The following is a 144,179-nucleotide window of genomic DNA, read 5'->3' on the forward strand; positions in this document are numbered from 1 at the left end:
GGTCCCTAGAAGGCTGCTCATTACTACTACCTCCCTCAGGATTCTAGCAGTAATGCTGAGGGTGGTGGCTCCTAACACTCTGGCTCGTGAGCCCCCATTGGCGTGCTCCTGAATATCAATTAACCAGTTGAAATCAATTAGCTTTTAGGAAAGGGATTTACTAAGAAGATAGTTGGTACAAAAATAACTCCTCCCCTTTCCCATTTGGAGTGTACTCGCTCCCTACACATACAAGATCCCTGAGGAGAGTGGACTTGAATTTAAAGCATAGAGGTAGTCAGGCACACATGTGTAAAACATGTGTAGTCAGAGGGAACCTCCAAAATCTGGGCTCCAGAAGTCCTTTTTTTCTCTTTGTAGCATCTCCATGGATGTGTGGCTGTCTACTGGACTACCAGGATTGGCACCTTCCTCTCCAACACTTCTCTCCATTGAGAGGGCACAATATGCCTGAAGCAGCTGTTGGACTCAGTGGAATGTCTTCTCAAAATAGTCTACAAGAGCTTTCCCTATGGGCAGCCACTATCACTCTGGCTGCCACTATTACTGCCCCCAGGTGCCAGTGGAACCTCTGATGTTGATGATGGCTCTCCTGAACTCATGTGGTTGCCTAGGCATTCTGTACCAGTGACTGTCCATTCACCTAGTAAAAAAAAATACAAAAAAACCTTTGTTAGTTGTGAGAAAGAACCTCGAATCTGAAAAAGTTTTAGATAGAAATTTATTTGGTGATTTAGTAAGGGAAGAAAGACAGAAGGATGGTCCTGGTCCAGTCTCTATGAGGTTTACATTATATAGGGTTCAGAGAAGAATACCAGCCCACTAACCCTGAAAGTGGGGGCAGCTAGGTGGCACAATGGATAGAGTGTTGGGCCTGGAGCCAGAAAGACTCATCTTCCTGAGTTCAAATCTGGCCTCAGACACTTACTAGCTGTGTGACCTTAGGTAAGTCACTTAGCCCTATTTGCCTCAGTTCCTCATCTGTTAAATGAGCTGGAAAATGAAATGGCAAACCACTCTGGTATCTTGGCCAAGAAAATCCCAAATGGGGTCAGGTAGACAGGAATCCAGAAAGTAGCAGTTAAGCTATTTTATAGAGAGGGGAGTTCCCAGGCAAAGTCCATTGAGACCTGTATCAGCAAGCATAAACATTCAAATTAAGGTCAATTGAGGTGTAAATATAATCATTTGAATTTGGGGAACCCAAAACACAAACATTGTGTTTGGGTGGGCTCAAGACCTGGTTGGGATCCATGCCATTCCCTGAAGCTAAATCTAGTTACTTATAATTCCTTACCATTCTATTGTTCAATTGATTCAGTCTGTCTGATTCTTCATGATCCTGATGAGTTTGGGGATGCTGGGACCCCAATATCACAACATGTGGATCCTGCCTGAAAGAATTCGACCCAAGCCTTCTTTCAGCCAAAGACAAGGTTTATTAGAACATCCATCATATTGGGCAGACTCTTAAGCAGTCTGAATGTTAGTGAGCTATTGGCTAGATTTTTAAAAATCTAAGCACCTTAATGGAGACAAGATGGACCTTATATACAGAAAGATGTGGGAAGGGATCTAAGAAGATCTGAATGGGAGTGTCCAGTAAACTGGGGTGAACAGAACTCCTGGGACCTGGACCAGGTGGCCAAGGATGAATGGAGCCTAGCTAGGATTAAAAGTGGGAAATGGCCAGGAGCCATAGGGAGATAGGACTGTGGAGGGGAGATGGGGTATAGCCACAATGAAAGGCCAGTAGATGGGATTATAGCCTCAGGGGAATGCCAGAGATTTGGCCCTGTGGGAAAGTCTAGGGTTTTTCCTTTCTGGGGTCCAGATCCCATCCTCATCAGGAGTAGTTTGTCATTCCGTTCTCCAGCTCATTTTACAGTTGAGGAAACGGAGGCAAACAAGGTTAAGTGAGTTGCCAAGAGTCACACAGCTAGTTAAGTATCTGAGGCCAGATTTGATTATAGCAAGATGAGTTTTCCAGACACCAGGCCCTGCACTCTAACCACTGTGCCACCTAACTGCCCCTAACCTTTACCATATAGCAGCAAAACTTCGGGATTAGAGTGCTGGACTTGAAGTTGGGAAGGCCTGGGTTCAAATCCTCCCTCTGTTGCTTACTAGCTGTTAGTCACTTAACCTCCTAGATCCTCAATTTCCTCATATATAAAATGGGGATAAAAATACCTGCAGTCCCTACTTCAAAGGGTGTTGTGAGGCTCAAATGAGATAATGTATTTAAAGCACTTTACCTACTTTATATCACAATATAAATGCCAGTTATTAATTTTTCAAGTCCTGTATTTTTCATGGGTGCCTTGAGAGAACATTGTGACAAAATCTTTTAAAAAATTTATTATTTTAAAATATTATTTGCTTCATTAAATATTTCCCAATTACATTTAAAATTTTTTAACATTCATTTTTTTTTAAATTTTGAGTTCCAAATTCTCTCCCACCCCTCCCCTACCCCTTCTGTGACAACATCTTTAAAGAGCTGTGTCTTGAAGCAATTACTTCTCCCACTTGTGCATTATAAAAGCGAAATTCCTTCAGGAATACTTCAAGGGTAAGTGAAATTCTAAGCACTTTAGGTGTGAATATCTATGAGACTGGCAAAGCAAAGACAATAAAATAAAATAAAAAGTAAAAACAATGAAAACAACATACTCTAGATTTGGAACTGGAGAAACTGAATTTGAATCCTGGTTTTTTTCTTTTCTTTTCTTTTTTCTTGTGTGAGGCAATCAGGTTTAAGTGACTTGCCCAGGGTCTCACACAGCTGAATTCTGGTTTTGGCACTTAAAACTGGTGTGACTTTGAGCAACGTGCTGGACCTGAGCTTCCTCCTTTGTAAAATGAGAGGTTTGAACCTCACAATCTCTAAGGTCTCTTCTAGAGCGATGAATCGAGTGAATGTTAGAGCCAAGGATTGTACTGGACTTTTTCCTGATGTTCTGATGTCTAATGTTCTTTCCACTATACCATATGTAGAAGACAGCATATGACTGATCAGAGCTGGAAGGTGCCTTAGAATACCAAAAACCCAGGTATCTCACTCCCCAGCCATATATCCTCCCAACTAATTCCTTTGTGCCAGACCTTTATCCCTTTAAGTGTAGGACAGGGAGTGACAGGTGGGATTCAGATACTGTTTCTCAGATAAGAAACCTGAACCTACATGGATTTCTCAAGGTCTCCTGGGGCAAAAGCTGGGGCCAGCCTTCCTTTCCCCTTCCCTTGGTATCAAAGGAGATGTCTCTGCAAACTCACAGAACCATAGAATGTCAGAGCTGGGGATGATTTTAAAGATTAACTAGTCTAACATTGCCATTTTGTAAAATGGGTAAACCAAGGCCCAGAGAAAAAAAAAAGGATTAGTTCCACCTTAAATCAGGGAGACAGTCAGTCCCAGAACCCAGCATTACCAATTGTCAATACAATGCTCTTGGAGGAATTCTCTCCCTCCCAGCAAGCCTTCTCCCACCCACTGAGAAGTCAGCAATGTAATATCATTTATACATCTGAAATCATGCAAAATACATTTCTATGTGAGCCATGTTCCAAAAAGAAAAGCAAGAAAAATAAAGTGAAAAAATTATGCTCAAATCTGCACTCAGGCTTTATTAGTTCTCTCTCTGGAGATGGATGACTTTTTTTCCTCAGGAGTCCTTCAAATTGTTTTATAACATTGTATCAATAAGAGTAGCTAAGTCTTTCACAGCTGATCATCATTATAATATTGTTGCTACTATATATGGTGTTCTCCTAATTCTGAGAGCTTCATTTTGTATCAGCTGATATAAATCTTCCCAGGTTTTTTTGAAACCATCCCCTTCATCATTTCTTATATAGCAAAACAGTATCCCACCACACTCTTATACCACAGTTTGTTCAACCATTCCCCAATTGATGGACATCCCTTCAATTTCCAATTCTCTGCTACAACAAAAAAAGAGCTGCTATAAATATTTTTGTACATATGGGTCCTTCTCCTTTTTCTTTGATCTCTGTAAGATACAGACCTAGTAGTGGTATTGCTGGGTTAAAGAGTATGCACAGTTTTACAATCCTTTGGGCATAGTTCCAAATTATTCTCCAGAATGGTTGAATCAGTCCATAACTTAACCAACAATGCATTAGTGTCACAATTTTTCCATGTCCCCTCCAACATTTGTCATTTTCCTTTCCCTCTATGTGAGCCAATCTGATAGCTGTGTGTGATATCTGGGAGTTGTTTAAATTTACATTTCTCTAATCAATAGTGATTTAGAGTATTTTTTTCATATGACCATAGTAGCTTTGATTTCTTCTTTTGAAAACTGCCTGTTCATAATCTTTTACTATTTATCAATTGGGGAATGGTTCCTATTTTTTAAAAATTTGATTCATTTCCCTGTATATTTGAGAAATGAAGCCTTTATCAGAGAAACTTGCTGTAAAATTTTTTCTCCCAGTGTCCTAATTTCCTTCTAATCTTGGTTGTATTGGTTTTGTTTGTGCAAACCCTTTTTAATTTAATGTAATAAAAATCATCTATTTTACTTCCCATAATCCTTTTAATCTCTTGTTTGGTTGTAAATTTTCTGCTGCCACATAAAAGAACTGCTATAAATATTTTTTGGACACAAAGGTCCTTTTCCTTTTTCTCTGATCTCTTTGGGATATAGACCTAGTAGTGGTATTGCTGGATCAAAGAGTTTGCATGTTTTACAGACCTTTGAGAATAATTCCCCATAGATCTGACAGATAGATTTTTCCATGCTCCCCTAATTTGTTAATAATATGACCCTTTATGTCTAAATTTGATTTATTTTTGATTCTTCTATTCTTCCCACCTGGTCTGCTAGGTGGGAATAACAGAAGTAGAAATCCACAGACTAACAGATTGGGCCCACAAACCCTTCATCTTTACAATCTTATTTCTCCATCCATCTGTCTACCCATTTATCCATCCATCTATCCACCCATTCATTCATTCATCCAACCAGCCGACCACAGAATCACAGATGTTGGTAGAAGGACCTTAGACATCATGTTCCTATATTAGGAGTAAAAACACCTAGGTTCACATCCTGATACTACCACTTACTGCCTGTGGAACTTAGGGACCTGAACCTCAGTTTTCTCTTCTGTAAAATGAAGGGGTTGGGCTAGATGACCTTTAAGGCACTGTCCCGCTTCAAGTCAATGATCTTGCAATCTTGGAGCATAACATTTAGAGCAAGAAGAGTCTTTGGAGTTCAACCAGTCCAATCTTCTCATTTATAGATGAAACTGAGGCCCAGAGAAGTCACTTTTCCACAGCCAGAGAATGAACAGAAGAGCCAGAATTTTGACCTGGGTCCTCTGATCCCCCAAACCAGCATTACAAAATTACCAAATTGTCATAGGATTAGAGTATTGTAGGATCATAGATCTAAAATTGAAAGGGACCTCAAAGACCATCTCATAGAAACTGAGAGACGTAGGGACTTGTCTAAGGTCACATTGGGGTTACACATCCTCCGTTTTCAAAGAGGATGAATGACATCACAGGGGGATGTCTTGACTGGAGCATGAATTGAATTTCAGTGAGGCAGGGTTGCCCAAAGTCATCAGCATCACTCTTTCTTCCAGAGTCATTGAAGTCCAGTGGCAGGACAAAAGTCAAGATGACTGGAGATGGCCCAGGATGCAGTAGATGACCTTGGTTTCTTTGAAGGCTGACCTAACTCTAAGCACTACACAGTGCCTCCTTTAGCTGCCTTCACATCCTTTGGAACAAATTGTTCTCATCTACTCATTCTACCCGAGAGGTTTTCATATGCGTGGGGTAGACACCCCCACCCCCCTGACACACACACACTGATGGGTGTAAGGCCTTTTGGTTACCCTCCACCTGGTTTAGCCTATCTGCCGAGATAGTTTTCATGCTTGTGGTCACTGTACATACTTCAGCTTCTTGGAGGCACAGGTGAGAGCTGTGTGGCAGAAGGTCACATAGTTTACTAGTGGCTGAGTTGGGACTTAATCTGCGTCCTGCTTTCTCTCCACTAGTCCTGTGTTCAAACATTTACTCACTCCTCCTTTGTGCAGGGTTTCAGCCTCAGCCACATTGTGGGAATATAGGAATGAATAAGACCTGGGCTTTGCTTTCAGGGAGCTCAAAGTTTGGATGGAGGATCAGAGAGGGACACACATGAGTAGGTGTGAACAGGAGCATGGGAATAGGTGACTGGAGGGCTCTGAAGAAGGGCAACTCTAGAAGGGTGGGGTGGAGGGAATGGGATCAGGGATCATGTAGCATCATTGTTCTAGAAGCAGAAGTATCCTCAGAAGTGATCTAGTCCAGTCTTTTGTTTTACAGATAAGGAAACTGAGACCCAGAAGGTTAAGTCACTTATCTGAGGTCACACTAGGCAGGATTTGAACCCAGGTCCTCTAACTCCAGTCAGTGCATTACAAGATCATCATGGCTTCCAGGGAAGGCTGCTTGGAACAGGCGTCTTTGAATCTGGACCTTAAAAGGAGGGGAAGATTTCACCAGGGGAAGGAGGCCACAGGACCCAGTCCAAAGTCAAAGGGGGCTGGAGGACCATGACCTCGGGTGTCATAGGGGAGATTCTTGTTCAGGCACAGGTTGGACTAGTCGCCTTCTGAGGTTCCTTCCAGCTCGGAGCTTCGGTGGTTCCTTGGAGGGTGGAGAAGTGTACAAGGGTCGGTGTGCTTGGAAGGGAGAGAAGCTGCGTGCCCTGGGAGCTGGCAGGTAGGAGATGCCCTGCGTGGGCCTGCTTTGGAGTAATCTCCCCTCTTCCTGGCTCCCCCCATTTTCTCTAGAGCCTCCTGAACGAGGCTTTGCCAGGTTCCTCTTGGCCTGCATCAATGGTCTGGATGTAAGCCATGTCTGACTAGGCCTTCCTCTCTGGCCCAGTCAGGGTGCTGGACTCTCCTCTGATCCCAGGGGCCAGAAACTCACTCTGGCAACAGATGCCAAGAAAAGGGCTGGATCCATGGGGTAGAGTCAGTGGAGGGTGACAATGGCCTCTCAGTGCCTTGCATCCTCCCCCAGGAATGAGAGAGTCATAGGATTTAGAGTAGGAAGAAACCTTAGGGACAATTGAGTCTAACTGTTTCATTTTTTTTTTAATCAGTCAGTCAACAACATTTATTAAGACATTACTACATGCCAGGGATTATGCTGAGCTGTTAAAGATATAAAGAAAGGCAAAAACATGGTTCCCACCCTCAAGGAGCTCAAATTTTAATGGGGGAGGCAATATGCAAACAACTATGTATATGCAAGATATATTTTCCCAAGGTCACACAGATAAGGAGTAGCAATATGCAAAACTTGGCACCTCTTAGCTCCTCTCCAGAACTCCTGGGGGTTCTGGGGACAATCTACCTGAATTGGGAAGGATCTTATATTTAGGTTGGGCAGATATAAAATCATTGGATCATAGATGGTCCTCAGAGGCCATCTAGTTCAACCCTTTCATTTTACAGATTAGGAAACTGAGGCTCATTGTGGTTATACAACTTGCCTAAGTTCACACAGATAGCAAGTATCAGGAGCAGGATCTGAACCCAGGTCCTCTGGCTCGATGACCAGTGTTCTTTCTCCTGTACCAAATTAGAGCTATGGAAATAGGTAAGCAGATAGATAAAAAATAAAATTTCCCTATTTTACACATAAGGCTCAAAGACTTAATGTGAATTGCTCGAGGTCAGATGGTGCAGGATTTGCCTACATGGTTACATTAGCCTCCCTTTCAGCCTCCCTACCTTCAGTCTTTTCCCCTCCATTTCTTCCGCATGTGAGACCAGAATGACCCTCCTACACTCTGACTCCATTTCCCTTTCCCTCCCTGCTCCTAGCCCTTGCTCAGGAATCTACTAGTTCTGCTACTTCTTGGAAAGAATCCAATTTTCTTAGCCTGGCATTCAAGGCCCCAGTCTATCTAGTCAACTTTATTTCTTGGCTTCTAGATCCAATTATGCCACTAACATGCTCTATGACCTTGGGCAAGTTAATAATTTTTCTGAGCTTGTGTTAGCTTGTTCATGAAGTAAAAATTGAAAAATCTGGCTCAACATTCCACCAGGGCTACTAGAGAATCCTATGAAATAATAGATGGCATGATCTATTTGGGGAGTGTCAAATCCCTTACAAATGCCAGGCATGTAAATTAGCTGGCAACCTTAATTTCTAGTCCGACTGGAATGGCTACTGGGGCATGACGCACATTGAAGAGAGTATCTGGTTCTCTGGGATGTGCTGAACTCTTACTCTTATTGGTCTCAATCTGCAAACATTCACTAACTATTAATGTTCCATTCTCATTCTCCATTCTCCAGCTGGGCTATACTGGGAGGAAATGAGAGAAACAGACCTGGGTCCTACCCTCAGAAGGCTCACAGTCAGACAAGGCAGAGGGAAAGAGTGTACTCAGCCATTTACCAGCTGTGAGAGTCTTGCCAAGACACATAACCTCTGTTTGCCTCAGTTTCTTCAACTGTAAACTGGGAATAATAATAGCACCCACCTTCCAGGGTTTTAAGTGAGGATCAAATGAAATAATATTTGTCAAGTACTTAGCACAGTGCCTAGCACATAGTAAGTGCTATGTAAATGTTAACTATTATTATTATTACTACATATCATATCTCCCCAGTAGAATATAAGCTACTTGAGGACATCTGGGACCATTTAATTTTCCCCCTTGCATATCTACTGCCTAGCATAATACCTTGAAAATAATTAGCACTTAATATATATTTATTGAAGTGATTAGACTAGAAAGAAGTAGGCAAAGAATTCAATAAACAGGTCTACTATGGAGGCCTAATAGAGCAGTGAGGAACTCCAATTCCCCATATATCTGCTAGAGCCCTATCTTTGTGATGAAAGCAGTGCATCTGATAAGTCCCTGAAGGACCTTAATGTAAATTCACTTCCTCAAAGGATGGAGGTACCAATGGGGAAACTTCAGTTCTAGACCCAATTCTGACTAACTGGGAGGGACTAATTGTCAGAGAAAAAAAAATATGGGAGCTTTGGAAGGAAGTAACAGCTTCATCTTAGAACTCATGATGGAAAAGAGAAGAGGACTAAGCATGGCCTGGCATGCACCCTGGATTTGGCAGGAGCTGATTTCCAAAAGTTCAGAGAAAGATGAAGTAGGGTCTCATGACTCAAGACTCTATAAGAAAAGTTGGTCCAAGAGGGAAGGGAAGCTCTCAAGAATGAAATGCTAAGGAGACAAACAGTGATTATTCTGATGAAGGACAAAAGAGGCACTTGTCTAGAGGCTGATGCAGAAACCCAAGGGACTCAACTGCCAACTGGGATTCTTGAAAAGTCATGCACAGAAAGTGGGAGCAAAAGCAAATTATGAAGGATGAGTGCAAAAGAATGCTATGGTTGTCGTAGGCCAGAGAACCTAACCATCCTAGGTCTCTGTGACCTATGAAATAGGCTTCTAGCAGACTGGCCTTGTTTAAGGACTTAACATACTCCTACTCATGGATAGCTGCCCTCCTACTTCCTGCAATTTCTCCTTCCTCGTGCTTGCTTTCCCCATCTAGTCCTGATAAGCTAAGCCCTGACTAGTGTGGGGAGATTGGTCTTTTTTCCTAGGGGTTTCAAACATTGGAGGGTGCTAACAACACCTAGTTGTTACCTAATTAAGCAGCTGGGTAGTATACTGGAGAGGGCTGGGGAACTGAAGTCAAGAGGACTTGAGTTCAAAATTTCTTTCAGCTTCAGTTTCCTCATCTGTAAAATAAGGATAATGATAATTCCTACTTCCCTAAGTTGTTGTGAGGATCTTATTTAAGATGACATGTAAAGCACATTGCAACCTTAAGGTGCTATACATGTGCAAGTTATTATTGTTATAATAATAACATAGGAAATTAACAGGTGTCTGTGCCCTGAGTGAGCTCCTCTTAGCCCAGTCCTGCCTTGCTCCCTCCTCCTAGCAGCAGCCTCACAATGTCTCTATTCTGTAACTTTTGCTAATTCAAATGAGTGAAAACTACACAAAATATGCACATTCAACCATCCCCCTGTTACCTCCCCTTGGACAGTGAGTTCCCAAGACCAGAGAGATATCCGTAAACAGCTACAGAGGACACACACAGTTACTGTCCAAACTGCCATAATTTTTATGTTCTGGAAAGTTGTCTGGAACTATACACTCCAGTGTTTTCAGGAATCTAGGGGCCTGCTGTAACTATGGGCAAAGCATCGTTGTTTATGAAGTTGATCGACTGGGTTGCAAGCGTGGATTTCTTTTTTGTCTCAACCCCCCATTCTAAGTGAGAGTTCTCCCGCATTGACATGGCTGAAATAAATGGAAAGGACTTTGCTGGCTCAGGCAGATCAGCATGAGGATGTTGCAGGGAAAGTGTCAGGCCCTGTAAAGCTCAGAACAAGCTGAGGCTGGTGATGACGCTACAAATGACAAAATGGACCCTTTACACTACTTTGGGAAAAAGAGAAAAAGATTAGAGAAGAAATAAAATAGTTCTTCTGGTTGAGTGAGATGATAATAGACAAAGGAGAAAAGTTAGAACTCCTCAATTCTTTATTTGGCTTTTTTTTTTCTTTGCCAAGGAGAGTGAGCTTCAGAGTGAATAGAACAGAATGAAAATGTTCAACAGGGAATTGAAACCTAAGGCTGCTGAGGAGATGGTAACAGAGCTGCTAACTGTCCTCTATGAGGTTTTAGTCACCAGGCCTATGCAAAGATGGAAAGAATTAGCACAAATGATTGGTGAGTCACTGTCAGGGGTCTCTGAAAAACTGTGAAGAATAGGAGTGATGCCTCATAACTGAGGAAGGATAAGTGTTGTTCCCATTATCAAAAAAGGAGAGGGCAGAGTCAGGGCAGGGGCTTCCTGAGGAAATTCTAGAAAGCTCCTAATTCTCCAGACTTCTTATTCCACCATGACTCAGCAACCTTCTCACCTGGTAAGGTCACTCTGACCCAGGCTCCTCCTTCCCATTGGTCAGTTCCTCCATTTTAAGTCAAGCACCCAGGCCAGCCATGTTCACTCTTTGATTCCTCTCTGGCCTCTAAGCAGGTATGGGTCATTATTATCACAATTTTACGATGAAGAAACAGTGATTTACTGAGAATCGTATAATAAGTACCTGAGGCAGGATGGGAACCCAAGTCTTCCTGGCACCAAGTCTAACATTTTATGCCAGTGCTGGAAAAGTTTGTGGGAAAGGAAAAATAGCCATCATCCCTAGGGATCTATCCTGAGCCTTGTGTTATTTAATGTCTGTCTATTTGTCTGTCTGTCTATCTATCTGTATGTATATGCATATACATAGACATATGTGTATATATGGACATATATATGTATGTTTTTATATATAGCTCGGTGCCTCAGATAAAGGTATAGATTGCATGCTTGGTTTATAGCTGACATAAAAGAAATATGAAAGTTGAAAGTTGCCTGGGGTTTTTCTCTCTCTTTTCCCATCCCCTGGGCAGGCAAGCCAAAGAAAGTGTTCCCAGGAATGATTCATACCTGGAAAGCCATTAGACTCTCAAAGTGAAACTCCTTCTATTGGCAGTGGGTCACTTCCAAGTCTTCAAGGAGGAAGCAGCCCTGATAGGTGTGTGTGTTGGCACAGAGTCCAGGGATGGGCATTCCTGGCAGAAAATGACAAGAAGGAAGGTTGGGAGGAGCTCACAGCCCCACTAATGAGATAGGGCTTCCAGGACAAATGCAGGCAGGAAGAAAGTCACAGAACTAAAGAACTTCAAAGTTGGAAGGCAGCTTAGAGATCATCTAATCTACCCCCACCTCTCATTTTATAGATGGAAGGGCTAAGGCTCTTGCCCAGGGTCCCACAGTGATTTAGTTCAAAGGGATCTTAGATTTGGAAGGGAAATCAGAGAAAATCTAGTTCAACCATTACCTAAATCATGAATCCCATGTATGACAATCTCAATTGGGGGGTCACCAAGGCTCTACCTCATTAGCCCCTGGAGCAGTCTCTCTGTATAGAGAGTTGAAATCTACCTCCTTACAACTTCTTCCCACGGCAACTAGGTCTTCCTTCTGAGACCAAGCAGGGCACATCCATTTCACAGGCTGCCCTTGGAATATTTAAACATAGTAATCATGCTTTCCTCCTCCCACCCTTGATGTCCTCTTTTCTCCAGAGTCATTACATCCAGTCTTCACATGGCATGGATTCAAGGCTCTTTGCCATCTTGGTTACATTCGTCTGGACCCTCTCCAGTTTGTCACTGTCCTTCCTAAAATGTAGCACCTAGAATGGGATATAACAACTCAGATGTCAGTCAATGGTTTGTCAGACAATGCTCTGTAACCTGCAACAACTTTCTTTCCCCTCTCTCTTCTTTCACCTTCTCTCCTTCCTCTGTGCCCCTCTTTTTATTTCTCCTATTTCTTCTTATTCTGCTCTTTGTTCCTGTCCTGTCTGCCTCTCTAGCTTTCCCTATATAATATTTATACATTCTGTTTCTCTTTTGCTTTCATCCCTTGCCAATTCCATTTTTATTCTACTCTACAAACATTTATTGAGTTCTTTTTTTTTGTGAGGCCAGAGTTATCTCTCCCTTCACATTCCTTTCTTATCCCATCTTTCCCCATCTGTCTATTATTTTCTTCTCCTGGCCATCCTTTTTTGATGGCTATTTTTCCTTTCCCACAAACTCTTCCAGCCCTGGCATAAAATGTTGGACTTGGTGCCAGGAAGACCTGGGTTCACATCCCGCCTCAGGTACTTATTATATGATTCTCACTGTTTCCTCATCTGTAAAATGCTGATAATAATGACCCATACCTCACAGGCTTGTTATAAGGATAAAATGAGATAATATACATAATTAACTTTGCAAAACCTTAAAAATGCTAGCTTTCTTCATCATCTTCATCATCATCATCATCATCATCATTATCATTATAGTGCACCCTACCCCTTGGGACTGATATGGGGGATAGCCACAAAGGCTGGTAATTCATTAATCCAACCTAAGTTAGGGATAGGGACCTGTGATTTCATTGTGGCAGGCAACTTTTAGATGAGAAAGCTCTAATGTAGTAATGTAGTAGAGTACTAGACTTGGAATCAGGAAAATGTGGGTTCAAATCCTGTTTCAGACACTTACTAGCCCTTATAGAGCTCACATTCTAATGAAGGAGACAATGTATAAGCAATTATATATATATACTAATATATACATACACACACACATATATGTGTGTATATATATATATATATATATATATATGTATGTATGTATATATGTGTGTGTGTGTGTGTGTGTATAGAGCAAAAGGGGCAGCTAAGTGGCACACTGGTCCTGGAATCAGGAGGACCTAAGTTTAAATCCAGCCTCAGACACTGACTAGCTCTGTGACCCTGGGCAAGTCACTTAACCCCTATTGCCTCCTAAATAAATAGGGCAAAAGAAGAAGGCCACTAAATCTTTCTGGCTGAGTCAGGCAAAGTGTTTTTCTCATGCCTTATTGAGGGAGATGGCCTCAGAAGAGAGGCCTGAACTAGGAGCTTAAGGAACCTATGTTCTAATTCTGGTTCTGCCACTGACTGCCATTGTGAGGGCTTGAGCAAGTGTCTTACGCTATTTCTGGGCCTCAGTTTTTCCACCTGTAAAAAAGATTTTTTTTGTAACCTGGCAATTTTTTTTGGGTAACCTAGGATTTGTTTTGTAGCTCAGTTTTATAACCTGTAAGAGGTTTCAAAAAAAAAAAGAGCCTTTTTTTTTCTTTTTTGACTATCTACACCCAAGCTTTCCCTGAAATCAGGAAATGGCTTGATCATTTCTGAGGAAATTTCTCTGGGATTTCCCACCAAGCCTCTTATCTTGACTGGAGAGTTTTGGATACTTCAGATATGAATGCTTCAGAAATCACTGCCGGGAAACTTGGGAGCTCGTATCACGTGGCAATGGATGCTACCAGTAGGTAGCAGAGCCAAGTTATGAGCTGTGTCCTCTGATTGCAGGTTCGGTGCTTTCCCATACACATGGCTATTTAACATGAATGTCAGGGCTGGAAGAGAACTGATAGCATAGACATGCGAGACACTCAAAGATCCTAGAACATAGAAGAGAGATTATTGGAGAAGGGTGGGATCCTAGCACATAGAGCAGTCAGTCAAAAGCATTTATTAAGAGCTGACCATGGGCCAGCAGACATTGTACGATATGGTGAGAATACAAAGAAAAGCAAAAATAGCCTGCACTGAGGAGCTCATATTTTATATATGAGGAAATAGGAAAGGTGGAGAAATTATATACCCTGTGGCCCGCTGGGGAAATCCCACTGTTCTGGTACAGGATAGGAGAATGAGGTCCCAGTGAGAAGTAATTTGACCCAGGTGATCATCAAATTCTAAGTCACCTGACTCTCAGTTTGACACTCCTCCTGTTGGGGCCACACTGTTTGACCTCTGAAATAACAGGCTGATTTGATCAAATTTTCTTCTGGGAACCCTTGGGAGCCATGGCAGTTTCTTGAACAGAAGGACCAACATAGAAACTTTTCCTGCACCCAGCTTCAGTTAGTCCAAGGGCAAGATCAAGAATGGAAGCATCTGGGGGTAGTCAAGGGAAGGGGAGCATGCTATGGGGAGCAGAGGAAGAGAAGTTAGAGGTTGAGGGTATGACAGGAGGGGAAGGGATAGAAGGGAAAGAGAGGGAGAAGAGGAAAGAAGAGCCTTTGATTTCCTAGAGTTAGTCCAAGGCTTGAGTGTCCATTCTGGGGAAAGGGGTGGAGGAGGACTGGAGAAATGGAATAGTCACTCACAGAGCCCTCTCCATCCCAGAAGTCAACCAGATTTCAGTTTTCCCATCTTGATGCATGCATGTTCCTCTGCCTGGAGCACTCTCCCCAACTCCTCTCAGACCCTTCACTTACTCTCCATCCCCTCCCTCCTTCAAGGGACCAGTTCAAGACTCCCCTTCCCTAGGAAGCCCTCCTTAGCTGCCTTACACCTCCACTGTTCTCTACTTCTGCTCAGTTCCTATGGCCTTTAGAAGCCAACTCACACAATCCCTCTGCCCATGCCTGCCCAGACATTATAAAATATACCATGTCTTCTTCTCTAACTATTCTCTGGGGTAGATTCTTGTCTCCAAACCATATTAGGATATCCTTAAAGGCAGAAAAAAAGAGTATTTGCTCCTTCTATATAAGGAGAGGCAGCTGGGTGTCAGTGAGCCTGGAGTCAGAAAGACCTGAGTTCTAATGTGACCTCAGAGACTTTCCTAGCTGCCAGACCCTAGACAGATGACTTAGCCTTAGTTTCTTCATCTGTAAAATGGGGCTATTAATGGCTCCTACCTTGCCAGGTTGTTAGGATGATCAAATGAGATAATATCTGTAAAGCTCTTAACACAGTGCCTGGCTCATAGTTGTCATTTGTCCGTAGAGTTCAAAGAGAATCATGACATGGGGAAGGTGATGAGACCTCGGCCCTTTTAAGCTAAGGTCTTCCCCAGGTCTCAGTTTGTCTGAGGCAATGCCCATTCAGTGATTAAGGCTAGGTAAGAAATGAGGCCAAAAATGGCTCCTAGAAGGTGATTAATAAAGGCTAATTGACTGACTAACTAATGGCAGGTAATCATAGAGAGAAAGCATTAGTTAGCATTAAGAGGGAACCAGGAAAGACTTGTTCTGAAAGGTAAGATCTTAAGCACAGGTGTGACTGGTAAAGGGTTAGCTAGGTAGCACAGTGAAGAGAGCACTGGGCCTAGAGTTAGGATAAACCTGAGTCCAAATCTGGCCTCAGACACTAACTATGTGACCCTGAGCAAACCACTTAACCCTTTTTGCCTCAGTTTCCTCATCTGTCAAATGAGCTGGAGAAGAAAATGGCAAACCACTGCAATATCTTTGCCAAGAAATGCAGTCAAGAAAACTGAATGGACATGACTGAAATGACTGAATAGCAACTAAAGTGGTGGTAATTATCCCCTTTGCTGAATTTACACTCAGGGTGTGAATGCAAGGTATGAAGAACAGCAAGAAGCCACAGTTACAAGATTGTAGGGTGTGTGGAGAGGTAGAAAGAGGCCAAGCGGGGATAGCCGACTGTCAGAGCTGGAAAGGTCCTTAAGACTCATCCCAGCAAACTCCCTCATTTTACTGAGAAAAGAGCCCTAGAAGGGAAGGTCCTTGATGAAGGTGACACAGGGGTCAGTGCCAGAGCCAGGATAGTGCCCAGCTCTTCTTCTTTCCAGCCCTCATCTCTCTTAACCACACTGTGCCTTCTCCTGTGGGCACCCGGGCCCAGCATGGTGAAGAGCCAGGCATTTCATTTGGAGTTTGGCAATAGCACTCAAAGCAACCGCCAGGAGAAACCTGAGGAGCCTAAAGCTAAATCAGGAGCCTAGCCCATTGTGGCAGAGGACGACAGCACCACCTGTAACTCACCCCAAATGGCTGATGCCCAGGGCCTCAGTGTTCCAAGGGAAACTACTCTTTCTCCTCCCTGACTATGGTCAGAGCCTTCTGGTCCCTATAGATTCCAGCATCCCAGAGCTGTTAGGGACCTCAGGGGAATTCTGGTCTTTCCTCCCTCCCACATTTAAGAATCCCCTTTTTAGACTCCCCACAGTGATTCATTTCCCTTGACTCACCCATCTCTGGTGAGATGAAGATCTCTCTCTCTTTCTCTCTCTCTCTCTCTCTCTCTCTCTCTCTCTCTCTCTCTCTCTCTCTCTCTCTCCTGCACTCTGCTTCTCTTTCTCTGTCTCTGTCTCTCAGTGTTTCTCCCTGTCTGTCTCCCTGTGTCTCTATCTTTGTCTCCATCTCTCTCTGTCTTCTCTTTGTCTCTGTCTCTATCTCTGTCTCTCAGTCTCTCTATCTCTGCCTTTCTATGTGACTTTTTCTCTCTGTCTCTCTGCCTGTCTGTGTCTCTGCCTTTGCCTCTCTCTGTCTCTCTCTTTCTCTTGGCAGCCTGTTCCACTGTGGGACAGTCCTAACTGTTAAGAAGATCCTTTTTAGATTAAACTCTCTACACCCTTTCTCTTGGTAACCTTATCAGCCTCCTGGCTTCAATGATCATAAGCAGGATGACTCCAAGATTGATACATCTAACCCCTGGCTACTTTCTGAGCTACAGGCCCACACTATCACTGACTTATCAGACATTTTAAACCAGATTTCCTATACATATTTCAAACTTAACATACCCAAAAGCAAAACTCATTGTCCTTCAGCCCATACCCACCCCTTTTTCAAACTTACCTATTTCTGTTGTGGACTTCACTATCCTTCTACCCAAGTGTGCAACCTCAGAGTCATCCTTGACCCCTCCCATTTTTGTGTGTGTGAGGCAATCGAGGTTAAGTGACTTGCCCAGGGTCACACAGCTAAGTAAATGTCAAGTGTCTGAGGTCGCATTTGAACTCAGGTCCTCTTGACTCCAAGGCTGGAGCTGTATCCACTGCGCCACCTAGCTGCCTCCCCCTACTTCGCTCAACCACACTAACAGTTACCACATCCTGTCAATTCTACCTCCAAATCACCTCTCAAATCTGCTCCCCCTTATCTGCAGTCCACAGGGATATCACCTGAGATCAGGCCATCATCATGTCATTCTTGGACTATTTCAATTTATATTTTTTAACATAGTAAAACTTAATTTTAAAATGTAAAAATTTTTTTTATCTCCCAGTAGTACAAAAACAGGCTGGGGGGATTTAGCCCAATAGGTTACCAACACCGTGATCTAGGAATCTAGTGTTCAATTCTACCAACATATATTGAGTATCTGCTATGTGCCAGGAGCCATGCTAGCTGTTGGAGATACAAAGACATAAACCAAACAGTCCCTACCCTCAAGGATCTTATAGTTTACTTGGGAGGGAAACAATATATATATATATATACACACATATATATATATATATATATATGTACATGTATACACACATACATGTGGTTTATATATTGAATGTGCACGTTTCCCTCCCACGTAGGGTATAGTATACATATAGTGTGTATGTATTTATGTATATATGAATTATATACTAGTTCAATCCCGTCAGTCAACAAACATTGCTTAAGCACTTACTAGGTGTCAGGCACTGTGCTAAGCACTGGGAATATAAAAAAAGGCAAAAACACAGTCCCTGCCCTCCAGCCCCCAGCTGTTAAACACTACTGGTTTCTGACCCACATTGGTTGAAGGAGGTTCCCAAAAGTTAAAAAAAAGGAAATTGTCTATCCTACCTACTTCATTGGGCTGTTGAGAGAAAAGTGCTTTGAAAACCTTGAAGAACTGCAGACGTGGGAGCTATTATTACATGCAAAGCTTTTTGATTTCATGTTGTTGTGTCTGGCTCCCAGAGAGCAAAGCTAGAAGTGATGGATGAACGTTTCAGACAAGTAGATATCAACTGAAAAGAGAAAAATCAACCAACCCCAACCCTTGCTGGCAGTTCCAGAGTAGCCCACTTTGGGGAAGGGCTTGCCTCGGTGAGTGGGGAGCTCCCATAGGTCACTGGAGGTCTCTGAATGATTAGCTGGGCATGGACTTGTCAGTGAGGTTGGAGAAGGGATGGATTCCCATCCAAGTACAAGTTGGCATGGAGTGCCTCTGAAGGCTCTCTCGGTTCTTGGACTCTGGGATTCTCAGAGGTTATGCAACTCAAGCCACTGGGTGTGGAGGAAGGAGGGAAGAATTGTCTGCTTTTGGATTTCTGACTGCATTTCATGGACAATGGCCCTGGGAGCCCCAGACAACAGGCTGTCTGTGTTTCCCTGGCTTCCACCCGACTCCTGGGGGCTTCTGGGAGAAGAGCCCTGGGCACAGAGACACTCTTGTCTGCCTCTTCCCTCCCCTATCTCTATGACCAACCCCTTCCCCCACATATTTGGCTTGGGATCCAGAGCTGGTGGGGAGCTTGACCCAGTGTCCACTTACAGCAGTGTTGGACAGCTGTCCCTGGGGACTGGCTTCTTTGGAAATAGGAAGACTTCAGTACATTTACATGGGACTATATTCTTCCTTACTGGGTCCTGGGAGCCAGGCAAAGTAGTAAGTAGCCTTTATCCACATTTTACAAATGGGGAAATTGAGGTCAAGAGAGGTTACATAGCTTGCCCAGAGTGAGTTATCATTAGGAGCTCTAACTGCACTCCCTCCCCAAACCACTCCTAGCAATCAGACTGATAATCCTACTTTGTAATAGAAATATTTATTTATTTCTAGGTACATCGTGGGTTACATAACTGATCCCAGTCCAGGACAGATGTCCCCTGACATCATTTACAGATTGAGTCTGAGATGCAATTCCATATTGAATCTGACCTTGAGATAGGCACCAAACAGATGCCTGACTCCCACCAATATCCTCATTTTGTGAAGCAGCTCTGAATTAGGGAGAGTAGCTGGCTTTATTCAGCTCCTCCCCTCTGCTGACAGTATACCACAGAGGGCACGTCCTTCAGGCATTGGGTCAGGAGTGCCATCTTCCCACAGAGGCAGCCTCCCCCACTGAGCTTCTGGGAACCTCTGTAAGGGGCCAGAGTGTTGGGGGTGGGACTACATCAGTCTCTGTGACAATTTCCCTATCATTTCTTATCATTTAGCCTCTCTTGGGATGGCTTCAGTGGGGGAGCTTGCTCCCCAAGGAAGCAACCCAATCTATCCAGACTTGAGTGTCTCTAATCCTAACTGTAAGCCCACTTGCTACCAAGTGTCTGGCTATTACTTTATTTTATCTACTAGGTATTTAAATGATCTTAATGATTCAGTTTGTTAATGAAAATGGTGGTTCCTATCTCAATAGAACCTTGTAGTCTTCTCAAATAAGTGGATAAAGCACTGGGCCCGGAGTCAGGGATATCTGAGTACAAATCCTGCCTCAGACACTTACCAGCTTTGTGATCCTGGGCATGTCACTTGAACTCTGACTCAGTCTCCTAATTTGTAAAGTGTGAATGATAGCCCTAACTTCCAAAGTTGGTATGAAGATAAAGTGAGATATTTGTAGAGTGCTTTGCAAACTTTAAAGTGCTATATAAATGCTAGCTGTTATTATTACATGTGATTACATTGCATTATGCATATAGGAATGTGCATGTGTACATTGTATGTATATATTTAGACATGTGCATGTAAACACATATGAATGTGTTTTGGGGGTGTGTGTGTATGTGTGTATATGTTTGTATGGTCTTATGATAAACAAACTTAGAAGATGAAAAATTCAGAACTGCAGGTTCTATCACAACAAGGTGAATTATAAAAATAAGATAAAGATAAAGATGTTGATGAGGGGGATTTCTGGCCTGTGTCTATTGGCACCTGGCCAGGAATGAGGGTGGGGTCTGCCACCATGCCTTAGGGGGTACCAGCAGGCCAACAAGAACAGGGTACATTCCTGAGGCAGGCAGCCGTGGGAAAGGGGGGGGTCCAATTCCTATGGATTTTGCTCTCTCACCCTTACCCAGGAGGGTGGCATTAGTTGGCACCAACTTCAAAATGCCTGGAGAGCCCCCTTGGAGTTTGGAGCCTAACTCTGGCACTCAGGGGAACTGAATGATGTCAGTCTTCTTTACTTGCTGTGAGGACCCTGACTCCTGCTCTCTGAATTCCAGACCTTTTACAGTTACTCAAAAGAGCCTGAAGCCCTCTAGAAGGGAAGGGAAAATTGGCAGCTTCAGACTGGAGGCTGGGAAAGAAATCACCCAGCCCACATGGTATAGGACCAGCTTTGAAATGCTAAATCTAGTTTCTATTGACATAGCATCTAAGAATCTCAGAATGTAAGGCCCCCTAAAATCATAGAATCTTAGACATAAAGAATCTTAGAATCATGGTCATGGAATCTCAGACTTAACAATCTGAGAACTCCGAGAATCACAGTTTTAACGAGGCATTTCAGACCCTGTGTAGTCCAGTTCCAACCTGCCTTTCCAGCTAAACTTCACATCACCCAAAATTCAATTCAACAAACATTTATTAAGCACCTACTGTATCCCAGGCATTGTGCAAGATACTGAAGATACAAAGAGAGAAAAAAAAGGAAAATCTCTACACTCTTGGAGCTTACATTCTATAGGAGGGTGGAATACAAAATATATACAGGTAAGTAAGTAAGGGATGTATACAGATAAATGAGGAAGCAGACACTAGAAAATGGAACAGAAAGCAAACAAAGAAAGTTTCACAGGGGAAAAAGCCCCTGAGCTGAGCCTTGAAAGGAGATAAGGATGTTGAAAGGCCAAGAGAAGGGACTGCATTTCAGGCATGGGGGAAGCTCTGTAAAATATACCAGGCAGTGATAGAATGTTACCTGCAAGGCAGCTAGAAGGCCAATATGAAATGTAAGGAAGGAACCTGAAATAAAAGGAGGTAGAAGCCAGGTGGTGGGGGGTCCTGAAATGCCCAGTTGGAGAGTTTGTATTTGATCCCCGAAGCCCTTGCAAGTTTTTATTTTATTTTTTGTTGGAGTGGGGCTAGGCAATAGGGTTAAGTGACTTGCCCAGGGACACACAGCTAGTAAGTGTTATGTGTCTGAGGTCGGATTTGAACTCAGGTCTTCTTGACTCCAAGGCTAGAGCTTTATCCACTGCGCCATCTAGCTGCCCCTCCCTGCAAGTTTTTAGAGGCAGGGGTATGACCACACTCGTGCCTTGGGAAGATAATCGTGGCAGCTGTGCAAAGGATGTGTTGAAGAAAGGAGGGCCTGGAACCAGGGAGACCTACAAGATTACTCCAACAGTGCCCGCAAGATGAAGGCCTCAGCTAAGAGGGGTAGTTGGCTCTGTGAGAAGGGAAGACTGAGTGTGTCTGTGAGGATGGATGCATCTGTGCGGGCAGCTTCCAGCGCCACCCCCTACAGGAGGTTTTTCCTGATTCCCCCTGATTCCCCCCTCCCCTCCAGGTTGTTCCTGCATTTCTTACCATGAAATTATTTTGAACCCATCAGAATGTAAGCTTCTTGAGGGCAGGGACTGTGTTTTTGCCTTTCTGTGTATCCTTAGTGCTTAGCACAGCTTCTGGCCCCTAGTAGATGCTTAACCAATGTTTGTTGACTGAGAGGATTGAACTAGTGTATAATACATACACACACACATGTGTACACACATATAATATACACACTAAATGTATGTATATATGTATGTGTGTGTATGTGCATACATACACACTGTAAGTCTAAGAAACGTGTGTATACACACACAGAAACATAACATGTATTGTGCATGTATAGACATATAAACAACATGTATGTGTATGTATATACACATGTTGTTTCCCTGCTAAGTAGACTGCAAGATCCTTGAGGGCAGGGACTGTTTGGTTTATGTCTTTGTATCTCCAGCAGCTAGCATGGCACCTGGCACATAGCAGATACTCAACAGGTATTGGTAGAATCGAACATTAGGTTCTTTGGTGATTTACTGGGCCAAATCCCATCCCAGCCTCCTTTTGTGCTACCTGGAGCTAAGAACAGTTTTCACATTTTAAAATAAAATTTTACTGTATTCAAAAATATTAAAAATTAAAATTATAATTAAAAAATAAAAATAAAAAAAACATTCTTAGCTCGAGGGGAAGAATGAAAAGCAGGGTAGAGTGGGGTAGGCCTTTATCCTTGTAATAGATCATAGAGCCTTAGAAGTGGAAGGGACCTAAATTAGAAGTCATCTAAAACTTTACTCAATCTAAGGACCCCCCCAAGAATGCCCTAGTGCTCCCCACTGTTCCCCAAGAAAGACCATGAGACTAGTCAATAAAGATACTTGATTTCTGCCACTGACCTTGAGGAAAATCACTTCCCTACTTTGGGCATCAGTTTCTTCATCAGTCAGATGGAAAGACTAATCCTGCCCTGCCTCCCTCTCAGGGTTGTTTTGAGGTTCCAGTGAGATCATAGCTGTCTATCAAAGGATTCTGAATACCCTACAAATAATAATCATTCTTGCTGTTACTTCAGCCCTTTCCAGAAAGCCTAAAAGAATCAGGATTGTTCCTAGGGGTCTTCTGTTGGCAAGGAGGCAACTTGAAGACCTCCAGCATTTGGGGAGCTCATTACCTCTTTTTTTTTTAAAGGCAATTGGGGTGAAGTGACTTGCCCACGGTCACACAGCTAGTAAGTATCAAATGTTTGGTCTGAGGCTGGAGTTGAACTCAGGTCCTCCTGACTTCAGAGTCAGTGCTCTAGCCATTGCACCCTCTAGCTGCCCCAAGCTTGTTACCTCTTGAGGCTTCCTATTTCACCCTAATTATAGGAAGATTCTTATACAGAGCTTCACTCAGATCTACCTCCTTGTCATTTCCTCCCATTCTTCCTCGTTCTGCTCTTTGGGGCTAAGCAGAACAAGATTGTTCTCTCTGCCCCAGGATGTCCTGCCAAATGCTTTCAGACTCACAGAATCCCAGAGCTGGCCAGGATCTCAGAGGGCATGTAGGCTAACATACAACTAAACAGAAATCTTTGTCTTCAAAGATCTGAAGGGATGTCACATGGAAGAAAGATTAGATGTGCTCTGCTTGCCCCTCACAGGCAGAACTGGGAGGAATCAGAAGAAGCTGTGGAGGGAGAGCCTCCCCAAGGAGTGACCATCCAGCCTTTGCTTGGAGTTCTCCAAGGATGAGGAGGTCACGACCAAATTCCATGGTTGGGACTGCTCACATTAACTGGACATTTTCCTTTCCATTGAGTTAAACTCTTTTTCTCTACCACTTCCTCGTAGGGCCTAGTACAAGTTCATTATTCTGTCTTCCACGTAACAGCCCTTCAAATCTTTGAAGGCAATGACACTATCCCTCAAACACCATCTTCTCCTTAGCCTTAACACCCCTTGTTTTTGATGTTTTTTCCTCCTTCCACGAGGTACTATGAGTAGTAGCCTTGAGCAAGTCACTTCACTTCTATGGGCCTCAGTTTCCTCATCTGTAAAATGGGGCTAATAATAGTCCCTGCTTCTCAGTTGGATTTGAAGGCAAATAAGCTGATATTTGTAAAGCACTCTGCAAACTTTCAAACGATATATAAATGCCAGTTTTGATGATGAGGATGAGGATGTTAGCTTTGTTGGTTTCCACATCGCACTATGGAGTCTCATTGAACTTTCAGCCCACTTTTAGACTGAGGTCTTCTTCATTAAAACTACTGTGCAGCCAAACCTCCCCCATCCTGTGTAGTGAGACAGGTGATTTTTTTTTGGGGGGGGTGGAGGAGTTCATTTATTTTTATCTGTTTCATCTTGTTAGATTCTGCCCATCATCTTTGCTTTTATGGATTCTAGTTTCTCCCGCATGGCTAAAATTCTAAGACTCTTCCCATGACCCAACCCAGAAGACTCAGGACTTTTCCTCTCACTCCTCTCCTGGGACTCCTCTCTCTCTCTCTCTCTCCATCTATCTTCTAGGGCAGCACAGGGCAGTTACAGTGCTCTGGTGGGAGTTATTCTTCGGGTAGGACAAGGGCTATAGTCTCCATTACTCAGACTGATAAAGGCTTTCCCAAGCTCTCTTAGCTGCTACAATAAAATCATCATATTTAGAGATAGACGAGACCTTAGACATTTTCTATTCCAACTCCTTGATTTTACAGAGCATAAAACCAAGGCCTAGAATGGGGAAGGGACTTTCCCCATGTCACCTAATCACTGAGTAGGAGAATGGAGATTTAAAGCCAGGGCCTTGGATTCCAAATTCAGCATTTTCCATGCTGCCTTTGTCAGTGAGTCTCTCCTCCCTCCTTGACCATTGTTACAATCATTCTCTTTTTGTTTCCCTAAACCCAGGCAGAGTCTGCCCAAGTCACTGGAGATGGGAGGTCCTTTTTAGTTTGTTCACCCCTTTTAGCTTCAAGTAATAGTGCCTCTCCTTAAAAACTCCAAGTTGGAAGCATCCACTGGACTCTGCCCATAGAAATTATCTCTCTAAGCTTCTCTGGGACACAAAGCTGCTCCTAGATCAAGTAGGTGGGGTTATTTGGAGACAGTGAAAGAAACCATCAAGGTCTGAATGAATTGGATGGATTCTAAGGACCCTAAGAGAGCAAAGAGATCAGAGTGAGTTGGAGAAGTCAAGGAAGACTTCCTAGAAGAAATGGGCTTTGAAGAATGACTAAAAGAGCAGTTCAAACCAACACATCATCAGTACTAATTATTTTTCTATAAACTATATATAAAGGAATTCAGAAGAGGGAACTATCAGTTTTGGCTGGAACCCTCAAAATATCTGGAAAGGAAGTTGCCCAAGGCTGACTGGACCCTTTAGAATTAACCATCTTTCCTTCCTAGATCAGGAACTGGGGGATGGAGCAGGAGTAGGGATATCAAAATGGGAGAGAAATTTATAGGGACTGGGGAAGCTAGGTTCCTCACAGAATCACAGAACTGGAAAGTAGGAAAGAGGGTAGCTAGTTCCATCTATACCTCTAGTGAGTAACTGACATTTATTTACACGGATGCCTTAAATTTTGCAAACATTTTTACATGGTCTTATTTGAGTCTCAGAACAAGTCCACCAGGTAGGTACTTCCTTCTCTAGTGGATTAGGCAAACAGAGGTTAAATAACTTGTCCAGGGTCACACAGTTAGTGAGTGTCTGAGGCTGAATTTGAATTCAGGTCTTCCTGACTCTAAGCCCACTGAGCCATCTAGCTGCCTGGTGTTACTATATAGATGTGGAAAGCAAGGCTTAGAGAAGCTGTTACTTTCTTATGGTCACTCAACTACTGAGTGTCAGAATCAGGATTTGAACCTAGGTCTTCTTGATTCCAGGATTTGAGCCTCTACATCATTCTAGTAATATCTTTCTCCTTCCCAGATCTTCACCCAGCCTCAGCTTGAAGACTTCAATTATGGGGAACTCACTATCCCAAAAGGTAGCCCACCAGGTCAGAGTAGGTGCAGTCATAGCATCCTTGTCAGCTCTAAATCTGTGACCCTCCTACTCCTTTTAGAAAATTCATTGTAACCCAGACTTTGTATTGAGTCAAAATCTGCCTCTGCAGTTTCTTCCCTTTGCTTCCAGTTCTGCCCTCGGTAACAAGCAGAAAAAGTCTTATCTTTCCTCTCCCTGCCAGACCTTCAAATACATAGAGACAGTTATCATGTCCTCCCACTCATCAACCACCAAGTCATAAATCTCTTTCTGGGCTAAGTATTCTTTCCGTGATTCACCTATGGCCGGATCTCGACTCCGCTCTCCAAGCCGGCAGCCCTCCAAATGTAACAGTTCCACTTGTCACTATCTTTCCTTTATATAGCCCTTGCCTTTTGCACCAAGCTAAACTCCATGTCTGGGACCCTCTTGCTCCTCACATCCGCATATCAGACTGAACTCCTTCCTATAACGCTCAGCTTTTACTATCTCCTTCAACCAATCAATCAACAAGCATTTATTAAATGTTTGCCGTGATTCTCCCTAATTGTGAGTGTGCACTCATTTTCCCCTTCCCCCCATTACGTTAATCTTGCATGGATTTTTTATTCACTTGTCTGCTTAGGTGTTATTTTCCCACCAGTAGAATGCAAGCTCCTTGAGGGCAGCTTCTATTTCATTTTTGTCTTTGTATGTCCGATGTCCAGCACCGAGGCTTGTTGAATTAACTAGATGGAACAGAGTGGAACGGAATTGGTGAGGAGAGTGGAGAAGGGAAGAGGAGGCTGTGGCAGACAGGAAGCTGGGCTAGAGAGACTGTGGTAAGGGGTCTTTCCTCGAATACTTGGGTCCCTCCCTTTCTCCTAGAGCGGGACAGAGGAAGAACAGGGACCTAGACTAGGACCGACGGACAGAGGGGGCGCCCTGAGCTGCGGGATCCCGGGGCGGGTTGGGCCAGGTCGGGGGCGGGGCTGGAGCAGAGACAAGAGCGCGGGACTCGGGACTGAGCCTGGGAGCAGGAAGCTGCCGGGGCAGCAGCAGTAGCAGTAGAGTAGCAGCCGCAGCAGCAGAGAAAGGAGGGACGCGAAAGGAACGCAGAGCAGGCTTTGGGCCGGGTGAGCTGGAGATCCTGGCGCAAGTGACCAGTCTCCTGGGATGAAAGAGGGAGGGGCTGGGTGTGCATGCGTGTGTGTGTGTGTTCCTTCCCATCCAACTTTATTAGTGTGCTTATATGTGTGCGGCTGTGTGAGCGCATTTGTGAAATGTGATCATTTGTGTAATTACGATTATGTTCACCAACGTCTGTGTGTGATTGTGTCTCATAGTGAGGATGTCTTGTGTCTGTCCGACTTTATAAGTGCGTCTGCAGTTTTATCTCTATGCGAATGAGTGCGTTTTTGAGATGATTATTTGTGTAACTGTAATTGTGTCTCACTATGTATGTCGCATGAGCGTGTTCGTGTGTGTCCATGTGCTTTTGTCAGAGTTCTTATATATTTGTATAATTGTGACTGTGCAATTGTCACTTTGTGTGTGCCTTTCCTTCCTTCCCTTCCTCCCCCAAGAATCATACCTGTAAAGGGTGTGTAAATTGTGGTGTGCTATTGGGGCTGCGCTATCCCAGTCTGCCTGGGTCTGGCCTATTTAAGACTGAGAGAAGATAGGGAGCGGGGTGTGCTAGCGTCCGCTGGACTGGGGGCAGGTGGATTGAGTGCATGGGTCATGAAGGCTGATCCTGCTCCCGATATCCCCGCTCCGCTTGACGACTGCCTCTTCACGTGCGCCCCACGCTCCATGCCGGTTCCCTACGTCTTGGTCTGGGCCGTCTTGTAGGGCGAGCAGAGGTCTCTTCAGGCTTCCTCACTTCTGGCCTCTGCCCTCCCAGCCCCTCCCCACAGCGAGTTTAGCCCCGTTTGCCCCACCCTGCCCTCCAGGGAGCTTTAGTTTATGCCACACACGTTATACACACGTGCTCACATGCGCCCTCGGGACACGACATACATGATAGTTTAGCCTAGAGGAAATGACTCCTGTGCTAGGAGTCTGGAGGTCTGGGTTCGAGTCAGTTCTGATACAGATGGGCCATGTGACTTTGATAAGTCCTTGCCCTCTGGGGCCTTCCTCCCAAACGAAAGTGGGGAAAAGAATGTTTTCTATGCCTGGTGTCACCACAGCAGGTGTCTGCGTAAATATGTGAGGAATTGGCTGGACACACAAACTCTGTCAGGGACCTAAAGGATTATATGTTCATAAGCCTTAGGGCTGCAAGGGATCCTAGAGCTTCTCTAGTCACAGAGCGAGAAACTGAGGCCCACTGAGGAGGAGGGGACATACTTCAGCATCATAACAGCCTGTACCAGATCCTCTTTTGCCACTTCTGCCACACTGCTTCCTCTAACTCCCCTGCTCCGTCCCCAGCCTCTTTCCTCTTTGGGCGCTGCTAGTGGGGAGACCCAGAATTGAAAAGAGTAAGACCTGGCTTGTCCCTCATTTGGTTGGTGGGAACTCTCTGACTCTTCAGGGATTCCTCAATGCCGGTTCCCTGTAAATCGATTCTAGAGCTAGCAAACAGGTAGCTTCCACCAGGTCCACTGTTTAAGGTATTATCTGTTGTTTTGATTTATTCATTATTTCTATTTGGGCATTATCAGTTTTGGAATGAGCCAGTTTTTAAAATTTCTGTTATTTTTGGATAATTTGCTGTTTTGAATTGTTGTTATGGGTTATTGTTTTGTTTCTTTTTTCTTTGTATCTTTATTATCTAGTACAGTGCCTGACATATAATGGGAGTTTAATAAATGTTTGTTCAGTTTAGACTTTTCATTGTTTTTTGATCTTTACTGCCTTTTTATTCTTTGCTATTTTGAATTAGCCATTCTTGTAGATAATTCTTGATTTCAGATTAATGGGTTTTTTCCCTCATTTTTGTTGCTTTAGATTATCAGATGTTTGAGATTATGCTTTTTTTGTATGTTAAGATTTAAAAAATTTTTCTGCCCTTTGGGGATTGTTGCGTTTGGGATGATCTATTTAGGCATCACTTAGTTTGGGGTGGGGGGTCATTGATTTTTATTGCCCAAGTGCTAGGGGAAGCTCTATGGCTGGAGGGTGCACCCTATGGCCCCTAATGTAGATGCTTTGGAAGGGCAAGAAGGCAAGGAGGAAAAGGAATTATGTCCTCTGGGTACTCAGGGATACAGGCCTATAAGGCCCTGTAAGTACCCTCTAAAGGGCCCTGGGAGAGGAATGGAGCTTGTAATGTGCCTGCATCCTGGGAGCTGAAGAAGTTTGGAAGAAAAGGAAGTGAGGGTAGGGAATACACCTTTGGGTAAAGCCGAGTTGTGGTCAGTTCCAGTAGACATGTAGAGACTGAGTTCTTCCCAAGAACCCAGACCAGGGATGTCCTGTGGGAGGAAGAAGAGATCTGGGTATGGCCTTTTTTAAGCTCCCTCTCTGGCTGGAGAGATTAGACTACTTACTGGACCAGCAGAGGGCTGAGCTTTCAGCGCTTGAAATCCAAAGACCTGGGTTCAAATCCTGCCTCTGGTACTTAGTAACGATTGTGACCATAGCCGATTTATTTAAACTACTCTGAGCCTCAGTTTCCTCACATGTAAAATGAGGATACCCATAATACCCTACTTCACAGACTTTCTGTGAAGCTTAAATGAGATGATGTATGTAAAGTGCTTTGCAAACAGTAAGGGCTATAGGAATGTCACTTATCTTTGCTCTGCTTCTGAGGCTGTGTGACCTAGGTTCAGTCCCTTTCCCTCTCTGGCCCTCAGCTTTCCTGCCAGTAATACGAAGGCATCCGTAAAATGGGGCAGCTAGGTGGCACAGTGGATAGAGTGCCAGACCTGGAGTCAGGAAGATGTCTCTTCCTGAGTTCAAATCCAGCCTCAGACACTTACTAGCTGTGTGACCCTAGACAAGTCACTTAACTCTGTTTGCCTCAGTTTCCTTACCTGTAAAATGAGCTGGAGAAGGAAATGGCAAACCACTCCAATATAGCTTTATCAAGAAAACCCCAAATGAGCTTACAAAGAGTCAGACATGAACAAAATGACTGAAAAACAACACTTTGAGGAGCTTGGAAGAGATAGGATCGAAGTTCTCTCCCAGTTCTGACATCCTGAGTTAATTTCTAAGTTAATTCTAAGATTAATCATTGAACCAGTATTTATGAAGCACCCACCGTATTCTAGCCACTGTGCTATGTCCCTGCCCTCAGAGAATTTATGTTCTAATGGGATATAAAACATACAGGATATCCAAAAGTTTCAGTGCCATAAACTGGCACTTTAAGCTTTAAGCTATAGAAGTTTAAAACAGCACTAGGGAAAAAAAAACAAACAACACTGAGACTTTGGGGAGACTTTGCATGTATAAACACAAAATGTATGCAGAGTTTTTAGAAGGTAACTAACTGATAATAGGAAGTCACTGAAAAGTGAATCTTGACAATGTGAGAGGTGGACAAGTGGACAAGTCACTTTGTCTAGATAGGCCTCAGTTTCCCCATCTGTAAACTGAGGAGATTGGATTAAGAGGGGTCTCTCCCAACTCCAGAGGTAGGAGCCTGTGATCCAGTCCTGGATCTTGTATTTTGGGCTCTATTAAAAACAGGGGGAGATCACTGTGGGCTGGGGTGGTCAGGGAGGGCTTCCTGGAAGAGATAGTACTTGAATGGCAGCTTCATAAGGTAATGAGTTTCCCATCATTGGAGATCTTCAAGTGAAGGTCAGATGACTTCGTATCAGAATATCAAGAGACGGGATTCCTAGCTAGACATGGGTTGGATTAGATGTCCTCTAATGTCCCTTCTGGCTCTGAGATTCTATGATCCTGGTATGTGGGAAAGGGAGGATGGGAGTGGAGGAGATGGAGGGAGGGAAGTTGGTGGAGGGACTCCAAAGGGAAAGGGTCCTCCAGTAGGGAAGCATGGCCAGGAGCTGCAGGAGGATTGCCTAACAGGTGGGCTTAAGGCTGGAAAGATTATCTGGCAGCAGGTGCCAGGGATAGGGGGACTGAGGCTCAGGTCAGTGGTGCCAGAAGAACTTTGGGGTAGGTAGCTTGGAGCCAAGGGCTGGGCACGGGGCCAGCCTGGGCAAGCTGGGACAGAAAGAACTGGTGCCTCTGAATAAGAGATCTGTTAGTGTAGTAGAAAGTGCTGGGCCAGGAGGCCTGAGTTCTAGGCCCTGCTCTGCTACTTCCTACCTGGGTGACCCCAGGGAAATCAGATCTCAGTGAGCCTCAGTTTCCTCATCTATAAAACTGAGGTAATGACGCATCTTACCTGGGGCTGTTGTGGGGAAATCACCTTAAAAGCAACATGGAAATGTGAGGCTTTTTTATCTTTTTTTTTTTTTGATCTCAGAGCCAGAAGGAGCCTTGGGCAAGTCACTACTTTCTGAACTTCAATTTCCTCATCTGCAAAATGTAGGGGTTGGACTAGATGACCTCTAGGGTCCTTTTGGGCTTGACATCTATGATTCTTTGGTTCTATGATCTCAGATAGCATCTTGTCCAATCTCTTTCCCTTCCCAGCCTCCCTAGCAATCAGTAAATCAACCAGCATTTATTTAGCTCCTGCTGTGTGCCAGGCACTGGGCTAGGCTCTGGGGATACAAGTACAAAGAATGAAACAATTCTTATGCATAAGTAGCTTACATTGTAATGGAGGAGACCACAAGTACATAGGAAAACTTTTTTTTTTCCCACAAGTGCATAAGAAAATTTATGCGGGATAGTAATAACTCGTTTATATAGTACATCAAAGTTTGCAAAGCTCTTTACAAACTTGACTCATTTGATCCCTCATAGTAACCCTGGCAGATAGGTGGTATTATTGTCCCCATTTTACAGATGAGAAAACTGAGGCAGACAGTGGTTAAGTGACGTATCCAGGGTTACATAGCGAATGTCTGAGGTCAGATTTGAACTACGGTCTTTCTGGCTCCACAGAACTCTAGTCAATGTGCCACCTCGCTGTCCCTGAATAATTACAAGGAGATAACAAAGTAGTTAAAGACAAGGTCGCTTGGGGTGGAAGGCATCAGCACATGAGGGCTAGGAGAGGGTTCATGTAGAAGGCAGTGCCTGAGCTGCTTCTTAAAGGATGAGAGGGGGAGGGGAAGGGAATAAGCATTTATATGGTGCCTACAATATTCTAGGCACTGTGCTTTTTCACAAATATGATCCTCATAACAACCCGGGAGGCTGGTTCTATTATTGTCTCCATTTAAGTGGCCCAGGGTTACATAGTGGCTAGTGAATGTCTGAGGCTAGATTTGAACTCATGTTTTATTGACTCCAGGCCCAACACTCTTCTTACTGTGCCAACAGATGCCAGAAAATTTTATAAGTGAGTTGTGTATTCCGGTGCATTCCAGGATTGACCAGTGTAAAGTCTTGGAGATGGGAAACAGAGGATCTTTTTCTCCAGCTTTTTCTTGAATATGTCAGCCTTCCAAAGAAGGGCAACTAGGAGGCGCCATAGTGCACAGAGTGCTGGGCTTGGAGTCAGGAAAACCTGAGTTCAAATTCTGCCTCAGACATTGAACTAGCTGTGTGACTTTGGGCAAGTCACTTAACCTCTGCTCATCTGTAGAATGGGGATAATAATAGTGCCTACCTCCCAGGGTGGTTGTGAGGATTCAATGAGAAAATAATCGTAAAGTGCTTATTAGCACAGTGCCTGGCACATAGTAGGTGCTACATAAATGTTTATTATTATTGGCGTTATTCTTCTCTGAAAAGGAACCCATCTTGTTCTGACTGTTAGTGTTTCCTTTTATTGAGTCTAAATCTTCTTCCATGTAACTTCCCCACTTTGGGCCTTGTTTAGTTCAACTAAGCAGGCTTTTATAAAGTGTCTACTGTGTGCAAAGCCCCGGGCTCCCTAGTGAGGGAGATGCAAAGTTTAGATGAGTCCTGGGCGCCTACGTTCATGGTGCTCTCCTTCTAGGTGCGATGGAATACACCAAATTAGTGATTGGGTCTGGAGGAAAAGGTTGTCAGTGAAGTATTGGAATCAGGGAAGGCTCCTGAAGAGTTAGCTTCTCGGTGAGGTTTCAAGGATAGAAAGGGCAAAGCAGAGAGAATGTTCTAAAACTTGAACAAAAGCCTGGAGGCTGGAGAGAACAAGGAAGATCCACAGGGAGAGAAAAGCAGTTTGGCTGAAGGACAGAGGATGTGGAGGGAAGTCCTAAGGTTCCTCTCAGCCCAGACAATTCTGTCTTGTGTTTTCAGAACTGTACCAGTGCCGGCATTCTGGGCTTCAATGGGCCCTTCTGGCTCTGACATTCTAGATTCTAAGGGTCCTTTCAGGTTTAACATTCTGTGTTCTAAAACCTCAGGACTCTTCTCCAACTCCAATGTGTTCTCTGAGCCTATGAGAATTGGGAAGAGGGTTCTCAAGTCACACAAGTTTGATTCTAGGCCATGGGGCAAGAATGTTACTCCGGGGACCTTTGACTAGGTTTGATCCTTGAGATGCTCTCAATTATCCAGATAATTGGTGGGTGGTGACCTACAGCAGAGCTCTGCTTCCAGATACCCTGAGCCTCCTAGTAAGTTTATTCTCCAGGAAGTTCTCAACTCATTCCTATAGAACTGGAAAGAGCTCTTGGAGGCCGTCCAGACCAGCCCCTTCATTTAATAGATGAGAGGAAACTGAGCTCCAGAATGGGGAAGGTCACCCAGGGACCCAGTGTTAGGGCCAGATTTAAAACCCAGGTCCTGTGACCCCCAGTTCAGAGTTCTTTGCAACAATCTATAACTGCCTAGCCTGAAGAAGGTCTTGTTAGGAAAAGAAATCAGCTGGAAGAAGGAGAAGGAAAAACAGAGAGATAGAGACAGAGAGATAAAGACAGACTGACAAGAGAAAAATTCCTAAATCATGTACAAAGATGATTTTTAGATTATCTATAGTTTTATTATCCAATGTGTGTGTGTTTGTGTGCGCTGGTGGTGGAGGTGTCTTAAAAATAACTTTCATTTGTCTAATGGTTTAAGGTTTTCAAAGCACAGCCCAGTGAGATAAGGTCTGACCTTGTGTATGTGTGTGTGTGGGGGGGGGGGTGGCGGTGGGGTGGGTGGAGGAGCCTATTCAATGAACAGCTGTGCTGCTCCTATTGCTTCTAGGATCTACCCTCCACACTCCTTTAAGAACTATTCAGTCCAGCCACACTGGCTTCCTTAATGTTTGTCATACATGCACTCCATCTTCTGTCTTCCTGACTCAGCCCAGGCTGTCTGTCCCCTGTGCCTGCAGTGTTTTCTGTCCTCACTTCTGCCTCTTAGAATCCTTATCTGCTGTCAAGGCTCAGTTCAGCTCCCACCTTCTCTACAGGAAGCCTTTCCCACCAAGTTATCTTAGGTCTATTTTCTGTAAGTAATGGAAGCCAATCCAATCCCATAACTATATCATCCATCCATCCATCCATCCATCCATCCATCCATCCATCCATCCATCCATCCATCCATCCATTTGTCCATCTACCTATGTACCTATCTATCTGTTCTACCTACATATATGTATATTTCAGTTCAGTCGTTTTTTTTCAGTTGTGTCCAACAGTTCATGACCCCATTTGGGGTTTTCTTGGCAAAGATACTAGAGTGGTTTACCATTTCCTTCTCCAGCTCATTTTATAGATGAAGAAACTGAGGTAAACAGGGTTAAGTGACTTGCCCAAAGTTATACAACTAATAAGGGTCTGAGGCTGGATTTGAACTCAAGAAGATGAGTCTTCCTGATTCCAGGCCCAACAATTTTTCCACTATGACACAAACACCTGATACTTAGCTGTATGTATGCTTGTGCATGTATGTATATGTATGTAGGTATGCATGCATGTGTGTATATGTATGTATATAGATATGCACATGGCCTCCCCCAGCTAGGTTGTAAGTTCCATAGGGACTTGACTGTTTTCCTTTTGTCTTTATATTTTCAGCATCTAGCAAGTATATATACCTACCCTATATAGTTGGTGCTTGAAAAATACTTGTTGATAGGTTGCAAATGTCATTCCCATTTTACAGGAGAGGATGTTAAGGTTCAGGCTATTGAGAAAAATTTACTTGTCTATGAGCCCACAGCCGGGTGTCAAATAGGATTTGAACCTAGATCTCTTGACTCTAAATCTAGTTACATTCTTCTACACAGCAGCTCCTGCCATATAGATTCCTGCTTCATGTACAGGTTAGACTCTGTTCTCTGAAGCTTTTTCTGCTGAGAGGATCTAGAATTATCTATGATTTTTTTTTCTGGGGGGTAGGAGGATGAGGTAAGGTGGGAGTTTGCTGTTTTTGAATTGTAATTATAGTAATACTACTACACTGCAGTGCAGTGGAAAGAGTAATGCATCGTGAAGTCATATGACATGGGAGTCGGGAAGACTGGGTTCAAATCCTTATTCTGCTACTTAACTACTTATGCAGCTTTGGGCACAACCGTTCTCTCTGAGTCTTAGTTTCCTCAACTATTCTCCCCCTTCCCAAGTTCTGGGTTCCTATGGACTAGGTTTGATCATGGAGACTACCCCCAAATATCAATATATTTTTGGCTCATTGCATCCACACCCACGTTTACTCTGAGAAATTTCTGAGCATAGTTCATTCTGGATCTCCACAGATGTGGGTAAAACAGTTCCCTTGATACTATACCAGACCCTGAGGGTAACAAATCCATTTATTGGTGCAGTCTTTTTATTTCACTGGACAAAAAATGTAGACAAAAGAATCATATGAACCCATAAATAATGTAGAAGCTACATAGTTCACAGTAGGTCATCAACATTCAGTACAATTCCTCTCCTCTCTGGCAGAGGGAATCTTAAAGACCTCCAGACCTTATCTAGACCATCCCCCCAAGGATTGTCCTTTCCTTTGTAGGGAATTGAACTTGGGGGTGCTAAATGGGTAGCATCCCAGTCTTCCAGTCAGTCCCCTTTTCTTTCTTTTTTGTTTTTGTTTTTGTTTGCTAGGCAGTGGGGGTTAAGTGACTTGCCCAGGGTCGCACAGTTAGCAAGTATTATGTGTCTGAGGCCGCATTTGAACCAGGTCCTCCTGACTGCAGGGCAGGTGCTCTATCCGCTGTGCCACCTCGCTGTCCCCTTTTCACCCTAATAAATCCCTCTGAAAGTTTGAATGTGGCTGTCTCTGTTGCAAGGAATCCATTAATGTCTCTTAGAAAGGTGGTCCTCCATTCCTTTGCCCCCTAATTGCCATGCTCCCAGGATCTCTGAAAGTGGTCTATCGACTCTTTTTACTAGGTAGGGCAACCCAAAAGTCTGCTGACTCCTTCTGCAACAATCTGTCCTCCCAGATTTGTTGTTATTTTTTTTTGTCTTGTCTTATTTTTCATGACCCCGTTTGGGGTTCTCTTGGCAGAGAGTGGTTTGCCATTTCCTTCTTCAGCTCATTTTACAGATGAGAAAACTGAGGCAAACAGGATTAAGTGACTTACCCAGGGTCACACAGCTAGGAAGTGTCTGAGGCCAGATTTGAACTCAGGAAGATGAGTCTTCCTGACTCCAGGACCTGCAGTAGTGTGGCACCTACCTGCTTACATCCTCCCAGAGGTCCAAGTCAAACTTGTTTATCTGGGGGCATCCCCAACCACCAAGACCTAATTAAGATATTACTTTTGTCCTTTCTACAAGGGACTTCTTTATAGAGGATGATGCTTTCAGAAGTCCCTATTAAAGACTGAAGCTCATTAATGCATTAAGGGATTCTCCTGAGAGCTTCATAATTTCTTAACATATCTCCCTCCCCTGCCCCCAATCACTAGCCCAGGCAAAGAGGACACATCCTATCTCCAGTTTCCCAGACCAGACCCTCTGAGCCTGGGCCATAGGGAAGGAAGCGGGAGAAGGGCTAGATGTATCCTTCCCTGCCCGGCTGAGGGTAGGGGGCAAATCCAGGCTTGGTTAGGGAGAGGTCAGGGCTTAACCTCTAACTCTTGAGAGGCTGGGGGCAGTTGGGATAAATCTTTGGCTAGTGGCCTTTTTCTAGGAGGGAGCAGGAAATGGGATTAAAAGCAAAGAGATAAGCCGGAGTGAGTGGAGTTAGAAGCTACTCTGGAGTCTCTCTCTTCAGAATCTTCCACAGGGATTCTAAATGGTCACCCTGGGGGATCCTCCTGAAAGATTCTAAACGTTCCTCTCAGAAGTCATTGGGGGTGGGGGGTGGGGATGGGAGAGGGAGGAGAGAGACTTTACATGCTGCTTTCAAGAATCCTTCTGGAGGAGTCTAGATGCCTACTCTGGAATCCCAGGGATGTCATCTAAATAGTGTCTCATTTTGAGGCTTGGGAAGGTCAGGAGGGGCATATTTGGATGGGAAAATGTATTTCATTTTATTGTTAAATTTGTTGGGGGAAATTGGTATCTTAAATAATGATTAATGCTCACTGAGCTAATTTACTCATCTTCCTTCAACTCTCAAAATAAGATTATATAAAGAGAAACTTTGACTGAGGATCAGCTTGAGTTCCTGGTGGGTCATTAACCACTGTGTGCCCCTAGGTAAGCCACTTCCCCAACTCTGAGACTTCATTTCCTCCTGGGAAGAGAATCAACTCCCACCCTGCCCAAAATAATTTCTTTGTTCTGAGCCTCAGTTTCCTTATAAGTAAAATGGGAAAAATCATCCCCTCCCATCTCCTTCCTGGGAGTTCTGTGAGGGTCAAGATGAAAGGATGGGTAAGGAAGTTCTCTTAAGCCTTGTGACTGGCTGGTTTGTTCAGTGAATAGAGACTCTTTTCCCTTCTCTCTCCTCATCTTCCCAACCAATCTGGCAATTGGAAAAGTTTGGCAAGAGCAAATCAGTGAGGGGGATAGGAGTTGGGGGTGGTAGTGGTGGTAGAGACTGAGTACTTGGCACACAGGAAATGGTTGGGGAGGAGGGAGATAAGCCAAAAAGAGAGGGAACGTTAGAGGTAGAAGGGCCCTTGGAACATAGAGTGTGCTTAGACATGAAAGGGGGCTTAGGACAGAGACTACTGAAGTAGGAGTTCAAAAAGTTCTTAGAGACATTTAGCCCAGCGGTTCTTTTTGTTTCTTGGAACTCTTTGACAGTCAGGTGAAACCTTCAAATCCTTCTAAGGATCAAGTTTGATTTTTGTAAACATTCATATTTTTTTTTAAAGGCAGTTGGGGCTAAGTGACTTGCCCAGGGTCACACAGCTAATCAGTAGCCAAGGTTGGATTTGAACTCAGGTCCTCCTGATTCCAGGGCCAGTGTTCTATCCACTGTACCACCTAGCTGCCCCTTAACATTCATAATTGAAGAAAATGCTAAATTTCATTTTGAGGTTAGTGAAAATAAAGATATATTTTTTCCCATCCAAGTTCACAACCTCTGGTCTGTGAACCCCTGGTTAAGGACTCCTGATTTAGTCCAGCCCCTTGGGTCATAAAGAGACCCAAAGTCACTGTACCAGAAGGGAACTGAGTGGTAAAGTTTGGAGGAGTTATCCTGCTACTGGATTCTGGGGAAGGTAACTTAAAAGGAAGGAGTCCAGACCCCTCCTCTGGATTGTGAGGGAAGGACTCATCCCACGTCCTTGGAGAAAATTAGGATTATAAAGTCATAAAGACACTGTCAGAGTTCAGGAAGGCATTGGACTACTGAACTTTAGAGTTGGGGGAGAGCTCGGAAATCATCTCCAGGAGTTCTTCAGCTTTTTTTGTTTCATGAATCTCTTTAAAGCTGTAGAACTCTTCCCAGGAAAAAAATGTTTTTAAATACAGACGATGACAGAGGCAACCAATGATATTGAAACAGAATTATCAAAATATACGTTTATTTTCAAGTTCAAAGAGTTCAGGTTAAGAACTTGTAATTTAATCCAAGACTTTCATTTTACAGATGAGGAAAGAAAGGAAAGGAGGAGGGTCACACTGACAGTCCTAGGCTTCCTCCAGTGTCAAACTGGATATAAAGCTGGGACAAAACGGCTTGTGCAGACAGAGATAATGAAGGAACTGGAGAGGAAGGGATTGCAAGCTTCTGAGAGCAAGATAAACTCTCATAGCTGCTGCTTGCTCGGAGGACAGGGTTTTAGCTGTTTTCTCCCTTTGAACTGATGTTCCCGAGAGCCACCAAAAGGCCAGACTCCCTGGTCTCCCTTACCAAGTGCAGGTGCAAGTGTGAGGCCTGGGAAAGCGGGCTGATTAGCTAGGGTGCCTGGCTTTTAACCCTACCTCACTTTGATCAGTTTGGAGAGATCCTTTTCCTCATGGGCCCAAGTTTTCCCCCTATGTAAAACAATGGGGTTAGACTAGATGAGAAGGGTATAGGGAGAGGTTTTGTTTTTTCAGTCCAGTCTGACACTTAGTAACTCCAGTTTGGGGGTTTCTTGGCAGAGATACCGGAATGGCTTGCCGTTTCCTTCTCCAGTTCATTTGACAGATGAGGAAACTGAGGCAAACAAGGTTAAGTGACTTGCCCAGGGTCACACAACTTGTGTCTATGGAGTCTTTCTCACTCCAGGCTGGGCAATCTGCCTAGCTGCCCCATAGGGAGAGGAGGGGGTAGCATTTGAATGGTGCGAGAAGAGGCCTTGAAAGCTATTTAAAGGGGAGAAAGGAACAAAAGCATTCTACTGTTTGGCTGACACCCAGGAGAGTAATGTGTGAAGTGTTTGGAAACTGAAGTCAGAGAGTAGAAGGATGCCAGAATCAGGAATCCAAAGTCTTTCCTGAAGCCACTGGAAGCATATAAGATAATTTATGAGGTCAAGTCAAGTTAACAAGCATTTATTAAATGCCTACTATGTGTCAGACTAAATGCTGTATACAAAGAATGGCTAAATAAAGCAAAACAAAACCAAATCAATTTAATGGAGGGACTTTGAAAAGGATAAAATGCTATACAAACAAAAATAATTATGATTAATAATTGAAGGGAACATTGGATATAAGTTCCAGTACTGGCTCTGTCACTAATATGCTCTGTGACTGGGCAAATAATCTCATCTCTCTAAATCTAATTTGAAAAATGAAGGGAAAAGGGAAGAAGCATTTGTATAATGCCTACTATGTGTTAAGTGTTGTGCTAAATGCTTTGTCTTATCTGATCTGTTAATTACAGCATTTTACAGTTGAGGAAACTGAGGCAAACAGGGTTAAGTGATTTGTCCAGGATCACACAGCTAGTGAGTATCAGAGGCTAGATTTGAATTCAGGTCTTCCTGACTCCAGATCCAGCTCCTTCACTGAGCCGCCTAGTTACCTAATGGCTTAAACTGTTTGTGTGTTGTTATTGGTCCTTTGTTCTTAAAGAGGGTTATCTGACATCTGGGTGGTTGTGTCTTGACTTGCAAGTGAATTGGATTTAAGTGAGGCTGGGCTGTGCAGTCATCAGCCTCACTATTTCCTCCTGAGTCCAGTGGCAAAACATAAGGCAAGATGACCAGCCATTGGTTTAAATTAGGTGATTTCCAAATGCCCTTTCTTCTCTAAATCTTATAATCCTGGATGTGGTTGAGAAGAATCTGGTGCCGGAGTTTGGAGTTCCAATCCTGCCTAAAGAGGTTTCTGCCCTCCCCCCAGAATTATCTTCAAGCTTCTTAAGAAGATAATGATGGTTCAAAGGAAAGGTGGGGCACAGTTCCTCTCTGCATTCCTCTGAGCTTGGGCTGGAGTTCTCCCTGTCTATACCTACTATCCCTCTCTTTCCTCCCCTCCCCTGGGGTTATTCCCTCCCCTGCATACTCCTCCTTGTCCCCTTCTGGTCTCAAGCTCCCGGTCCAAAACATCTCTGGAGTCTGGTGTCTTCAGGGTAGCTGTCTAGCAGTCTTTGGAAGCCAGCAGGGGTTTGGGGCCCAGTTGTGCCCCATGAGTTCATTGTGGAGGGGTTTCTGCACCAGCTTCCCCTAAATAGCCATCTGAAACTAGGTGTATCTTGCTTGGGGAAATCTTCCAGATGCCCATTATAGTTCACAAGGGGCAGTATAGTTTCAGACAATGCACTTCACTTAGAATCAGGATACCTAACTTGGACCTAAATAGTTGTGTGATCTCTATGCCTTAGTTTTCTCTTCTAGAAAATGGGACTGCACTATCTGTCTCATAGGATTGTTGTGGGGAAAATGTTTTGGAAACTTTAAAGTGCTATAGAAATGGGAGTTATTATGAATAACTCAATTCACAAAATAGATTAAGCATCTACTGTGTACTGGGCCCCTATGCTCAAGAGTGACTGGGTGAAAAATGAAAAATCGTATAGTTCCTGCCCTCAGTGAACTTATAGCCTATAGGAGGGGTGTGCGGGGTATTCAGGAGGACTAGCACCTCTGGTATGAGGGCTTGCCAAACCCTTTTCAGGGTTGCTCATTCATCTTTGGTGTCCATCTTAACCCAACTCTCACCTGTGCCTTCAAGACGCTGTAGCATGCACGGTGGCCACACCTCAGTAAACTGTCTAGGCAGATGGGCCAAACCAGGTTAACTATAATCAAGGGGTTGTGAGGTAGGGGGGTGTCTACCCCAAGCATGTGAAGACTTCCCTGATAGAATAGGTAGATGAGAACTTGTTCCTACAGCCATGGAAACAGCTGAAGCAGGTGCTGGGAGTGGGGGAGAGAGGGGTAGGGCTTAGAGCTTGGCTAGACATGAAAGAAGCCAAGGTCATCCACTGCATCTTGTGTCATCAGCCAGTTCTCCTGACTTTTGTCATGCCATAGGACTTAGATGACTCTGGAAGATAGAGTGAGGTTGATGGCTTTGTGTGACTCTGCCTCACTTAAAACCAGTTCACACACAAGTCAATCACTGTAATGTCACTGGTTCTCTTCTTTGGAAAAGGAAAGATAAACAACAGCGCATAAGAGGAGTACAAGAGGCACATAAATAACTAGGTTAGAAGGTGGAGTGTCATAGGGGGCAATGTACGGATCCAGAACAAGAGCTCTAGGAAAACCTGAAGAGGGAGAGATCACCTTCAGCTGGACAGTTCCACAGAAGGGAGGGACTTGAAAGTGAGGGATGAGAGATGGGGTCGGGTGGAGTCTGTGCTAAATCTGGGGAATGGTGTGATTAAAGTTTCCAAATAATGGAATGGCTGGAATGTGTGAATTAGACTGAGATAAGACTGGGCCAGTATCAATCAGTCCTTCACAGGATCACTACACATTTATTAAGCACCATTATGTGTCTGACACTTCTGATGCAAACTCCAAAAAGGGAACTAGCTGTGCTGTCTCGGAGCTTATGTTCTATTATACATAGGTATCTATATCTGTATTATACATAGGTAAAGATATGTAGAATAAATTGCCATAGGATAAATACTATGTTGGTCTGCAGTGGGGAGCTACAGGAGGTTTTCTTCAAGAGGGCCACAATCATGCAATCATTCAGTCAACAAGCACTTATTAAGCTCCTATATGCCATGGGAAGCTAGGTGGCACAGTGGATAGAGTGCTGGGATTGGGATCAGGAAGACTCATTTTCACGAGTTCAAACCTGGCCTCAGACACTTATTAGCTGTGTGACCCTGGGCAAGTCACTTAACCCTGTTTGCCTCAGTTTCTTCACCTGTAAAATGAGCTGGAGAAGGAAATGGCAAATCACTCCAGTATCTTTGCCAAGAAAACCCCAAATGGAGTGATGGAGAATTAGAAAAGACTGAAAAAACCACTGAACCAACAGGTCAGTGTTTGGTGCTGGGGGTACAAAGACAAATGAAATAGCCTCTGCTCTGGAGGAGCATGCAGTGTCTGGTACATTTCTCCTTTTTCAACTCACTATCCCATTCTCCACAGTGGTCCTTCCAAACTTTTTGATGCCTCCTCAAGTCTTCCGTGATTGCTCTTCACCGTACTCTCTCAGCTAAGAACCTTGCCTCTTATTTTACAGAACAGTTAAGGCCATTTGCTATGAGCTCCCTTTTCTTCCCTCTTCTTCATTTATCATTCAGGTGCCTTTTGCCTCCTTCACTCCTGTCTCACATGGGAAGTGACTTTACTCCTCACCAAGGCTAACCTTTCTTTTTTTTTTCTTTTTGGCTAGGCAATGGGGTTAAGTGACTTGCCCAGTGTCACACAGCTAGTATGTGTTACGTGTCGGAGGCCGCATTTGAACTCAGGTCCTCCTGAATCCAGGGCTGGTGCTCTATCCACTGCGTCATCTAGCTGCCCCCAAGGCTAACCTTTCTACTTGTTCAAGTAATCTCATTCCATCCCATCTCCTCCAACAGATCACCCCCTCTGTCATCTTCACTTTTTGACTTACTTTCAATTTCTTCTGGTCTACTGACTGATTCCCTGCTGCATAACAAACATGCCCATACCTCCCCAATCCTAAAAAAAAACCCCTCACTTGATCCTTCCATCCCTGCTAACTCCTATCTCTTCTGCCCTTTGTAGGTTAACTTTTCAGAAAGGCCCTTACAATAGGTGCCTCCACATTTCTCTCTTCTCACTTCTTAATCCCTTACAATTTGGCTTCTGACCTTATCATTCCATCAGAACTGCTCTCTCCTAAGTGATTTCTCAGTTACCAGATCCAATGATGGCTTTTTCTCAATCCTCCTTCCTCTTAATCTCTCTGTAGTCCTTGACAGGGCTGATCACTCTCTCCTCCTGAATACTGTCTTCTCTCTAGGTTTTCAGGACACTGCTCTCTCCTGGTTCTTCTCCTACCCAGCTGACTGCTCCTTCTTATTTTCCTTTCCTGGATCCTCATCCAGATCTTGCCCTCTAAGTGTATGTCCCTCAGGGTTCCGTCCTGGCCCTCTTTTCTTCTATACTACTTCACTTGCTAATATCAGCAGCTCCCATGAATTTAATGACCATCTCTATGCTGGTGAATGCTGATGATTCTCAAATCTATCTATCCTTCTCTGCTGACCTCCAATCTTGCATTTCCACCTGCCTTTCAGACTTCTCAAACTGGATATATAGTGAACATCTTCAGCTTAATATGTCCAAAACTGAACTCATCATCTCTCCTCCTAAACCCTGTCCCTCACCTCCTATTTTTCCCATTACTGTAGAGAGCAACATCACCTTCCCAGTGCCTCAGATTCACAATGTAGGGGTTATCCTGGATTCCTCACTATCTTTCACCATCCCATATCCAAGCTATTGTCAAAACCTATCCATTTCACCTTTGCAACATCTCTCAAATACATCCCCTTCTCTTCTGCTACACTGCCACCATCCTGGTGCAGGCCCTCCTCACCTCATGCCTTGGCTACTGCAATAGTCTGCTAAAGGATCTGCCTGCCTCAAGTCTCTCCATGTTCCAATCCATCCTCTCTACTCAATCACTAAAGTGATTTTCCTAAAGCACAGGTTGGACCATGTCACATACATTCCTAATGCTGCCCTGCCCCAACTTCAGTGACTATCACCTCCAGGATCAAATACAAAATGCTCTGTTTGGCATTCAAAGCCCTTCATAACTAGTCCCCTCTTACCTTTCCAGTCTTCTTACACTTTATTTCCTTCCATGTACTCTTTGAGACCTCCTGGACACTCTTCCATCTTTCAGCTCCAGGAATTCTGGCTAGCTGTCCCCCCAAGAAGAGAGAATATTTTCCCTCCTCATCTCCACCTACTGACCTCCCTGGCTTCCTTTAAGTCCCAACTAAAATCCTGCCTTCTATAAGAAGCCTCCCCAAAGCCAGCACCTTATCTCTGTTATTTCCTATTAATCCTATGTATACCTTCCTTTGTATATATTTGTTTACATGCTGTCTCCTGCATAAGATTGTAGCTCTTTGTGGTCAGCGATTATTTTTTGCCTCTTTTTATATCCCCAGTGCTTAACACAGAGTCTGACACATAGGAGGCACTTAATAAATGTTAATAATTGATTGACATGGAAAGGGATTACAAGATTCTGTTTCAGAGAAGTTAAATGATTTGCCCAAGGTCACAGAGGTCGTAAGGTAGTGAGGCAGAGCTGGGACTTAAAACTGAGAACTCTGGATTGGGTTTGGCACATTCATGGCTATTAAGTAACAGACCTGATGCTACATTACAACGACTTGCTTCTTATGAATATGGCCATCAGGGATGTGCTCCCCTTATACCTATTGGTCCCCTCCCCTCCCCTATTTGAGGGAAAGCTATAGCCACTAATCAGGCTACTATTTTCAGAGGTCAATCAATTAGCAAGCCTTTATTAATCACTTATATGTATCAGGCACAGGGAAGTGTGTGTTACAGAAAGGTCTTGAATTTAGGTTTCCTGTCTCTTAAGTCAACAAGCTTTTAATTAAACGCTTACTGTGTGCCAACAGGTCCTTTTCCCTTTTCTTTGAACTCTTTGGGATACAGGCCCAATAGTGGTATTGCTGAGTCAAAGGGCATTCAGTTTTATTAGCCCTTTGGGCATAGTTCCAAATTACTCTCCAGAATTGTTGGACTAGTTCACAACTCTACCAACAATGCCTTAGTGTTCCTATTTTCCCTCACTCCCGCCAGCACTTGTCATCTTCCTTTTCTGTCTTGTTAGCCAATCTGATAGGTGTGAGATGGTACCTCAGAGTTGTTTTCATTTGTATTTCTCTAATCAGTGACTTAGAGCATTTTTCTCATCTGACTATAGATACCTTTTGATTTCTTCTGAAAACTGCCTGTTCATATCCTTCAACCATTTATCAACCGGGGAATGGCTCTTATTTTTTATAAATTTGACTCATGGGCTAGATGATCTCTAAGGTCCTTTCCAGTTCTTTATTTCCTGAATTTCCTTATTTGTAAAAATCAGGGATTTGAACTAGACAATGTCCGAGGTTTCTTCTAGCACTTTGAGTGACTTCTAGAAAACAAAGTCTTATTCTAACAGCCATTCAAAATCTTCTGTCTACTCCTGTTCCTTCCCTTCTGAGCCCAGCTTCAGCTTTCTTCACTGAAATATTAGAGGGTTGGACTTATTTCCACTCTGAAATCCTTTGATCCTAGTAGCCCTGAGATGGTCAGGGAAGGTTTTCTGAAGGATGTGGGATTTGAGCTGGGCTTTGAAGGTCTTTATTTCATAGACCAGGGTGGCTTCTTGAGTCTGGTGAGTAGTTTAGGAAGCCTAGCTTGGCTTTGCTGGAGCCAGAACCTCGTTCTTTACCCATCCCCCTGCCAAGTATCTGAGACATCCCTAGATCAAGGCCATCAGCTGGGGGCCCTGCTGGGTGGGTGGGCGGCTGTCCTGGCTCTCTGTAGTGACACCAGCTGCTGACCTTCTCTGCCTCATTTCCCTCCCCGTATTTTCAGATTCATCTGGTGGGGAGTGATGGCTTCTGAGGGTAGGGACAGATGGGACCCCTGAGGGGAAGACTGTCCACCCACACTGGAACTCAGGCCATGGGCTAGGCAGCCAATCTCCTTGCTGCAGGAGAGATGCCCTAAACTCTCATTTAATCCTGCCTAGAAGGAAGGGATGGTAAAGGGAGGTGGGAGAAGCAAAGTCCCACATCATATCTGGGAGGCAGATGGGGGATGGGAGAAGCATTCATGGATTTGGAGCCAGAGGACTCTGCTCCTTGCTGCCTGGGTAAACCTGGGCAACTTCTTTAGACTCTTTGTTGCCAGCCTACAAAGCCTGTATTCTCTTATTATGCCCATTTTGCTGATGAAGAAACAGAGGCTCATTTAAACTTGTAGGGATGAGTAGGTTTGGTCCCTAGATATTGACTTGGCTGGCCTTTCTAGCCAGGTAATCCCATTTTATCCAGATCCTTTTGGTTTTCATAAAGGTCCCTAGAGGCAACTTGATACATACAGCTCCTGATTCGGAATAAGGAGACATGAGATCGAATCCTGTCTTTGTTGTTTATTACGTGTGAGAAATTTAAAAAAGACAAAAACAAAACACCAACAACTCCTTAAAGGTAGGTACTGTCTTACTCATCTTTGTTTCCCCACAGTGCCCTACAGTGGATTCGAGTTTCATGTATACTAGGTGGTACAGTGGGTAAAGCACTGATCCTGAAGTCAGGAAGACCTGAGTTTGAATCTGATCTCAGATACTTACTAGCCATGTGACCCTGCCCAAGTCACTTAACCATGTTTGCCTCAGTTTCCTTGTCTGTTAAATGAGCTGGAGAAGGAAATGGCAAACCACTCCAGTATTTTTGTCAAGAAAACCCCAAATGAGGTCACAACGGACTGAAAACAACTGAACAGCAGCAGCAGCTATGTGGGCAGGCCATTTTTTCTTCTCTGTGCCTCAGTTTTTTCCTCATAGGAGATGAAAATAAGCCTAATGACACTACCAACATGCTGGGGATATAGTGAGGAAAGTGCTTTGTAAATGGTGGAGTGGTCTAACACAGAGAGCCTTTCTGAATTTCCTGACCTGGATTTAATAATGTTTCTATTCAATCCAGATTTCAGGTCTCAAGGGCAGACAGCCCCTGTCCTCCCAGGTCTGAGGAAGGAGACATGATCCCTGACCTCAGGAAGGCCCCAGTCCTAGCCTTGGGTAACCTTTAGGTTGAGAGGGGGACACACATGTCCCCAGGCCCCAGATAATTAGAGAAGAAGGCAGGATGGTCCCTGAGTAAGTTCATTAAGATGTATCTCAGACTCTTAAGGGCTATGGGAACTTGGTGTGGGCTTGGATGTTCAAAGAGAACTTCTGGGAGAGGCCAGGTCTGCAGCCTGTGGTCTCCTCCCTTCCTTTCTCCCTCCCTCCCTCCTTCCATCTGTTTGACTGTTCAGCCCACAGTACCCTGGTGTTTTGCAAGAGGCTTGATAACATCTATCTCAGCTGTTGCCAAAGCCAAGGCCAGACCCTGGGCCAGGGCCAAAGGGTGGGGTGAGGTGCTCCAAAGCCAGGCTTTCAGGTGCTGAGTGTCCCCCATAGTGAGAGTCAAAGTTGAGGCTAGGACAATTCTGTCTGAGAAGCAAGTTGCATACCAGGATTCAAAAAGCCTTGGATTTGAGAAGTTGGGTGCTAATCCTGGCTCTGCCACTTACTATGTGACCTTGGTATAGCCCCTCTTTCTTTCTGTGCCTCAGTTTCCTTGTCTGTAAAATGAGGAAATAGTCCAGTGATTTCTAAAATGGGAAGGTCATACCAGATGATGTCAAAGATCCCAATAACATATAAATCCAATGGTCTTGACCTCTTCTGTTTCTCACTAACTCCAGAATATCCATTAGCCATTTCCACGTGGAATGTAGTACTCTTGATTCCCCTCTGAAGCTCCTCTTCCTGTCCCATTGGCTCTGGAGATCTAAGGTAGAGGGTAAGAGAGAAGTCAGTGAGGTGGGTGGAGGGCACAGGTGTCTAGGGTGAGTAAGTAACGTTCATGTGTTTTGGGTGTGAGTGTGTATGTATTTGAATATGTATTTGTGTGTTTGTACAAATGTGAAGGAATGAAGCATTCTAAGAAATGCTTCTGGGGGTCCATCCATACTTTTAGACTGATAGAATCACAGAACTGCTGCAGAGTCTTGGAACCATGCATCCAGCACATTTTTGAACCTCAAAATTTTAGAAGAGTGAACTTTTAGAATCATTAAATTGTCACTTCTTATTCTCTGAGATGAATAAAAAGCCCAAAAGACAGAGTTTCTGGGTAATTAATAATCAATTTATTAATCAGGCTAGCTGATAACAAATTGATGGTCAGTGTTTTCTCTTAGACAAAACCATGGGGACCTCTGAATATTTAAATACCTTTGGAAAAGAAGGTGCCCCTGACAGGTGAAAATCAACCCTAACTGGTGAACAGTTAGTGAGAGAGTAGACTAAATGTGGAGGTGGGCTAACAGTCTTCTGCTCCTGCTGAGAAAGTGACTTGATCATGAGACTCAGCTGCCTCCAGCAATCTGGACAAAGGAATCTATCTCTGCCCAGACCACTCTGGTTGTGGTTGATTTTCTCCTTCATGAGTTGAGTTCCCTATACTGCAATGGAGTGGGGCACAGGGATGAACTCAATGCTTTAGGGTTGGAATTTGCCTAGATTATATTCTGTAAACCAGGGGTAGGGAACCTGTGGCCTTGAGGCCACATGCCTGCAAGCAGAAGGAAGTCCTTCTAGTTGGGTGGGGTCTCACTCTAGAGCCACCAAGCATTTCTTGTCTGTTGTACTGTGTCCTGGAAAACCCCCTTTTATCCTTAACAAAGTTCCTTATCTTCCTCCTCTGACTCCCCTAGAAGACAAGGTAACCCTGGCCATCTTCTCTGGTAGTAGAGACACCTTCTGTCATATAGCTAGGTGGCCCACTGCACGGAGTGCTGGACTTGGAGTCAGCAAGATCTGAGTCTGAATCTTGCCTGACACTTAAATGAACTGTGTGACCTCTAGAGTCATCTAACCTTTCTCAACCTCAGTTTTGTCATCTATAAAAGGGGGATAATAATAGTACCTACTTCCCAGGGTTGTTGTGAGGCTCAAATGACTTAACACATGTAAAGTGTTTTGCAAACCTTAAAGTACTATATAACTGGTCGCTATTATATACATGTTAGCTATTCATGTTGGTGCAAGAGGCACAGGAGAAGGCATACTCCTAGCCTCTTCTGGGCATGTCTTCCATTGCACTGCTGTTTCTGGGGCAGGGACACACTCTTGTCCTATCTTGGTCTTCATTGCATCTAATTCCTGGCCCCAAGGTCTCTCCCTTCCCCTAGTGCCAGCCTCTACCACATAGCTTAGGCCAAAGATCTTTTTCTTCTCTTAACAGGTTAAGTCTTGCTCACCAACTTCCTCTTTTCCCCAGCCCCTGCACTGATACTAGGGGATGTTAATATATACATGATGATATTTCTTCGAACACCCTCAGCATCCTTGATCTAGACCTTGGGATGGCTATGCCCTTGATGTCCTCATTACCCACAATGAATGGTTCCACTTCCATGTCTGATCATAGCCTCCTATCATCATTCCATCTTTCCCTTTGCCTCTAAAATCTGTTTTTTGCCCTCACTCTGACCTCTAGTTCCTCCAGCCTCCCTGCTCTCCCAAGCCATGACTCCACCTCAGGCTTCCCTTTCCTCCCTTCCCAAACTTGACCGAGGACTTCACCAGTTCAATGTCATACTGCTCTGTCCTCTCAAATCCCTTTGCCCCCTTGATTTGTTGCCACTCATGCTGCCGTAATCCTCCCCAGTCTGCCTCCTTAACTCCCGATTAACAGCTTTGTGGATAGGAAGCATGCTGGAGGAAGTCACAAAACAGAGCTGACTGCTAGCTGACTGTCCTACAAGCTGATGTTATCTCAATGGGCCCTCTCTCTAAAGCCATCCTTTTACTCGTCCTCATTTGAATTTTCTTTTAATTCATTTAACTTCTTTAGTATTTGTTTAGTATTTTATTTTCCCCCAGTTACATATAAACAATTTTTAACATTTGTTTTTAAAACTTAAAACTTGCCTCATTTGAATTTTAAAATGTTTATTGTTTTGTTTTTGCATCATCTTCATTTCTGAATATATCCCTTCCCTTCCACTACAGTAGGAGACATCAGCAAAACCAGTCATCAGTCACCACCACCAGCGAGTTATTTTTGGAAAGAACTAATAAAAAAGAAAGTAAAACTAACCAGCAGATCTACTGAGTCTGATAGTGTTCACAGTCTTCTGTACCTGTAGTCTCTCACTTCTACAAAGAAGGGGGAAAGCAATTTCTAGGCCATGCTTGGCTGAATTGATTTCCTACAGCATTCCTCAAAGCAGCTGTCCCAATCCTTCTTTTTCTCTGCTCAAGCCACCCTCTGGCCCCCAGCAACAACAACAAAAACCCAGGGTGTACTGGAGCCAGCTCTGACCAGCTTGTGACAGCTGAGTGTTAAATTCTCAGTGTGAGCATTTACTCCTCAGAAATCAGGTTCAATTCAGGGCTTGATTCACTGGTTTTTTTCTTTTTTGGTCTAGAGTTTAGAAAGTCTTAACAATGCAGATTAAGCTTAAAAATGTGAGTGCAGACACCTTCCCCCCCCACACCTGATTGTTAAATATTTACCTCTGTTGCTCTATATATTGAGATCAGCAAGAAAGCAAATAGAAGGATGGAGCAAAGAACCCATCCTGTTGAGGCCTGCTGACTGTAGGATAATGATGAGTTGACATTTATATAGTATTTTATGGTTTGCAGAGTGCCTGACATTTTCTATCTTCACAATGTGCCTCCCTCAGCATTGGATCATAGAATCATAGATTTAGAGGTAGAAGGGATATTATTATATAATCATTAGCACCATTGCTATGGTTGATGTTCGCTATGTGACCTTGGCTAAGTCCCTTTCTGTCTCTGGGTCTCAGTTTTCTCTTAGAAGGAAAGTTTCTTTAGTAAGGAAAGTAAGTGCCTGCCCTGCCCTGCCCTTTACAGCAAAGGAAAACAGATGTGAAAGGGTTCTATAAACTGTGAGCCCAGTATGATAATAATTACCAGGTAGTGTTATTAAACTGTAATAATGTTATCTTCTGATGCTTCCTCAAGGTTGGGAGTTTCCCTTGGAGTCCCACATGCTATGACGGTAGGTTATAGGCTCTGGCTGGTCTTATCAGTGAAGGCTTCAAGGGAGATTCCATGAGATCCTATCACGCTGGGCAGTCTAATCAAATGGAATTTAATAAGGATAAATATGAAGTCTGATGCTTGGAGAATCCTCAGCGCCTAGCAAAGTGCCTGGAACATAGGAGTCACTTAATCCTTGTTGGTTGATTAGGATGGAGGAAGGTGTGGGAGAAGCCCTAAAGCAGCTTGGAGACAGTGAAGGGAAATATGACCAGGTTGAGATGCAGTGCACATCTCAGGAGCTTCAGAGAGTTTCTGGACTGGGTATTTCATTTCCCTTTGCCCAGGCCATGTCTCATGCTTGGTATACCCTCCCTTCTCATTTCTGTTACTTGTAATTTCTAGGCTCCTTTAAGGCTCAGCTCAGGTATCCTCTTCTCCAAGATGCCTTTCCAAATCCCCCCAGTTCATAGTATGATAAATAATAATAACTAGCATTTATATGGCACTTTTAGGTTTGCAGAGTGTTTTACATATGTCATCTAGTTTATCCTCTTGACAACCCTGTGAAAAAGGGCTATTATTATCCCCATTGACAGATGAAGAAACTGAGGCTGAAAGAAGTTAGGTGACTTGCTCAGGGTCACATCGAAGTATCTGAGGCAGACACATTTAAACTCAGTTCTTCCCGACTCTGAGTTCTTGTCTCAGGAACCTCAAAGGCCATCTGGTCCAACCCCTTCATTTTACAGATGAGGAAACTGAGGCCCAGGCAGGTTAAAGGCTTTCCTAAGGTCCTACAGGTGGAATTTGATCCTCTGACTCTTGAGTCAGTGCTCTTAGTGCCCCTCCCCCTTTCCCAAGCATTCTTTTGTATTTACTTTGTACACGTATTTTGCATTTACTTATCTGTGTATATGTTGTTTCTGTCAGTAGATTATAAGCTCCTCAAGGGCAGGGAAGATTTCATTTTTGTCTTTGTATCCCCAGCCCTTAACACAGTACCTGGCCCACAGTAATCAGTCAAACATTTCTTAGGCACCCATGTGCCAGACACATAGAGCTAAACACTGGGGAGGCGAAGAAAGGTGACAGTGCCTTCTCTCAAGAAGCTCGCAGTCTAATGGGGGAAACAACATGCACATAACTGTGTATAAGCAACTACAGACAGGGTTAATGGGAGATAATCAGAGAGGAAAAGCACTGGAATTATGGGCGATCAGGAAAGGCTTCCCATAGAAGGTGGGGCTACAGTAGGTATTTATATATGTTTGTGGGATTAAATTAATTTAATTTACACGAAGAAAATAAGGAATTGAACTGCACCATTGATGTGACTCAGTGGTTTTGACAGCCAAAGAAGGGTACTCAGTTTTAGGCCGAGTTAAAGAGAATTCTGCCACACTCTTCCTGGCTCAGAGCAGGTCCAGAATCTTGTGTTCACGTACAGGCCTGATAGCTTAGGAACGTTGTTGGCAGGCTGGAAGATGTCGACAGATGGTGAGGAGCCTGGTGAGCACTGGAGGACTGGTGGCCCCAACCAGGGAGGTGTAGTGTAGCAAAGGGCAGGCATGGAGGAGAACGATCACTGGCTTCAGATATCTGAAGAAGGGCTGTCCTGGGAAGAAGAGAACAGACCCGTTCTGCTTGCTGTGATTTGTCCTCTGTCCTCGAAGACCACCGTGACAGTAAATTGGATTTGAGTGAGGGAGGCTGTGCAGAGTCACCAGCCTCACTTTCTTCTCCGAAGCCATCTGGGTCCAGTGGCCAGATAGAGATCAGGACGAATGGAGATGGCCCAGGAAGCAGTGGGGGACCTTGGCCTTTTCAAGCTAAGGTCTTTAACAAGTCTCAGTTTGACTGAAGCAGCACCCATTCAGTGATTAAGGCTTAATAAGAAATGAGGCAGAGAATGGCCTCTTAAAAATCTGGTAGGGGAAGACCCTGAGGGTTTCTGGCCAAAACAAAAACAATTGTTGTTTACATTCCTTCTGAGTCAATCAGGGCCCAATCCAGTGACCGAGTCGGGCTGGTCTTTAAGAGAAAAAACCAAAACAAAAAGAGTTTCTGAGATTAAAATTTACTTTCCCTTCGGGCAGAGAACGGGCAGTTAAGGGTGTGATACCCTATGTGGAGAGAAAAGAAAGAAAGAAACCACAAGGGCGAGTGAATAAACAAAGCAAGGAAGGAGCAGAGAGCCAGCCAGGTGCAGGCTCTATGAGGAAAAAAGCATCCTAATAGTTCTGCTTGTCCCAAAGAGAGTGTGCTGCCTGGAGGCAGGGAGAGGGAAGCGAGTTCCCTGTCACTTCTGGTCTCCCAGCAGACGGTTGGACGACTGACCACTTGTTGGAAATCTTACAGAGGGGATTACAGGTTAGGTATGTGTCCTTCGAGGTGCCTTGACTTAGATTCTGTGATTCTTTTTGTTAGAAAGTTGTGGGGTTGAGCCAAAACTCGTCTCCTTTGTGACTTCCTTGTTCTGGCCCCAGAGCCACATTACACTTGGCCTCTGGATAGCCCTGGAGACCTTGGAAGGCAGTTACTTACTTTATAGTATTCCTTCCTTTTTTCCCCTTGTGGCGCCCCTCCCCCCCCATTATAATGAGTCTGGAGTCAGAAAGACCTGAGTTTGAATCCTCCCTCACATGTGCTACTTATTCGACTCTTGGCAAGTCACTTCCCTTTCTGTGTCTCAGTTTCTTCATCTGTAATATGAGGCAAAGGGTGCATTCAGTGGCCTCTGAGATCCCTTCCAACTCTAAATCTACCATTCTACGGTTCTCCACCCTGGACTAAACATCCCCTGATCCTTGTTTCTCTAGTGACACAATTCTTGCCCAACCCCTAACAATAGCTCTTATTTCAGTATTGTTTCAAAGTTTATAAAGTGACTTCCTCACAACCTTGTGGCATAGGGTGGTGTGAGGTTTATTACTATCCACATTTGACAAGTAAGGAAAGTGAGGATCTAGGAAGGGAAGAAGTTTGTTAGCAGTGGCACAGCAGTGACTGGCACTTAAGTCATAGGGTTAGAAGAATTAGAGCCAGAAGGGGCCTTAGAGATGAATCAAAAAACCCATCTCTTCCCCACCCCCCCATTCTTCAGATGAGGAAACTGAGACCCAAAGAGGACTCCAGGACTTTCCTATTGTCATGTAGGTAGTAAATAGTGGAGCCATGATTACAACTCAATACTCTGACTTCAAACCCAGTGTTCCTTCCACTACAGCCTCTAGCTTGGATCAGATCTGTGCGTGATCTCATGGGTGTAGCAAGCTCCTTGCATCAGTTCAGATTGGTACTTTCTTTGCCACTTTTAATCCTCGAGGTTGCCTGGGGGCATTAAGTGATTAAGGGATCTACCTAGAGCCACATAGCCAGTACAAATCAGAGGTGAGTCAGGAACCAGGTTTTCCTGAGTCCAAGGCCAGCTCTGTCAAATCAGTTGTTATGCTTCTTGCTTACCTTGATTTAATTCCTGTGGACTCCCTCCTGCCCTGGTCCTCCCTCTTTTCCCCATCCCTGTGCCTTGTCCTTGGGGTGCACCTGTGTTTGAACCTTAGCAGACTCTTACTGGGCTTCCCGTCCCAAAGGGCCTGCAATTTCAACTTCTCATCCAGCACCATTCAGTCCTCGTGCCTGCTCGGGCCAGGCTTCTCCATCCTGATTGACAAGGCGTGGCACATTCCTGAGCTAGCTGATGCCAGTCTCCACCTCTCAGCCCAGGCCAGGGCTGTCCAATTTAGGGCAGTCAGTTGCCCTAAATTCTGTGAAGCCTAGATAGTGAGGGCGGGTCAGCCCCCCTTGTTTCTGTCCTTGAATCTGAAAGGACTGGAGTAGATGAAAGGACCACTCAGGCAGGAACCAGGTGGGCAGTATGGGATAATAGAAGGTGCCCTTGGCCGGGAGCCTGGAGACCTGGAAATCAGTCCCAGCTCTGCTACTGCCCTTCTCTACCCTGCTTCCAAAATAGTCTTTGTAAGGCACAGGTCTGCCCAAGTTAGAGACAATGTGATGGGTAGTTTAGAGCCCTGGACTTGGGGTCAGATCTCTTACTAGCCACGTGAGCAATCAATCATCATTTAACCAAAAAGGTTCTCTAAAGTGCCTGCTACTGTGCTAGGCACTGGGGGAGACAAAGACAAAAGCAAACCAGTCCTCAGTCTAACCAGGGGAGGCAACACGCACCTGGATGTATTAAGTAAATTCAGACTAGCTACAAAATGAATTAGAGATAGTTCGGGGATGAAGGGTCCCAGGAGAGAGTGGGGGTGGGGGGGTCAGGAAAGGGTAGAGTAGAAGGTGGTCCTTGAATTGAGTCTTAAAGAATTCCAGGAAATCCAAGAGTTTGTGATGATGAAGGAAAACTTTCCAGGCATGGGGTACAGCCTGGAGGCATCATGTGAGAGAAACGATGTTGAGTTCAATATAGTTGAATTGTAGAGCAGAGGTGGCATCCCCCTTCCCCCCCCCACAAGTCAGTGTGCAGCCACGGGGATCCTTATGTATGGAGTAGAAGTCCCAGCTTCTTTTGAGTTAGACACTACTGCTGTAGAGCGTATGGAGGGGTAGTCATGTATAGAAAGATTGGAGAGTTTGGAATGGGCCAGCCTGTAAAGGGCTTTGAATGTCAAGAAGAGAAATTTGTGTTTGATCCTAGAGGTAAGAGGGAGCCACTTGAGTAGAGGATCTGTTGCTTGAGAAAAAATCATTAGCAGCTGTGAGGAGAGTGGATTGAAGTAGGGAGAGACTTGAGGCAGGAAGGCCAATTTGGAGGCCATTGTAATAGGCTAGGTGAAAGGAGGGCCTGAACCAAGGTGGTGGCAGTATGAGAGGAGTGAAGTCACAATCTCCCAACCTCAGTTTTCTTGTCTGTAAATTGGGAATAATAATGCCTGAGGTACTTATGTGGTTGAGGTACCAAGGTTGTTGGGAGATTCAAAAGACCTAATATATAGAAAGTACTTTGTGCATTTTTTAAAAGTTTGTCTAGTAGAGCATAAGCTCCCAGAGGGCAAGGATTATTTTAGTTTTTTTCCCCCCTGTATCCTTAGAGCATGGCTAGCTTAAAGTATTGTGCACAGCAGGTGATCACTAGGTGATTTTTGTACTGGATTGTTACTTTTACTCAAAAAGCTTCAGGGACTTCCTATTTATTGGATGTAAGATAAAATATAAATGTCTCAGCCTGGACCTGGAGTCAGATGTCCTGGGTTCAAATCCCAGCTTTGCCACTGATAATGTTAGTGGCCTTGGACAAGGCATTAAACCTCTCTAAGCCTCAGTTTCCTCATTTGTAAAATGAGAGGATTAAACTATATAAACTCTAGGCCTTAAATCTATGTTTCTATAATCTGATTCATCTGTTATTTCAATAGTATTTCATATTTTTGTTTTCCCTTTCTCATACTCTAAGAATTTGTGTAAGTTATCCCACAGACCCAGAGTGTATCCCTTCTTTATCTTTGCTTCAGATTTTTTTTTATCTTCTTCTAAGGAGCCGCTGGGTGCCACCTCCTCTTTGAAGCCTTTCCTGCTACTCTGTCTTCAATTACCTTCTATCATAATTTATTTCTGCACATGTTGGATGCCTCAGGGGGGAATAAACTCTACGAGAGCAAAGTCTGTTTTGTTTTTGCAGCCTCAGGACCCAGCATGTGCCTAGTACATATTGGGCAGTTAACATTTGTTGCATTAAATTCTCAAGTTTATATTCCAAGGATCTTTCCAGCCCTGATCATCCATGCTCTAAGGTCCCTTCCAACTCCAGTTTTCTATGACTTTATCTCCACAAGTACTTCTAAAAAGAGCCTCAACTTCTTCAGGTATAAAATGAGGATGGGGTGCCTGCCTTTGTCTACCCTTGTGGATGATTCCTTTTTTTAGTTCATTTTTAAAAACAGTATTTTATTTTTCCCCAACTTACATGTAAAGATAGTTTTTAACCATTCATTAAAAAAAAATTTGAGTTCCAAATTTTCTTTCCCACTCCTTCATCTTCCCCTCCCTGAGACAGTAAGCAATTTGTTACAGGTTATACGTGTTCAATCATGCAGAAAATGTTACCATGTTAGCCATGTTATAGAAGAAAACACAAACTAAAAAGAAAAATAAAGGAAGTAAAAAAGTATGCTTTGATCTACATTCAGACTCCATCAATTCTTTCTTTGGAGGTGGATATTTTTTCCATCATAAATCCTTCAGAATTGTCTTGGATCATTGTATTTCCAAAAAAAATGTGATTCACAGTTGATTGTCATAGAGTATTGCTGTTACTGTGTATAATATTCTCCTGGTTTTGATTACTTCACTTTTCATCAGTTCATATAAGTCTTCTCAGGTTTTTCTGAAGCCATCCTGCTTGTTATTTCTTATGGCACAATAGTTTTCCATCCTTGTGGGTAATTTTAACAACAAGCAAGGCAATGGATGTGAATGGGTGCTAGGGGAAATTAAGCCGGAATAAATTAGTGCTGACCTTATGGAGTCTTGAATGCCAGGCTTTGAGTTATGGAGAGCTAGCTATTGCAGAGTCCTGACCTGAGAAAGGGCCTAGTTAGGGCTGGGCTGTATCAATGACTGTGGTCCTATGTGTAGGAGTGAAAATCTGGGAGATACTGGAAGTGAGAAAGCTTGGTAAAGGCTGCTGCAATCATGGGCTGGGCCCTGGGCTCAGAAGGGGCCCAGGAGGCTGGAGAGGGGGTGAGGGATGCTGGAATTTGGGGGAATAAGAAGGGACTAGGACTTGTGGTAGGGCAGCAAAGAGGAGGGAGGAGGCAGAGACAGTCCTGAAGATCTGAGCCTGGGGATGGGAAGGTCAGTGAGGCTAGGGACAGAGAGAAGCCAGACTGTCAAGAATAGAACAGATTTAGGGGAGAAATATGGTGAGCTATACCCCACCCTAAGGGCAAAGGTGGAAAGCTGGGTTAAGCCAAGATGAAAAGAGGTAAGTGTGAGTTAGGAAAGAACTGGAGACAAAATAGATGCTCATCCACTGGGGAATGCCTAAGCAGCTTGTGGTACTTGAATGAAATGGAATATTACTGACAGATAAGGTGAATACAGAGAATTGTGGAAAGACTTGGTGAACTGATAACAAAGTAAAATAAGCAGAACCAGGAAAACAATATACGCAGTAACCATAGTGATAGAAAGGGAAAGAACAGCAACCACAAAGCAGTTGAAACTGATTATTACAAAATTGTAAAGAAGACCAAGCATGGCTCCAAACAAAAGGCATAAAAAGACACATTCCTCCACTTTGGAGAGGTGAGAGTCTGTGGCTATGGAACATTGCTTATAACAGCAGATTTTTTTCAATGCATGGATTGGTTTTCCTGAATTTTGTTTTCTTTTTCTCTTTAAAAAAAAAATCTTTGTTATGAGGGTTGGCTTTCTGGGGGAGAGAGCTACAAGGAGAAATGTTGTTGAGTCATTTTCAGTTGTGTCAGACTCTTTGTGACCCCATTCGGGTTTGTTTGTTTGTTTTTGGCATAGCTAGAGTGGTTTGCCATTTCCTTCTCTAGGTCATTTGACAGATGAGGAAACTGAGGCAAACAGTGAAGTAACTTGCCCAGGGTCACACAGCTAGTAAATATCTGAGGCCAGATTTGAACTGAGGAAGATGAATCTTCCTGACTCTGGGCCTGATGAGGGTTGAGAGGTTGGGACCCCTCAAAAAAACCAAAGTATAAAACAGGTTGTCTGGAATGAATCCACAAACTCAAGCAATCTTAAGCCAAGGTGGCAAAGTTTATTGGTACCCTTTTCAGCGGGCAAGGATTCTTAAAGGAACCTGCAACCTTAGAGAGGTACAGTTAAAGTTTATATAGGATAAAATACAATAAAACATGTGCCCAATGTGCTAACTAGGTGATTCAGGGTAGGATGAGGGAGTGGTTAAGGAGAGGTTAGTTCTCAATTGAAACTCAAGATAAGAAAAATCCCATTATTCAAGAGAGTATCTGGTCCCAGACATCCTGGGCCCAGTGATAACAAACAGGAAGAATACTGATCAGCTCTATCTGGTCCTGGAATTTGCTTGATGCAGGAAGGGGTGTTTTTAGTTCACTCAGAGAGAAAAAGATTAATTTAGGTTTTTGGCCCTTATTGGGGCTCAATTGATCTTAAATGATTATCAAGGGACAGTGTTTCTGAGGCTAGGGAGAAATTGGGGTCCAAGTACAAGTGCCCAAACATAAGCACCTAAGCATAAGCACCCAAGCACCCCAACAGTCCTGGTGCTTTATCCACTGTGACACCTAGCTTCCTTAAGGGGAAATGTAGGTAATATAAAAACAAAATAGATAACTACAAAAAAAGTTGTGTTTTTTTTTTTAAAGAAAGAAATATGAGTTCTTCTAGCTCCCAAGGAATGATCTGGTTCTATGAACTCTGAGTTCCCAAGGAGAATCCACTTCTTAGCCCAGCAGTCCAATTTCCTTTTAGGCCCATGGTGGACTCCCATTATCCCCAAGAGGCCATTTCTGTTATCCCTGGCAGCCCATTTTAATTGAGTTCCAGCACCTTCCTTCCATTAGTTCAGACCCCTCATATTTCCATTAGCCCCGTTGCCTGATTGCCTAGGAGACCTCTCGCCTGATTTCCATTAGTCTTGCTGCACAAACCCTTTTAACCGCCCCATCCCCCACATTGATGTCCACTGATTTTCCAGAAGTTAGCCCTTCAGTTGGGTTCCTTCGAGACTTGCCCCCAGATTTCCATTAACTCTGCCACCTCATTTTCATTTTTCTCACTGCCTGATTTCATCCAGGTCATTGGGCACCTGGTGTGGGAAGTTCAGTTTTGAGCATTTCACTAACCCAGAAGAGAGGCTGTCCTGCCACAAGACCCGAAGGTCTTGGGGCTCAAAGCCACCCAACTCTTTTCACCAGTTACTCTTATCCTCACGGGACAGGCTTCTCCAGACCCTCTACCAAGTCCCAGGATGACCTGGCTGGGAGATGGCCCATCAGATCCCTTTAGGAGTAGGGAGAGGAATAGGAGGCCTGTTGGGGTAGAGAGTCCAAAGACAGTAGGGGTGAGAAAATTGAGATGGCTAAAGAGGAGAGAGGGGTAAGGGAAGAATTTTTCCCCTCTGGGAATGCTGGTCCTGAGAGCAAAGACCTAGGGAGATTTGATCACTGTATTTACATACCTGAAAGGCTGGCATTTGGAAAAGAGGTAACACTTGTTGTTAGGAAATAGAATTGAAAGTTCAACCCTATATTTGACAGATGGGAAAACTGAGGCTCAGAAAGGTTAAGTGATTGGACCAGGTTACACAGGCGAGAAGAAGAAAAGCTGGGATTTCAAACTGGGTCTCCTCTGATTCCAGTGTTCCAACTGGCCATGAGAAGCTGCAAGGAGAGTTTTCAGGTCAGTGTAAGAAACAACTAGGGCCAACGAGGTGGCACAATGGGTAGTGCACTGGCCCTGAAATCCGAAGGACCAGAGTTTAAATCTAGCTTCAAAATCTTACTAGCGGTGTGACCTTGGGCAAGTCACTTCCATTGCCTCTTTCCCTTCCCCCCAAAAAGAAACAACTTCCTAACAAAACTGTCCTAAAGAGGAATAAACTATTTTGGGAGGTCATGGGTTCCTTATCATTGGAGGCCTTTGAGTAGAGACTTAATGATCACTTGTTGGGGATATCACAGAGGTCTACAAGCCTAGGGGGCAGAGGGTGGACATATGAGGACCACCAGAAGGGAGTACTGCTCTTTCCCCAAATATCAGCATCCTGGGGCACAGCCTCAGTTGTCCCACTCTAGTTACATCTTCCAGCAAGTACTCCATGATTTGCCTTAGCCCGTTGGCAGGAGAGTTCTCCCACCATCATTATTGTTGGCCTCTCTGAATCAGAGAACAGACTAAGATCAGGTCTCTTTGGAGGAACATAGGCCTGTTCAGGTAAAACTTGGACTGGGTACCCTCTGAATTCTCTTCCAACCCTGAGATGCTACGACTGTGCCTGAGACTGAGATTTGGCCACTGTCCCGCATGCCCCTGCTCCCCTGCCACCCGTTGCTCCCCCATCTGTTCCCTGGTCAGTGCTAGGCCTCCTGCTGCCCTTCAGCAGCCTGGATCTGGGCCTGGAGCCCAGGGGCTGAGACTGGGCAAGGAGAGGGGGGGCAGGCTGGTGACAGCGGAGAGAAAGGGATGAGGGAAGCAGCTTTGGCTAATGTCTGCATGAGCTGTGAGATCAAATCCTATTCCTGCCATTTATTACCTGTGAGAAATTTTTTTAAAAAGTTCTTCAAGGTAGGGACTATGTCTTACTCATTTTTGTTTCCCCATAGTGCCCCATGGTGGATTTGAGTTCCAGTTAACACTTACTAGATGGTGCAGTGGATAGAGCTCTGGGCCTAGAGTCAGAAGGACTCATCTTCCTCAGTTCAGATCTGGCCTTAGACACTTACTAGTTGTATGACCCTGGGCAAGTCACTTCACCCTGTTTACCTCAGTTTCCTCATCTGTCAAATGAGCTGAAGAAGCAAATGGCAAACCACTTCAGTATCTTTGTCAAGAAACTCTCAAATGGGGTCATGAAGAGTCAAGACGCGAGTGAAAGACAAGCCCTTATTAAGACTATTGGTTCCAATGCAGTATCCCTAGACAGGAGAAGCAGACCCAGGCCTGCCTTCAAGGAGTTCTAAGTAAGGGGGACACAAAGGAAGAGCAGGGAGCCTTCCGGGGAGCTCACAGCCAAGCACAGAGATCTGACAGAGACAGGTATGCTAACAAGATTAGGGTGTGCTAAGGTTAGGGGCCCATAAAATTGAGGTGTGGATATTGTGAAAAGAAGGCTGGGGGAGGGGATAAGGTAGGTTTGGAGTTGAGCTGAACCTCAGTAACAGTTTTCTTTACTATATAGTTTGGTCCCAATATACCTCTGAGGTGGATAGTGCAAAGATAATTATACCTGTCTTAGAGAACAGAAAACTGAGGGGTGGAGTGGGAGCTTACTCTGCCCTTTGTAGCCTTGAAGGATGGATGGAATTTCTATAGACGGCAGTGGGGGAAGAGGGTTTGGAGTAGGTGAAAGGGAATCCTGGACTATGGTGTGAACCAAAGCTTGGGGGAGGTGGGAAATATTCTGGGAATGTGCTGGGGAAGCAGGAGTTGTCTGGTTTGGCTGGGTAGACTAGCCATAGCTTTCGGTGGGCCTTGAATGCCCAATGGAAAGAATAGTTTGTTCATTGTTATTCAGACGTTTGTGACTTGGGAAGTGCCTGGGGTCTTTTCCTGTGGTTTGGGGGTTGTAGAGGGGAGAACTAGAAGGAGGAGGAATCTTAAGATCAAAGAAAAGCTACTAGGAACCTTAGAGGTTATCTGGTCCAATCTTGAGTGAGGAGACAGGCCCTGAGAAAAAAGAACTGTCCTGCTTCCTGGAATGCACTCCCTTCCTCATCCCTGCCTCTTAGAATCCCTAGCACATGAGACCTCTTGCTAAGAAAAGAAAGCTGTAAATGTAACATCTAAATTTCATTGTTTTCTTGCTTGTTTCTAATTCTTTCAGGTTTTCCTTCTATTTGCTTCTGTACGTTTGGGGAAAAAAAAGCTTCAATAATCCTGTTTTCTTTCTTCATCTTTCTTTTGGCCACTCTCCACTCTTATCTACCTCCTTATACCCCCTTATAAACCTCCCTCAAACTGGAAAAAAACCTGAAAACAATACCCTTGTAATACATATTCACAGTCAAGCAAAGTAGACATGCACATTGGCCTATCAGAAAATGTTTGTTTCCTTTGGTGTCCAGTCGATCACCTCCCTGAAAGGAAGTGGGCAGCAAATTTCATTGTAAGTCATCTAGAATCATGCCAACCCTCTCGTTAAAGTGAAGCACATTTTAATAAATAGCAAAGGAAACTGAGTCCTAGAAGGGGAAATTGACTGATCCCAAAGTCGCACAGAGTTGTTGTCAGAGACAGGATTAGAACTCAGGTCTTCTTCCTCCTGGCCCAAAGCTCCTTGAATCACCGGTATGGTTGTGGAGGCTCTGAGTGGCCACTCTCACTCCTGATGTCTTTATAGGGACTTTAGAGGAAGGGCTGGGTCCTGACTTCTTAGAATGCCAGTGGCAGCCGCCCATCAAGCAGGGGGACCTGTTTTTCTGGTTTCCAACCAATTCTCTGAAGCCCTGGTCAGGACTTGTGTATTCATGAGAGAGGAGGCCTGAACGGGCCCCTGAATGTCAGCATCAAAAGCCAGCCTGGTGGGCAGGTAAGTGAGGGAGGGCTAGTTTGCTCAGGAGTTAGCTCCTGATCATGGCTCTGCACCTCCCAGACCAGTAGTAGTAGGCTGTGTGATGTGTTCTGTGGGAGGACTTCAGCTCCAGGCTTAGCCTTGATTCCTTAACCCCAAGCCTAACCCCAGATGGAGGGAGGCAGCCAAAAGAGGGTGGAATTTGTAATTTAATAATGATGATAATAATAATGCAGATCAATCACAGGATCATAGAAATAATAATAGCTAGGGTTTGTATTGCGCTTTAAAAGGTTTGCAAAGCATTTTAGAAACCTAATAAGTTACTATTTGTATAGCACTTATTAAGTGCCAGGCACTGAGCTGTGAGCACTTTACAATTATTATTTCATTTGATCCTCACAATAACCCCCATTTTTATATAGATGAGTAGGCAAATGGAGGTTAACTCGCCCAGGTTCACCCAGCTAGGAAGTGTCAAAGGCCAAATCTGAACTTGGGTTTTCCTGACTCCAGGCTGGACACTTTATGAACTGCACCCCCTGAATACCATCTGAGAAACAAATATCAAAGGAGATATTTGTAAAGCATTTGGACCGCACCTGGCACAGAGTAGTGCTATGTAAATGCCTGTCTCCCTCTCTTCCCCATCGTTTCATATCATTCTCACAACATCTCAGGGAGTTAATATTCCCATTTTGAAGATGAGGGAACTGAGGCTCAGAAATGTTAAGTGACTTGCCCAGGGTCATAAAAATAGCCTGTGCCTAAGGCTGGATTCGAACTCAGGTTTCCCTGACTCCAGGTTCAGTGTTTTATCAACTGAACCACCTTATCTAGCTTCTTAGAATCAAAGTTGGAAGGAACCCAAGAGATCATAAAACAATACATATTAATTAAGTACCTACTTTGTACCAGAAGTTGTAGGTAGGGCAGATGCAACTACAAAGAAAAGAGACAATTCCTACTCTGGAGGTCTTCAAGCAGAGGTTGAAAGACCACTTCTGGGGGTTTTTGTAGAAGGGATTCCTGTAAAGAGACAGGCTTGCATGGACTACGTGCCCTCTGAGGTTCTTTGCAACTCTTAAGATTCTGTGATTCTGATCTTACCTGGAAAAACTGAGCCCAACAGGATATTACATTCCCTGGGAGATTTCCCCAGTTGGCCTTAAAGCTCTTGATGGCCCCAGGCTGCTCTACTGGGGCCTCCAGGTTTTGCCAGGAAAATCCGGTGATGGCTTTTCCCCCACAGGCCCGAGGAAGCCTAGAGTTCCCCGTAGGAACAAACATCAGGGAGGGGTCCCCCTGTCCCTGGAGGTCCAAGCTGCTTTGGACAATGACAGGTGGAGTGGAGGCAGGGCCGTAACAAAGGACATGGAGAACAACAGTCATTTCCTTGGGATTCTCTCTTCAAGGGAAACCCTGGGACAAGGAGAGAAAGGGGAGAGTGGCCCTGAAGGCCTATCTGGATAAGTGCCTTCTTAATGTCCTTTACAGATGGACCTCCTGAGAGGGTGAAAGCTGGGCTGGACAATGATCGAGGAAGGAGATGAGGCCCCTGGTGCATTGGGAACAGCAGGGGGCTAAGTGTCAGGATGCCTGAGTTCTGCCCCTGGCTTTGTCCCCAGACTTGCTGTGTGACCATGGACAAGTCTCTTCTCTCAGGGCTTCACTTTCCGTCTTTGTAAAATTGAGGGTGTTATTAGAGCAGCAAATTTCAAAGTATGATCTGTAGGCCGCTGGGAATCCCTGAGACCCTTTCAGGGGATCCAGGAGATCAAAACTTGTGTGATAATTTTGTTGTTTATTCATTCTTCAGTTATGCCTGACTCTTCATGACTCAGTTTGGGCTTTTCTTGGCAAGGTTGCTGGAGTGGTTTGCCATTCCCTTCTCTAGCTCATTTTATAGATGAGAGAAGTGAGGCACACAGGGTTAAGTGACTTGCTCAGGGTCATACTGCTACTAAGTGTCTGAAGTCACATTTGAACTCAGGTCTTCTGACTCCAGGGCTAGTACTCTATCCACTGCACTACCCAATTGCCCTGGTGTTTCTGACTGGTTCATATTTATTCATAATAATACTAAGGTGTTATTTGCCAATGCAACACTCATCTCTTTTCCTGAGGCCAGATTTTTTTTCATATATTTCAATCAAAACAACATATTGCAATATATTGAATGCAGAAACACACAGGAGAATCTAATGTTCTTTGATTAAGTCAGGTAGGAAGATTTGTAAAAATATGTAAAACAGTGCCACTCCTTACAAAATTGTTTTGTTTTGGAAAATATTTATTTGTACAAAAATAGGTCATGTTAATATAATGGATTTATTATTGCAATTTAAAAATGAACAAATGCTTTAGTGATCAGTTTTAATTTCTAATGGCAAATATCATTTGATATGAGCTACATAAATAAGACCTCTCTGGGATCCTTCATCATTAAGAGTGTAAAGGGGTTCTGAGCCGGAGAAGGTTGAGAACTGTTGGATTACAAGATCCAAGGTCCCTCCCCAACCTTTAAATCCTTTGATACTAAGATTAATGTGGTTTGTAATGATCTGGGAAACCTTCCTGGAAGAGGTGGGGCTTCTTCATATAGGCCTTGGGGAGCCACTGATGCTTCTTAAACCAGGAAATGATTTTGTTATAATTAAAAAAAAAAAGTCTTATCTAAGGAAACTTAGCTTGGTGTCATATAACCTGAGTGTCCCATCCCTTCGTCATGGGAAAGGGGAAATCTCTGGGCTGGGGTTAGGAAACCTTGGTTTTTCCATTCCATCATCTCCAGGAGCACTCATAATTACTTCCAGGATTCAAATCCTGTTGGGCTCTTAAAGCCCTTCATAACCTGACTCGGGGCATTTCCCCTGGCTGTCCCCCATACCTGGAATCCTCGTCCTCTTCATCTCCTCTGGCTGCCTTCCCTTGGCTTCTTTCTAATCTCAGCTAAAACCCCCACATTCTGCAACAAGCTTTTCCTGGTTCCCTTGAACTCTAATGCCTTCTCCCTGTCGATTATCTCCAATCTAGGCTGTCTATATCTTGTACATACATGGTTGTTTGTATGTTGTTCCCTTCTCCCCCATTAGATTGTGAGCTTCTTGTGGCCAGGGACCATCTTTTGCCTTTCTTTGTATCCCCGGCACCTAGCACAGGGCCTGGCGTATAGTAAATGCTTGATAAATGCTTATTGACCAATTGACAGACTGACTTGGTTCTCTAGTCCTGGCAGTGTGGCTGATGCTGTGTGAGGGTTGTGCTCTCAGGGAGCTTCCATTCCCTTGCACTATTGAGGAAGTTGGCTCACAATATAAGAAAGTGCATCTTCAGTACTTAGGTATGGGACAGTCCTAGAAGATGAATCCCACCCTAGACCTCAGGCCTTATTGATCTGAATCTGCTTCTCAGAATGCCCCCATTCTGCCTTTGACCAATCATAGGACCTTTTGACATTGCTCTCGGGGTTTGTATCTTTCTTTCTTTTCATCTTTTTAGTATCCTGATCAACTGAGGCCCAGCCCGGGGCCCCTGGACCTTCTTAGCCTCTAAACCTGCTTGACTCCTAGAGTCCAGAGATTAGTTATTCTCAATGCTTGTGCATTCATATAACAGACATTTTAAAGTGCCTATTATGTGCAAAGCACTGTGGTTGGCAAGGAGGGTATGATATTAAATAGGAGACTGACTCTGCTGTCAAAGGAATTTACAACCTAATGGGGAGGGCAATGAATGCATGGAGAAAACAGGCTCACAAAAAACTATAATAGGAGGGAGAAATAGGGCCAAAGGAAAGTGCTGGTCTAGACTTATGAGAAAGGCTGATCGCTCTGCTCAGCTCTGCCTCACTTAAATCCAATTCACTTGCAAGTCAAGACATCACCCTCCTGATGTCATTGGCCCTTTTTGAGAATGAGCAATAACAATGAGAAAGGGATGGGGAGAGAGAGGTAGCATGGCTATGGAGGCTAGAGAGTTATTCTTGAAGACCTGGGCTTAAGTCACTCGTCTAACAGATATTGTCTGGATGAGGCTGGGCAAGTCACTTAACTTCTGGTCAGTGCCCTAGGCAACTCTGTAAGATAATGAGGATCAGATGAGACTATATGATACTACTTAGTAAAACCCAAAGTCATATCTAGCTGTTTTATAAATCGCAGACGAGGTGCTGATTTGCATGGAGAGATGGAGTTTTTTCACCAGGAGTAACCTGCACCAATGAGGTCCAGTTAAAAAAAAAATGGAGCGGTCATTTACATCTGAGTCAAGACTTCCTGGAAGAGGTGGTGACTGATTGAGCCCTTAAAAGAAAGGAGGAACTTCAAAAGATTCTTAATTACCTTCCCCTTCTCTTGCCATTGCTAACTTTAACTGCTCATTTCTGTAGCATTTTAAGGTTGAGAATAGATTTAGAGCTGAAAGGGTCCTTGAAGGTCATCTAGTCCAACCCTTTATTTTGGAGAATGATGTAATACAGGTAGAAAGGGTAGAGTGAGAATTCAAACCCAGGTCTTCCAAGCCCAAATCTAGAACTCTTTCTATGGCACCATTGACTGATAGAACCAAATGAGGTCGTTAGAAATGTCACCATTTTACAGCTGAGAAAACTGAGGCTCAGAAAAAGAAAACGACCTGCCTAGGACCACAGAACTACTAAGCATTAGAATTGAGATACAAACCCAGGTTCCCAGACTAGGTCCCACAGGATACTACAGTATGTATGTATGTTGTTGGCTGAGGTAACCCAGGAGGTGGGATGTCAGGGAATTAGGGAAACCTGATTCTCAGCTGTGAGTGTCCTAATATTCTTCAACACTGGAGCCCAATCACAGTGGACTGTGTCATTTGTGTGTGTGTGTGTGTGTGTGTGTGTGTGTGTGTGTGTGTGTATTCGGAGAAGGAAAGATGGAAGAGAGGGAGGGAGAGAGAAAGGAGGGAGGGCAGGAAGGGAGGGAAATAAGCATTTTTTGTTTGTTTGGAAATAAGCATTTGTTAAGTGACTGCTATGTGCCAGGCACCATGCTAAGTGCTTTACAGATATCCTTACTGGACACTCATAACACCCCTGGGAGGTAGGTGTTATTACTGCAGTTGAGGTAACTGGGGCAACTTAAGTGACTTCTAAGTATCTGAGGCTGATTTTGAATTCAGGTTTTTCTGACTCTAGGCCCAGTGTTCAATATACTAGGCCTCCTAGTTGTAAGTCATAAGCTGAAAGGGAGCTTATAGAGATCCAGCCCTTTTATTTCACAGAAGAGGAAACTGAGGAACTAAGAGAGGGTAGTCATTTGCCCAAGGTCACACAACTATTAAGTAGCAAGTCTTCTCACTATAAGTTCAATGTTCTTCAGAGCTGAAAGGACTCTCAGTTCATGTCTGAGCCACCTCATGCCTGAAGAGGTATTTATTCAACAGCCCTGATGAAAATGATTATTGACAACTGCCCTTGAATGCCTCCAGTAACGCAGAACTCATCTTACAAGACAGTGCATTCTGCTTTTGGACAGAGGCAATAATTAGGAAGTTTTTTCTTACATCAGTGAGAAATCTATTTTTTGCAGTTCCTCCCTACTGCTCATTGTTCTGATCTCAGGGGGCCACACAAAGTCTAATCCCTCTGCCCAATAATAGCCTTTCATATACTTACAGACAACTATTGTGCCCCTGCCAAGTCTTCTCTTTTTTCTTCTTTTTCTTTTTTTCTTCAGGCAATTGGGGTTAAGTGACTTGTCCAGGGTCACACAATGCTAAGTCTCTTGAGCTGGCTAAACACCTTTAGTTCTTTCAATAGTTCTCAGATGGCCCAGACTCTGGCCCCCTCCCCATCCTCTCTATAAGCTCCAGTTTGTCTATGTCCTTTCTAAAATGTGGGTAGTCCCAGAACTGAGCATAGTACGCCAGGTGTGGTCTGACCTGGACAGATGTCACATCTGGGCAGGACTGTCATCTTTTAAAACATCCAGCTGGCTCCTCCTGTCTGAGGGAGCCTTGCAGGAGACATCATCACTATCATCAGTATCACTTTCCATAGCGTTTCACAGCTTATAAATTAGCTCCAATTCGATAAACGTTTATTATTCACTTATTGTATACAAGATTAGGGCCAGCTATTGTGCAGTGGATTGAGAGCCAGGCCTGGAGTCAGGAAGACTAATCTTCCAGAGTTCAAATTTGGCCTCAGATACTTATGAGTTGTGTGACTTTAGGCAAATGACTCAACCTTGTTTGCCTCAGTTTCCTCATTTGTAAATGAGCTAGAGAAGGAAATGACAAACCATGCCAATATCTTTGCCAAGAAAACTCCAAAGGGGGTTACAACGAATTGAATACAACTGAAAACGATTGAACAAGTGGACAGGATTCTGTTCAAGGTACTGGACACTGTGCCTGAACTTGGAAATGGTGGAATGCTTAGAACTGAAGAGTATTCATTAATGGTACATTACATGGCCTCAACACATGTTCCCCACTCCTGTAATGTACCATTAACAAATACTGTTGTCGTTGTAGAGGTTGGTCTCCAGTCCTATGGCCCAGAGTTTTGCCCTGATCTCTGTATCATTAAATGTTGTACAAATGACTTGGATGGATGTATAGATGGTCTGGTAACGAATTTTGCAGATGACACAAAGCTGAAAGGGATAACAGATATATTTTATGACAGAGGGAAGATTCAAAAGCATGCCTACAGGCCAGAATTTTGGACCAGAATTAATAATGGATAAATACTAGAGTTAAATAACAACAATAACACAGTAGGGAAGGCTTAACTAGATGGCTCTCAACCTGATGAAGATCTGGGGGCTTAAGGGGACTACATGTTTGGTAGGAATCAATAGTGAAATATGGCAGTGAATATATGACCTTGGGCTACATTAAGAGCTGTGTAGCATCCACATTGAGAAAGGAGATAGTCCCAGAGTGCTTTGCCCTGGTTACACTTCGATTCATATTTTCATTTCAAAAATTTAGAACTGGAATGGACCTCAGAGGTCATTAATTATAACTTTTACATTTTAAAGATGAGGAACTTGAGGCCCTGGTTGTGTTCAGGTCTGAATGCCACATTTCAGGAAAGACATTGATAAGCTCCTCAACCTTTAAAGGAGGATGACCAACATGGCAAAGGCTTTGAGACCACATCTAATAATAATTAACAACAATTACTAGAAGCTATATAATGCTTGAAGGTTTGCAAAGAGTTTTCCATGTTATCTCATTTCATCCTCATGACAACTCTGATGAAGGTGCTATTATTATCCCCACTTTACAGATGAGGAAACTGAGTCTCAGAGGCTTGGCCAAGGTCACACAGCCAGTAAGTATCTGTGGCAGGATTTGAATTGAGTAATCCAAGTCTAGCACTCTATCACTGCCTTTGAGGAGTAGTTGAAAAACAAGGGTTGTTTATCCTGGAGAAGAAAAACGGGGATGAGGGAGAGGCAGAAGAGCTGTATTCAAGTATTGGAAAAGCTACTGTGGGGAGGGATTAGACTTAGTCTGCTTGGCCCCAGAACCAAGAGCAGTGGCTGGAAGCTATAGAGAAAACAAGTTTGGCTCCATGTAAGAATGCAAGTTTCCCCCAAACAGAATGAGAGGTGGTGGATTCGCCTTCCTTGGAGATCTTTGGACCGAGCCTGAATTCTTGTTTAGGTGTGGGTGGGACTAGATGGCCTCTGAGGACCCTTCCCACTCTGAGCTCTTCTGTAATCCCCTTCCTACATCCCTGGGTGGGAACTAATGCGAGGATTGTTATTCCATTTTACAAATGTCAGTTTCGTCAGGCTGGGGTTGCACCTGAGTCGATAGAGTCTAGGTCAATCAGCATTTATTGGTCTGTTAGAAGTAGTCCCTCAGAAGTGTACAGCCTCTTGTTTGAAAATAGATTCCCCGACTAGTCTTATTTCATCTACTCCTTAAAATAGAGTTATGAGGTAGGTAAGGATTATTATACCCACTTGACAGATGGAGAGACTGAGACTCAAAGAGGGTAAGTGATTCGCCAAAAGTGCCATAGTATGACAGAGTACAGCTGGGAATCAGGAGACCTGGAGTTCATCCTCAGCACTGACACAATTTGCTTTGTGACCTTGTACAAGTCCCTTCCCCATTTTGGGCCTATGTCTGTTGTGTAAGAGGTGATCTCTTGAAGGTACTTGCAGGGTCCAATGATGGGTGATTCTTGAGTCTCCAGAAGTGGAAGGAAGATTCTTCTTGATAGATGGGAGTAGATCTGGTCCATCTCTGGGTTTCCATTTCCCTAATCCCAGTGGTCTTTACCTAATAGGAAATGTTTATTGACTCAATGAATGGACGACTGGTGTAGTTGGTGGGCTTGGATTAGAAGAGTATTGGCCTCTTCGTTCTCTGTGTGGGAAGTACTTTTCTTGTTCATCTTTCCTACCATCTGTTTCTACTATCTTGTTCTACCATCAGAGGTTATAAGGATGCTCTCACCCACTCAGCTGGCCATCTCCACTTCCCCCGCCTTGCCACTTGGTTGTGGGATTTTCAAAAAGAAACATCTTTGGTAATGGAACATCCATTTCTCTGGGTTACATTTTTGCTGACGAGGAGCGACTAGAGGAATTCAGGGCCGTGGGGGAGGGTGGGGAAGTAGGCGAGCCAAGTGGTCAAACCCATGACCTTGTCCTTGTTGGCTCTGAGCTTTAACCACAGAGTAACTGGCCCAGGCAGTGGCTTACCTAATAGAAACCTAGTGGCCTGAGATGGCGTACATAGACTACTGAACTCTTAAACTCTTCAAGACCTGAAGCTAGGTAGTACAAATGGATAGAGCACTGACCCAGAGTTGGGAAGATATTAGTTCAAATCTGGCCTCAGATACTTACTAGCTGTGTGACCCTGGGCAAGTCATTTGCCCAGTTTTCTCATCTGTAAAATGAGCTGGAGAAGGAAATGGCAAATCGTTCCAGTATTTTTGCCAAGAAAACTCCAAATGGGGTCACAGAGAGACTGAACAACAGCAGCTAACTCTTAAAACAGAACATCAGCACTGATGAGGGCCTTGGAGATTATCCAGCCCAGGAGCCCTTTTTAAAAAAATGTTTTTTATTTTAAACTCAAATACAAAATGAGCAAAAGAAAAAAAAAACCATTGCCATGTACACAACAGACCACAAGACGGGATTCAATATAAAACAATAAATTTTCAGGAATTCTTAATGTGGGTCCAGAGACCTCCAGGAGTTCATGGATAGATTCTAGCAGATTTGTGACGTTGGAAGGGGAAAAATTATATCTTTATTTCAATATCCTAATTTCCTTTGTATTTTCTTTCTAGCATTTAAACGCATGATTCTGAGGGGTCCCTAGGTTTCCCCCGACTGCCAGAGGAGTCCGTGGTACTAAGAATGTTAATCCCTCATTTAGTCCAACCTCCCCCTTTTACAGAGGGAAGAAGTGAAACTGCTTGGGCACTGGAAAGGTCCATGTATTTAGACTCAGAGGATCTGGGTTCGAGTCTTGGCTGTGCTATTTACCAACCATGTGACCTGAGGCTTGCCCTTTCTTTTCTGTGGACCTCAGTTTTCTCCTAGATATGATGAGAGTGTTTTATGAGGTAAACTTAAGGTTCCAGAGGTAGCTGGATAGAGAGCTAGGCCTAGAATCAGAAAGGCTTGAGCTCAAATCCAGCCTCAGATACTTAATAGCTTTTTGACTCTGGGCAAGTTACTTTAAAAAACAAACACACAAACAAAAAAATCCCTCCCTTTGCCTCAGTTTCCTCAGCTGTAAAAATGGTGATAGTACCTATCTTACAGGGTTGTTGCCAGACTCAAATGAGATAATATTTATAAAAAGCATTCAGTACCATGCCTATGGTGTATTTGGTGCTATAAAGAAACTTCTGGCTCACTACCTTATAAGATGAAACCCAGAGAGAGTAAATAGCTTCCTGAGTGTCACACAGCGAGTTAGTGACAGAGCCAAAGCTAGGCCACAACCTAGGTCTGTGTCCCTGTTGACCACACACCATCTAGCCCTGGGCGTCTTGACCCTTTTTGTGCCATGGAGCCCTTAGGGAGACCGGTGAAGCCAGTGGGTGGACCTTTTCTCCAAATCATGTGTTTAAATGCATAAAATAAAATGCAGTAAGAAAAGCAATTATATTGAAATACGGTCATCAAAATGTTTTTTGAAAACCAAGTTTGTGTATTTTGATGACCATATTTCAATGTAATACAAATATTTGGGCGGAGGCACCAGCAATAACTGGGCAGTTACAGAAAAAATCATTTGGGGAGTTCACAGCTATGTGAATGGAGACAGTTAGGTGGTATACAGCAGATACAGAGCTAGGCCAGGGTTCAGGAAGACCTGAATTCGAATTCCGTCTCAGACCCTTACTAGCTGCATGACCTTGGTCAAGTCACTTCTGTTCACTCAGTTTCCTCAACAATAAAAAGGGGATAATAACAGTGCCTACTTCCCAGGGTAATTGTAAGGATCTAATGAGTTAATATCTGGAAAGTGCCTGGCACACAGTAGATGCTGTATAAATGCTTATTCTTTCCTCTCTCCTGAATGGAGTCAGGGATTCCAAGAGCGGGAGATGAGGAGGGGGAACATTCCAGGTTGGGGAAGTGAGGGTGGGACAAACTTCGCAAAGGCACAAGAGGATGGATAGAGTGTACTTAGGGAACCGTAGCTGGGTCAGTTTGGCTGGAATGTAGAGCATGGGTAGCAGAAGGAGTAATATCCAGACTGTAATCAGTCTAGATAGACGGGTTCAAGTCATATGTCATATGCAGGACTTTATAGGCAAAACATAGGAATTTGTGTTTTATCTTTGAATGGAACAATAGGGAGGCCTAGGGGCTTTTGAGCAAAGGAGTAACATGATTAGATCTGTGCTTTAGGAATACACTTTCAGTAGCTGTGTGAAAGGGCTGGAGGTGGGAGGGATTGGAGGCAAGGCAACTATTTACTTCTCTTCTTCTCAGAGCTAAAAATCTGCAATTCTTTCAAGCAATTCCCATATGGTGGGAACTTGAGGCCTTTCACAATCCTGATCAGGGCTCTCTGGACACTCTCCAGATGACTAACGCCCTTCCTAAAATGGGGTGAACATTATTTGAACATAATACTTTATAGATGTGATCTGACTAGGGTCCCAGATATACCAGGTGGTACAGGTGGTAGAGTGCAGGACTTTGAATCAAGGATACCTGAGTTCAAACCTACCCTCAGGTATTCACTAGCTTTGTGATCCTGGGCAAGTCATTGAACCTTTCTTTGCCTTAATTTTCTTATCTGTGAAATGGGGATAATAATGGTATCTCAGCGTTGTGGTGAGAATCAAATGAGTTAATACATGCAAATTTTGTTCAGTTGTTTTCAATTGTGTCTGATTCTTTGTGGCCCTATTTGGGATTTTCTTGGCCAAGGATACTGTAGTGGCTCACCATTTCCTTCTCCAGCTTATTTTACAGATAAGGAAACTGAGGCAAGCATGGTTAAGTGACTTGCCCAATGTTCCTCAGCTAGTATGTGTCTGTGGCCAGATGAATCTCCCTGACTCCAGGCCTGGCACTCTATCAACTCTATTCATTTAGCTGCCCAATATATGTAAAGTGCTTTGCAAACCTTTAAGTGTTATGTAAATGTTATATGTATATTATATGTAAATATATATTATATATGAATATTATATAACCCAAGATCCCATTAGTTTTCTTGGCTAGCATTTCAAATAGTTGGCTCATAGAACTTTCAGTCCAGTAAGATGCTCAGACTTTCTCTCCCCACCCCACCTCCCCATATAAACTGTTACCTAAACACATCTCTCCCATCTTACACATTGGAAACTGATTTTTTGTACCAGAGTATAAAACTACATTTATCTTTATTAAGTTCCCTCCTATTAAATTTGGCCCAGCGTTCTAGCTTCTCAAGAGACTCCTTGAAGCTTTTCCAATTTGCCAGAGCTTGTGATCTCTTCTGAAAATCAGGATTATCTTGATAATAAGATGAGGCATCAGAGCAGTACTTTTATCAGAGATTCAAATGTTTATGCAGGATCCTACACCATTCTCCTTCATTGTTTACAGTAGTCTTAGAGTCAGGCAAGAAATGGAATGCAGAGTCAGCGCGTGAACACAAATCTCCTGACTTTTAGTCCTCCTTTTATGTTGACCTGAAACCTGCATCCCTGTGAGATTCTGCTCACACAGACCCAGGAGAATGTCTGCATCCTCTGCCCCAAAACTTCCCTGAAGACATGCCAGTTTATTGAGACCAGATCATGTATTTGGCCATGTCTTTTTAGATGACCAAGTGCTATATGTATGTATGTATGTATGTATGTATGTATGTATGTATGTATATATGTATGTATGTATATAGGAAGGTATAGCCGGGCACTATTTCCCAGTCTTCTTCCTCCTCTTCAGTTTTGAACCACAGGGCTCTCATGTGAAGGTTAACAGACTTATAGGACTTAGAGACCAATCCCCTCATTTAATAGAGGAAGAAACAGAGGCCCATAGGGGTTAAATGACTTACCCAAGATTACCTAGCAAGCAGCAGAAATAGGATTCAAACCTAAGTCCCCTGGATTCCAAATACAATGCCATTAAATTTATGAAGAGAAGGGTGGTAATGATGATCTCCCAGAATTTTACAGGTGGGGAAAACTGAGCTCCACCCAATGTGGGGAAGTGTCTTTCTTGAAGTTAACAGAGCTAGGGAATAAAACAAGGCAAGACTAAAAATCCAGGTCTCCTAACTCTTTCCTGAGAATTCTGGTGAATCCAATCACCGCATTTATCAAATAATCTCAATCTTTGAGGTCCTAGTCTTTGGTCTGACCATGCTGGTAAGGAGCTGGGAAAGATGTTGGTCTCAGATTTAGGGCTGGAAGGAACCTTCAAGATCATCTAGTTTAACATTCTTATTTTACTGATGAGGAAAATGGAACCCAGAGAGGTCTCATAGGTCAACAGAGCAGAGTTTGAATTTGAACCCAGATAAATTGCCTCCAGACCCAGTGCTCTTTACGTTAAATCTCAATGCCTCTCAGATCTTAAGAGTTTCTGAAGGTTAGTCTGTTTTAACTACAGCCCAGGCCATAAAAAAAGAAAATTGTAACAAATAGTTACTGTATGTTTTGTTATAAGCCTCAGTAACATAACAATGATGTCAAATGTAGCAGAGAAGTAATGAGAAACAAGAACCAAGCTTAGATTTGGTCATTAATATATCGTTAGTAACTTTGGAAAGAGCAGTTTCAGTGGAGTGATGAGATCAGAAGCAAGGTGACAAAAGATTGAGGAATCAGTGGGAGGAGAGGGAGTAGAACAGTGAGTAGAAAGCTTTTTCTGGGTGTTTGCTGAGAAAGTATGAGGATAGAGGATGACAGCTTGAGGGGATGGTAGTGATTAGTGAAGAAGACTCGGAAGACTTGGGCACATTTGAAGACATCAGGGAAGGAATCAGTAGGTAGGAAGAGATTCAAGATTAAAGAGCAAGAGAGAGGATGATTGAGAGGGCAACCTGCTGGTGAACAGATGATGAAAGCAAGGACACAGGTTGACCAAGAGAAGGGTCCTCATTATGAGAGATTGGGAGAAAATGGGAGTGATAGAGGGCTGGACTTGGAGTATGAAGGACTGAGTTTAAATCCTGCCTCAGACATTTACTAGCTGTGTGATCCTGGGCAAGTCAACCTAACCTCTCTGAGCCTCAGTTTCCTCATCTGTAAAATGAAGATAAAAATAGTACTTACAGGATTGTTCTGAGGATCAAATGAGATAACATGTAAATCACTTTGCAAATCTTATAGCAGTATATAAATGCCAGCGATGATGATGATGATGATGATGAAGAAGAAATAAAGAGACAGAAATAATAAGGCACTTATGCCAAATGGTCTCAATTTTATTAGTAAAATAAGAGGTGAGGTTTTCAGCTAAGAGGGTGAGAATAGGGGTGTTTTTAGGAAGCTAGAGAAAAGAAGGTTTAGAAGAACATTTGTTATAGGAAATAAGATAATTAGGAGGCAAGAGATTCTGGAGTAGAGGACAGTGTACGGTTGAATTGGTTAACTATGAGGTCAAGATTGGGAATACAGGGAACTAAAGTTGGAACAGGGTTAATGGCCTGAGAAAGTAGGGAAGAATACTGAAAAGATAGCATAATCATCTGGGGGGGGGGTGTGTGTGAAATATCTTAATTCAACCAAATTGAAACCAAAAGTGTTGACTTTTTTACTTTGAAAAAAATTATTATAATGAACAAAGTTGTTCCTGAAGAAGAGATGGGAGAATTCAACCTTCTCCTTTCTCTGCAGAGGGTGGAGGCTTTTGGTGCTATAGAACATCCAACATATGTTCTAAGACTCAATTCATATGTTGGTTAGTTTTGATGAACTAATTTGTTCTCTTTTATTCTTTGTTATAAGATAGTTTTCTTGCTGGGGCGGCACTGGGAAATGCAGGTGATGGTAAAAGAAAAAACCCAAAAGATAGCAATAAACATATTTTTTTTAAATAGGAAAAATAAATGCTGGGTTGAATATAAAATTTCAGAATAATATAACAGGTAGACCTGAATTTTCGACCTCCTCATCTCCACCTCTGGCCTCTATGTCTTCCTTCATGTCCCAGCTAGCATCTTATCTTCTATAGGAAGTCTTTCATGATCCCCTTAATTCTAGTAACTTCTTTTTGTTAATTATCTACAGCTTATCTTGTATATGTGGGTATATAGTTGTTTGCATGTTGCTCCACTTATTAGATCATAAGCTCTTTGAGAGACTTTTGTTTGTGTTTCTTTGTAACTCTAGAACTTAGCACAATGCCTGGTGTGAAGGGAAGTGTTTAATAAATGTTTATTGACTGAATGATTTGTAGTTCCCAAAGTGGGTGATACCGCCCCCTGGGGGCCACTGGAATGATGGGGGGGTAGTAGCCTCAAGTGCAATTGGGGGGCATTGAATAAAAATAAGGGGGCAGTGGAAGGATGAGGAAAGAAGAGAAGATAAGAAAATTTTGAAAAACTTGGTACATGTTTCATTGGTTGTATAACAGAGCAGTCATAGTGATTACATTTTTTCCAAATAAACACACAAAATGCAAATTATAACCCATCAGTGGTCAAGTCTGCTGACAGGTCTTAACAAGCAAGTGTTATCAGACAAACCTGTGGTGCATTGTTTCCAAGTCCAGCACACGTTGACAGGAATATGTGTGTGTAATGACTTGTTTATAATAAGATGCTGTCTTGTTAAATGATGCAATATTACATCATCAAAATGTCAGTGCAGGAAAAGCCCACAAATTTATAATAAATTATTAAATGTAAGATGCGTCATTTATATATTTTTTGAAATGACACAACTTTCAAAAAAAACCCCCACAACTGTTAAATGGTTAAAGAAAGTAGATTTCCAGGGGGGTGCTGAGTAATTTTTTTTTTATAAAGGGGCCAGTAGGCCAAATAAATTTGGGAACCTGTGGAACCTAGAACATAACAGAAAACTAGAGAATTTTCAGATTGTTTGATTTAACTTCCAAGATGAGATTTTGGGGTTTTGTTAATTATTTTATTCTGAGTTTAAAAGCACTTTAGATTGAGAATACATCCAGTAATCTAAGAGGACTTTTGTTGCTTTTAAAATCTTCAAAGCACTTTGGTGGTCATGAGAAAGTTTAGAATTCCTTCTTCTTCCAAGAGTACTAAGATGGGATTCTATTGTGTTCCTTCCTACTCCTGATATCCAGACACAGAGTCTAATTTATCCAGGGCACAGAATAATGAATAGGCAATCCTATCCAAACCTAGGCTTCAGGCATCCTTTCAGCAATACACAGAATTTATCTTTTAGAATGTAGAAAATATCTAATGAGTATTATTTTTTAAATTACCACAGTTCCAACATGATTTAGTCAAACAAGCTGTTAATGTCAAAAATGGGAGTTGAGGAAAACCAAAGACATTGGTACAGACTATGACCATTTCTTACAATTACAATAAAGCAATGGCTACAATGAAGTCAAAAGAATTCAGAAAGCACCTCAATCTCCTTGCAAGGCTGGGAGACATGAAAGCCAAATTTAAGGGTAGTTTAGAACACAAAATGGAGGACAGTGGTGGAAGATTGTTAAGTAGTACCAGCCCACAAAACACCAAAATGAATACAAGGCAAAATGAATCTACTGGAAGTTTAGCATAAATCTATGCTAAACCAGATCACTCCAAGAACATTTTTAGATGGAACTGGATGGACATAAAGAGGTAAGAATAGAATAGATTTGCTAGTGTTTCTATAGTTTTTTTAAATAGTATTTTATTTTTTTCCCCAGTTACATGTCAAGAAAATTTTTAGCATTCATTTTTACAAGATTTTGAGTTCCAAATTTTTCTTCCTCCCCTCTGCTGAAAATTGTAGGCAGTTTGATATAGTTTTTACATGTGCTATCATGTAAAAAATTTTCCATATTAGTCACAGTTGTGAAAGAAGAAAGAGATTAAATAAAGTAAGTGGGAAAAAAATATGCTTCCAGGGCAGCTAGGTAGTACATTTGGATTGAGCTCTGGTCTTGGAGTCAGGAGGACCTGAGTTCAAATCTGGCCTTAGACACACTTGACACTTACTAGCTGTGTGACTCTGGGCCAGTCACTTAACCCCAATTGCCTCAAAAAGTAAAAAAATTTAAAAAAATGCTTCACTCTGCATTCAGAGTCCACCAGTTCTTTATCTAGATATGAATGGCGTTTTCCTTTATGAGTCCTTTTTACTTGTCCTGGATTACTGTGTTGCTGAGAAGAGCTGAGTCATTCACAGTTAATCATCACACAATGTTGTTGATACTGTGTACAATGTTTTCCCGGTTTTGCTCATTTTACTTTGCATCAGTTCATTCAAGTCTTTCCAGGATTTTCTGAGATCTGCCTGTTCATCATTGCTTATTGCACAATAGTATTCTATTACGTTCATATACTACAGTTTGTTCAGCAGTTCCTCTGTTGATGGGTATCCCCTTAATTTCCAATATTTTACAATCACAAAAAGGGCTGCTATAAATATTTTTGCACATGTAGATTGTTTCCCCTTTTTTGTGATATACCCAATGAGTTTTTAACGTAGGCACTTTCTAAATTTAGAGGTTTTCTTTTAAATTTGTGGTGGTAAGAGCCTTTAAGAAACAAGCACTTGTAAAAAATTCTTTAAATTTTTACTGAGGGAGTAGATGGCTGTGGATAGACCCTGTCAATCAATTATCAAAAGCATTTATTAAGTATCTGCTGTATCCCAAGTACTTATACTAGATTCTGGGCATAGAAAGACAAAAATGAAGCAGTCCCTTCTCCCAAGGAGGAAAGATATAAGCCTTTATTAAGCACCTACGGTGTACCAGGCACTATCCTAAGTGCTATACAAATATTATCTCATTTGTTCCTCACAACAACCCTGGGAGGTAGAGGCTATTATTAATCCCATTTTACAGTTGAGGAAACTGAGGTAGATAGAGGTTAAGTGACTTACCCATGATCACATAGTGTCTGAGGTTGGATCAGAACTCGGGTCTTCCTGACTCCAGGCCCAGCGCTCTATCCATTGCACCACTCAGCTTCTGTGATGGTAAGAAGGAGAGAAAGGATTCTAGATATGATATAGCAGTGTGAGTTAGAAGGTAAGAGAGTGGAGGAGAGGGATTAACTAGAGATACCTCCAAGGCAGATCTTAAGTAATTAATCTTAATTTTATATATCAGAAAAATTAGGCCCGGGGGTGAAGTGACATGCTCATAGCTGTATAACTGGTCAGCAACAGAATCCTAATTCATTGAAGAGGAGGCCTTAAAAATAAAATAAAAACAAAAGGATGATGATGAAGATGGGAGGGCCCTTAAAGTCCAACACCCACATTTTACACAGGGCACTGAGGCTCTGAAGGATTGACCAATTTACCCAGAGGCACACAGGCAGCAAGCAGCTGTGCTGGGATTTGAATCCAGTTATTAGTATAACATTAGTATAATCCATTCTAGCCCAAATCCTATGCTTTTACACAGTTTCACAGGTTTACAGGTTGCTTCCAGGTATTTGGACTCCAGACTTTTGATTTAAAGCCCATCGTTGCAGAAAAGGTCATTAAGATCTTGGCTCTGTATGTAATCTTGTGCAAGTTACTTAGCTTCTCTAGGCCTTAGTTTCCTTTTCTATAAAATGAGAGAGGGGCAGCTAGGTGGCACAGTGGATAGAGCACCAGCCCTGGAGTCAGGAGGGTCTGAGTTCAAATCTGGCCTCAGACACATGATACTCACTAGCTGTGTGACCCTGGGCAAGTCACTTAACCCCGATGGCTCCACAAAAATAAATAAATAAAATGAGAGGGTTGTGCTTGATAATCTCTCAGGTGCTAAATCTAACTTCCTATGCATTTGTAGTTCCAATAATCTCTTGGATAATCAATTGAATAACCAATAATTAATTTTTGAATGTCAGGTCATGGGAAGGGAAGGTTTGGGGTGGACTCTTCCAGCATGGACCTGTGGTTCTTGATAGGTTCTTGACAGTCTCTTACCTGTCGTTTCAGGGCAATGGAGAGTACCACCATCTTCCCCTGGAACCAAAGTGCTAACAGCTCTCTGGAGGTGAATGAGCATCCTTACAAGTGCAAGTTAGATGAGGACTTTAAGTACGTGCTGCTGCCTGTGTCCTACGGTGTGGTTTGTGTGCTAGGCCTATGTCTCAATGCCCTGGCCCTCTACGTTTTCCTCTGCCGGATTAAAACTTGGAACTCTACCACCACCTTTATGTTCAACCTCGCCATATCTGACACCCTCTACGTGGTCTCCTTGCCCCTCCTCATCTACTACTATTCCCAAGGTGACCACTGGCCCTTTAGCACGACCCTCTGCAAGCTGGTCCGGTTCCTCTTCTATACCAATCTCTATGGCAGCATCCTCTTCCTGCTGTGCATCAGCATCCACCGCTTCCTTGGCATCTGCTACCCTCTACAGTCACTGCGCTGGGGCAACGTGCGCTATGCTCGACGAGTGGCCGCCGCCGTGTGGATCATAGTGATTGGCTGTCAGTCACCCGTGTTATACTTTGTCACCACCAGCAGCCGGTCTGACGGGATCACTTGCCACGATACATCATCCCGCGACTTGTTCAACAACTTCGTGGCGTACAGCTCGGCCATCCTCGTATTGCTTTTTGTCGTGCCCTTCCTAATCATCCTGGTGTGCTACACGCTGATGGTGCGGCAGCTTCTGCGGCCCACAACGGGGCAGTCCCGTCTCTCTCGATCGAAGCGCAAGTCACTGAGGATGATTTTTCTGGTCTTGGCTGTCTTTTCTCTCTGCTTCCTCCCCTTCCATGTCACCCGTACACTCTACTATGCTTTTCGATCTCTGGATGTGAGCTGTTGGTCCCTTAATGCTATCAACATAGCATATAAGGTCACTCGCCCACTTGCCAGTGCCAACAGCTTCCTGGACCCTGTGCTCTACTTCCTGGCTGGCCAGCGGTTTGTCAGGTTTGCCCGCCATATTCAGCCACCATCAGTAGCTGGCAGCAAGATGGTGCTTCAAAATACCAGTACCCTGGACAGTGGGCAGACTGGAAACAGTCCAGGCATCAGTGAGGACAAGGATGCTCGGCTTTAGGGCCGGAGTGACTCACGCATCTTAGTCCTAAGCTCTGCATGTCCCCCATACTCCATTTGGGTGAGAATGGGAGGCGGCCAAGATAAGGGCTATGGGCTGTTTAGGCACAAAGGATGTGGAGGTATCCATTAGACAGAGCAGGGTTTGTCCTTGAGGCCAGCTACAAGAAGACAAGAGGGAGGTGGACATTTGACACCCCACCTACATGGCACCAGGATAGAACCATGACTGACTGGATTGGACTTCCAGAGTTAGTGTCAGGAAGTAGAGAGGTTGCTGACTGGGAGATAGGCACCCTGGGCTCTACCACTGCCTGGATGGGTGCACTGGGACAGACCACTACGTCCTGTGTCAGCCTCAGTTTGCTGTGACTAAAAAAAGTAACCTGTTGGTATGTTTAATGCTGGTGAAAGATGGGAAAAAGTCCTTTTATATCTAAAGCATTAAGTGATTGTGGATGTTTAACTAGGGGATGATTTGGGGTGGGAAGGAGTAATAGTCATTGCCTTCAAAAATCTAAAGAGTTGTCATGAAGGAAAAGGATCAGTCTGAGTCTTTTGTGCCTCAGAAGATCCAGCTTTGAGCCTGGTGGGACAAGGAGTTACATAAAGGCACATCTGGATCCCCAAAAAAGACCTAATAATAATAATTTCATATGACTAGAGCACTCCCAAAGTTGTACATACTGCCTTAGGACAGAGTGCATTGCTGGGCTTTTGTGAAAGGATGGATTAACATTTGTCTGGAGTGATATAGAAGGGATTCTTGCCCAGGGACAGGTGGCAGTAGGTGCCCTTTTAGGGCCTTTTTGGTAGTCAGTTTCAAAGAACGTGTGATGGGGTTGGACTCAGGGGCCTCTCAGGTCCCTTCTAGTTCTGGTTTCATGCTTCCATACCTCCCTTTTCCTGATTCTCTTCATCATGGATAATAAACCCATGTTTTTTCTCCTTTTAAAATTCAGGCACATGGGACAAAACAGAAGCAAACTCTAGAGCCAAAGGCTAACATTCTCCCCTCCCAAGCCCTGGGAACAGGAGCATAGCTTCAAGTAGCACAGAGCCCTTGGACTGAGTTGCTCTCATGGGTCTGGTTGAAGGAGAAAATATTCAATGGGAAGCTTGGTCCCATTTTATGGGTGGAGAAAACAGAGGCTTAGAAGAGAATGTCAGAGCTGGAAGACTCCTTTGAATGTAAAATATTAAAGCTGACAAGGATTTGAGAATTAAAAAATCAGATCCAACAAAAATTTAAGCACCTAACTACAGTTCAGGGTGCTGGGTTCAGTATTATTGATACAAAAATAGGAGCAAAGGAACTTTACAGACTTTGTGCTCTAGGAACCCTTGCAGAGAGAGAGAGAGTACTTTCAGCAGGCTGGGTGGGTTGGGGTGGGGTGGGTGGCAGAGGTGGATTAGAGCAGGTCCGGGAAGGAAGGCGACCTTCACCTCCTTCATCCTGGAGGGGAGCTTGAAGTAAGAGGATCACAACATATGACATCAGAGCTATCAGGGACCTTAGAACAAAGTCTTGAAGCTGGAAGGGACCTCAGAGGCCATCAGTTCAATCCTTTGATTTCACAGATAGGGAAAACTGAGGCCCAGAGAAGAAAAGCAAGTTTCTCAAGGTCACACAAGGGTGTGGCAGAACCAGGATTAGGACAGAAGACTCCTGACTCTCCGTCCAAGTTATTAAAGCAATTCTAGACATGCTCCTCTCCTCTTACCACCCCCCCTCCCCAGTCTTGGGCACTTGTGCTGGAATTTAAAGTGCTTCCTTCTTCTGCTGCTTCACCTCCCCAGTCCCATAAAAGACTCAGACATGTCTGGGAGACACCCTTTGTGTTTAGGGGTTTCCCGCTGAGGCAATACCTGTTGTCCTGTTCCCAGCTATTGCCCTCTGCCTATGAGGGACGGGAAAGGGAAAATCCAGCAGCCCTCAGGAGTGTGTGGGGCAGGGCACAGGAAGTTGGGGGCCTGGGAAGGTTGGGTTTGTATATGTTCCTGAAGACTAACTCATACTTTATAAAAAGTAAATGACTTTGTAGTAACTGATGTGTCTGTTTGTTTGGGGACACTCGAGGAGTGCCCCCAATGAAGTTTCAACATCCCCAATTGCCTTCCATCTCCCCCACCTGCCTCCCCAACTTTTTGTTTCCTCCTAAAAACAATGCTACCATTTCCCTCCAAGAGATTTAATTTGGGAAGCTTCCCAGGCCCCCTGGAGTGACATTCCAAGGGTCAATGGCTCAAAGTCCATCAAGCAGGGATGTAGGGGTGTATTTACTTCCATCCTTCAAGGACCCAGGATCCTTGTGAGTATTCCCTGCACCTTTGCAGATCACAACCCTTTTCCTCCTTGATAAATGTCATCGTGATTTGCTGGGACCAATAGAAACCATGTTGTGGAATCTAACCGTCACATTTAGCTAGGTATGACCTCAGATAAAAACATGCCACTTCTCATAGCATCCCTTACAGTCTAAAGGTCCAGTGTGGTAGGCCGGGCCTGAGCTGGTAGGGTGAATGTGGATGAACTCACCATAACACAGAAGCAGAAAGCAAAATAGAAACCAGAATTCAACAATATGTTGTTTACAAGAAATACTTGAAACAAAAGGACATAGTTAAAATAAGGAGCTGGAACAGAATCTATTATGCTTTAGTCAAAGTAAAAAAAAAAAAGGCAGGAGTATCAATCATGATCTCAGACAAAGCAAAAACAAAAACAGACCTAATCAAAAGAGATAAGCAGAGAAATTACATTTTGCAAAAAGGTAGCAAATGTCATAGCATCCAAATTCTTAAAGGAAAAATTAAGTGACTTACAGGGGAAAGCAGATAATAAAACTATAATAGTGAGGGATCTCAATTTACCCCTCTCCAAATGACATAAATCTAACCATAAAATAGATAAGGAAGAAGTTAAGGAGATGAATATAATTTTAGGAAAATTAGATATGATAGCCCACTGGAGAAAACTGAATGGAAGTAGAAAGAAGTATACCTTTTTCTCAGCTACACGTGGCACCTTAACAAAAATTGATTAAGTATTAAGGCATAAAAATCTCACAAACAAATGCAAAAAAGCAGGATTATTAAATATACCCTTTTCCGACCACAATGCAATAAAAAAATTACATTCAGTAAAGGATCTTGGAAGCACATGTTAGAAATTAATTGGAAACTAGAGTGGATGTGATATTGAGGAGCAGTCTTCTTCGCCATATGGCCTTCACTTCGCCTCGCTGAGTCTTAATTTCCTCTTCTGTAAAAAGTGGAGAGGTTGGACTAGAAGACACAGTGAGCTTGAACTCTGGGATCTCCATGCTGGAAGAAGACATTGCTGTAGGACTCATGGAAATGACCCCTTCTTTCCTAGCCTTACAGTAGTTTACAAAGTACTGTCATCTCAACCACCCTGTGAGGTAAGTAAGCAATCAAACAACAAGCATTTATTAAGCAGCTACTAAGCACCAGATACTGTGCTAGACCTCGGGGATATAAAATAAAAAGAAACAGTCCCTGACCTCAAGGAACTTATATTCTATCCTGGAAAACAGATATTTGTTATTTATAGTGATGGAAATATTATCTTCATTTTACATAAGAGGAAACTGAAGACCAGAAGGGGGAATTGATTTACCCAAGGTCTCACAACAAGTGACCTGTGACTGCTCTGGGTCAGCTAACAGCTAGAAGAGCCAGGGTTCAAATCTAGGTCTCCTGACTCTAAATCCAGTACTCAATGTGCAACACAGCTGAGTAAATAAAGGCTTGGGCAGGCCATGAAACCACACCAGTCATGCAATGACAGACTGAGTCTGTTAACACTGAGAGAGCATGAGATAGCAGTAATGGGCAAGCAAAGCAACTGGGTTTATTATATTGCTTCTGTTTAGAGCGGATGCATTGAATTTCAAAAAGACTAAGACACTGGGCCAAACCTAGTAAGATAGAATGCAAGAGAGACAAAAGTAAAGTCTTAAACTTTGGTTCAAAAAATCAACTTATGTAAGAGATGAGGAAGATATGGCTGAAAAAGATCTTGATGTTCTTAATGGACAGCAAGCTCTGTGTGAATCAAACAAGTGATAAGGCAGCTGAAAAAGCTCATGAGGTCTTGGTCTACATTGAATGGGGTGCAGTGTCTGGGAGGGTAATGATAGTTCTATCCTCTGCCCCAGTCAGAGCACATCTAAAGTATTGTTAGTTTGGGTTTTGCTACATTCTAGGAAGGACAGAGCACCCAGAGGAGGATTAGTAAATTAATCAAGGGCCTCTGGATTATGTCATGTAATATTTGCTTGGGCAGTTAAGTGGCCCAGTGGATAGAGTACTGGGCCTGGAATTGGGAAGACCTGAGTTCAAATCCGGCCTCGGACACTTACTAGCTATGTGACCCTGGGCAAGCCATTTAACCCTGTTTGCCTCAGTTTCCTCATCTGTAAAAATGAGCTGGAAATGGCAAACCCCTCCAGTATTTTTGCCAAGGAAACCCCAAATGGCCTTACAAAGAGTTGGACTTGACTGAAATGACTGAATGATAACAGTAATAGTAACTGAAGAAACTGGGAGTGTTTAGCCTTGCGGGAGACCTATAGCTATCTTCAAGTGTTTAAAGGGATGTCACATCATTGGGGGAGGGAAGTACTGGGCTTGTTCTGCTTTGCCTTAGAAGGCAGGACAAGAAGAAATTGAGGGTGTGGTTGTGGGGAGGAGGGCTTTGTAAAGAGGAAGATTTAGGTTAGATGTAAGGAAAAAAACTGATAATTAGTCACACAAGTGGAATGGGAGGCTTCTGAAAGTCTCCAAAGACAGACACAGACACATGGCTTCATTGTCTCCCTTCTCAAAAGTCACCAGCAGAATGAACATATCTGACCCTTGTCATATATATTGTGGAGGCAACCCTTGTACAGATAGAGATTGGACCAGATGGCCTCCAAGGTCCCCTTCCATTCTGAGATTCTGTGGTTGGAGGAGAGTAATTAAAATTAGCTGCCCCAGCAGCAGGAATGACTCCGATGCCAGTGAGTGGTGACTAGGTACTCTGATTCCATTCATTCTACCTCCCACTCATAAGTTTACAAGCTTTTGTGGAAGTTATGTACCACTGAGTCCAGGCCCAGGAAGGGTGATTCTGTTGGAGATTTCTGAGGAGAACGGAGACCTTTGGAGGAAGGGATCCATGTGTCTCCGACTGCCTCATGTGTATGGACAGAGGGAAGAAATCAGGTCTCTGCAGCTTGCAGACCTCTGAGATGACTATGCCCTAAAAAAGAGTGAGAGGCTCAAAAGAGCCTGTGTAGAAGGACTCTGCCTGCTCTGGCCTCCTGATAGAGATTCATCCCAGCAAAGTTCTTTGGGTCTATGACTTACAGATTTTGGGCTGCTTAGCACCAGACCCTGAATGGAAATATATTCATGGCAGAGAGGAAATGCAAAGACAGTGTGAACCCTGTAGCTTCTGCAGCAAAGAGGTTGCAGTTATTGAGATAGTACTGGATTGGAATCTAACATGCTGAGTTGGAATCCCAGACCCACCATTTACTATTTGGGAAGCCATTTGACCTGGAAGCCTCAGTTTTTCATCTGCAAAATGGAAATATTGGCACTCCCCACCTCATAAGTCTGTTGTGAGGAAAACACTTTGCAAACATGACTATTATCATCCAAGGCCATTCCTAGCAAGTTTTTCCCTCTATCCAGCTAAAATCTAGAGGAGGAGCTGCCTGTAGGATCCATTGTAGGATTTTGAGCTCCACCTGGTGGCCCAGGGTTTTCCCCAGGTAGACTTAGGGCCTTGCATATCCTATCTGTCCTCTTCCCACAGGTGAGATCTGAGACCTGTCACTTGCTGTTGGTAGGGCTAAGTGACCGGTATTTCGTGATTCTGACATTCCATGTTTTCTGTCCTAAGGTCCCTTCTAGCTCATTCTGTGTTCTAAAGCCTCTCCCATCACTGACAGTCTGTGTACTAGGGTCTTTCTCTGATAATCTGTTCTAAGGTTACTCCCTGCTCTGACATTCTGTGTTCTAAAGTGACTTCTAATTTGGACATGCTATGTTCTAAGGTCTCTATCTCTAATATTCCGTGTTCTAAGGCCCCTTCTAACTCTGACATTACGTGTTCTAAAATTCCTTCCTTTTCTGGTAGTCTGTCTTCTAAGATTTCTTTCTTTGATATATTTGTTCTAAGGTATTTTCCAACACTGTCATTCCGTGTTCTAAGGTCCCTTCCGACCCTGACATTCCATGTTCTAAGATACCTTCCAGTGCCATTCTGTACCCTAAAGTCACTTCCCTCACTGACATACTATTCCGTGCTCTGAGGCCCCTTCCAATCCTGACGTTTCATATTCTAAGGCCTCTCAGCCCTAACATCATGTGTTCTAAGGTGCCAGCTCTTGACATTCTTGATTCATCCAACTTCAGCTTCTCAGCTGACCAGCAGGATGATAACCCCTCCCCCTCAAAGGAGCTTTGTGTATGGGTTCCATCCAAACACCAGGCCTGTGCCCTTGGGAAAGGCTGCCTGGGGATGGATATTTTTAGCTCCCTCTCAATCTCTGTGCCTCTTGCTCAGACAGGAAACCTGGGCCTAATGCCCCACCCTTTCCACAGCCCAGTCCAGGAAACACCACAGTCCCAGGCCAGGTGACTGTTTCTTTGGGATCCCCCACCCTGGCCCCTCCATCCTTTTGGGCTTTAGGAAAGTCATTCTTCATTCCCAACCCCTGCTCTATTTCTAGGCACAAATAGACTTTCCACTAGTTGGAAACAATGGCTACTCTTTGTTGGGGTATGTTGGGAGGGGAGACATTGAGACCCCACCTGTCCCCAAAATATCTGGCCCTTGCTGGCCAGCCTTGGCCCAGGTGCTCAAAAATCACTCCCCAGGGATAGTCCACAAAAGCTAGGACGTCTGGGAAAGGGCATGAGTGTTTACCAATATAGCAGGGAAGACAGTCGGGAGGGAGAGTAGACATTCTCTAGAGTCATAGACTCACAGAATGTTCCAGTTGGAAACAACTTGGAATATAAAATGTCAGAGCTTGAGACTTTGGAACAAAGAGAACTGAATGTGAGAGCTGAGAGGGATCTTAAAACACAATGGCAGAGCTCAAAGGGACTTTAGAATATACGATGTAGAAGTAGGAGGAGCCCATAGAAACCACCTAGCCCAACCCCCTCACTTTGCAGAAGAGGGCACTGAGGCTCCTGGGGGCAGGTACTTGCTTAATTAAGATCACAGCCAATTCTCTCAGCTCCCACACTGATTTGTCTCCCCGTTGGTCCAGGGCCAAAGGGGAGGAGAAACCCAGGGCGTTTGGGTCCAGGCAAGTATTTATTTTTTTAAATTTGATCTCTCTGAATCTCTCTGCAGCTGCTAAACTGACATCCCTACAATGCAGGCCTTATCATGACATTCCTATCTTCAAAAAGCTTTGGTGGTTCTCTCCTGCCTTTAGGATCAAATACAGAACCCCATGTTTGACATTTAAAGCCCTGAACAATATGTTTCCAGCCTATCTTATCATTCCAGGTTGATTACTAATTACTTTTCCTCTCACACTAAATGACTTCAGCCACACTTGCTGTTCCCCATACATGACATCCCAGTTCCCTTCTCTGTGTCTTTGCCCAGCTCTCCCCCTGTGCCTGTAATTCTCTCCCTCTTTACCCCTACCTCTCAAACCCTTAGGACCCCTTAGTCTCAGCTCAAAAGTCCTCTCCACTGTATTTAGTGTGTATATAACCTATGTATACTCATCTGTGAAGGGCAGCTAGCTGGCACAGTGGAAAGTGTGCTGAGCCTGGAGTTAGTGAATTCAAATCTGACCTCAGATGTTCACTAGCAAGTCACTTAACTCTGTTTGCCTCAGTTTCATCATCCATCAAATGAGCCGGAGAAGGAAATGGCAAACCACTCCAGTATCTGCCAAGAAAACCCAAAGGGGTCACGAAACGTTGGCCATGACTGAAAAATGACTGAATAACAAAACACTCCTCTGTGAACATGTACCGTCCATCCCCCTAGTAAAATGTCAGCTCTGTGAGGACAGGAACCGTCTCACTTTTATATTAGTATTTCCAGAACCTAGCATAGCATCTGATATGTACTGATTAGGCACTGACACTCCTAAGATAAAGATACGATTCTGGTCCTCATGGAGCTTACAAGCTAGGACACGTTACACAAATAGCTATAAGCAGGAGATGCAAAGAACTCAAGAAAAGTGTAGGTGGGAGAGGATCTAAAGCTAGGCAGATCAAGGAACTTATCCTAAGCTGAATCTTGAAGGAAAAAAAGGCTTTAGGTAGCTTTGAGATGATGAGGGAGTGAGTGCATTCCAGACTTGGAGCACAGGCCGTGCAAATACTCTGAGACAGGAGATGGCAGATAGAGTTTGGAGACTAGTCCTGTTTGGGTAGAATATAATAATTGTATAAAAGTAGTTACATAAACAAAATGCAGTACAGTTATCCTTTCCACATGGTGACTTTCCCCATCATGGTTTCACTACATTACAGATTAGCATAAGAAATTAAATGGGAATTTTGTGACATGTAAAAGCCAGCAGACAACACAGAAAAAGTTTAGAAACTCAGAAATGCATAAAATGTATGTATAGTATTATATAATATCAACATACTTTGTCTTTTAATACTGTAAACATGCACAATTTCTTTTTAAAAATTAAAATAAGTAAAAAGTTAAAAGTTTGTGAAAAGAGCTTGAAAGCCAACAGACGACACAGAAAGGCTAGTATTTTTACTTAAAATTGACCTACATATGTCCTGTGACCAAATACTTAACCCAAATTTTACAGTAAGGTACTATAAATACCCCATAAAAGAAAAAGAAAAGAATTCAGACTTCTCTGGTAAAAAGGGAGGGCCAAAAATTTTTACAGGGATTTTCCAGATGGGGGGGTACACTGCTCCCCTAACCTCTGCAATGTGGAAGGGATAACTAGTAATACACAATTTCAAATGAAGTATGGAATGAAATAACTCCTCCCAAGAAACCATATAAGAAGCAGTGAAAATTGTGATAAGCAGGGGCAGCTAGGTGGCACAGTGGATAGAGCACGGGCCCTGACATCAGGAGGACCTGAGTTCAAATCCAGCCTCAGACCAAACACTTGACACTTACTAGCTGTGTGACTCTAAGCAAGTCACTTAATTCCGATTGCCTAAAAATAAAAATAAAAACAAAAACAGTGATAAGCAGCGTGGCTTAGTGAGCAGAGAAGTGGTGTTGGAGTCAGGGAGACCTGGGTTCAAGCCCTTCCTTTGACACATATGGTCTACGTGACCCAGCTAGTCAAAACCTCTCAGTGTTCTAGGTAACACGGTCTATAAATTGCAGAGAAAATGCTACCCTACACTAATAGAATTTCCTCACCTTAGAACTCCCTATATCAATAAATTCACAGGTTCAGTCTCTACCCTAAAAGTGATTACGATGATTTATATAAAAATTTTCATTTTCTTATTACCATTATTGATTATAATTTGTGCATAGTTCAATAAAGTAGCTAAAAACAAATCACATACTTGGTTAGCTGCCCAAGTCAAATTAACTGAATAGTTAATTGCTAATATAATTATATGTCTGCCCTATCTGCCGGGACATGCACAGTTTCTTAAATAATAAAACATTTAATTGCAATATTCTCAATAAAAAATATTTTAATGAGAGCAAGTGGCTTTTGTACCATTAGTAAATGAGAGAATTGTTTAATTTTCTTTTAAAAATTGTTTATTTTGCCTTTATATCCTTTTTGATTTCGATTTTTATGTTTCATGATGTGACATATTAGTACAATAGTGCATGCATACAATTTGCAAATAGGTTCTTTTTTTTTTTTTAACTGTTGGGCCACATTGTCAAAATAGAGTGCTGTCCTAGAGCCCTGAATTGAATGACTTGCCCAAGGTCATATGTCAGGAGATGGACTGTTCTACACTAAGCTGCCTTGAAGCAGCTCCTTACCTGGAGCTGAAATCTGCCTCCTTGCAGACTATACCCACAACTAATATTCATCTCACTCAGAAGGAACAGAATGAAAAAGTATTTAAAAATCAAAGTGTACAATCTCCTAGGTATCAAAGAGAGTGAATGAGATGTCTAGTCTACGTGGCACAATGGGGAGATTTTTGGAGTTGGAGTCAAGAAGACCTAAGCTTAAATCTTCCCTCAGATACTGTGCAGGCCCGGCAAGTCACTTAACCTTTCTTAGTCTCAGTTTCCTCACCTGTAAAATGGGAATAGTAATAAATAACAGTGCTTTCCTCCCTGGGAGACACTGATCTGGGCAAGGGTTCTGGGGCAACTCAAGAGTTTCTTCTCCCCACCTCCCACTCTTGTCTCTTAATAATTTTGTTTTGTGCCTATTTTATTTGGGTCCTCCAAAGTGAGGGTGGGGAGTGGTTTCCCAGCTCTAAGAGCAGGTTCTGCTTAGGGGTAATGGATCAGAATTGTCACCCTGGAGGAAATCAAGAGCCTGGTCTCTTAAGGTCATGAGATAGACAGAGCAGATGTAAATGTTGGGGATTTGAGGATCAACACAGAGCATTGATTATGGTGGGCACTAGGAAGGAAGACATACTCTGCCTATTATCTGTATTTTCTCATTGAATTCCAATTTCTTTTTTCAATTTATTTATTTTTAGTTTTCAACATTCATTTACATAAGATTTTAATTCCAAATTTTCTCCCCATCTCTCCTCTTCACCCCACCCCATGATGGTGTGCATTCTGGATACCCCTTCCCCCAATCTGCCCTCCCTTCTATCATCCCCTTCTTCTCTTACCCCCTTCATCTTCTATTTTCTTGTAGGGTAAGATAGATTTCTATACCCCATTGCCTGTGTATCTTATTTCCCAGTTGCAGGTAAAAACAATTTTTAACCTTCATTTTTGAAACTCTTTCCCCTCTTCCTTCCCCACCCACTCACATTGAGAAGGCAAACAATTCAATATAGGTTATACATGTGTAGTCATGCAAAACACTTCCATAAAATGAACTCCAATTTCTAAAGCACTTCCTTGACCTCAAACTTCCAGATGTTCTGAATATACCTCCCAGGAAAGGAGAAATATGAGGGAGAAAAAGCCTGAAAGATGCACTGAGGCTCAGAGGAAAAAATGCACCCTGTCCCGAAAGTAAAAGTTGTGTTCTTAAATCTTGCTACAATACTTAAGTAGCTATGTGACCTCAGAAAATTTTCCCTCTCTATAAAATGGGTCAGTACTGCTTGCAATGCCTACATAGTAGGGATTTGCCAAAAAAATGTGAATTATTATTTTGTCAGGGTCAGTGAGCCCTGAAGAATCCAAGATAAAGGATTTTCTATCAATAATGAAACTCTTCAGATATTCCACTGTGCTGATTTTGTCAAGCTCAGAAACAAGACACTGACATCTGCATCAGTGTGGAAGAGATCATCTGAACCATCCATATAAGAAACACCGGAATGGATGAGCAATGCTTACTGCCCAGACTTAGGACACATAATTGATATAGTTAGTTGATCAATACCCATAACTTGGGCAGACATTGCTGGTGGGCAGTGGGCCTTATCCCCGAATGCCATTAGAGAAAATACACTCTTCTCTTAGAGGTTCCAAACTGACATAAAATCCCACCTTTTCAACAGCAATACCTTCCTAGGGATGTTAGATAGCCACAAATCACAGACTATCTCAATCTCAATAGGATCTTGACCGCAGGTGACCTTAAGGGCAGGGGAAAGGTTTACAACTGGAACAAGCAGGTTACAGCATATTACCTACAGTGACTGAAAGGGTGGAAAATGGTATAATAGACCTTAATTGGCAGGGAGGTTGCCTGGCCTAGTAGCCTAGCTTTGGTTTCTGCTTCCAGGGACGGCGCCATTCTGGAGCTGCCACGGGCTGGGGAGGGCAGCTCCAGTGACCTTGATGGGCACTGAGGGAAGCTGCGGGGGCCGGAGAGGCAGACCTCTTTCAAAAGGGACCCCTGGCACTCCCCACAGACAGTAAGCGAAATCAGCATCTTTAGCGATCTTTGTGGGCTCAGAAATGAGTCATGGAGCCTGAGACTCAGAGAAATTTGGAATTATAAAAACAGATTAAAAATGTGACCTAACCCAATGCCTCAATGAGTTGGCAGCCCTCAGGGGCCAGGGTGTCCTGGGGGCTGGAATGTTATTCTCATCCTGTATCAATTTCCTTCTACTCATCTTATCATAGATCCTTCTGACTGGGGAGGAGTGTTGCTTAGAACATCAAGCTTCAGGGCAGAATGGGACCTTAGACACCAGCTAGTTCAACCCCCCTCATTATTTTTTTTTTTTTTGCTTTTTGGTGAGGTGATCAGGGTTAAGCGACTTGCCCAGGGTCATACAGCTAGTAAGTGTTAAGTGTCTGAGGCTGGGTTTGAATTCAGGTCCTCCTGACTCCAAGGCCAGGGCTCTATTCACTGTGCCACCTAGCTGCCCCCCAACTCCCCTCATTTTTACCAAGGCTGAATCTAAGGGCAAGAGTGGGGAAGGGGCTTGCTCAAGATCACACAGCCAGATTTGGAGTCCAGACGCTCTGATCTTAAGTCCTTCCTCTTTCTACTGTCCCACTTCTGCCCAGGGACAGTCTTTCCTTTCTTATCCAGTGACCACTATGGCAAATGACCACTGAAGCATTTTATAAATGTGAGTTATTATTTTTCTTATTATCACTTCTCTTTCTCCATTCACCTTATCACCAGAGGCCTAGCCTCTCCAGACTGCTCCAGGTCTGCTGCAATGTTCCCTGGAAAAACCTCTGCCTTGGGGGTACCTTCCCTCCTTTCCCCTTCCAGTTCCCCTTTACTTGTTATCCTTCCCCATTGGAATACACGCTCCTTGAGGATAGGGATTATCTTGGTTGTGTTGCCACGCTTGGCCAGATTTGTCTGTATCACCCCTACTCCATAGTAATAGCTAATGTTTATATAGCGCTTACCATGTGCCAGGCACCTTACTGAGTGCTTTACTTTCATTATCTCATTAGATCTTCACAACCACCCTGGGAGGTAGGTACTATTATTATTATTCCCATTTTACAGATGAGGACACCGAGGCAACAAGAGGTTAAGTGACTTGCCCAGGGTCACACAGCTAGTGTCTGGATTTAAGCTCAAGGCTTCCAGACTCCAAGCCTGGCCCTCTGTCCACTCAATTCACATAGCTGAGCAGCTGTTACTATGTTCAAAGGGAAGTTTTAGTGAAATAAAATAGTAATTGTGCTGACATTTCTGTAGTGTTTGAGAGTTTACAAAGTGTTCACTTCACAATGGTCTTGTGAGATACATAATGCAAGAATCATTATTCCCATTTGGTAGATGTGGAAATTGAGGCTCAGAATGGTTAAATGACTTGCCCAGTCACATAGCTCTAAGGGTCAGTCAGGACTTGAACTCTATTTTTCTGACCTCAGGCCCAGTGCACTATCTACTGAGCCACCTGGCTGGCCCTACTATACCACACTACCTTGACAAAAAATCAGCAGCATATCAATAGGTTTGAGCTATTCCCCAAACAGCCACTTAGGACTGTGAAAGCCCTGATCTCGCAGACCATCTGGGATCCAAGAGGAGTGTCCTGGACTCTAGGGTCCTGGGTTCCAAGCCTGTCCTCAGCAGATGGCCAGCAGTTATGGGACATTGTCTGGATTGATCCTTTGCTGGCATCTCTGCCTCACTCATCCTAGCTCTGAGTCACCAAGAATGTTTCCTCTTCCAGACCCCCAACCACGATCCAGGCCCCAGGCATAATCCCACAGCTAGTGGAGAGAGAAAGGTCCAGAAGGTCCTGGGAAGAAGAGCTCAGCCTGCCCTGGCCTCCTGATGCAGATTCATCCTGGCAAAGTCATTTTGGACTCTGGGCTATAGACTATGGGGTGCTTAACACCAGGCCCTGAATGGAAAACATTCATGGCAGAGAGGAAACACAGAGATACAGCACAGACCCAGCAGCTTTGCTGCAAAGAGGTTCCTCTTATTGAAATAGCATTGGATTGGAATCTAAGGCTCTGGGTTGGGATCCTCTGGGCAACAGTGGGCAAGACACTTAATCCCTAGATGCCTTAGGTGTTTCATTTGAAAACTGGGAAGAATACTTGTATTCCCAATTTCATAAACCTATTACAAGAGAAAAGGGTTGTCAGATTAACCATTACCATGTAATCAAGCAGCAAGTGTTTATTAAGCATCTGCTGTGTGCTAGGTACTGGGGATACAAGTATAAAGTACTAATATGAAGTACAAAGAAGAAAACCACCTCTACTTTCTGTCTGTCTCTGTCTCTCTCTTCATTTTTAAAATTCTGAGTTCCAAATTCTTTCCCTCTCTACCCCTCCCCCACCCATTGAGAAGGCAAGCAATGTGATATCCATTATACATGTGAAATCATGCAAAACATTTCCAGATTAGCCAAACAACAGCAAAGCAAGAATCATAAAGTGAAGAAAGCGTGCTTTGATTTGCACTCAGATTCCATCAGTTCTCTCTCTGGAGTAGGATAGCATTTTCCATTATGGGTCCTTAAGAATTGTTCGGATCATTGTACTGATCAGAATAGCTAAGTCTTTCACAGCTGATCATTGTTCCTGTATTGCTGTTACAGTGTACAATGTTCTGGTTCTGCTTACTTTACTTTGCATTGGTTCGTATCTTGCCAGATTTTTCTGAAAACATTCTGCTTGTCGCTTCTTACAGCGCTATAGTATTCCATCAGAACCATATACTAGAACTTATTCAGCCATTCTCCAGCTGATAGGAATGCCATCGATTTCTAATTAATGTTCCTACTCTCAATGTGCTTGCATTCTAATGGGGGAGACAATAAGTACATGTAGCATGTATATAAAGTATATTATATATACTTATATGTATATATTATAGACATATGTAACATACAAATACGTATATGTGTACATGTCTACACAGTGGTGAAATACAAGGTCATTTGGGAGGGAGGGTACCAGCAGTTGGGGGAATCTGGAAAAGCTTCATGCACAGAATGGTGTGTGAGTGGTGTCTTAAAGGAATAGAGGTGGGGTTCTCTGAGGCTGAGTTAAGGAAGCAGCATACTTCAGGCATGGGGGGGAGGCCAGTGAAAAGGCAGGCGATCCCATTTTTGGACAGCTTGTAGGAAGTTTTCCTCCTATGTCTAGCTGAAATTTTCCTGTCTGCCTCTTTCTGCCTGTTGAATCTTTTCTAGGTTTCTGAGCTCCACCTGGTGGCCCAGGAGTTTAGGTATTTCCCAGGCCCAGTAGAAGTGGAGCGTCTTTCACTTGCCACATCTAAGGAGGAGGGGAAGGGGGCTTTGTATCGCCTCAGTCGCTGAGGGAGAGGGGGATTTAGTCAAGTGGGTTTGTGTCTGAGTAAGAGGTACCCTCCATTTCTCCATCTCAGTGCTTACAACAGTGCCTAGCATATAGTAGGCACTTAATAAATGTTGATTGATTGATTGATTCCCTATCCCAGGGAAAGGTAGAGATTCAGCCACCCCTTAGTCTCCATGACAGGATTACCTTCCATCATGGTGATATGGAGTCACGATCTTTCTTCCCTCCTTTCTTCCTCCCTCCCTTCCTTCCTTCCTTCCTTCCTTCCTTCCTTCCTTCCTTCCTTCCTTCATGCCTTCTCTACTTCCTTCCCTCCCTCTTTCCTTCTCTCCCTTCCTCCTTTCCTCTCTCCCTTCTCTTCTTCCTTCTCTTCTTCCTTCCTTCCTCCCCTCCCTTCCTCCCTCTTTCCCTCCCCTCCTTCTTTCCTTCCTTTCTTGGCTATGTGCTGAATCTTGGATCTACAGATTCTTAGAATGTTAGTCATAGAGTGGTAGAATCACAAAAATCATAGAATTCTAGAATCTTAGAATTGGTGCTGTGGGTCCTGAATGAATCTCTGTCCAACCTATTCTTTTTGCAGGGAAAGAATGCACCTCAGGGAAGGGAAGTGACATGTGTCAGGTCACACAGTAGAATTATAGTAGAGAAAATTGATCTAGACTCCCCTGATCCATGGATTCTCTCTCCCCCCTCCCCAGTCCAGTTGATACAATCATAAAAGTCAGGCCAGGCAATAGAGACAACTGATATTAAGACTTTAAATGAAGTGTAAAGAAATGTTTGCCTTCCTTGTGATCTTTCTGAGACCTTCCCCAGAGCAAATTTCATATAATTAGAGAACAGCTTGCCATTGACTGACAAGAGACTCCTCGTGCCCCGATGGCTTTTCAAATACATACATACACACATACACACGTATACACATACATGTGCATGTATTTTTAATACACACGTACGCACACATATATACTCATTGATATATACATTCACATATATGTGTATATATACATGCATATATGTGTATACATGTATATTCACACATTTCTAATAGCGGGGGTCATTGTAGAAGAATGCACCCCAAATTTGGAGGGGTGATATATTGTTTCTGTTGTTCTTACAATGCCACCTCAGTAAATTTACCTTTGCTTTGAGCTAATTGTTTCTACTGGCTGACTCTTAGAGTTAAGAGCAGTGGTTGAAGCTCCTGAGCTATCCTTTTTCAAGTATGAATCTGCAGAATTCCCCCAAGAAGAGGCAGTTTCCCACCCCCACCCCACCCTACTCCATGAGTTTAGATTGAGAGGAGGGCAGTCTAGAGGGAGTATCAACGCTGGTAAGTGTCAGAGCTAAGATTCGAGCCCAGGTCTCTTGTCTCACCTTCCAGAGCTTTGTCCCTAGACCTCTATGTCTTTGATGACCTCTCAATCCACACTGATTTGCCTTCCCCTGACAAGGGCAGTGGTTGCCATAAACAGTGGAATCTTTCCAAATGAGACCTGGAAAGGGCCTCTTAGATCAGCCAGGCCTTGGTCATAAGCATTTGTTTCTTCCTAATGGCTGATGTTGACTTTCCTGGGACATTTTATGTACTTCCCTCAGGTAGGGACAGGAAACCTCCTCAAGGGTCTTAGAGCTGAAAATGACCTTAGAAATCATTTAGGCCAACCATTTTACAGATAAGGAAGTGGAGTCCTCGAGAATGAGTAACTTGTCCAAGGTAACATAGCAAACAATGCGAGCCAGAAGTCAAGCACAGATCTTTTGGCTCCAAAATCAGGGCTCTTTCTGCAGAAATCACAGTCGCATCAAGGGCACCTAAGCCTTTGGTAGTATGAAGGATCCTCAGCTTCCCTGTGCTCCACCTTCCACCAACCTGATCCCCAGGACATCCTGAGCCCAAGAAGCCTGTAAACCTTCCAGACTCTCTAGGGTTCAAAGAAGAGTAACTTGACATTCTTAATTTTCTAATAATAACAACAAAAACAACAACAACAATAATAAGGCAGTTAGGTGGCATGATGGATAAAGCGTTAGGCCTGGAGTCTTGAAGGCCTGAATTCAAATTCAACTTCAGATACTGTGTGACCTTAGGCAAGTCACTTAACCTCTGATTGCCTCAGTTTCCTCAACTGTAAAATATGAATGATAGTAGCACCTTCCTCTCACGGTTATTTTGAAGATGAAATGAAAGAATCTTTGCAAAGCACTTAGCACAGTTCCTAGCACATAGTAGACACTATAAAATGTCTATTAGCTACTATTATCACATAGCGCTTTTAAGGTTTGCAATATGCTAGGTGCATTGTGGGCAGCTAGGTGGTCCAGCACTGGACCCAGAGTCAGGAACATCTGAGTTAAAATCCGGCCTCAGATACTTATTAGCTTTGTGACCCTGGGCAAGTCACTTAACCCCATTTGCCTCAGTTCCTCATCTGTAAAGTGGGGACATACTGGAGAAGGAAATATCTTTGCCAAGAAAACCACACGGACAAAAGTCCATGGAGTCACATAGAGTCGTACATGACTGAACAACAACGTGCGTGATGCTAGAGCTTGTAGTACGTTATATCTGACTGTATCTTCACGGTCTTGTACTTGTGAAATTGATTGTCTGAACCAAAATGTAGCATCAGGCTTTTTATTTGTCCCAATTAAATTTTATCTGATTAGACTTGGTCCAGTGTTCTGACCTGGTGAGATTCACTGAGGTATTGATCGGTATGCCCCATATTAGCTCTTCCTCTGCCTTTCTTGTCATCTGCATCTGATAAGCATGTTACTTATGACTTTATCCATGTTATTGATTAAAAGAAATATTGACCTGAATAAGCCGAAGGAAAAGTTCCAAGGGCACTCCACAGGAGATGTCCCTTCTGCGCGACTGCACTACACTAATTCCTATTCTGGGAGTAGGGAGATTCAGCCAGTTCCTTGTCTTAATCTCTAGTGTCTCTAATATTATAAACTCCATCCACTTGTACCCTTTATCTTGTGTATAATATCTAGTCCCAGATACTTGTTTCTTTATCTTATCTATGATGAGAGCTATCTTGAAAAAATTCAAATATTCTAAGCCTACAGCATTTCTCTTATCTCAAGGAAATGACATTAGTCTGGAATGATCCATTATTGATAAACCCACATTTCCTCTTTATTTTTTTTTTGATGATACAATTGGGATTAAGTGACTTGCCCAGAGTTACCCAGCTCGTGAGTGTTATGGGTCTGAGGCTGGATTTGAACTCAAATTCTCCTGACTCCAGGGCCAGTGATCTATCCACTGTGCCACCTAGCTGTCCCCACATTTCCTCTTAGTGCTAAGCTATGCCTAGAGTCAGAAAGACACAAGTTCAAATCCTGCCTCAGCTACTTATTGGTTGTGCGACCCTGGGCAAGTCATTTCACTTTTTTCTTTCTCAGTTTCCTCAGCTATAAAATGGGACTTACTTTAAATGGCTATTGTGAGGATGAAATGGACTAACATTTGTTCACAGTGTCCTGTGCTAAGCAAGTGTTTAATAAATGTATGTTCCCTTTCCTTATCTAAATACTCTGAAGCCATCCCTTTAATAATGCAATCTAGAAATTTACCAGGGATCAAAGCCAATTTGCCAGGTGCGGTGTAATCCCCGCCATTGGGGAAGGCTGAGGCTGGTGGAGAGCTTGGGATTTCTGAGCTGTAGTAGGGCTGAAGCATGGATATGGGGAGCCACCGGGAGTAGAGCGCACACAAACTGCCTAAGAAGAACCAGACTGGCCCAGGTCAGAGAAATGGAGCAGGGTAAAGCTTTTGTCAATTCTTCTTGGATTGGGGTTGTGAGAGGCTGCAGTACTTTCCATCTGGTGACCCGGTCTCAACAACATCAAAACAAACACACAAACCAATCAATCCATCGGTAATTTCATTGGCATAGAGTGTGGAGACTTTGCCGCTTTGCTTTTCTTGGTGGGGGATGCAGACAGAAATTGGGACATCTGCCGCTTTCTGATCCTACGACATTTCTCCTGTGTTTCTTTGTTTCTCTTTTGCTTTTCGGTGAGGCAATCAGGGTTAGGTGATTTGCCCAGAGTCACCCAGCTAGTAAGTGGCAAGTGTCTGCATGTTGTGTTTTTGTTTCTTTATTTTTTGCACTTCTCCTATGACTGTTCAAAGATCACTGATGGTGGTTTGGCAATCAGTCTCCCCAATTTTTTCAGTATCACGGGATGTTGTTTATCTGAGCCTGGTGACCTGAACACAAACCACATTCACAGAGGTTGTTGTTCCATCATTTCAGTGGTGTCTGACTCTTTGCAACCCCATTTGGGGTTTTTTTGGCAAAGATACCAGAGTGATTTGCTGTTTCCTTCTCCAGCTCATTTGATAGATGAGGAAACAGAGGCAAGCAGGGTTAAGTGACCTGCCCAGGGTCACACAACTAGTAAGTATCTGAAGCTGGATATAAACTCAGGAAGAGGAGTTTTCCTGAGTCCAGGCCCAACACTCTATCCACTGGGTCACCTAGCTGCCTCCAAGGGTTACCATGTGTGTTATCATGAGCAGGGTCTTAATTTTCTCATCTGAAAAATGAAGTGGTCTGACTAGGTGATCTCTGAGATCTCCCTTTTTCCAGTATATTATTATTGACTTATTTTGTTTTTTTACATCATCATAGTTTGCCCCAGAACTCCCTCCCTTCTAGAAAATCATCCCATGTAACAAATACTATTTTTAAAGAAAGAAAAAAGAAGAGGAAAAAATAAGTATAAATGATACACATTGAAAAAGTCCGAAACCTGCAATGTATGATACTTGTGGATATCCTGCCTCCCTGAAGGGGTGGTTTGAGAGGGTCCTCTCCTATCTCTGAGGTCTCTTCTAACCCTAAGAAATCCTATGAACTCACTTAGGATAGCAGAACATTGTCTGATTATCCGTCTACATGAAACCTTTCCACCTCTTTCCTCCCTCCCCCTGCCCATGCACTGATGCCTTTCTTTCCGCTTCCCAAATCCCCTCAAAACCTTGTATTTATTTTTAATATATTTCACATATTACTTATATGTACACATTGTCTCCCTGACAGAATGTAAGCCCCTTGAGGGCAGGGACCATTTCATTTTTGTTGTATCTCCAGAGTTTAGCACAATACTTTGCACGCACTCTGTGCTTAGTAAATGCTTATCCATTGTTGTCTTCATAGGATTTCAATTCTCTAATATCATTTTTGCTTTATTTTCCCCAGGCTGTGTCTTTAGTAGACAAAACTGGAGCAAAAACAGAGATAAGGAAGCCTGCTTTCTTTCTGCCAGTTGTCTATGCCAAGCAGCAGTCCTGTCCCCTCTGTTCCACTTGCTTCCAGCATAGCTAATAAAAGAAAGAAAAGAAAGCCCTTTCTGTTTCCCTTAGCTTTCATCACCAGCCTCTGCTTATTCAATTCAGCCACTGCAGACTCACTGAGTGCTCAGGTGATATACAACCCTAAGCCGGAAAGAGGAACAAAGTCCCTTCTCTCAAGGGGTTGGCTTTGTCCTGTGGGATATAACATTGACAGAAACCCTAACCCTAACCCTAACCCTAACCCTAACCCTAACCCTAACCCTAACCCTAACCCTAACCCTAACCCAAGGCTGTGAGTGACTGCTGTACTTACAGCATGGACAAGAAAAGGAAACACAGTCTCAAAAAAAAAAAAAAGATCTAAAGTGGTCTTCAAGTTCCCTCTGAACTATGCTGGTCTATTTAGACTTTAATCCCCTTTTTCTTCTTCATTGAGATTGTTTCTGTTTGTGTATTCATAATTTTTTATTTTGGACAGTTTCCCTTTTAGTCTGATTCCTGCTGTGTAGGTTTCTACTTAAATTTTCTCTGGTGTCTTTGGAATCTTCTTCCCTAAAATCTAAGGTATGAATCAGACTACCTGCATGATCTTGGTTGTCCCTTCCCCTTTTTCTCTGGGATGTTTTCTTTCTTTATTTTTATTTTTTAAAAGTTCTTTAACAGAGGAATGGAATACCAAGTGATATAGTTACAAAGCATATTCCCCACCATCAAGGGTACACTCTCCCACGGATACACAAAGAGTCTGTGGGAAGAAGAATGGGTATGAACTTAAAGTATATTGGTAATAAGGCACATGTGGCCCAGGTAACTCATGGCTCTCAAACTTCAGAGATTGCTGTCCTTTTTCTCTCTGGAGGGTTCTCATATTGTTTGCTGCAGAGAATGGTGTTGGTGACGCATGACTCATTTTGCTGCTCATCTGAGGTGACTCCTCAAAAGTATATGGTATCTTAGTAGGGTGGGCCAGTCCACTGGTGGGCTGGATCAAGTAGATCTCTCAGTGGCACACTAGGTCCTCAAAGAGCTTGGCTTCTGCTGGACTGGGTCAGTCAGGCTACTCTACTACTGGATAGTGAAAGCTGTCCTAGTATTCTTTTTTTATACAATTAATTAATTTATTTTTAGTTTTTAACATTCACTTCCATAAGAGTTTGAGTTTTGAATTTTCTCCTCCACCCTCTCTTCTCCCTTCCCCAAGATGGCGTGCAATCTGATATAGGCTCTACTTATACATTCATATTAAACATATTTTCATGTTAGTCATGATGTAAAGAAGAAATAGAACTAATGGGAGGAACCACGAGAAAGAAGAAACAAAACAACAGAAGAAAAGGAGAGTGAATAGTTATGCTTCCGTCAGCATTCAGACTCCATAGTTTTTTCTCTGGATGTGGACAGCATTTTCCATTGTGAGTTTTTTGGAGTTGTCTTAGATCCTTGCATTGTTGAGAAGAGCTAAGTTTATCAAGGTCACACAATGTTGCTTTTACTGTGTACAATGTTCTCCTGGTTCTGCTCACTTTACTCAGCATCAGTTTATATAAGTCTTTACAGGTTTTTCTGAAGTCTGCCTGCTTATCATTTCTTATTGCACAACAGTATTCCATTACATTCATATACCACAACTTGCTCTGCCATTCCCCAATTGATGGGCATCCCCTTAATTTCCAATTCTTTGCCGCCATAAAAAGAGCTGCTATAAATATTTTTGTACATGTGGGTCCTTTTCCAACTTTTATGATATCTTTGGGATACAGACCTAGAAGTGGTATTGCTGGGTCAAAGGTTGTGCACAATTTTATAGTCCTTTGGGCATAATTCCAAACTGTTCTCCAGAATGTTTGGATCAGTTCACACTTCCATCAACAATGCATTAGTAGTCTTCCAATTTTCCCACATCTTTTCCAACATTTATCATTTTCCTGTTTTGTCATATTAGCCAATCTGATAAGTGTGATGTGGCACTTCAGAGCAGTTTTGATTTGCATTTCTCTAATCAATAGTGATTTAGAGCATTTTTTCACATGACTAATAGATAGTTTTAATTTCTTCATCTGAAAACTGCCTATTCATATTCTTCTTCCATTTATCAATTGGAGAATGACTTGTATTCTTATAAATTTGACTCAGTTCTCTATATATTTTGGAAATGAGGCCTTCATCAGAGACACTGATTGTAAAAATTGTTTCCCAGCTTTTGATTTCCCTTCTAAACTTGGTTGCATTGGCTTTGTGTGGGCTGTTTTCTTTATTAAGTGAGTGGTTGGATTGAGAATTTCTAAGATCTTTCCCACCTCTACTCCTATGATCATCACATGGACTGTTCCTAGATTCCCCCTCTTCATTTCACTGGAAGTCCATTCTATGTCATCACATGAATCTCATTCGCCTTTGAGGATTTTCCTACCTGGTCTCTCTGGAACAAGCTCATTACTCTCTTTTTTTCCTTTCCCAACTCATTCTCAAACAATCACAAGACCTCCTGGTGACATGACTGTTCATGATGCCCTTGCTAATGTGCTTTCCCTGTCCTTCAAGGGAAAACCAAGGAAATGTAAAACAGGTAGAGTCAGGGTTGCCCCTGATGTCATGGATGGAGACCACTCCCTGGGAGAATATGGAGACACTACCCTCTGAGAACATGCAGGCCCACTCTAGTGGAAAGAGTTCTGGGCTGAGAGATAAGTGATCTGGGTTCTAGCCTACCACTGACGCATTGGGTAACATAGGCAAGTCATACAATGATGAGTCTGGAGGAAATCTTAAAATGTAGAATATAGAATGTCAAAGATGGGAGGAGCCTTAAACCGCAGGACATGAAGCATCAGAGCTGGGAAAAGCCTTCAGACAAAACATAGAACATCACAGCTGGGAGAGATTTTAGAGATCATCCATTGATATTTAGCAGATGAGGAAACTAAGGCCCAGAAATGGGAAGGTAAAGACCCATAGTTCAATTCTGTTATCCAACTATTGTGCAGAAAAACAGGAAAAGAGATCAGCTCTGGGCCCTAGAGCTCTGGGTTCCTTTCCTGAGTTTGTATTTTAGTAAGGGACAAGATCTTAGCCTAAAAGAAATAAGCTTTAATGGTGTGATCTCAGGCACTGTACTAGATGGTACAGGAGGCATTTTTAGGTAAAGTGTCCTTTCTGATGCCCCTCAGGTCAAGGCAGAGAGATGCCAAATGATTTGCCTAGGGTTGCAAAGCTGGGAAATGTCTAAGGCAGGATTTGAATTCAGGTCTTTCTTATTTCAAGTCTAACACTCTATCCCTTGTGCCACTTAGTTGAATGTAAAGTGTTTGGTCTTTTTTCCCCAATAGTTATTAAAAGATAGATATCCTTATTGAGGAGCGGAAGACCAGACAAGTAGAAAGGGAGGGACAAAGTGAAATTATTTTCATTGTAATAGTGGTTTCTATTTTAAGTCTACCAATCACAATTGGCAGGTGTGGGTTTGGGTTGTGGGAAGAGAAAGGTCAGGAAAATCAGGGTTTAAGGACCTCTGCCAACAAGCCTTGGGGTATCCTTTCACACTGGACCACCAGGTGGTGCTGAGAATCCTGCCACAGATGATAGAGGCAGAGGCTACTGGCCAGAAAATGCCGAAAGGAGGATTTCAGCTGCTTTATATCATAGAAGGAAATAACTTCCTGAAATCGGAGCTGTCCAAAAGTGGAACGGGCTGTTCAGGAGGTGATGACAAGGTTTACCGACTGCTCTCCTCACAACAGACCCATGAGCCCACGAGTGAAAAGATTAGTATCCTTGTTTCAGGGGACTGAAAAACAGGTTCAGAATCCTAGAACCTGAAAGGATTAGGGCTGTGAAAGAGTTACTAGAGATTTGGTTAAACAAATTGTGGGCAAAGCCAGGTGTGTGCCACTAGTGATTTAAAAATAAAAGTGGCTCAGTCCTGTCTTCAGGGAGCTGGGAATGTGAAGGAGAGGCGTGGTGGGGGACAATGGTGAGACCAGTAAGTAGATAAGTACCATGCGAGTTAGGACTTGGTAAGCGTTAAGAAGTGCCTCGCCTAGTCGGAGTCTGAGAGGGAGATGTAATTTCAGCAAGGGATAAGCCCCTGGAGGGGGAGAAAAGTGGGAGGAAAGCCTAGATGGCCGCATGGAGGAGATGACATTGTCTTTGATGATGCTTGTCCTTGAAGGGAGATAAGGATTTCAATATACAGATGATGAGGGACTGCGTTCCAGGCATGGAAAGGGTAGAAGATGGAGTGAGCAGACACAAAGAAGGGGGTGGGGAGAGAGCACGAAAACTTACAGCTGTCCAGTTTGACTGGAATGTAGAATGTTGGAAAGGGAGTTATGCACTCTCTCACTTTACTTTTTCTGATGAGGAAACTGAGCTTGTAGTCAAGGCAGAATGGCTTCTAGGGTCTAAATAGGGTCCTTAGACCAGCCTACCCCACCCTCCATTTTATTAAGGATGCACAAATAGGTAAAGGATCTGGGATTTAGTCAGTCTTAGAAAAGTCTCTAAATGGGAGCTCATTTTACCAAAGCAAATAGCAGCCCTGCCATGACTTAGTAGGTAAGTCCTAGTGAATTGCTTGAGGCATAGAGATGTTAAATGTCAACAGCTAAGAAGTGTCCAAAGTGGGATTTGAAACCTCCAATCCCAGCACTCTATTCAATATGCTAATCTGCCTTGAATTGGAGAAGAAAAATCAGAAGATACTCTCTGTAACTAAAGCATATTGAAAGGGTCGACCTTTTGCAATGACTTTAGGCATTGCCTTGGATCTCAGGAAGGGGCTGAGGCTCTTTGCCTTCAAAGAAAGATCAAGCACTGTGTGGAAGTAGAGTTGCCATGATAGAAGCCTATGCTGGTTGGTAAGGAGTCCTGAGAAATATATGGGCAAGAGAGAATGTCCCAGTATTCATTCAGGACATGGGCTTTTCTCACCAGTCTTTCAGTAGGGCCCCGCCTCTACCAAGAGAATGTCCAGTGTAATTGAAAAGCACCATGGGACTCCAGGTCAGAAGAACTGGCTTGTAGTTCCAGCTCTGATACTCATAAGTTGTATGGTTGTATGACTAAAGCAACTCAATTATTCTCTCTGTCTCTATCTCTCTCTGTCTCTCTTCCCCCCCATCTCTCTCTGTCTCTGTCTCTGTCTCTCTCCCCCCTCTCTCTCTGTCCCTGTCTCTCTGTCTCTCTCTCTCACCCAGCCTTCTTTTCCTTTTGTGTAAAGTGGGGATGATGGCACTTGTCCTACCTGCCTACCTCAAAAGGCTCTTATGGGGAAGGTATCTTGCAAGCTTTAACATCCTATTGACATTGAATCTATTGTTATCATTGCTTTTTCATCATTGCTATCATTGTTACCCTTCATTGGGAATATACATTTGTACTAGATATAGTTTATAGTATGTATGGAGTATATAGGACCTAAGGACAAAGAAGGCAGTGGTTCTTAACCTTTCATCTCTCATGGACCTCTTCGGTAGTCTGGGGAAGTCTAAGAATCCCTTCTCAGAATAATGTTTCCAAATTCATAAAATAAAATATGTAAGAATACAAAGGAAACTAGTTAAATCGAACTATGGTGATCAATTGAAAAACAAAACAAAACAAATTCACAGGCTTTAGATTAAGAACACCAGCTTTAAGGTGTTATACCTCCCACTTGTTCAATCATATCTGACACTCTGTGACTCCATTTGGGGTTTTATTTCTTTCTTTGTTAGGCAATGGGGTTAAGTGACTTGCCCAGGGTCACACAGCTAGCAAGTGTTATGTGTCTGAGGCTGGATTTGAACTCAGGCCCTCCTGAATCCAGGGCCAGTGCTCTATCCACAGCACCACCTAGCTGCCCCTTATAAGACACATACAGAATCAATTGCAGGTAATAGTCTCAGAGGGAAGGCACTGAGATTAAGGAGGCCCAGGAGAGGTTTTTTTTTTTGTTGTTGTTGTTGTTTTTGTTGTGGCGAGGCTATCAGGGTTAAGTGACTTGCCTAGAGTTACACAGTTAGTAAGTGTCAAGTGTCTCAGGCCGTTTTTTGAACTCAGGTCCTCCTGATTCTCGGGCTGGTGCTCTAGCGCCACCTAGTGGCTCCACTTGGGGTTTTCTTGGCCAAGATACTGGAGCGGTTTACCATTTCCTTCTCTAGCTTGTTTTATAGATGAGGAACTGAGGCAAACAGGGGTAAATTACTTGCCCAGGATCACACAGCTAGAAGTATCTGAGACAGAATTTGAACTCAGGTCCTCTGACTCTAGGGCCAGTGCTCTATTCACTGTGCCACTTAGCTACCCTAATATACCTAATAGTACTTAGCCATAATAATAATAATGGCTAACACTCATATAGCATTTTAAGGTTTGCAAAGCACTTTATCAATATTATCTCATTTGATCCTCCCAGCAACCCTACTATTATTTTCCCCACTTTACAGATGAGGAAACTGAGGCACAGGGAGGCTAACTGATTCGGCTTGGGTCACATAGCTAATATGTGTCTGAAGCAGGACCTGAACTTGGGATTTCCTGACTTCAACTCCATTGCTCTATCCACTTTGCTACGTAGAGGTTCAGAGTTGGTAGAGACTCCCAATAAACACTTAGTTTGTGAACAGGAATTCTCTCTACAACATTCCTGACAAATAGTCATCTAATCCCTACTTGCCCAGGATCACGCAGCTAGTAAGTATCCCTGGTGGCATCCTGTGAGCCAAGAAGACATGGTCCAGATCCCATCTCTGATACTTATTAGCAGTGTGACCATGGATAAGTCACTTAACCTCTCTGAGTCTCAGTTTTCTCATCTGTAAAATGGGATAATGGTGGCTACAAATCCTACCTGGAAGGGTTGTTGTGAGCATGAAATGAGATAACTGTGCATAAACACTGATGAATCATCAGTCCAGATACTTACTACAGAGAGTATCTTGAGACTCCAATCAGATAAAGTGTGTAAAGGGATTTGCATAGTCTAAAGAACTACATAAATGTCAGTTAACATTATTATTGCGCAAGGCAGCTCATTCTCCTTTGGAATAGCCCTGACTATTAGGACTAGGTGGCCTCTCAAATTCCTTCTATTCCTGAGAATCTACAGGTCCATCATTCTAAGAGTCTCTGAGCCCGTGATTCTTGAATTCTATTATCCTCAGATTCTAAGCCTACAAGATTTTGATTCTAAGAGTCTACTTAGTTCAATTCATTTCTATTCAGCAGACATTAAATGACTACAATATCCCTGATGCTATAGCAGCCCCAAATGACTAGCAGAAATAACCTGGTCTGCTTGGCAGTTCAATTTCTCTTGTACTAAATTAATAAGGCAGTGTCTGGCTTATTGCTCAGTCTCCTGTGAGTTTGGGTCGGTGCAAATCAGGCCCACAGAGCCTGGTCAGTCCAAGGTGAATGCATGGAATTGAGCTCCAGAGCCTGCGGGGCTAAGTACCAGAGCCCAGATCTGCAGTGACCCTGACATAGGCATGGGGGGATGATGACAAGGAGCCTTGACTGTGGTGTTAACTTACTGTTTGATGAAGACAGGCATGGAGGGAGTGAGGAAAGAAGGAGGAAAGGAAGGAAGGAAGGAAGGAAGGAAGGAAAGAAGGAAGGAAGGAAGGAAGGAAGGAAGGAAGGAAGGAAGGAAGGAAGGAAGGAAGGAAGGAAGGAAGAGAGGGAGGGAGGGAGGGAAGGAAGGGAAGAAAGGAGAGAGGGAAAAAGGAAGGAAGGAGGGAGGAAAGGAAGGAAGAAAAGAAGAAAGAAAGGAAGGAAAGAAGGGAGGAAGGAAAAGGAGAAGGAAAGAAGCAGGGAAAGGAAGGAGGAAGGAAAGAAGGAGGAAAGGAAGGAAGGAAGGGAGGGAGGAAGGGAAGGAAAGGATGGAAGGAGGGAGGGAATAAAGAAGGAAGGAGGGAAGAAAGGAAGGAAGGAAAGAAGGGAGGAAGGAAAAGGGGAGGGAAAGAAGCAGGGAAAGGAAGGAAGAAGGAAGAGAGAGAGGTAGAGAAGGAAAGAAAAAGGAAATAAGGGAGGGGAAAAGGAAGGAAGAAAGGGAAGGAAGAATGAAGGAAAAGAGAGAGGAAGGAAGAAAGGAAGGAAAGAAGGGAAGGAGGGAAGAAGGAAAGAATTAGTTCTGTTCCTCATTTGTCAAATGAAAGCCTTAGAATGGTTGGCTTTTGAGATGCCTTCCAGCTGTGTCATCTTGTATACTAAGGTCCTTTCCAGTTCTGATATTCTCTGTTCTAAGGCCTGTCCCACCTTTGGCATTCTGGGTCCTACTGTCCCTGTCAGTCCATGTACTTACCCATCCTTTCCAACTCCAGTATTCTTTCCATTCTAAGACTTCTCCCAGCTTCTGATATTCTATGTTCTAATGCACCATCATTCAATTCTGACGTTCTGTATTCCAAGGTTTCTTCAGTTCTGGCAGTCTGTATTCTATTCTAATGCCCTTTCAGGCTCTAAGATCTATATGTCTAAGTGACCATGTGCCTCCTCAGCTGAACTCTGCCTTCCCTACCCCTTACTGAGGGTCAAAGGCACCCCCTGAACTCTTATCTCCCTTTGCCTAGAGAGGATGCTTTTACGTTATCAGGCTCAGGTGTCTAAGGTTCTTTGGTCAAGGAATGGAGGTGAAACAGGCAAATCAAGTAGGTGAGTCCACTTGTTCCATGTGCATTTACTTTGTATGGGGATGTGTGCTAGCCAATGGTGGTGGAGGTGGGGTGGGGAACAAGGGTAAACAAGACCAAGTTCCTACTTCAGAATGCTGTGGCCTTGTTTTGACCCATCTCCCATGCTTTTGCCTCCCTCACCCTTTTACTTATATGTTCCCATTACATAGTGGAAGGAGGGCTGAATTTGGAGTCCCAAGACCTGTGTTCAAATCCTGACTCTACTCCTTACTGCCAGTATCATTGGACAAGTCATTGAACCTCGTTGGGTCCCAGGTTCATCATCTGTAAAATGAGTAGGTTGGAATAAGTAACCTCGAAGATCTCTTCTAACTCTATCTCTACGATGCTTTGAAAAACTTGTACAAAATAGTTCCATAAAGCCATGGTTAGAACCTTTAAAAGCATAGAACTTCAGAGCTAGATTGGCCCTTAGAACAAAGATCACAGAATAGCAAAGCAGAATGGACCTTAAAATAAAGAACATGGAGTGTCAGAGCTGGAAGGAAATTTAATATACAGAACAAGGAATGGAGGAGCTAGAACAGAGAAATGTTAAAGCTAGAACCTTGGAGAGCACCTAGTTAATCCTTGCATCTGGAAAAGGAGAAAACTGAGGTCCAGAGAAGGGAAGAGACTTGTTGAAAGTCTCAGAAAGAGTCAGGGAAAGAGCCTCTCCTCTCAGAAAGAAATTCCCTTCTCAGCAGCCCAGCCAGAAGTCATTTAGATGGCCCAGTGTGTTAGCCTTGGACTCAAAAAGACATGAGTTCAAAATCCTACATCAGGGAGGTGAAGACATGATGTTGGAGAAAAGGCAGCAACTTGCCTGAGCTCCCCCCCCCGCCCAAATCTCTCTGAACACCTTTAAATAATGCCATAAAACAATTCCTGAACCATCAGAACCCACAAAAGGATGGGGTGAAATACTTTTCCGGTCAAAGACAACTTAGAAGGTCGGCAGGAAAGGTTTGTTGCACCTGGATGAGAGTGGAGCACAGTCCAGTGCAGGCCATACCAGTGTAGACTAAGTCCTAGCAAACCAGGAACAAGCTTTGGGAGTGACTGAATCAGCAGCAGCTGTGGTAGTGGTTGCTTCCAGAGCTCTCAGCCCACAGATGGCAAGGGGGTGGAACAACTGGTGAGAAGGAGGCTACAGAGGTCTTTTTGCTAGCACAGAGGTAGCACTCTATTGCTTTGCCCATACTTGGATCTGGGTTACAGGCCTGGGTGGCAGTCCCAGGGCAAGGAGAAGCATTAACACACTGGAGGTTGCAGCCACAGTGGAATAGAGAACCTCCTCACAGTTCCAGGGCAGAAAAGAGTGCTTGTGGTTGCTCATAGACCAGAGCACAGGCCAGGAGAATAGTAAACACACCTCTCCTTAGATCATTTCACCTTGGAAAAACTGAAAAGTTACAGTTCTCTAAAAGGATTTCTGAAAACAGCTGCCCAAAACTCCTGAAGCTTGGGACAGTATGCCCTCTACCCTGGAAGCAGAGCCCTACTTTAACAAAGATAACAATGAGCAAACAACAGAAAAAAAAAATTCTGACCATAGAAAGTTACTATGGTGACAAGGAAGATCGAAACACACACTCAGAAGAAGGAAAAAAGTCAAAGCTCCTATATCCAAAGGCTCCAAGAAAAATATGAATTGATCTTAGGCCTTAAAGGAGCTCAATAAGGATTTTAAAAATCAAGTAAGATAGGTAGAGGAAAAATTGGGAAGAGAAACAAGAGTGATGTAAGAAAATCATGAAAAACAAATCAACAACTTGGTAAAAGAGACACCCCCCCCCAAATAGTAAAGAAAATAACACTTAAAAAATAGCCTAACCCAAATGGCAAAAGAGCTCCAAAAAGCCAATGAGAAGAAGAATAGCTTAAAAAGCAGAATTGGCCAAATGGAAAAGAAGGTCCAAAGGCTCACTGAAGAAAATAATTCCTTAAACATTAGAATGGAGCAAATGGAAGCTAATAACTTTATGAGAAATCAAGAAACAATAAAAGAAAGCCAAAAGAATGAAAAAATAGAAGACAACGTGAAATATCGCATTTGAAAAACAACTGACCTAGAAAATAGCTCCAGGAGAGATAATTTTGAAGTTATTGGACTATCTGAAAGTCATGATCAAAAAAAGAGCCTGGACAGCATCTTTCAAGAAATCAAGGAAAACTGCCCTGATATTCTAGAAGTAGAGGGTAAAATAGAAATCGAAAGAATCCACCAATCACCTCCTGAAAGAGATCCCAAAAAGAAAACTCCTAGAAATATTACAGCCAAATTCCAGAGCTTCCAGGTCAAGAAGAAAATATTGCAAGCAGCCAGAAAGAAACAATTCAAATATCACGGAGCTGCAGTCAGGATAACAAAAGATTTAGCAGCTTCTACATTAAAGGACAAGAGGGCTTGGAATATGATATTCCAGAGAGCAAAGGAGCTAGAATTAAAACCAAGAATCACCTACCCAGCAAAACTGAGTAGATTCCTTTAGGGGGGAAAATGGACATTCAATGAAATAGAGGACCTTCAAGCATTCTTATGAAAAAACCAGAGCTGAATAGAAAATTTGACTTTCAGATACAAAATTCAAGAGAAGCATAAAAAGGTAAACAGGAAAGGGAGATCATAAGGGATGTAATAAGGTTAAACTATTTACCTTTCTATATGAGAAGATGATACTTGTGACTTTTAAGAACTTTCTCATTATTAGGGCAGTTAGAAGGAGTACATATAGACAGAGGGCACAGGTGTGAATTGAATATGAAGGGATGATAACTAAAAAAAATAAAATTAAGAGATGACAGAGGAATGTCCTGGGAGAAAGGGTAAATTATCTCACATAAAGACGCAAGAAAAATCTTTTACAGTGAACAGGAAGGGGGGATGTAAGGAGGAGTAAGTGAACCTTACTCTCATCAGAATTGGCTCAAAGAGTGAATAGCATACACATTTAATTGGGTATAGAAATTTATCTTACCCTACAGGAAAGTAAGAGGGAAGGGGGATGGGGGGTAATAAAAAGGAAGGCAGATTGGGAGAAGGGGTAGTCAGAAGCAAACCATTTTTGAGGAGGGACAAAGTGAAAGGAGAGATAGAACAGAATAAATGGGCAGGGGAATAGGATTGAAGGAAATAATAGTTAGCAATAGTAAATGTGAAAAAAAATTGTGAAGCAAGTTTCTCTGATAAAGGCCTCATTTCTCAAACATATAGAGAACTGAGTCAAATTTATAAAAATAAAAGCCATTCCCCAATTGATAAATGATCAAAAGATACAGATAGTTTTCAGATGAAGTAATCAAAGCCATCTACTGTCATATGAAAAAAAATGCTCTAACTCACTACTGATTGGAGAAATGCAAATTAAAGCAATTCTGAGGTACTACCTCATACCTATTAGATTGGCTAATAGGACAGAAGGGGTAAATGACAAATGCTGGAGGGGATGTGGGAAAAATGAGACATTAATGCATTGTTGCTGGAGTTGTGAACTGATTCAACCATTCTATAGAACAATTAGGAATTATGCCCAAAGGGCTATAAAACCATGCATACCCTTTGACCAAGCATCACCACTACTAGGTCTGTATCCCAAAGAGATAAACAAAAAGGAAAAAGACCTGTATGTGCAAAAATATTTATAGCAGCTCTTTTCTGGTGGCAAAGAATTAGAAATTGAGGGGATCCCCATCAATTGGGGAATGGCTAAACAAGTTGTGGAGATGGGATTATGATGGAATACAATTGTGCCATAAGAAATAATGAGCACGATGCTCTCAGAAAAACCTGGAAAGACTTACATGAGCTGATGCAAAGTGAGATGTACTGTGTACAAAGTAACAGCAATATTGTAAGATGCTTAGTTGTGAATGACTTGGCTATTCTCAGCAGTGCAATGATCCAAGACAACTCTGAAGGACTTATGATGAAAAATGCTATTCATCCCCAAAGAAAGAACATATGGTATCTGCCTACAGATTGAAGCATATGTTTTTCACTTTATTTTTCTTTTTTCTTTTTTTTGGTGAGGCAATTGGGGTTAAGTGACTTGCCCAGGGTCACACAGCTAGTAAGTGTGAAGTCTTTGGTCTGAGACCGGATTTGAACTCAGGTCCTCCTGACTCCAGGGCCAATGCTCTATCCACTGTACAACCTAGCTGCCCCATACTTTATTTTTCTTGAGGGTTGTTTTTTTTTGGTCTATGTTTTCTTTCACATGAATAATATGGAAATGTTTTGCATGACTACACATGTATAACCTATATCGAATTGCTTGCCTTCTTGATGAAAGGGGTTGGGGAGAGAGGAGAGGAGAGAATTTGGAAACGAAAGTTTAAAAATGAATGTTTAAAATTATTTATACAAGTAACTGGAGAAAAATAAAATGTGAAGTAAATTTTAAAAGCCCCAACAAAATCTTACATCAGACACTTCCTAGTTGTGTGATCCTAAGGAAGTCACTTAATCATCTTGTGCTTCAGTTTCCTCATCTATAAAATGAAGGGGTTGAGCTCAATGACCTCCAAGGTCTCTTTGAGTTCTAAATCTATTATGTTCTACAGTGTTTCCTAAACTTGCTCTTCTCCAAGATAACCCTCCCTAGTTCCTTCCATGAATCCTCTAATATCATGGTCTTTCATTCTGTCACCATCCTGATCCTCCTTGCCCTCACACACCCTGGCCATATTCCAGGTTGTCACTCTTATTCCTAGACTATGTTACCTAGACCTGAACGCAATTCTCCTGGTGGCATCTGACTAAGGGAGAGAAGTGCTAGGCCAGCCCCTCCCTCACTGTGGACTCCAGCCTTCTGTTAACGACTCCTGAGCCTGGGAACCTGCTCCGGCAGTACAGAGAGTTCATCTAACTCCCACAGGATGTATGGTGTGTTTGTTTTTGTTCTGATGTGATTTAAATGAACAAAATGTGTTTGAGTGTCAGCCAGGGGCCGCTCAGCACTGAACGCAAGGGCCAGGGACAAGGAGATGGACACTGTGTCTTTCTGTACCCATTTAAGAGGACACAGGAACCCCAACTCTTGGGAAGACCTCTGGTGACTGAGGGGAGATACAGCCCTGCTCTCAGGTAGCCCCCCTGGATAGGAGGAGGAAGGCACAGCCTCATTTTTTTGGAGAAGCTTGTTTTGGGAATCAGGACGCAGATCCTACCTCTGGCTCTGCCACTTACTAGATATGAAAGATTGAATTAAGCCCCTTCATCTGGGCCCCGGTTTGTTCTTCTGTAAAATGATGAGGTATATTAGGGCAGCTAGGTGGTGCGGTGAATACAGTGCCGGCTTGGAAGCAGGAAGACTCATCTTCCTGAGTTCAAGTCTGGCCCAAGATACTTACTAGCTGAATGACCCTGGGCAAGTTACTTAACCGTGTCTGCCTCAGTTTCTTCATCTGTAAGATGAGCTGGAGAAGGAAATGGCAAACCTCTTCAGTATCTTTGCCAAGAAAACCCCAGAGGGGGACATGAAGAGTTAGACATGACTGGAATGACTGAATAACAACAAATTGGTGAGGTTTGGGTGATAGGAAAGTAAGACAAAAAAAAAAAGTCCCTGCCCTCAGGGGGCTCACATTCTAATTGGAAAAGTCACTTAACCTTTTATTGGCCTCAGTTTCCTCATTTAAAATAAGGGAGTTGGACTAGATGATTTCAGGTCCTGTCCAGCAATAAATCTAGGACCTGCTGAACAAATCTAAATATCCAATCAGCCAACAAGCATTTATTAAGAGCTTACTACGTGTCAGGTACTGTGCTAAATGCTAAGGATACATATAAAGGAAGACAAAAACAGTTCCTACCCTCGTGGAGCTTACAATCTAATGGGGAAGAACGCGCCAATAACTGTACATACAAGATATGGGCAGTGAGGACCAGCAGGGGAGCAGGGGTCAAAGATGTTGAGGAGGGAGACTGTGACCTCAACAGAGAGGTTCTGAATGCTTGGCTGAGGAGACAGGCCTTTCTCTGATGGGAGCTATGGCAGGTTCCAAAGCTGGGGAGGATCATCTTTCTCAGGATCTATGTTGATGCCTTGCAGACCTTGGAAGGGGAAGTAGGTGGAGTCTGATGAGTTAAGGAAAAGCAGCCTTCAATCCGGCCAGCAGAGCCTCCTCTTCTCAAGGACTCCTGGCTCCCATTCAGCATTAGAGACTGAGGGAAGAAAATCTCACCCCACCCCTGCCTCCAATCCACAATGTTCAGGGAAAGCTTGAGCTCTCCCTCCAAACCCTAGCCCCACCGTTTGGTGAGACAGAAGTAGTGAAGTATAGGGAAAGGAAAGGGAATAATGCAGAGGAAAAGATAAGATAGAATAGGATAGGATAGAATATGATACTATATGACGTGAGGCCACAATACGAATGTAATGTAATATGATGTGATATAATATTAGTTGCTGTTCAGTCATTTTTCAGTTGAGTCTGACTCTTTGTGACCCCATTTGGGGTTTTCTTGGCAAAGATATGTTTTTCATCTCATTCTCCAGCTCATTTGACAGATGAGGAAACAGAGTTAAGTGGCTTGCCCAGAGTTACACAGCCAGTAAATGTCTGAGGCCAGATTTGAACTCAGGAAGATGAGTCTTCCTGCTTCCAAGCCCAGCACTCTATCCACTGTACCACCTGTTATTACATGAGAAGAAAATAGTATATGATAAACATTAATTAAGTGCTTACCATATGCCAAGCACTGTGCTCAGCACTTTACAAATATTATCTATTTGATCTTCACAACAACCTCACTAAGTTGGTGCTATTATCACCTCCATTTTACCATTGAGGAAAATGAGGCAGATAGAGGTTAAGTGACTTGTCCAGGGTCACTCAGCTAGTAAATATCTGAGGCTGACTTTGAACTCGGGTCTTCCTGATTCCAGGTCCAGCATTCTATACACTGTGCCACCTACCTGCTGCTATCTATAGTCAAAGCTTTGGGGCTAGAAGACTTGGATTTCAATATGAGGTCATGCTATTTCTCTGAGCCTCAGTTTCCTCATCTCAAAATGGGATGATAATAATATCCTAACTGCTTCCTCCACAGAATTGTGAGGAAAATGCTTTGTAAACCTTCAAGTGATGGAGAAGCCAGAATAATTACTATAAATCTAAGGGCTGGATAATCATTAGCATAGGCACTGGGGCTTCTTTGGTGATACATGTGCCTCTTTCCACATTGCAGATGAAGAAGAGGTATTTAGAGTTGGAAGGACAGGAGGCCAAAACTTGAAGGGTCCCTAGAACATAGAACATACAGTGTTTAAGCTAGGAATCTTAGAACATCCTGCATTGTATACTCTGTAGGGATTGCAGTGGCTCTCTCTCTTCTTCATGTAGGTGACATCTGAATGAGTTGGCCCTCTATTCCTATCTCCTTCCCTTTCTAGATTTAATTCAATTTAACATTTATTATTAAACATTTATTAAGCCTCCAGTATGTGCCAGGCACTGTGTTACATTCAGGATGTTCTGAGAAGCAGTCCTGGTTAATCAATCCAGCTTGAGGGAGGGAGATGACAGGATGGTGGATAGATAACCCCAGATAAAGTGAAGGTGCTCCCCCAAACACCTGGACCCAGCAGGAGGTACTGACAGATTTAGAAACATAGAACCCAAAGGCTAAGAAGAGAGGAGGCAATATGTCACTCTGGGTTTATGTAGAAATAAAACAGGGACTTCCTTGCAAAGAAAATAGAAGAACAATTCTAAGGAGTAAGTCTTGGAATAAAGTTAGGATGCTCAGTGTTGGGCAGATGAAATTTGAGTGTTGAATAAATATGGTGGGTGGGAACTCTATCATGGAAAAGAAGGATTAGACTTCTGGTTAGTCCCAGAAGGCTAGTGAAGAGGCAAGGGAGCAAAAGCTGCAAAGTGGCAAATTTGGGCTTTATAATAGGAAACACCCTCTACCAGCCATCTATGAATAGACACGGGCTGCCTATCCAAGACAGGAATGGGCCACCTTGGGAGGTGATGGCTTCCCTCTCAGTGGAAGTCTTTGAGCAGACGCTTACTGGCCACTTTGGGGCTGTGTTTGGATTCTGTGAGTCAGACGAGGTTGAGGGAAAGATAATGAAGCTGGTTTGGGGCATGTCAAATTTGAGTTGCCCATAGAACATTGAGGGGGTGATGTCCTGAAGCCAATTGGAGATGCCAGCTGAGAGCTCAGAAGAAAGGTTGGGAAGGGAGATAGAGATTTGGGAGTCATCTGCACACAAGGGAGAGTCATGAGAATGAATGGAATTGACAAGGAAGACGAGCTGTGTGACTCTGGGCCAGTTATTTAACCTCTGTTTATCAGTTTCTTCATATGTAAAATGGGGATAATAGCAGCATCTACCTCCTGGGGTTGTTATGAGGATAAAATGAAGTCCTATTTGTAAAGCACTTTGAAAACGAGAAAGCTCTATATAAATGTTAAGTTATCAGAGGGAAAAGAGAGCTAAAGGCTGCTTCTGGGGGGAAAGGGGTATGTTGGAGCCATCTTATATTGTTAAATTTTCAACATGGGTCTCAGAAATTGGCAAATGCCACATACGGATGAGGACTTGATTTATTGCTCTTTTTATTGTCTTGAAAGTGATAGAGGAAAATGCTCATAACACAGATTAAATTTAAGTCTGACTTGTTTGTTACTGGTTTGTTGTTGTTTTTTTTCCTCAGAGAGGAAACATTTACCAGCACACCCTTGGAAAATACCTTAAGAGACAAGAAAGGGAATGATTACCCTTAAAGGAGACAGGGAATGAGTTCCAGAATTTGAGACAGAATTTGGAAGTGGAGTGCTTTTCCCTGTGTCCTGCTTAGGTTGCTGGATAGAGGGAATGAAAGAGGGAACTCAGGATCTGATCTGCTTTGCTCCTTGGCTCCAGGATAGAGAGAAGCAGAGGGGTATCCCTGCTTCTGACTCTGGATGGAAGAGGGGCAAAGAGTTGCCAAGCAGCTGTTGGGCCTCCAACGAGGTCTTTGTGGCCCCGGCTGGCCTTGTGGAGCTTCTACCCAGTTCTGTCCATGAGGGTGGGACTAGCTAGCAGAGGACATTAAAAAAAACATTCTGTGTTCTCAGGTCCCTTTCAGCTTTAACATTCTCTATTGTCAGGCCTCTCCTACTCTGACATTCTGTGTTCTAAAGCCCTTTCCAACTCTGACATTCTGTGTCCTAAGGGCCCTCTCAGCTCTGACGTTCTGTGTTCTAAGGGCCCTCCCAGCTCTGACATTCTGTGTTCTGAGATCTCTCCCAGCTCTGACGTTCTTTCTGTGTTCTGAGGGCCCTCGCAGCTCTGACATTCTGTGTCCTAAGGGCCCTCTCAGCTCTGACATTCTGTGTTCTAAGGGCCCTCCCAGCTCTGACATTCTGTGTCCCAGTTCTGAAGTTCCCCAGTCTGACGTTCTTTCTGTGTTCTGAGGGCCCTCGCAGCTCTGACATTCTGTGTCCTAAGGGCCCTCTCAGCTCTGACATTCTGTGTTCTAAGGGCCCTCCCAGCTCTGACATTCTGTGTTCTGAGGTCTCTCCCAGCTCTGACGTTCTTTCTGCGTTCTGAGGGCCCTCGCAGCTCTGACATTCTGTGTCCTAAGGGCCCTCTCAGCTCTGACATTCTGTGTTCTAAGGGCCCTCCCAGCTCTGACATTCTGTGTTCTGAGGTCTCTCCCAGCTCTGACGCTCTTTCTGTGTTCTGAGGCCCCTCGCAGCTCTGACATTCTGTGTCCTAAGGGCCTCTCAGCTCTGACATTCTGTGTTCTAAGGGCCCTCCCAGCTCTGACATTCTGTGTTCTGAGGTCTCTCCCAGCTCTGACGTTCTTTCTGTGTTCTGAGGGCCCTCGCAGCTCTGACATTTTGTGTCCTAAGGGCCCTCCCGGCTCTGACATTCTGTTTTAAGGCCCCTTCCAGATCTGACATTCTTTGATCTAAAGTCTCTTCCAGTTCTGATATTTTGCGTCCTATGACAATATAGTAGGATGCAGGAAACCACTGTAAATTCTTGAGCAGAGTTGGGACAAACACACAGTTCCTTGTCCCTCTGCCTCAATCTTATAGCCTACAGCCCCTTTGCTAAAGACCTCCCCAACCCCACCCACAGCTCTTTGTACAGTTACTTCCATCGCCAAACAGCTGTTGGAAGCTATCCAGCATCCCTGAACCCCCTGACACTTCCATATCACTGCATCCCCATCAATATGCTAGTTTGAGAAACCCTGGCCTCAGGTTGAGACAGTGCCTAAAGGAGGGGGAGCCTGGAGAGAGGAGAAAGGTATCCGAGCTCAGCCCAATATCCAGGCTCCACGGACATCTGACAGTAAATCCAATGACTGGTTTGTTTCGGTGCTGTTGTTTGTCCCTGGATCCTATTAATTAAGCTCATTCAATCAACTGCCAAATGCAGAGCCAAGCAGAAATTGGAGTGTAAGGAGTTTTATTAAGTAGTCCAGGGAAATGAGGGAAAAGAACGATGGAAATTACCCAAGCTCTGTGAGTCTATCACTATGCTAAGCTGGTGAGTCATTTTGGCAGAGAGAGTAGGCGGAGGGACAGTGCTGCTTAGAACATAGAACATAGAAACTGGCAGGTACCTCAGAATATAGGATTTAGAATGTCAGAGCTGGAAGTGACCTTAGGACATAGAATATAGAATGTTAGAATTGTAAAGGTCCTTAGAACATAGAATGTAAGAGCTGGAAGGGACCTAAGAACATAGGATACAGATATTCTAACATTAGATCATCCTATGTCCTAAGGTTCCTTCTAACTCTAACATTATATGTTCTAATGAGTCTTAGAACATAGATTATGGAATATCAGAGCTAGAAAAGACCTTAGAACTGAGAACATAAGACATAAAACATCAGAGAGCCGAGAGGGTCTTTAGAAGATCATCTAGTCCAACTACTCTTATTTTACATAGAAATGAATTGAGGCAAAGGGGATGTGCCTTGTCCAACTTACATAGCTGGTAACTGGCAAAGGACAACAATCAGAACCCAGGTCTTCTGATTCGTAGACCAATATTCTTTTCCAATCACTAGCTACATCCCAAAGCATGTTCCCACCTAGTTTCTTACAACATATTGCATTTTCTGGCCCTAGAAAAGTAGAAAGCCAGAACTTATTACCTCCTTTTGATAGATGGGGAAGCTGAGTCTAGAGAGGGGAAGAGATGTGCCAAAGACCATATAGAAAAGGATCGAGCTGGGACTGGAAGCCATGTCTCTTGATTTTCAGGCCAGGGTTTCTTCCATAGCAAATTTGCAACATGTCTCCTCACTCTGGGCCGGCTGCAGGGGGGGAGGGAGGGCAAGTTCTTTGGCCCCTGCCTAGTCTCTAAGAGCAGACTCAACCCCTCCCCTCTGTCCTCTGGTTGTCCTCTGGTCCAAGGGGGAGGGAATGTAACTCACTCAGAATCAGAGAATCAGAGGAGACCTGAATCAGAATCCCCTCTCCAACCCCAAGAGGTCACCTGCTTCTGCTTAAAAGATCTTTGGTAAGGAGGAACCTACCATCTTTCAAGTCAGCCCCATTCCACTCTGGACAGCTCTTGTTGTTAGAGAGTACTTCTTGAAATCAAGCCTCAACTGACCTCTTTGCAACTTCTAGCCATTGATTGGAATTGTGCCCTTTGTGGCCACACAGAACTGAGTCTAATCCTCCTTCCCTGTGACAGCCCTTCAGATACTTGAGCACAGTTATCACATCTCCGCTGAGGCTCCTCTTTTCAGGGCTTCAAATGAGATCATATTTGTAAAGCACTTAGCAGTGTCTCCACATAGTAGGTGCTTAATAAATACTCATTCCCTTCTCCTCAGGTATTTTACTGAATTCTCATGCCAGCACCAGATGTATAGCAGGCTAATGTTCTCTTCTTTCTCACAGATGCAGAAACTGAAACTAGCTCCAAGATCCCTCTCAGCTCTGACATTCCATGTTCCAAGGCCCCTTCCAGCTCTGATATTCTGTGTTCTAAGGTCCCTCCCAGTTCTGACATTCCATGTTCAAGGCCCCCTTCCAGCACTGACATTCTAAGTTCTAAGGTCTCTTCTAGCTCTGACATTCCATGTTCCAAGGCTCTTTCCAGCTTTGACATTCTCTGTTCTAAGGCCCCTACCAGTTCTTATATTTTATTGTGTTAGCTCTAAAACTAATTCTCTGAATATGAGTGAACTGATAAACACACAACCTTTTCTGTCGTTTGCACAACACAGAAAGCTATAATAAAACGCTTTCTGAATTGGACTGAATTGTTGACATTATTATCTAACAGAAGGGGAAACCAGGGCCCAGAGAGGGGTAGTGACCTCCCAGGGTCACATAGCCGGTTACAAACATAGCTAGGATTAGATCCCAAGTCTCCTGAAACCTGTCCATTATTCTTCCTTTATGATGCTGCCTTGAGAGAAGCAGTATGGGGTAATAGAAAGCTAATCTTAGAGTCAGGAAGGCCTGGGTTCAAGTCTTACCTCTAACACATATTGTCAAAGTGACCATGGGCAAGTCACTTATTCTTTCAATCACCTTAGGACAATGGTGTCCAAAGAGGGAGCCCAAGGCCAAGGCATGACCCCAAGGGATGGATGATCAACTAGTGAGGTGGGGGAGAAGAGACTCACATACCACCTTCTCTACAGTAGCCAACTGGAGCTTGTCCCTGATCATCCTTCACTCTTCCCTCTCCTTCACCCCACATATTCTCTTGGTTCCCAAATCCTGTTGTTCCTACTTTTCTGATCTCTCTCTCATCCTTCCTTTTCACTTCTCCCACAGCCACCACCCCAGATTAGGCCATCATCACCTCTTGCTTGGATTATTACACTGGTCTCCTACTTAGTCTTCCTGCCTCCAGTCTCTCCCACTCTAATCCATCCTTCACACAGCTGGCAAGGTAATTTTCTTAAAACCCATATCCCATCATGTCACCCATCTCCCCCCCCCCATTCAATAAACTCCAAAGGATCCCTATTGCAACTAGGTTCAATTATTTCATCCTTATTTCAGCCTCTTAAAATTTTTTTGTGTGTAAATTACATAATATAATTATTAGTACAGTTATCTAATTTGTAAATTAGTAACCATGCATATCTTCAGGGGGGTACTCAGTTTTTTTTTAAACTGATATAGATTCATAATCAAAACATTTTGGATACATCTACAATTCTCAAGTCAACAAACGTTTATTAAGTACCTACTATGTCCCAGGCACTATATTAAGTGCTGAGGATACATAAAAAGCAAAAAATAGACCCTGGTCTCAAGGAAGTCACAGTCTAATGGGAGAGACAACAGGCATACAACTATGTACAAAAAACACTTTATTACCTCCCTACGTACTTACATATGTACATACATCCCATTCCATTACTATTCCCAATCAGCTTTTGTTGGAGGGAGTTTCCATACTGAATATTCCCTATACTTATGAATTCATCAATCCAGAATCATCCTCCTCTTACCCCCCCCTCCCCCCCAAATGCTGACTCATCCTAGGGTACTGTGCTTGAACAGGCACATCACCCCCAGAATTTCTGAGTTTCTAAATCTGTGGGGTTTATATTGGCCATAAAAACTTTTAACTGCTGGTCCTTCCTATTTCACAAAGGTTAATATGCCCAAGTGTTTCCTGGTTGCTTGTATAACTGCTTCCAAAATAGCTTTTAAATACGGGAAATGTGGGCTAGATGTTCACAAATGAACACAATACTTAAAAAAAAAAGCCACCAACAACCTGTGTTTAGAATGACAATTGAACTGTTCAAATAATGTCAGGAAAGCCCCAAATTCCAAATGAAGGGAGATTCCCAAAAATACACTAAGAAAAACAAAAAAGGCTTTTTGAAAAATACCATCTGCAAGACAGGAAGATAACTACAAGGGGGACAGCCCATTGCTTGGGTTCTGATACATAAGTTATTCCTCTGCTCAAAAACTTTCAGTGGCTCCCTATTGCTTATAAGATGAAAAGGCTGACTCTTGATCCTGTCATTTAAGCTCTTTATGATTTGGCAGAAATCTACCTTTCCAGCTTTATCTCACACTACTCCCTCTTATGGGTTCCTATTCAAGCCAAGCTGGAGAACTCAGTGTTCACTCATCTTTCCTTCTCCCACTTCAGACTAGTTTTCATGCTTGGGGTGGAGTGAGTCCCTACAAGGCTCTACCTGAAGAGATCCTTCTTTTTCCTTAGCTCAAATCCTACCCCCTCCATGAAGCTTTCCCTGATCCCACAGTTGTGCAGGAGCTTGCCACCTCCTCCTCCTCCTCCTCCTCCTTCCCCCCTACCCTCTCCTCCTCAGGTTTTCCTTGTGGTCTCTGTCTGAATCTCCCCTTTGCCCCTATTACATTCTCTCTACTGTCATGATTTTTGAGTGTGTTTACACTGCCTCCTCCTATTAGATTGTGAATTCCTCATCCTGTTTCTGCACAGTCCCAAAGGAGAGCATCCAGTGACAGATTTCTGACAATAATCTTTAATTTTTTTGTTTTTCTTTTTCCTTCTGATTTTATTTTTAAAATTAGTTTATTTTTAGTTTTCAACAATCACTTTCATAAGCTTTTCAGTTTTAAATTTTCTTCCCCTCCCTCCTCACCTCCCTCCCCAAGATGGCATGTGATCTGATACAGGCTCTACATACACATTCCTATTAAACATATTTTCACATTAGTCATGTTGTAAGGAAGAAGTAGAACCAATAGGAGGAACCACAAGAAAGAGGAAACAAAACAGAACAGAAAGAAAAAAAGAGCAAATAGTATGCTTCCATCTGCATTCAAACTCCATAGTTCCTTCTCTGGATAAGGATAGTATTTTTCATCGTGAGACTTCTGGAAATGTCTTAGATCTTTGCATTGCTGAGAAGAGCTAAGTCTATCAAAGTTGGTCATCAAACAATGTTGCTGTTACTGTGTATAATGTTCTCTTGGTTCTGCTCTCTTCACTCAGCATCAATTCATATAAGTCTTTCCAGGTTTTTCTGAAGTCTGCCTGCTCATCATTTCTTATAGCACAATAGTATTCCATTACATTCATATGCCACAACTTGTTCAGCCATTTCCCAATGGATGGATATCCCCTCAATTTCCAATTCTTTGCCACCACAGAAAGAGCTGCTATAAATATTTTTGTATGTGGGGGTCCTTTTACCTTTTTGATGATCTTTTTGGGATATAGATCTAGAAGTGGTATTGTTGGGTCAAAGGGTATGCACATTTTTATAGCCCTTTGGGCATAGTTCCAAATTGCTCTCCAAAATGGTTAGATCAGTTCACAACTCCACCAACAATGCATTTAATTTTTTCTAACCTAATAAGCATAGTTCTTTGTCTTGCTTTGCCCTTACCCAGAGTTTCCTCTGGGAAATCTCAGCACACAGCATATGGATGGATCAGCTATCAATGGACAGAGTGCTGGGCCAGGAATCAGGAAGACCAGAGCCCAGATCCAGCCCCAGATACTTGCTAGCTGTGTAACCTGGGGCACTGTGCAATGATAGGTGGATATTCCAAAATGAAATAGGAACTTACATTCTATAGGGAGAGACAACATGTACATGTACACGTATAGTATAAGTATATGCAGAACAAATAAAAGAATAATTATAAGGCAGTTAAATGCTAGTAGTTAGTGAGGTTCTTATTGAAGGTCACCTATGTCTGCTTTGTACATGTCTTGTTTGCCCTGGTAGATGCAAGTTCTTTGAGGGCAGGAATTGTTCTGTTTTTGTCTTTGTTCCTTAAGAACCTAGCATAGTGCTTGGCATGTGGTAGGCACTTAACAAATGCTTTTTGATTGATTGAGGGCATTAGTAGTTGGGGTGTGTGTCAAAATCTCGCATCTCCACCTGTCTTTCAGACGTCTTGAACTGGATGTCCAGTAAACATCTTAAGCTTAAAATATTCAAACTCAGTATCTTTCCCCCTAAACCCTCCTCACCTCCACCTTCCCTATTACTGTTGAGGGCAACTCTATTCTCCCAGTCCCTTGGGCTGTCATCCTAGGAGCGATCCGTGACTCCTCATCTCTCACCCTCCTCCACATTTGAGTTGTGGCCGAGGTCCAACGATTTCACCTTTAAAATATCTCTTGAATAAGCCCCATTCTCTCCTCTGACACTGCCACCACTCTAATACAGGCCTAGACTATTGCAATAGCTTAATGGTGGGTCTGCCTGACCCAAGTCTCTCCCCACTGTAATCCATTTTTCATGCAGCCACCATGGCTTTGTGGCTATCTCCTATGCTTAGAATGTATGCGCTCCTCAACTTCACCTCATAGCATTCCTAACTTCCTCAGGACACAGCTCAACAGTTACTACCTTCCAATTAATCAACCAATAAATCTTTATTAAGTGCCTACTATGTGCTAGGCAAGTGATAAGGACTTTTGCCTTTTTTGGTATCCCCACTCCTTATCATATTGCCTGGCACACAGTAGGCACTTAGGTGAGGAGTGAGTGCATTCCAAGCATAGGAGATAGCCAGTACAAAGCCATGCAAATAGGAGATAGGATACTGAGTGTGAAGAACAGAGAAAAGTCCAGGTTGGATAGTCCAGGAGTTCCTAACTTGGAGTCTGTTAACTTGGTTTTAAAAATATTTTGATAACTTTGTTTCAGTATAATTGGTTTCCTTTATAATGCTATATATTTGTTTTATTCCATGCACTTAAAAACATGATTCTGAGATGAGGTCCATAGACTTCTCCCGATTGACTGCCAAAGGGGTCCATGGCACAAAAATGGTTAAGAGCCCCAAAGACAGACCATATAGTACAGTAGGGGAAGCAATATATAATGAGATTGGAAAGGTGGGTTGGGGACAACTTCTGAAGGACTTAAAAATCAAAGAAAGAGGTTTATGTTTAATTATTAGTTTGCATTTAATTACAGTAATAGGAAGCTGCTTGAGTTTATTAAATAGTGGAGTCACATGGTCAGATCTGTGCTTAAGGGAGCAAAGACAGAGAGAGGGGAGAGAAAAGAGAGAGAGAGAGAGAGGAGAGAGAGATTGGAGAGGAGAGGAGAGGATATAAAGGAGCAATCTGCTACAGAAATTGGGGAGGAATGGCATCAAGGATATGTGTAGAGGGGTTGCCCCTAGCAAGGAAAAGGAATGCCTCATTTTTCTTCCTTTACCACCCTCATTTAATAGTATTTTGTTTTTCCAATTACATGTAAAGATAGTTTTCAACATTCACTTTTATAAGATTTTGAGTTACAAATTTTTTTCTTCTTCCTTTCCCCCCTACCATTCCTCTCCCCTCCCAAGACAGCATGCAATTTAATATAGGCTAGTATGTACAATCATATTCAACATATTTCCACATTAGTCATGTTGTGAAAGAAGAATCAGAACAAAAGGGAAAAACCATGAGAAAGAAAGAAACAACAAAAAGAGAAAATAATATGCTTCGATCTGCTTTCAGACTCCATAGTTCTTTCTCTGGATATGGATAGCATTTTCCATCATGAGTCTTTTGGAATTGTCTTAGATCATTGTACTGTCGAGAAGAGCTGAGTCTATCAAAGTTGGTCATTGAACAATGTTGCTGTTACTGTGTATAATGTTCTCTTGGTTCTGCTCACTTCACTCAGCATCAGTTCATATAGGTCTTTCCAGGTTTTTCTGAAGTCTGCCTGCTCATCATTTCTTGTAGCACAATAGTATTCCATTACATTCATATGCCACAACTTGTTCAGCCATTCCCCAATTGATGGGCATCCTTTCAATTTCCAACTCTTTGCCACCACAAAAAGAGCTGCTATGAATATTTTTGTACATGTGGGTCCTTTTTCCTTTTTTATGATCTCTTTGTTTTGTTTGTTTTTTGGCTAGGCAATGGAGTTAAGTGACTTGCCCAGTGTCACACAGCTAGTAAGTGTTATGTGTCTGAGGCCGGATTTGAACTCAGGTCCTCCTGAATCCAGGGCCGGTGCTCTATCCACTGTGCCACCTAGCTGGCCCCTTATGATCTCTTTGGGATACAGAACTAGAAGTGGTATTGTTGGGTGAAAAGGTATGCACAATTTGATAGCTCTTTAGGCATAGGGGCACCTCATTTTCAAAGACTGGAGAAAAGGTAGAGAAAGTGGGAGATGATGTAAGGGGGTTTTGAGTCTGAGAAGGAGTAAGTGGGAGCTCATGTCAAATGCCCTCAATTTTCTAAGGTGAGGCCTTCAGTTGAGAGGGAAGTGTAGCAGATGAGAAGAATAGAGAAAGTCTGGAGCTGCTGCTGGAGTGGCTGGTGGGGTTGGTGTTGGTAGTGGTGCTGGTGGCTTTCCCAGTAAAGTGTTAGCCTCTTGCTGGTGTGTAACTGGCATGCCGATATAGTGCTGATGATTTTTACACAGTGATATCTGTGAGTAAGTCCATGTTTTTGGCATTACCTCCGAAGGTGGTGCTGCTGGTGCTGAAGCTGCTGGTCCTGTGGTGGGACTGGTGCTGCTGGTGGTGGTGTTGCTGCTGACTAGCTGCTTCTGTTACTGGTGGTGCTGCTGTTGTTTTTTCCTGAGGGTTCAATACTCACCTCTGACATTTTCTACCTGTGTGACCTTGGGGAAATCACTTATCCTCTGTCAATCTCAGTTCCAGAGGGTTTTTTCTCCCCTGTAAAAGAAGGGAATTGGACTAGATGGTCTCTGAGGCAGCTGCCGGCTCTAGGTGAGTAATCATCCTGCCCTCTCCTGCCTCCTTGCCTATGCACAGTCTCTCCTTCTGCGCCTGGAACTCACACCTACCATATTTCTTTGTGTTGATATCCTTCTTCCTCCAAGACCTAGCTCAGATGGCACCTCTTCCATGAAATCTTTCCTGAATTCTCCATCCAAAGCATGGAGAGGCAGCTGGCTGATGAAGTGGATAGAGCACTGCGCCTAGTGTCAGGAAGACCTGAGCTCAAAGCTACCTCAGATACTCAGATACTGTGAGGCCCTGGCTGCTAAGCCTCTGTCTGACTCAGTTTCCTCAATTATAAAATCAGGATACAAATAGCATCTACCTCCTAGGGATGTTGTGAGGATCAAATGAGATAATATTTGTATTATTGTAATATTGTATTGTAATATTGTAGTATTTGCTTAGCAGAGTACCTGGCACATGTATGGGGTCCAAAAATGTCCACTTTATAAAAGAAACTGAGGCAGACCTCCGAAGCAATACCACTTCATTAAAGGTCCACGACCCCCTCTAATGAAGTGGATCTCAGCTCTTTGTCATGATCTGAGATGTCCCCTTCCTCTAGGGCCCTAATTTTATAGTGCTTGATACCCAGATGATACAGAAAAGGCACAGTAAAATACAGAGCCTCATTGGCTGATGGATCTTGACCCTGATCCTCTAGGAGGGTCTACACAAAATACAGAATCCCACTCTTTGACAAATGAGTTGATGAGCAGACCTTGACAGATCTATCTTGACCTTTCAGGAGGTCCTGCCAAGCCCTGTGAGCAGACCCATGCGTTGGACTGATAAACAGATGTCAAAACATCTACATGAGCCAATGGGCCAGTAGACAGGCAGGCCATAGGCCGGCAAAGAGGGTCACTTGTTGGCCAAGTGCTCAATGGCCATTTCCCCACGTTGGGCCATGGAGAGATGATGAGGAACAGAGTGGCAACAAAGAGAGTTAGGATACTTTCCATGTCATTGAGTCACCTCTGCCATGCTGGGTTCAGTCACCATAACAAGGCAAAAACAAGGGTGGAGGGCCTCTAGTTAGCTTCCTATGATTAAGCAAGTGAACTTATAATCTGCAGTGCACAGCTCTGGGACCTAATAAACAGAACTTATAATTATCACCCCTGTGGAATCACATCAGACTGGTTAATACTGACTGGAATAAAATAGGGGTCCAATTAATCATCTATCATACATGGTAGTAGTTTAATAAATGTTTGTCATCTTAGTCACATTTTCCTAGAACTCTGTGTCAGCTGTGTCTTTCCTCTGCCCCCATCGTTTTCTACCTTCAATCATACTCACTTGTATGCAGGTCACATTCCCCACCACAGTAGACAAGAAGAGGGACTGTGTCATGCCTTTGGTATCCTTAGGGCTGAGCACAGTGCCCCAGAACTTCATACATCAGACATTTCAGAGATGCTTGTTGAATTGAATCAAATTTCGGTTGCTTCTTATCTCTAGTTTCTGTCTCCCTGCCTCACTCCTGAGGAGCAGCATTCTATTTGCAGCAGCATTGTAAATGTGGCCTGAAATCCTGAGACTCCCTCCCAGCCACCAGAGCCAGGCTGGAAATGCAGAGCTCATAATAGACACAAATCTCATTTTTACAAGCCACGTACTTGACTGCTCAGACTGTCTGCCTCCTCACTGGGAACTGGTTTCTGAGGCAGGAGGAAGATATCTGACCTCTAGCAGCTCTCTTGAGGTCCATAGAGAAGGTGATAACCCCATATCTTGAGGAAATGAGGAAATTTCCTCCACATGAGGAAAGAGAGAGATAGAGGAAAGCGAGGAGCTTAGTCCAGGATAGAATACCAGAGAAATGTGAGGTGGGAGGGCAACCCGAGGAGGAATAAATATCCACTTGTGGGAAAAGGAACATAATAAGAAAACCCTTATTGGGGAGGTTGGGATATTATTCCACTAACTCTCCTGAGTCTGTTTGGGACCAATGGTCCTTTCTCTCTGCTGGAATGGACCCATCTAAGAACCCCTGGGTACTTGTTATGGGGATCAGTATGGTCTTGCAACTGGTCATTTCAGGAAATGAGGAAAGAAATAAGTTCCATGAAGGCAGGGACTATTTTTTAAAAAATATTTTTAATTTTAACAATTTAATTTTGGGGGAGACAGTTTCTTACTTAACTTTGTCTCTCTCAGTGACATTCATAGTGCTTTGTATATGGTATTTAATAAAAATATGTTAAATGAAAGATTGAAGAATCATCAGATCACAGATTCTATGATATGAATGTGTAAATTAATTTTCTTTTCTTTTTTTCTATGTGAGGCAATTGGAGTTAAGTGACTAGCCCCGAGTCACACAGCTAGTGAGTGTTATGTATCTGAGGCTGGATTTGAACTCAGGTCCTCCTGACTCCAGAGCTGGTGCTCTATCTACTGTACTACCTAGCTGCCTCTGTAAATGAATTTTCAAAGAAATATCCTGGAAATTGTCTTGTCATAAAGATAATTCTCTACTCAACTCCAAGCAATAAAAGACTTTAGAACTCTGATCGATGCAAGGGCCAGTTATGACCTCAGAGGACAATGATGAAGCTGGTCTTCTTCCTCTGGGCACAGAGGTGGTGACTAGAAGAGCAAAATGGTGCATTATTTCTAGACGTGGCCAATGTGTTCATTTACTTTGCTTGATGACATTGATTTGTTACAAGGGGAAGCTCTGTTGGTGGTCCGGATGAGAGAAGAGCAGAATTGGTTAAAGCAAAGTGACAAGGATGCAAAAAAAGGGGAGCATTAATATACCAAAAATCATCAGCAAACAAAATGGAGTTCAGAATGAGATGCAGAACAAATTGAACACGTTTATTACTAACTTACACAATTTAATATTGTTGTTCAGTCATTCAGTCATATCTGACTCTTTGTGACTCCATGGACCATAGTGTCCCTGGGATTTTCTTAGTAAAGGTACTAGAATGTTTTGCCATTTTCTTCTCCAGTGGATTAAGGCAAATGGAGGTTAAGTGATTTGCCCAGGTTGACTCAGCTAGTAAGTGTTTGAGGTCAGATTTGAACTCACATCTTCTAAACTCCAGACTCGCTGTCCATTGAGCCACTTAGCTGCCTTTAATATATCCTTCTTTAAAAACAAGTGATGTAACAAAAGTTCAGTTTCCTATACAATCCTTTTTTGTTCCTTGTATTTGAATGTTTGTTTGATGACTTAAGTCTATGATTTGAAAAAAAGTTTTTAAAATGATAAAGAAACCTCTAGAAAACTGTCAACAGCTGATTCATTGCATGTTGTCCCACGGCTGGACTGACGTGAGCACGTTGGAGTTGCTCCTGCCTATTGTAAAGCTTCAGCCTCATCCCTTAGATCTTGCTGAACCTGGTCCATTTCCTGGGACACTAGGTCTTCTTTGGGGCTGCTCTAGGAGACTCTTTGGTCCCAGGGCTTACCCCTAACACTACTTCCTCATCCTTTTTGATTCCTGAGGCCTAGAACAAGCTCCTTCACTCTTCCTGGCCCTTTGGTCTGCTTGACTGCCTGGGCACAAGGGCTTACTACTCCTCTCCCTACTTACTGTCCCACTTCCTTTGCCTCCTGCTTCCTTTGTTCCTTTTACCATCCCATCTCCAGACACACTCCAAGTGCCCAAGAATATTCTTTAAGGTTTATTCAGAAAGAAAAAGAGAACATTCAAGTACAAGGATAAAACAACTAAGAAATATTGTTATACCTATAGAAAAAAAATACTATAGATTAGGTGGTTAGATTGGTATAGATTAGCTTCCAAACTCTCCTCCTGTGATACAATTTCCTATTTGTCTCATCCTGATGCTCTCTTAGCATCTGAATCCTTGGAGATCTTCACCCAAAGGCTGGATAATGACTTATTTGTCCTGTTTTAGTAGGATTCCTTTTATATATGGGTTGGACTAGATGGTCACTGTGGTCTCTTCCAACTCTCTGATTCTGTGATCCTGTGAATGAGTCCCAGAGGAGAAGAGCACGCCTGGACAATTTTGGAATTTGCCTGCCTGGGAGCTGGATTGAGCTTATTGGTCCATTCTCTAATCCCAAGTTCCCTTTCAGCCAATCGAGAAGTCTCCTGAAGTTCCAGGAGTGTGTTGACTCTTCCATCCTCAGGAACTGAGCTAACTCAGCATCTTCTTCCCTTCCTCAACGAAGGGGAAAAAAAGGAAATAGACAAAGGTAAAGCAGATTTTCTCTCCCTTAAATAATTCTACCTAACATGTGTCCCTCCCAATGTTATCCAAAGGCAATCCTGTCCCCTATATTCCTCAGCACCCCACCTCACCCCTTGGCATGGTGGGAGAGGGAGGAAAAAAGGAGAAAGGAGGAGGGACAGAGAACTGAGCTTCACCTGGAGAAACAGGGTCAGAGCACAGTTAGCAAATATGTAAAGCTTTATGTGTATAAACTTGTCCCTCTACACCTGTGGCCTCTTTGATTGCTTGTCTTTTGTTCATTTATAAAACTTTTCTTTAAGCAAACTACCTCTCATTTGACATTTCTCCCAAGGCCAGAAGAGCCTGAGAATCATCGGATCATCATTAGAGAGCTGGCAGAGACTTTAGTGGTTATGGAGTCCAACCTACTGATTTTATATCTGAAGAAACAAGGCTAAAGAGATTAAGTGATTTGCTGAGGGTCACATAGCTAATAAATGCCAGAGGCAGGATATGAACCCAGGTCTTCCTGCCTTCAAGTCCAATACTCAGTCCTTTGTACCACACTGCCTGTCAAATGCAGTGGCCAGAAAAAGGCTGGTAGCAACCAAAAGAAAGGGGATGCTACTTGAGGTGATCTGGTGGTGTTGTATATTGCCATCACCATCTCCATCACTGTTTATATCACTATTACCATTGTTATCTTCCTCATCACCACCATTCACAGAATCCTAAAGTCTCAAAATTGATGGGGCTTCAGAAGGTGACCCATACCTGAACACCTGAACAGGGATCCCCCCTGCAAGATACAGCTGAATCAACAAACATCTACTAAGCACCTTCTGTCTGTGAGACCCTGTCCCAGACACTAGGGACAACAAAATGCTCCCAAAGAGCTTGCAATGTACAAGTGGTCACCAGACTCCATTTAAAGACCTCCAGTGATGGGAAGTTTATTCTTTTCTGAGACAGTCATTCCATTGAAAAATTTTTAGTATGAAACTATTGTTATAAGTTTGCATCAACAATTGAAATGTAATTTCTACTTGGTTTAATTTTCTTAGATGGTACTTTGACATATTTTGTATGTTTAATACAAAGTGATTATTATTATAATTTTGAGGCAATCATTGTATTTGAGGTTTCCAAAAAAAAAAAAACCAGGGCACTAGTTCTTAGAATGCCTTCTTAAGTAGATGGTTTTCTGTAGCACACCCTCTGGGCTCACTCCTCCAACCTGCACTGACACTAGCAGGTTGGGTCCCCATTAGGATGGCTGCTACCTTGAGTTCTAGGGTAATCCTCTGGGTGACTATTCTTCTGACTCTGTAGTTTATGAATCATCACCAGTGTATTTCTCCTTAAAAATCAGCCAGTAAATTCAGTTAATTCTTTTTTGTTGTTGTTGAGTTATTTTTCAGTCATGTCTGATTCTTCATGACTCTATTTGGGATTTTCTTGGCAAAGATAATGGAATGGTTTGCCATTTCCTTTTTCAGTTCATTTTACGATGAAGAACTGAAGCAAACAGGGTTAAGTGACTTGCCCGGGGTCACATAGCTAGTAAGTGTCTGAGGCCAGATTGGAACTCAGGAAGATGAATCTTCTTGAGGCCAAGCCCAAGACTCTATCCACTGCACCATCTTGCTGTCTAGTTAATTCTTTAGCAAAGGCATTTACTCAAATGACTTAGCAAGAATAGCAGTTATAAAGCAGAAGCCTGGAGCACATTGTCTTACCAATATGTGCAGAGTCCATGGAGGGGTGAAAGAGATGGCATAAGATTACAGTACAGTATGTAGGAAATGATGCATGTGGCAAAAGCAAATCACAACACCAGAACTATGGAACCTTGAAATCCTTCCTTTCTCCAGGGAATCCTCCTGAAGTTTCATGTGGGACATAGCATCAGTGATGGATGGATTGCTCTACAGAGCTGGTCAGGCTCCACCCAGGCCTAGGTGGTCTCCTAGACAGGTCAATCCACTGCTAGGCTGGGTTCCGGAAAACCTCTCAACCACTGACCTGCAGTTCACTTTCCCTGATGGCTGCCACAGCTTGGCTTGGGCCACGCTTCATAGGTTTGGCTTCTCAGCTGGACAGGTCAATCCACTGGGCTTCCTAAGCTCACTCAAGTAGAAACATCTGGAACTGAGTGACAACACCTAAAGAGCAATAATAGCTACTAATAACTAACACAGCACTTTAAGGTTTGCAAAGCACATTACATATCTCATTTGATCCTCACAATAAACCTGTGAAGCGGGTGCTATTATTAGCTCTATCTCAGAGGTGAGGAAAGGTTAGATGACTGGCCCAAGGTCACACAATCCATGAGGATTTGAATTCAGGTCTTCCTGATGCCAAGTCCACTGTTCTGTCCCCTTTGTCACTTAGTGCCACCGAGTAGTCAGAGAAAAGGTTTGAAGTCAACATAGATGGTCCCTAGGAGAGTGCTCCAGGGCAAGTCACTTAACTTCTGTTTGCCTTAGTTTCCTCAACTGTGAAATACAGACAATAAGAGAACCTACTTCTCAGAGTTATTGTGAGGACAAAATGAGATAATATTTGTAAAGCCCCTAGCATAGTTCCTGGAACATAGTAGATACTATATAAAGGCTAGCTATTATTTTTTATTTTTGTTGTTATCATCACCATCATCTTCCTTTATTTTGTTGTTCAATATTTTAATCAATGACTTGGATGAAAGCATAGATAGCACACGACAAGTCAGAAGGTGACACAAAGGTTGGGGTAGGGATGGGGAGCAGATAGCATGTTGGTTGACAGGGTCAAGATTCACAAAAACGTCAATAGGTTAGAACAATAGACCAAATCAGATAAGATTAAATATAATTAGAATACATGTAAAGCTCTACACAAATTTGAATAATCAACTATATAAATATAAGCTAGCAAGCTGTGGCTAGACAACAATTGTCTGTGAAAAAGACCTGTAGATTTTAATGGACCACCAAACTCAATATTAGTTAACAGTATGACACGGCAGCCAGAAATGCTAATGCATCTCTGGCTCCATTTCAAGTGCATCCCGGACAAAGGAGATGAGAATCTCAGTCTCCTCTCTTCTAGGAAACCACATCTGGAGTACTCAGTTCAGTTCTGAAAAGACATAGACAAGCTGGTGTGTATATTAAAGAGGACTACCATGATGGACAGAGGGCTATAAAAAGACTAGTTGGTACAACTGAGTGAGAAGATTTAAAGTGCTGTGATAGCTACCCCCACAAATTGGAAGAATCTTCAGTTATTTAGGTTCATTCCGTTTAGGCCCAGAATAAAGCAATGGATAAAAATTGTAGACAGGGAGACTTAAGCTTGACATGAGGAAAAACTCCAGATGATTAGAATGATCTGGTGGGATGTGATTCTACTATGTAGAGTTTGTTTTCCTTTTGAAATTTATAATACATTCCACATGTTATTTTCAAGGCTGTCTAGTTTGTTTTTCATTCCTTCTGGCCTTTCTTCTGCTCTTTCCTCATTTGGAGGGGGTGTGGAGGTGGGAAGGGAGTATGGAACCATAACTTATCCCTAACCTCCTCTTTCTTGCCTCCCCCATTAAAAAAAACAACTTTAAAAATATGCATTGTCAAACAAAATAAACATCTCATCCATCATATTTAGTTCACAGCCTCTCTCTTCAGGAGGTGGGTAATATGCTTCATCATCAGTCCTCTGCAAATGTAGTTGGCCATTGACTTGATTAATTCTTAAATTTTTCAAAGTTGCTTGTATTTACAGTGTTGTCATTATGTAGACTATTCTGGTTCTGCCCATCTCACTCTTTTTACTCTGCATCAGTTCATACAAGTCTTCCCAGATTTCTCTGAAACTATCCCTTTCATTATTTCTAATGACACTATCATAATTCATATGTCAGTCTTTCCCCAGTTGATAGGTACCCATTCAGTTTCTAGTTCTTGCACCTACAAAAAATTATTATAAATATTTTTGTGTACATGGGTCGTTTGCCTCTTTCTTTGATTTTTCTGGGATATAAGCCTCATAGTGGTATCACTGGGTCAGAGGCTATGCAATGCTCCATGACTTTCTGGGCATAGCTCCAAAATGCTTTCCTGAATGATTGAGCCAATCCATTGATCTTCCAACAGTGTACAAATAGACACTTTTTCCTGTAGCCCTTTTTATCAGATGTTTTTATGAAGAGGCTGGATGACCATTCACTGGGGATATTGTTTAAGGAATCCTTGGTTAGGTATGAGTTAGTCTATATCTCTTTTCAAAATTAAATTTTATTTTACAGTCAATTCTGAATTTTCTTCCTCTCTCCCTCCTCCTTCCCTACCTACCAAGAAGGAAAGAAAAATAAAACCCATTACAAATATGAAGAGAAAACAAATTTCCACATTAATTGTTCAAAAAAAGAAAAATAAAGAAATGAAAATGTTTCAGTCTGCCCTCTGAGTCCATAGGTTTTTTTTTTATCTGGTAGTGGATAGCATGTTTTATTAGGTATCCTTTGGAATTGTAATGGGTCATTGTGTTGATGAGTTACTAAGACTTTAAGAGTTGATTATCATTACAATATTGCTATTACTGTATAAATTGTTTTCCTGGTTCTGCTTATTTCACTTTGCATCAGCTCATTTAAGTCTTCCCAGGTTTTTCTGAAACCATCCCCTTCATAGTTTCATAGAGCATGCTAGTATTTCATCACATTCATATACTATAACTTGTTCAGCCATTCCCCAATTGATGGGCATCCCCTCAGTTTCCAACTCTTTGCCACCACAAAAAGAGCTACTATAAATGTTTTGTACATATGGGTCCTTTTCCTTATCCTTTGATCTCTTTGGGGTATAGACCTAGTAGCAGTATTACTGGATCAAAGGGCATGCATAGTTTAATAGCTTTCAGGCTACACTTCCAAACTGCTTTTGAGAACGGTTGGTCACAACTCCGCCAACAATGCATTAGTGTCCCAATTTTTCCACATCCCCTCCAGCATTTGTCATTGTCCTTTTCTGTCATCTTAGCCAATCTCAGAGTTGTTCTAATTTGTATTTCTCTAATTATCAGTGATTTAGGGCATTTCTTCATGTGCTTCTTGAGAGTTTGGGTTTCCTCCTCTAAAAGCTGCCTATTCATATCCTTTGACCATTTGTCAAATACGGAAGTGTTAGATTAGATCTTAATCTGAGAGTTATAAATAAATTTCAGGAAGTCTCTCAAGTTGGATAGGAAAAGAATTATATCTTTATTTTCATTAACCTTTAATTGAAATTTAATATTTCCTCCAATTATTTGAAAATATTATGAAAAGAGTTCACCAAACTGCTAAGAGGGTCCATAACATGAAAAAGATGAAGAAATCCTGGACCTTCTGGCTCTTTGAGTCAGTGAAGCATCTACTACCCCCAGCACTTAGCATGGTGCCTGGCACATAGTAAGTACTTATTAAATATTTATTGACTTGACTGCCTGACTACTATAAGCTGGAAGTACAAACAGTGAAAAGTTCCTGCTCTGGAGACATTAACATTCTACTAGAGGCATCTGTCACATGAAAGTGAGCATTATTTTAGAGCTAGGAAGAAACCTAGAGGTCATCTAACCCAACCCCTCCATCCCATTTTTCAGAGGAGAACACTGAGTCTCAGAGATATTAAATGACTGGCACAAGACTACACAGGTGGTAAATGACAGAGTTGGGATTTGACCTCAGGTCCCATACTCTACATTCAGCACTCTTTTCACCGCGCCAAGATGCATCCCATATCTTTCAGCCAGATGGCTTTTCTTCCATATTCCCAATCAAAGAGATTGGCAGCCAGGAAAGCTAGGAGGAGGCTGCTGGACAAATTCCAGGATGAGGTGATAAAGGCCTGAACTAAGGTCCTACCACTGAAAGGAAGGGATCCCACCTATCTGAAAAACACCTATGAAATACCTACTATGCGCAGAGCACTGGGTTCCAGGCTGGGGGAAGATACAGGGCCTGAAGATTGACACCTGAGCTTGTTCCACCTCCTGGGTTCTAGTTTCTTGTACTAGAATCACAGGATTTAGGTCTGGAAACTGTGGTAGAGTGGAAAAACACAGCGGCTCTGGGGTCAGGGAATCTAGGTTCAGATCCTGCTTCTGTGGCTCACTGCCTGAGTGACTTTGGGCAAGCTACTGGCCCTCATCTTAAAGAAGAGGAAACTGACACCCAGGAAGGCTGACTTGCCCAGAGCACGCGGTGGCTGAACCCAGCAGCAGAGGCGGGATTTTCTCCTGGATCATACTGCTTCCACATCCAAATCCTATGACTCCAGTTAAGTAAAACAGGAATCCAGGAGGGAGACCAAGATCAGGTTTGGATATGTTGACATATACTGGTTGTCTGACCATGGGGTATTCTAGGGAGCCTTCTAAGTACTCTAGGCCACCTTCTAAGTGCTCTAGGCCACCCTCTAAGTGTTCTAGGCCACTTTCTAAGTGCTCTAGGCCACCCTCTAAGTGCTCCAGGCCACCCTCTAAGTGTTCTAGATCACCTTTAAGTGCTCTAGGCCATCCTCTAAGTGCTCTAGGCCACTCTCTAAGACTATAAGCAGCAAACCTCCTTTGGTAGGGGGAGGGGTTTCCTCATCAGAGAGTTTCCATATCAAGCAAACCGCAAGTTCAGTCTCTACATCCCAGTAGGATCATAGATTTAAAGCTAGATGGTGCCTTAGAGATCATTAAGTCCAACCCCCTTATTTTACAGATGAAGAAACTGAGTCCCCAAAAGGTAAAGGACTTGCCCAAAGTCACTCAGGCACTAAATAACAAAGCCGGGATTTAAACCTTGTCCTTTGACTCTATACACAGCATTCTTTCTACTATATCAGGACAGGTCGATCTTGAGCTGCAAACAGGACATTTAGGTAAGAATATCCAGCAGGTACTTGAAGATTTTCAAGGTTAGAGCTCAGGAGAGAAACCAGGACTAGAGGTATAGATTTGGGAATCACTCTCAATGAGCTGCTAGTTGAGGCCAGAGTATTTTCCATGATTCATGGGCTGCTTTAACCCCAGCAACATCTTCCTAAATGAGTCAGTAGCTTCAAAAGACAAAGCCAGTCTGGAAACTACCCTTAGGATGGGCAATAAGAAAGTCTGGGTACCCTTAAAACAACATGGTTGCTATGAGTAAACCTAGGGGCTTTTGAGAGATGCATAAGGTGGTGAGACAAAGTGGATTGTGCTATTTTGCACACTTTGTAGGGCTGGGAAAACCCAACACTTGAAGATAAGGTTATATCGTGGAGATTCATAGACATTAGTGGGGAAAAGGGATGGGTGATCATCCTAATCAGGTCTCCTCTTTATTTCCTGAGAGTCTGTACCCAGACTTGCCATAGGTACCAACATCTTGTTCTTATTCCTTTCTATATGCAGTTGGTTGTTTGAACCCAAGTTCAAGACTTTTACATTGATCTCTGTGAACTTCGGTCTTATTAGATGTAGCTAATTGTTCTTACCCTTTTGAGATCTGTTTGGTTGCTGATATTATCGTCCATCACTTTAGCTATCTTTCTCAGCTTTATGTCATCCACAAAATGGCATCCACAAGCATGCCATTGTACCCTAACCTGGGAATTCCATGGAGGTTGATAAAGATAGGGATGCCTGGAAAAGGACTCAGGAGTGTGGGCTTCTGCCCTCCATGTTCCAAGAAAGATAAGGAAGCCAGTGGAAGAGTTTTCCATGTAACAATGGTTTGAGTGCATTGGGAAGATGGAGCTTGGCTTCAAACTTGCATGAACTCATGCAAGTGTTGAGTCTGACCAATTATCTCCACATCCCTTGTTTAGGTCAGTCTCCCCTCTGTTTCTCAGTATCAAATTCTGCAAACTAAACACACAGATCTTGCTTCTCACTGGCCTTCTCCAGACCTTGTTGTGAGACTCTCATTTTGACCAGACTCCATTGCATCTGTGGTTGAATTTTGGTGTTACCTCTTCCTCCCTCTTCCAGACCAGGAGAGGGCAACAAGCATGTATGTATTAAACACCCTCAAGGAGCTTACATTCTAATAAGAAAAGAGAGCACTGAGGAAGTCTGAGTAACACTACAACAAAAAGCAAAAATGAGCTGAAAAGTGGGGGAGATCAATCAATCAATAAACATTAAACATCTGTTATGTTTCAGGAACTGAATTAGGTTCTGGGGATACAAATACAAGCAAAAAAGAGAGAGAGCCTCTGCCCTCAAGGAGCTTACATTTTAATAGGGGAAGATAGAACACAAAAAAGAGCTGAAAAATGAAGGAGACAAAAGTACCCCTCTCAGGAGAATGGTTTTAAAATCCAGAAAGTCAGAAACATAGCCTGGAGAGGAATAAAGGTTGGCCAGCCTGATCCCTTCCCAAAATGGAGAGTAATGGGGGAAGGGAATAAAAGGGAAACATAGCAGAGAGCAAGGATAGTAAAGGGATGTTCTAGGACAAGAAATCCACGGGGAACAGTTGGAAGGCCCCAGGAACAGAAGAATTGAAGTAATGAAGTAATGAATGAATGAATGAATGAATGAATGGAGTTGTCTCCAGGATCTAGCACAGTAAATTAGTCGAATTGAATTGAAGGGAATGAAGAGCCAGATTGAGGTAGATATTGTTGTGGGTATATAAAAGGGGAAGCGGTTGCAAATATTTGCTATAGAGAGAGTGAGGGCGGAGATGGAAGTAAAGGAGTGCAGGGAATATTGTTGGCCACATGTCATGTCTAGAGCACTTTAGCTACAATGTGCAGATTGTCTTCACTGTCATCTAAGGTATTTCTGGCTTCTATGTCCTTCTCCTCCTCCCACCTACTGTTCTGCTAAGGGTTTGACCAGTTTT

General features: G+C 43.1%; 1 protein-coding gene across 1 annotated transcript; it reads left to right on the forward strand.

The window, feature by feature from the left end:
• Positions 1-26,876: 26,876 nt before the first annotated feature.
• Positions 26,877-85,192, forward strand: P2RY2 (purinergic receptor P2Y2). Its single transcript, XM_020989615.2, has 2 exons — positions 26,877-26,973; positions 82,068-85,192. The coding sequence occupies exon 2, from the start codon at positions 82,072-82,074 to the stop codon at positions 83,143-83,145; it is 1,074 nt and encodes a 357-aa protein (XP_020845274.1). The 5' UTR covers positions 26,877-26,973; positions 82,068-82,071; the 3' UTR covers positions 83,146-85,192.
• The last annotated feature ends 58,987 nt before the right edge of the window (positions 85,193-144,179 follow it).

The sequence above is a fragment of the Phascolarctos cinereus genome, unplaced genomic scaffold (genome assembly GCF_003287225.1).
Source record: "Phascolarctos cinereus isolate Bilbo 61053 unplaced genomic scaffold, phaCin_HiC Scaffold_726;HRSCAF=1367, whole genome shotgun sequence".
Classification (NCBI taxonomy): Eukaryota; Metazoa; Chordata; class Mammalia; order Diprotodontia; family Phascolarctidae; genus Phascolarctos; species Phascolarctos cinereus.

What these genes read in the sequence shown, in the direction of transcription:
- P2RY2 (XM_020989615.2), top strand. Translation starts at nt 82,072, where the DNA reads ATGGAGAGTACCACCATCTTCCCCTGGAACCAAAGTGCTAACAGCTCT.